This window comes from Sarcophilus harrisii, chromosome 2 (assembly GCF_902635505.1).
Source record: "Sarcophilus harrisii chromosome 2, mSarHar1.11, whole genome shotgun sequence".
In the NCBI taxonomy this organism is placed as follows: Eukaryota; Metazoa; Chordata; class Mammalia; order Dasyuromorphia; family Dasyuridae; genus Sarcophilus; species Sarcophilus harrisii.
In genome coordinates, this window is record NC_045427.1 from 263209389 (window position 1) to 263319732 (window position 110344).

Below are 110344 nucleotides of genomic sequence, written 5' to 3' on the forward strand. Positions count from 1 at the left end.
TTGGAGTGCAGATTGAAGCATATTGTTTTCTGCTTTCTCCATTTTTCTTCCCCCCGCCCCCCCAATGTGGCTAATATGGAAGTGTTTTACATGACTTCACATAAATAATAAATATCATATTGTTCAACTTCTCATTGGGTAGGGGAGAGGATGGTGGGAGGGAATCTGGAACTTAAAATGTTGAAAAATAAAAAATTTTCAAGAAAGAAAATTCAATAAGTTTAATAGAAAAACTGTTAATAAAGTTAAATTGTTAATATTAAAAATAAAAATTCATGACAAATGAAAGAGAAATAAAGTAAAATATTAAAAAAAAAAACCTGGCCAAGGTTATATGGTAATAGATAGGATTTGATCCCAGATCCTCTGATGACAAAGCCAGAATTATTCTCACTGCATCCATCATGCTTCCTCCCAAAAGTGTGTTTTCCATAAAATGTAGGCAGCTGCTGTCTTGTGATAAAAGCTAAGAAACTAGAACTAATGTTCTACCAAATGGTTCTCATGTTAAATAACGAATGGCTGTTAAGAGGGCAGGCAAGGCAGCTGAGTAATCTTATCACAAGGTACTTGGCTGCTAAAAGGACCTTGCTGGGGGTGTAAGGCTGCTCTGAAATTTCCTCCACTGGTCTCTGCATGGGATTGAAAGATATTTAGGCAAGTGAAATTTTAAAACCTAATATTTTATTTCCAAGTAGCTAGATGGGAGAGTAACCTAATTAGCAGGAATACAATCCTAGAGTTTTTATTTAGAAGATTTATAATTTTTCGAAACTCAAGGCAAAAGAAGTATGCATCATTGATTCCCTAGAAACTTTCTGTATAAGGGGTGGAGTTTTAAAAATATTTCCATTAAAATCATAGACTAGCAGGGCAGTTTAGAATACATAGCATTTACAAACTTGAAATGTTAATTAGTATGAAATGGAGATTCACAGTTTCAGATGGAGTTCTATTTTTGTATTTTGTTTATAGAAATACTCTTTTTAGGAAAGTTCTAAGTTCAGAATCTTAAAAATTTTGATGCAAAGGGGGAAAAAATATTTCCATTAAGTAGCCAAGAAGGGGATTAAAGAGTAGGTAGAAGTTTTCAGGTCATCAGAAATCCCTCATTATGTGCCAAGCTCCATCATACTGCCACATTCCTGAGTTTTACTGGCAACTGTGGACTTGGAGAAAACAGTGGGTAAGACCAAGGAAGGGCCCTGAACAAGGGCTTGAGTCTGAGAGTTTGAAGGGCCTCCAAAAGCCAGGTAGTCCAACAGATACCTGAAAGGAATCCCTATTACATAGTGAATAAGGGGCAACTCAGCAAGTCTGGAGACCTTCAGTGAGGGAGAATCTACCACCACTCCAAGCAGCCAATTTCACTTTAGACTCCTCTAATTTTTAGGATATCTTTCCTAATAGCAACCCTAAATTTGTCCTTTGGCAACTTCTACCCACTGCTTCTTGTTCAACCCTCAGGGATGAACAGAATAAGTACCTATATGACACCTTATCAAGATTTGTAGGTGATGGAGACAGGTTTGCTCTTACTTCTCCAATTTATACCTCAATTAGAAACTCAGTAACTGGACCAAAACTATGTTCTAACTTCCTTACGGCAGGTAAAAGTATAACAAATCTGCACGGATTTTTGGATAGAGCTGCAAAGAACTCTGGAGCTGGCTATCACTGGTGGCTCCCTGATGCTAAGATGAGAAACTGGTATTCTCCCATCCTCCCTGTTCTTCACTTTTTTTCTCCCATCACCCTCTCAATAATTGCCCTTGTAAGTGCCTAATAAATGCTTTTCATGTGTTTCTATCCTGCACTAGGCTATCATTCAACTATCAATAGTCTAGAAAACATAATTCTTTTGTACTAAATACAAAAAGTTCAGCTTTGCAATAATCCACAAATTAAATCATTTCCCATGAATACAATATAGGATAGGTTAGGGCTGGAAAAAGTCTTGGAAAAAATTTAGTTCAAACTCTGTACTTTAAGATGAAGAAACTGAGGTCCACTTTAGAAATGATGTGTCCCACATCACAAGCCAGTAAGGTCTTTTCAAAAGTTCTAATTCAAACCTTGTCTCCTCTGATCCCAAATCCAGTGTGAAATTCACTTTACTGTGCTGTTTTTATACACACACATGCACATGCGCACATGCACACACACACATACACATATATAGAATCTTTGTGTATAAAGTTTATATGTATATCTACATATATTCAAGAACATATTAAAAAAGTGTTTATATATATGACAATCAATCAAATAGAAAATAAAAATAAATCTAAATAGAGAATCCAACAACTTTAAAGTAAGCTTTTGAACAATTTAATGCCCTTCCCTCCCTGCCCCATTTTGTTCTTAAGTACAACACTGCTGTGGTCCAAGAACTGGGTCAATGCTCACAGAAATGAGAAGAAAATATCCTTTGCTCTGATTTTAGTACTGGAATCATAAATGCTGACCTAAATTATGTTTTAGAAGTTCATTAGTGGAAGTAATTTGCATTGTTAGACATTTAATTCTCCTTACAATAAACAATTTAAAAAGTTAAACTAGAGAATATGGAGACTGAGACTAAAAACAACAACAACAACAACAACAACAACAGCAACAACAACAACAACAACAACAAAAAACAAACTCTTTCCAAACAGAAATAGTGATTTCTTTGAATTTAATATTTCTTGCTTTGGTACCTCATAAGACAGAAAAAGGGACAAACAGGCAAGCAGTTGGCTTTTTTTCTGGAAGAGCCATGGGGGACTGTTATAATTTCATTGGCTTCCTATGACTGTTGGGACTTTGACTAGATAGACTTCGCCTTTTGCTGTCTTCCTCTAATTCAGAAAAATCATATTGGTGATTTTTCCATGCTGGTGCGCAGGCAGAGGTTTAACTACTACCCTTCTAAAACAAGAGTTTAGACAAAAGAGCCAGAGAGAACAGGGATAACAAAGAATATTAGAAGGGACAAAGAGTCAACTTTTGGTTAAATACAAACATAAAAAATGCAAATCCCATCTGAATTAAGGTATTGCTACATACCAATGCCTGACTTTTTAAAGAGAATAGATAAGTGAATTTTCTTTGAAACAAGGCTTTTATTCCAACCCTTCTCCCCTTTTTGCTGGAATTAATCAAAAATAATCCCTGATTTTTAGAAAATAGTTCACACAGCTGATGATGTGTAAACTTGGATCTTGTAAGTCATTGTATAATGACATTACAACATTCTAGGGTAATAACCTCATTCCCTGATGGTCATTTAAGGAAGACAGATTGCTACATATGACTGGACATGCAAACAAGGAAACTGCAATCATGAGACCTCAAAGATGTCATAAAATGGTGGCAAGTGCATTTTAAACTGACACTGGTCCTATAAGTATTCCATATAGAAGTCAACTAGTGGTTGACTACAGACCTATGCTTGTATTCTTGCTTATGGTTCCCCTTAGTTTCCTAACCAAGTATGGGGTTTGGTGGAGAGGGAGAAATGGTCTCAATCACCCCTTGGGTCTGCCATTTTGGACTGTGTTCACTTAGACAAGGGTGAGCACTCAAGTCCTTTAGGCCTAGAGCAGGGATATGAGTCCACAGAACGAAGAAAATGTCTCATTTTCAAACCTAGGTTTTGAGGGTTCGAGAAATTGCTTTCTTCTAGTCAGTGGGTAGTTTGGCAATTGTGGAGTCAATCCCTGGTCTTTTCCTAAAGATGGCAGACGGCAAATAAAGAAGACCATCCCTCCCTCCCCTCGCATAACCTGTGAAGGGTAAAGGCAGCCACAGGATTCGCTGACTGATGCTCAGGGCAGGGGCAAAAGGCCTGTTGCTGATGGTTTTCGGTGGTTCAGTTGAAAGTGATGTATAGCTGAAGTTACCAAGAGCCCAACTTCACATTGCAGCTTCTGAATAACTCAATTTTTACTTATTTCTCATTCTTTCTCCCTTTTCCTACCCTGGACCTAGAAGAGAACCCTTTGAATTCTAGAGTTGGAAGGAAACTGAAAAGGCTGTCTGGTTCATCCCTTTCTTTTAAAGATAAGGAAACAGAGGCCCAGAAAGATAAAACGGCTTGGTCAAAGTCCCAGAGAACAGCAAACTGAGGACTAGACCCCAGATTTCCAGATGCCCGGTCCAGATCTTTCTACTAGACCCCATGGCCTCCTCCCGCTTCTTGGTTCTTAATCTACATTTGATACAGATTTCCGGTGGGAGGGGGGGACAAGATGAGGGGGCAAGCTGTTGGGCAACTCATAACCATCGAGTTTAATTTTGATGAGATGCTTGGCCAGTGCAAATTCTTCTTCGTCCAACATGCCGTCGTTGTCGCAGTCTGCGAGCTTCCAGATCTTTCCCAGGACGCTGTTGGGCAGCTTGGAGGTCACCATTTCCTTCTTGGCGTTGACGCCGGAGATCTTGCCATTGACAGGCGACAGGGTGTAGAAGAGCTCGTCATAGGCCGGCTTGTCCTTGGCCACAACCCACTCCTCCTCATCGGCGCCTTCCTTGGCCCCTTCTCCGTAGCCTTGGTTGAAGGGCCCCTCCGTGGTCCCGTCGAAGGCCCCGCCGTGCACCAGCTGCGTGGGCATGTTGATTTCTTCTTGGCTGATGAGGTTCATCAAGGAGGAGATCTTGTTGGTCAGCATGTTGTCCACGGCCTCAATAAGTTTTGGCTTCAGGGAGTGGAACTTGGTGAAGTCGTAGTTTTCAAGCTGCTCCTGTCAAATGACAAATTTCAGAGATATTTAGACATTTTTCGTTGGCCGATCTGTTTTCTTTTAAACTAAGTTTTGAATACTTAGATCTGGATGCACACTTGTTTTCCAGAACCTTCTCCCTAGTGGAGACCCTGAATCTGCCCTTCCCATCTACATGAATGATTTTCAGAGAGCATATTTTTTTTTTTAAATGAACAAAACTAAAGCTGCCTCATGTTTTAAGATATACTGAATTACTTACTGTTTAGGGGAGGCACTGGGGTGAGGGAGGGGGGGATAAAAATTTGGAACACAAGGTTTTACAAGGGTGAATGTTGAAAACTATCTTTGCATATATTTTGAAAATAAAAAGCTATTATTTTTTATAAAAAAAAAAAACTAAAGCTGCTTTAGATTTATATTAATTTTTAAAAATAGAGGTACTTTTTTCAGCATGTTAAAGCAATAATACCAACCTAAATCTATAAATTGTTATATATTTTCTTTAAATCACTTTCACATTGTTCTTCCATTTGGACAGCATAACTACCCTGGGGAGGAGGAAGAGGAAGTATTTTATGGATGAAGAAATCAAGGTCTGAGATTGACTATACCAGGTTTTTGCCTAGTAAATCAGTGGCTGAACCAGAACTAGAATTCAGATTTCTCTACCTTTAGTCCAGATATACTACAATATCACACTGTAAAAGGATAAGTCTGAGTCACTATAGTGGGTTATTCTACGAGAAAAGAATTGTCCACACAGTTGTTTTTTTCCTAGCCAAAACAAAACATATTTCTTAGTTGTGTAACCCTGGGACTTACCCCAATTGCCTCAGCAAAAACAAACAAACAAATAAATAAATTACCATTTTCCCCACATGTATCCTTCCCATAATCAGCAAGTCATACTTTGTAATAAATGATTCAAAAAAAAGAAAGGGGGTTAATTAGTTAAAACTAACTACTACTTTAATTGAGTATTCTCCACCCATGATCCTCCACTGCAAGGGGTTGGGGAGGGAGGAAAATCTCATATACTTTTATAATTAGACATCAATACTTTCTTTCACAAGGTGAGCTAACAATCTCAGCCTCAATGTTTGACTGAGCTTTATACTCTGAAAGGGGCTATAAACTAATAATTATACAAAGGGATTAGTTAGAACTGTTGACACCACATCAAAAAGGTATTTATGGCAAAGGCAGGGCTATTAAAATACTTTAGCCACTGAGCATCAAATCTATTGAATCAGCTGTTGATCCAAGGGAACCAAAGTAAAAGCAAAAAATCGAAGAGAATTATATGAAAGAATTTAATTTAATTAAAAACAAGAAGTTGGGTGAGAATTTATAAAGTCTCTCAATTTAAGTAGCAGATATAGACAAAAGACCTAGTTCTGGCTCCTTGTGAGGGGAACAGTTCCATCAGAGAGGAAAGTGGACTTAGTCTTTTGAGTGGGCCAGATTGTAAAGAGAGGCTAGAATCCTCCACTGGCCATAATCAGACAAGTCTCCTTGATGGCTCCTGAAGACTCCTACATACGGGATTACATTTCGCTGAGGACATTTATTCTGCCCCACTTCTAAAACACTGAAGCTGTAGGTCAGTCCCTTTGGCCGACAATGCCAGACGGTCAAGCAGACTTGAAAAAGACAAACAAGCTTGCCGTGACATTTCATTAATCAAGAAGCAAACTGAAGAGGAGGAGAGCCTACACAAAAATGCCAGGACTTCGGTGATCAACAAGATTCCTCTGGGGCGGAAACACAAACCTACCCCATCTCTTAGAAATTGCACTCGAGCCCTTTCTCCCAGAGATGCTAAGAAGACACAAAGGAATCCCTTCACATGGGGGAGCAGACAGACAGGTGGGGGGAGTGGGAGGGAGGAAACATATATGGTGAGGGCAAATATGTGGACAGCTGGCAGGGGGAAATGTCAGCTAGAGGTAAGAAGTGTCTATAGTTCCTATGCTGGAGAGCAGACTGGAAATGAATCCCAACTACTCCACTGCCAGGGTCTTCACACGCAAGCTCAGCACAGCCCCTGTCCCCTAGCAGTTTCCATCCTTTTGAATGATTATTTCCATGTAGAGGACTCACAGCTCATGAGCAGCCCTCGTGTCTCCCTTGAGCTTTATTTCCCCACCAACTACCTTCTGAATATTTCAAACTAGACGTCCCACAGGAAGCATACAAATCGAACTCGTCATCCTTCCCTCCCCCAATCCATCAATTTCCAACTAATGCTGAGCATCCTTTTCCTAGTCTCCCAGGTTTGGAACCTCAATGCGATCCTAAACTGGGCACTCTCAAGCCGCACAACCAATTGACTTGCAAGTTTTCTGACCTCCATAAAAATCTCTCAAATCAAAGCCCTCATATCTCCATGCACACAGCTCCTGCCTTAGCTAAGGGAGTCATCACCACTTATCCACATTACTCTCCTTGCCTACAGCACATTTCCCATATTGCTGCCAAAGTGATTTTCCTTTAGTGCAAATCTATGTCATTCCCCTTCTCAAACAACTCCAGGGGTCCTTGTTGCTTTAGAATACAACCCATACTTGTCTGTTTAGCTTTTAAGCCCTTTATAAACCTTGGACAGTGTAGGTCCTCCAGCACTCTGTGACCCATTTAAACTAGTTGTCACTATTTCTCACATCTCCATGCCTTTGAATTGGCTGACATTCATGCCTGGAATTCCTTCCTTCCTCATCTCCATGTCACAGAATTCCTCTCCTATTTCAAGATGTGCCTTACAATTCCAAAAGACTTGCAATGGAAAGTGCCATAGACATCCAGAGAGAGAATTATGGAAACTAAAGCAGATCAAAGCATAGTATTTTCACCTTTTTTGTTTGTTGTTTGTTTGCTCATGTTTTTTTTCCCCTTTTTTGATCTAATTTTTCCTGCAGAGCCTGATGAATATGGAAATATGTATTAAAGGACTGCACATATTTAACCTATAATGGATTGCTTGCTTTCTTGGGGAGAGAGGAAGAAAAATTTGGAACACAAGGTTTTGCAAAGATGAATGTTGAAAACTATCTTAGCATGTATGAGGAAAAATAAAGATACTATTTAAAAAACAAAGCATGGAGAACAAATAATGAAAAAAAAAAAAAAAACCCAACCAGATGTGCCTCAAACAATACTATCTAATACCTGTTCAAATCTATGAGTCAAATCAATGAGTCTATGAGTCAATCATGCAAGTATTGATAGAGGTACTGCTCCAGGTAGTGGGAATACTATGCCAAAAAAAGAACAGCCCCTGCCCTCAAGTAGCTTCCAATCTATTATGGGAAAACATCACAAATACACATATACATATATATATATATATACATACACACACACACACACACACACACATATTCAAAATGCAGTCTTTGTAAGGGGGACTCATTACTAATTACAAGGATAGAGAAGGTCCTCAAATAAGGTCTGAGTTTCTTTTCCTTTCCCCCTCCCCCCACAATTCTTCCACTTCTGTGTCCTTTCTTTTTTCCTCCTTTTCCTCACTTTGTAGAAAACCAGACATTCTAAGAGGCTTCGCTGGTATGGGAGAACCTGACAGGCAGGGATATGCAAAGACATGGAGTTAAGAGATATGGCGTCATGTGTGAGGAACAGCAATGAAGCCATTTTGGCCAGACTGTAAATTGCGTGGACTGGATTACTGACAAATAAGACCAGACCGGGTGGGTGGGATGGGTATAGAATCAGGTTATGATGCTTTCAAATGGCAAATGAAGGGTTTGTCATTGATCTTTGAGATAATGGGGAGCTACTAGATTTACTAAGTGGTGAAGTGGTACGATATGGCCTGTTTTAGAAAATGATCTCCCCAAGAAGCAAAAGTCAACTTTTTTTCTCAACTAAAAACTCTGTCATCTGTCATTTCCTAATCTAGAGGGAAGATAAATCCCAAGTAACCATGACTGGGTAAGTTGGGACAATGTGTCTCACCATAATCTTAGGGTAAGAAGGCAGGTTCCTATATGAATATGTGAACTATCAATGTCCTTGGGGCTCTTCGGGGCCTCAGTTTAGTATCTGTAAAATGAGAATGCTGGTCCAGACTAGATCTCTAAAGTTCCTTTCAGTTCTGAAATCCTGAATCCTACAAAATACCTAGTTAAGGCAGCATTAAAAAAAATTATTCTTTTAAAAATCCCTTTCATTTCCAAATATATCTTTGCCTCTCCAATCATCCACCTCTTGTGACAAAGACTAAAAAAGAACAAGGGGAAAAAAGCATTTAAGCAAAAGCAACACATTATAAGATCTGACAAATATATGCAATTTCCTGGGTCTGACAATATATGCAATTTTCCACACCCATAGTCCTCCAGAAATGTACTTCTGCAGAGAAATGAAGAAAGATATATTTTCAACCCTTCGGGGGAGGGTAGTGGTGGGTTTAAGGAGGCAGCGTGGGGTGGAGCTTTCAAATCTGAGGTCCTTAACATCTAGATCAAAAGATGCAGTTCTTCTGCCCCCTGCTGTTGAAATGTGTAAAGCTGATGAGCTTGCTTTTCAAAGCTCTTCTAAGTGACTCAAGGTCAAATCTCTAGTCATTAGCACAGTGTATTAGTCATATATTTTCTTACATTCTGCAGAACTGACACATCCCTGCAGTAAAACTAGCAGAGGCTTGAAAAACAGAGTCCGATTTGCCACAAATTCAGCCATTATATGAGCCTTAGGCTACTGGAGGTAAGAGCCTTGAATTGGTATTCAGAGGAACGGGTTCAACTTTGTGCTTTGGGACTTAGGACTTAGGACAGAAAGGTCATTTCATTTTTCTATTTCTCAGTTTGAGAAATTCAAACTCAAACTCAAATTGTTCTCCTCTTCTTTCCAAAGTCAGAATGTGGGTATTGTACTCAGCAATTACAACTTCTTCCTCCTCCTCTTCCTTTTTACTTCCTTTTCTTTTATTTTATCCTTTTTCTAATTTCTTTTCCTTTTTCCTTTTCCCACTTCTTCCACTTCTGTGTCCTTTCTTTTTTCCTCCTTTTCCCCATTTCATTTCTCTTTTTCTCTTTCCTCTTCTTCTATCTCCTTTTTCTTTCTTTTACTTCCTTTTCCTTTTTTCTTCTTTCTTCTCCTCTTCTTTCTCTTCTTCTCTTTCCCACAACCTCCTCCTCACAACCTCCTCACAATGGATACTTATTGGGTGGAGAAGAAGGGGAGGAATATATTTGGAAATGAAGATGATGCAAAAATAAAAGAAATTGATAAAAACTGATTTAAAAAAATAACAAAAGTTCAATCCTTAGATATCATTTCTCTCTCCTAAGCTTTTCTGAAAACTGCTGTTGATCAAATGTTAGTTATCCTTTGTTATAGAGGAGAAAGAAGGGAGAATCTCATTTTGATAAAAGGATGTATTTTAAAAGCCTCCCCCTTCCCCTCCCCACAACCCATTTATCCCAAACAAAAAAGCCCTCTATAGCTTACTGATTATGTAACCTGGGACAACTCACATAACTTTTTTATGTGCTTCAGGTTTTCTGTAGTAGATAAAAGGTTTGGGCTCAAGGACCTCTAAGCTTTCTTTTAGTCATAAATCAAAGATTCTATGTCTGATACTGTAAAAATACTACACAAATGTAAGATATTATTCTCATGAAAATTCTTAGTCCAGGGAACCTGGGGATATGGATTTTTCCCCCGATCTCCTCAGGGTACTCTCCTCCCTCCCTCTCTACTAGGAGAGGTCAAGCCTTCCTTTTCCTTCTCTTCTGCCCTGACTCAGCACTGGGAAAAACCGGAACCTTTCCAAGATATTTTCATGCCCAGCCCGGTCCTAGTAAACAGAACATTCTCCCAAAGAGTCTAATAAGAAGAAATGTTGAGTTAGCCAAAATTATATGAAAATGCTTCTGTTCACTAAGGAGAGAAAGGCAACCAAAATAGCTCTGAGGTTTCCTCTCACCCCTGTCAAACTGGCAATGACAAAAGGTGGAAGGAGTCAGGGTTTCAGGCAGCTAGGTGGTGCTACAGTGCACAGACCCTTGTCTTCCCGAGTTCAAATCCAGCTTCAGACACTTACCGGCTGTGTGACTTTAGATGCCACACCTTACCCCATTTGCCTCGGTTTCCTCCTCTGGAAAAGGAACTGGAGAAAGAGATGGGAAACCCCAAACAGTGTCACCACGAAAACGACCGGACAACAACAAAGCTGGGTCACAAGGACCGTGGAAGATCTCTGAACAAAAAGCCCTCACACTCCTGAGTCCAGGATCGGCGGCACTGTCCCTGTCACAAACACCACAAAGGGCCACATTTATCCCCAAAAGGCACAGCGACACTTTTTGTAGTGGCCAAAAAACCCTCTAGAAACAAAACGGGCCCGTGAGTGGGAGGATGGCTAAACACACTGCGGTGGGTGAATGTGACCAATACCACGGTGCTGTAAGAAATGACTACTCTAAGAACGCCTCCTAGAGCCTCAGAACACTGCTGGGGACTGATGCAGCCTGAAGCAAGAGAACAGAAAATGGGATAACTGCGTGGTGTGTAAATGTGCTCAGGCGTTTTCAGAAACAGAATGGCTGGCCATTCCCTTCTCCAGCCCATTTTACAGATGAGGAAACCGAGGCAATCAGGGAGAAGTGACTGGTCCAGGGCCACACAACCGGCAAGTGTCTGGGGCCAGACTTGGAGTAGGGGAGATTCGGCTTCCTGCCTGTGCACTATGGTGCCCCCTGGTGCCCCGACGCGGTAACTGCAGGGATATCCCTGCAACCTTGGCTCTGTAGCACAGATAATAAAATACACTTCAATCCTCTTAGTGCAAAGGAGACACAGTCTCTGGACTGACTTGACTGCTTTCTGTTGCTGTTACGCGGAAGGGCTTGGCTGTGCCCGTGCTGGGTGAGGACACCATTTCACTGATTTGTTTTCTGCGGGCGCTTTGCTCCTGGAGGTTGCCTCAAGCAGGCCTTCTGCTCAGTGCAGGGAACCTCGGCAGGCCGGACGCCCCGCAGGGAGCCTCGGTCCCACTTCTCGCTCCGCGGCCCCTCAGTATCTGGCCCCGGTGTCACCTTTGTGCGGAACATGTCACAATTCTGACGCTGGTTCTGCGAGCGCGGGGAAGCTGCTTAACCGACCTGAGCCAGACCCTCCATCTGAAAAATGGCACCACTTATCTCACTGATAATCTCTGCTCTCCTGTTGTGAGGAAAGGACTTTGGGAACTCTAGAGTGTTACTGAAATGGAAGATGAGGGGATCAAAGATCTGCATCTGCAGGGGCCGTAGAGGTCACCGAGTCCGGCTCCCTCCCTCCATAGAGGAGAACAAGCCTTCAGAGTCACAGGTCTTGAGTTCCAATCCTACTTCTGGCGCTGTTTGTGTGAGCTTGGGCAAGTCACAAGCCCCATCTTCCTCATGGGTAAGATAAGGGGGCTGGACAAGAGGGTTGCTAAGATCCCCTCTGGCTTTATTGGTGACCCTATAGCTGAAGTCCTGAGAGGTTAAATAACTTGCCAAGCATCCAATACCCACTAAGTGTTTGAGGCAGAATTTGAGCTCGGGCCCTTGACCCCAGACCTAGTGCTCCAGCCTCCGTGCTTCCTATCTAGCTGGTTAAGCAAGTTACTCGACTCAATTTCCTCTCTGGAAAATTGGAATGACACGGCTTATGCCATCCAACACACAGGGGTGATTATGAAGATCAACTGCAACCTGCTTAATCGAGTTTGTCTAGAACAGAGGTCACTGTGGTGGCTTCCTCATTATGTTGAGACACACCCGCTGATCCCAGTAGGTTGAGGGTGACTGGCAGACGGGCATGCCAAATGACCTGCTGGGCTATTTGTCACACGGCCTCCGAGAACCCGACAAACAAGCAGTCACCCACGGTGTGTGAGTCACGCAGCTGGCTACATGGCTGCATACGCTGTGATTCAGCATCTTGATCTGGAAGTCTGGAAGCCAATCACCAGAATTCAGGAGCCGGGACAGCTGGAGAGAGAGAGTCCCTTCCTTGAGGGGGAAGACCAGCAAAGCACCAGTTCAAAGCCAAGACAAGGCCCTTCGACAGAACCCAAGAGGGCTACCCACCTGCCTTCTCTCATAGGTTGGCACACAGTCACAGTGGGCACAATTCAGAAAGCTCATTTATTTTTGTTGCTTCTGCACTGCCTAAAGGGAGGCAAGCTGGTTTTTAAAAATCTGGATAGGTGATTTAAAGAATTAGTGAGTTTTTGCCTTATTTGCAAAGCCAGAGAGGTACCTATTTCATCATGCTTTTTTTGGTCCAAGACATATGGATCTCATGCACAGCAACAAAAACCCACCAGAAACAGAGTGGTCCCTTTGCCCCTACAATACCTGCATCAATTTGACCTCAGGGAAATCGCCTGCCGAAATCTGGTACTCTCGCTGTAGTTGGAGATAGATTTCTGGTAACCTACTGATAAGTTCTCTCTTCTTATTCTCCTTTCCAAATACTGCTGGCATCTCCTTCTTCAGGTAGCTGATGATATAAGCATGTACCTGAAATGAAAAGAAGGAAACAGCTTCATTGAGGTTATAATTATTTTTTATTCTTTTTCCATTAGGGAGATTACAAATTATCATTCTTTTGTGGGGAGCGGGAAGAAGAGAACTGTGATTTTAATGATGTAAAGAACTCCCATCATCAAAGCAGACTGGCAGCTTACCTGCAAGCTTACAGTCCTAGAGAGATGCTAAGACATTAATTACCTGTGACTCTGAGAGAAATTAAATCATTTGCCCAGGGTCACACATCTCCTATGTGTGAGAAACAGGATTTAAACCCAGACTTTGAGCCCAAAGTCTTTCTCTGCTTTCTATAAATTATTACAAACTAACATTACTTATTTTGGACCTCTCTTTTATAGAGGATCTGCTTAAAAACTGGTTTTTAGCTTTGTGAAATGGCAGTTTTTTTTTTTTTTTTGAAATGGCAGTTTCATAGCCAAAGGTTTATCTGAAGCACAATATTTCTAAATGAAAACTAAAAACTGTTTTTCAGTGACGATTCTCTGTCATTTCTTCTAGCCCATACCTCAAATAAAATCAATCTTAAGATTATAAAACTTACTTACATATTGATTAGTAAATCCTGATGAAATATAATTCACTTTATTAAAGAAGATTTGAAATGACAGCTGTTAGAAACATCATAAGAATTCTAAAAGGCCAAGAGTAAGGGAAGATGTGAAGCAGTTGAGGAGAGGATGCTGAAAATCTTGGACTTTGGATGAGAGGAGATGAATAGAATAAAGACAAACCCATCTCTGTTCCCTAACTCTATTTATTCACTGAAAGACTCCAGTCAAACAACCTATGAATAAACATTTATGAAGCTCCTGATATGTGCTAGGCACCATGCTAAGCATTGGGGATAAAGACAGAGGAAAAAACTAGTCCCTGCCTCAAGAAGCTCACAATCTGAAATGATCCAACCATTCTGAAGAGCTTGATCTAGCAGTGTCTCTACTTGGTCTGTATCCCAAAGAGATCATTAAAAGTTTACAAAGATTTACATGAATTGATGATGATAATGAGCAGAATCAAAAGAACATTGTACACAGTAAAATGTGATGATCAACTATGATAGACTTAGCTCAGCAATGAATGATTCAATACAATTCCAATAGACTTGGGATGGAAAATGCCATCTGCACCCAGAGAGAGAATTATGGAGACTGAATGTGGATGGAAGCACGGTATTTTCATCTTTGTTTGTTTGCTTTTCTTTCTTGTTATGTTTTTCCTTTTGGTCTCATTTTTCTTGTACAAAATGTAAGAAATGATACATAGGGAAATATGTTTAAAAGAACTACGCATATTTAACCTACATCAGATTGTTCCTTGGGAAGGAGAGAGGCAAAAGAGGAAGGGAGAAAAATTTAGAATACAAAGTCTTTAAAAATGAATGTTAAAAACTATGTATTTGGAAAAATAAAATACTATTGAGAAAAACAAACAAGAAGCTCACAATCTAATGGGGAAGACAACAAACAGTCTATAGAGTTTAAATGATACCCTTCTATTTGGTTAAACTACATGACTGCTAAGGAAATAGATTCCCAATGAGGTCCCTCTGACCCCTTTTCTACTCTAGGACCCCATCTGTTTTTTTTTTTGTTTGTTTGTTTGCTTTAAATCTCCTTTAGTCTTCAGTCTTGTCCAGACAAAAACAAAAGCTCAAGGTAAGGAAGTAAGCTGAGGAACAAACCCTACAATATTTGGTCTTTTCTTGTTCTCTCTTAGCAGCAAGGTCTTTAGGGAGTATACTATATTACTGACACAGAGTGTCACATTACCGACATAGAGTCACGCCAAAGCTTGTCTGAAGGAGTTTCTTATTGAAACACAAGAAAAGGCTTCATTGCAAAGTAGAAAACTCCCCATCACTGGATGTGATGTGTACAGAATACCAAAAAAAAAAAAAATCCTCCCTGAAAGTAATTCAGCAATTGGTCCAGAAGACACATGGTCACTATGTGGATTAATTTTGTTTGATTTTGCTTATTTGTTTTATGAGCCTTTCTTTCTCTTGTTGCATTTTTTTCATTGGAAGGGAAGGAGTTCAGGGAAAGGAGATTAGCAATAGTGATGCTGAAAACAAAAGAGGTCTATTGCAAAATTTTTTTTAATATACAGAATACAGAAAAAAGAAAACAAAGACAAGCAGGACAATTTGAAAGCAATATGTAGAATTTGTTATTTATTTAATCGCCCAGATCACTTCCCAGAAAACTTTATATGCCTCAACTCTTGAATCCCTTGACCTACTGCTTTCTGGGAAGCTCATCCTTTTCTAAACCCAACTGCTGAATTACTTTCAGGGAGAAAGAAGATCTATCACATCTACTCCTTTCCTATTTTTTCTCAGCAGTTACTCGTCAGTCTCCTCAATAGCCATAGCTATTAAAAACTCAAAATAGAAAGTTGTTGCCATAAGTTCCTTGGCACTGTCAAATGGCTCCGCATTGGAAAATGATGTGGTTTTATTAGCAAAAACATTTAAGATGATGTATTATCGTCTACTCTGCTGCTGCAGCCTAAAGGCCCTTTGCATATGACTTACTGTGGGTTACCTCTTGAATGGGCTGCCTCCCCCATTAGAAACTGAGCTCAGAGAGACTAGGGGAAGCTGTGCTTTTCTATTTGTATTCCTAATATTTAGTCCAGTGTTTTGCACATGGTAAATATTTAAAATGCTTTTTCACTCATTCATGAAAAAGTGTGCTATTGTACTACCAATTTGAAAGTAAAATTTAACTTAAAGCAGGTCCACACACCTTGAAACCTGTCCAAAGGGGTTTATTATTGGAGATAACAACTTTCTCTATTCCTCATATCTTGCTGAATGCTATTAAGGGAACTATGCTAAGTGAGTACCCTACAAATTTGTTATCCAATCTCACTGACAGATACCAAGGCTTTTATTCTTTTTCTGACTGATGCTTTCTTTACATCACTTCAATACTGTTCCCATTACTTAATAAACAAGCATTAAGGTTCAATATGTGCCAGGCATTCTGCTAAGCACTAGGGGGGATACAGGACATGCACAGAGCAGCACTGGAGAAAATCCTGTGATCAGAATATAGGGAAATAATTGAATTGAGAAATGTGATAACATCCCTAAACATGAATTAAGGGATGAATGTGAGCCTTGGACACAAAAGATCTTTTGTGGGATTTATTCTTATGGTTGCTAAGCAACAAAAAGCTCACTTAGCAATGCAAGAGGCTGAAATAATGGTAAACCAACTATCAAAATCCTATTGGGTAACCAAACTATCAAAGGGATGACTAACCTGTACAAAGGGAGTAACCAGACCTTATCTGTAATCATCTCTCTGAACGCAGTTTATGCACTGTAGCAAAATAGTAATGGAGTTTTTTTGCACTATGATCTGCACTATAAATAGCTATGGAAGAAGTAGTAGAACCTTTCCCTGATACTTTTGGTTTTCTATAAATATCCATTGTTAGGGCACATTCAGAAATGTCGCAGGTCAAAGGTATTTGTATAACTGGCATCTTGAACTCTATAATAAGTAATATATTATACAAGCTAAACAAATACTGTACACTAATCAGGGTAGCAATTATAGAGAAAGACAATAAAAGTAGCTTATGGGCAGTCCTATTGAAGAAAAATGGACTCAGACTCAGACAATGAAATTTAATAAAGGAAATAAACACATACTTCCACAGGTGTCATCATTGGCCATGACCATTGTGTAGGATGTATGCACTTCCTCGACACATTAACTTAACATTGTGTTCTTCAAGGGCAGAGATAAAAAGAATAACCATAGACAGTAGGTTTTGTTTTTGTTTTTGTTTTTCACATGGTGAACTTTTGAGTGACTGAATGCTGGCTTCGACCCATTCTTTGAGTATACAGCCTAGTGAATTTATTTTAGCCACTTGACATGTCTGAACACAAAGATTCAACAATGGAAAACCAAATTAAAAAATAAAAAAAACTTGTTAGCACTTGACAAACACTGTTTTACCTTAGCAGTTTTTCTACCTTAAGAATATAGTTTTGATAGTACTTGCTACCATCCAAATTATTTTTCAAAACACTGCTGAAAGACACAGTGGAAGATTCTAAAGATGAATCATTAAATATCATTTAAGTAATTTTAAAGTCAAAAGTCTACTGCATAGAAAGCTGCACAAAATAATGAGGAAAAGGCAGGATCAGGGAGAGGGGGAGAAGAATCTTAATCCTAAAATAGAATGCAGAGGAAATGAAGGTATTAAATTTCACCACAGGTTAAGTATTTTTTTTACATATATAATAATAGCTTTTTGTTTTCTATAATATGTGCAAAGATAATTTTCAGCATTCACCTTTGCAAAACCTTATGTTCCAATTTTTTTTTTCCTCCTTTTCCTCCCCCTGTCCCCTAGACAGCAAGTAATCCAATATAGGTTAAACATGTGCAATTCTTCTAAACATATTTTCATTTATCATGCTGCACAAGAAAAATCAAATCAAAAGGGAAAATATGAGAAAGAAAAAAAAAAACAAGCAAACAACAATAACAAAAAAGGTGACGCTGACTGAGTCCAAGTGACTCTGAATTAGGAGTTGAAAGACCTGAAAATTCAAGTCCAAATCCTGACATTAAGTATCTGTGTGACCTTATCTAGTCACTTAAATTTTCTGGGCATTAGTCTTCTCATCTGTTAAATAAGAGCTGGATTAGAGGATTTCAAAGTCTCTCTCAATCTATGATTCAGTGCTAAATCTATGATACAATGGCATATAGCAGATGGCTAGTAAATGCTCACTGATTGTTTTATTAGATGATTCAATTAGAGAGTTGTATTTATATCACAGGAACTGATATTTATTAAGAGTATTTTAAGTAGTCATTCAGAACCTTCTTATATTTGTTCCCATACATGACTGATTGATATGGTAACACTTCCTCTTTCCTAAAAAAAAAAAAAAAGTCATTTAAAAAAAGAAAGTGAAATAATGCAAATTTGTCCTAACCTTTTTTGGAGGGTGGGTGGGAGTGGGGAGCACTCCTTGAGCTATTGAAGATGCCTTTAGATATTCCAAAATCAGGTTTAGAATCTCTTATTTCAGTGCTTTCTAGACATGAATAAAGGACTAGTGGAATATTAGAAACTTTGTTGCTATGCACTGTATATAATTTAGTAGAAGTGGGGAAAATGGTAGAAAAGAAGGTAGAATGTATAGAGCAGGTAGATGGTAACAGTCCTGGAATAAGGAGGACCCGAGTTCAAATTTGCCCTTAGACACTTATTAGCTATGAGACCCTGGGCAAGTCACTTAAGTCAGACTGTCTAAATATAAAATAAAATTTAAAAATTTAAAAAAGGAATGTATACCACATGCTAAAGAAGGAAATGGGAAAGCAATCTAATATCTGTGCCAAAAAAAATCCAAATGGGGTTATGATGAGTTGGACATGGCTAAAATGACAGAACAAATATAACAAATATCCTAGGAAGTATGGTAGGCATGAGGAGAAAGAATGGAAGGAAAGATGGAAGGAAGAAAGGAAGGAAGAAGGAATGAAGGAAGAAAGGAAGGAAGAAGGAAAGAAGGAAGGAAGAGAAGAAAGGAAGGAAGGAAGGGAGGCAAGGAAGGAAGGGAGGGAAAAAAGGAAGGGAGGGAGGGAAGGAAGGAAGAAAGGGAAGGAGAGAAGGAAGGAAGGGAGGCAGGGAAGGAAGGAAGGGAAGCAAGGAGGGAAGAGTCCCTGCTCTCAAAAAGCTTAAATTCTATCAGATCACAGGCCTGAATACTCAAACCAGATGACTAAAAGTTAGACCAAAAATGGGCAAATCACAAATCAATAACACTGACTTAAAAGACATACTCTTATAGAAAGGAATATGTTCCTAGAAATTAGAAAAGCATGACTTCAGTGTGTTGTTAATAATGGGGAGGTAGGAGGATTAGGTTCCAAAGCAAGGGGGTCTGCTGGGGCAGGCAAAACTTGGCATATTTTGGTCCCCTGAGCTGACCTTGAAATATCTTGATTGGTCTCCATTGTGTGGGAGGGTGTGACCTCTGAAGCAGGCACATCCTTAGGGAAAAGGGAATGGCTTCATTAGGAATTTTCAGGCAGGCAGCAATTAGCTGTACCTTCTGTGTGACGGCATTTATCTTCATACTGGCTGACTTCCCTCTCAGGGCCTGGATTCCTGAGCTACTTGCCTTTTGTGGGCATCAAACTGACAAAGCTCAGCCCAGGGGAATAGACACAGGACATTCCTCAGAACTCAGAGAAGCCAGAGCAAGATACCAAAAATCAACACAAATGGACGTTCAGTCCAGTGTCAGAAATCCCTTCCAACTCTCATTCTCATACTTGCTATGTTGTTCACACTGCAGCCGCAGATGACTGCACATGGTTTTTTAAACCAGTCACTACTAATTTCCTACTAGCTCTTTCTTTTTCTCTTTAATTAATGACATTAATGACATGTTCATATGGGGAAGACCCCAAGTGAGGTTTTCCTGCCACAATATGGCCCAAGCTTGAGTAAGATCCACCTGGCCATTTGAAAGCTGCCTCACTGCAAATGTGCTGGTTTCCATGAGCCTTAATACACATACACAAATACAATGCACTTTTTACATGCATACATATTTATGTACATATTATTAGTCTATGTTTTTTAAAAATTCCCTGAAGATATTAGGCTGAAAGAAGAACACAAAGCTGTGTGTGAAAGGATCATGCAGTTACTCAAATTGTTGAATTTAAAACCAGGAAGTAACTACCACAACTGAATGAGTCTGGCTTAATGCCAGATTTATTCTTCCAGATATTACTAAAATGGAAAGGCCTTGAAGAGTAAGCTAATTGTATAAAACTTTTAAAATAACCAGCCCATCTTTTTCTTATTTCTTTTCTGCTTTTCCTTCCTCCCATGTTGACTCATTCTTGCTGTGCATAAATCCATAAACAATTGGGTTGGAACTCTTCCTATTCTATTGAAAGGTGTTAAAAAAAAAAAAAAAAAGGTACAAGGGGTCAGACAATGAAAACGACTCACCCTCTGCCTCACTTCCCTGCCAAAACATTATTTATGTCTAATTAGTAAGTTCCTGAATTTAGTCTGATTTTGATTAGAATTCAAGAGAAATTTACTAAGAGTTACACATATACACACCCCTTAAACATTTCTAATATCCTTTCCCAGAACAACTTTAAACTGTTTTTGAAAGAATTAAACCAGTAATCATGATTATCTATGGATAAAAATGGCACCTTTAAGTGACTTGTCTCATTTGTGCACAAATTGTGGGAAAGCAAGACGCCTTCTCAAGTCACAGAAAGAGCTTAGTTGGGAATGCAAAATGTTTTAGGAAACTGTACAGTAGAAAAGGTATCAGATTTTAAGATTTTCCTGAGTGGTCTTAGACAAATCATTTTGCCTCACTGACCTCAGTTTTTCCATAAAATAAGAGAATTGGACTAGATGATTCCTTTCAGTTCTAAAAATCTATGACTATGATTCTCAAACAGACAATACTAAGGGGTTTTTCTTAATTTTGAAACACAAGAGTTTTAAGGAAAGATGTCAACAAAGCACTGGCAATTCAGTTGACATATATTTTTCACATTCATTCATTCACATCATAAGGCTATCTCTAAATTTCCCTGGTTTTAATTTAATACCAGGATGCATGAAAACATAATTAGCAAACACTTGTTTCACTCTTTCTCAGAACAACTTTAAACTATGTCTTTAAAACAGTAAAACTGTAATCATGAATAGCAAGACAACATAGACAAGGCACTTAGCATATTAGAGAGAGCTCTGGCCTTGGATTTAAACCTTGCTTGGACACTCAACTAGCCTCAATCAAGGACATGCTCTTTAATCCTCAAAATCTTGTTTTTGTCCTATGAGTATCTTCATAGCTTCATCAAGTTTCTGTGATGAAAGTGCTTTATGTAATACAGAGAAAAGTGAATTAATATGACTGTGAATTATTTCTGGATGTATGAGAAATCTTTACTGATTATGAGGCATTTGCTTCAGTTACTGACCCATGAACAGCTGTGTACTCTATAACTCAGACCCTGGGTCTCTCAGTTACTGAATATTATTCTTTGTTCCTTCCTCTCCTTTCTTTAAAAATAAATTTTATTTCAACAGCTTGTATTATGAAGGAATGAAGAATTTTATGGGATACATGGAATGCATGATTAATAAAGAAAACAAGGAATTGATCATAGTGCTATCTCGGAGGCTTTATCTATAAGGTATGCATAGGTAAATGTTTGGGAAAAGCCTCTTGTTTAATGTTTTGAAGTGTATTTAAGAAACAGAGGAATTGAGTCAGGAGGAATATAAAGACTAATCTATCTATCTTCCCCGCCTCCTCTCCCTGCCAAAAGAAGTAAGTTTATATAAAACAAAACTAATCTAAGGAGAATAATTCAAGTGGTTCATACTTTTAAGGAAAGGAAAGTTTCTTCAACTAGAATATCACATTATAAGGGAATATGTGTAAAGGGAACCATTTTGGTGTAATGGAATGCACATTGGATTTGGCATCCAAGAATTTGAATTTAAAATTCCAATTCTGACACTTAATGTTTGTATGAACTTGGACAAATCCCTCAATGTCTCCAGCCTCAGTTTATTCATTTGTAAAATGAAATGACTAGACTGGATGATGGTGAAGGCCCCTTCTAATTCTAACCTAAGATCTTCTGTCATCAGTCACATTCCAAAGGTTGTATAATTCACTTGAGACCCTTATTTCTTATAGACTTTCCTACAAAGGAAAGAATCTTTTTGTGACCCTTGTTACTACCCACTCCTCTTCTTCCCCTACAACTATCCCATCATCTTTCTGGGCACTTTGTTATTAATCTCCACTCTTTATTTATGGTGCAAGTGTTTTTATGTTATAATAACAGAACAGAGTAGACACTGTCCTTAAGGAAAAGAAATATAAACATTCTTCCTATAAATGTCTGGATCTTTTTTAGGAAGGCCACTCCTGCCTCCAGCAAAACAAGGGACTTTGGTATTTATAGAAGGAGGACACACAAGTTTGTAGCAGAGATTGGCCCTTATCTGGGTTCCCCCCAACGAGTTCTCTGCTCCAATTTAGACAGAGGACTTAATATTTCAGGAAAAATTAGAGTCACTGAGAACTTGGGGAACATCATGGTACAAATGAAAGAGGGTTGGGTTTGCAGTGAAGGAAACCTGGATTCAAATCCTGTTTCTGCCACTTATTATCAAAAGACCTTGGGCAAATTATTTAACCTACCTGGGACTCAGTTTTTTTAATCTGTAAAGTGCTGGATAGATAATCTCTGCTGCCCTTTCCAGCTCTGGTGTTAGGATCCAATGAATTTTTTCAGTTATTTTGCTTCTCAATTTTCTGTGTTCAACATTCATTTGTGTATATCTCTCCAGAAGATGAGCTCCTTAAAGGCAGTTTCATGTTAATCTTTGTCATCCTGGCAGTCAGAAAATTTTTTTACATGAAAGTGGGCAGATGCTGATTATGTGTTTGCTGAGCAGAGCTGATTTTTATCTCGGTTCCCTATTTGTAAAACTGAAAAGAAGTACAATTCCAATCCCTGGTTCCTGGGATAATAATTCATTGTTTGGTAAAAAATTGTTGGGAAAACTGGAAACCAGTCTGGGAGAATCTGGGCATAGACCAATTATCTCACACCATTTACCAAGATATGCATATATGACCTAGATATAAAAAAGATTTTATGAGAAATTTAGAACACAGAACATATTACTCATCAGACTTAAGGATAGATGAATACTCTATGAATAGACAAGAGATAGAGGGAGAAATTGGGTATAAAATGGATAATTTTGATTACATTAAATTAAAAAAGGTTTTATATAAATAAAATAAATGTAGCCAAGATTAGAAGGAAAGCAAAAAATCGGGGGGAAATTTAAACAATTTATCTGATAAAGGTTTCATATTTAAAACATATAAAGAATTTTGTTAAATCTATAATGATCAGTGTTATTTCAATTCTACCTAAATTAATCTATTCATTCTGTGCCATACCACTCAAACTGCCAAAAATTATTTTATAGAGATGGAAAAAATAATAGCAAAATTCCAAAAAGTCAAGAATATCAAGAGAATGAAACATTTGTTTTTGTGAGATTTAATGAGTTCCAATTTTTTTTCCTTCCTTCCTTTACCTCCTCCCTCTCCAAGACACCAAACAACTTGATATTGTGTGCAAAAATGTTCCACTTTCTGTGGTGACAAGGAAATGGAAATTGAGTGGATGCTCATCAACTGGGGAATGATTAAATAATGTATTCACATACAATAACTTATTCAGTCATTCCCCGGTTGATGAGTATCCGAACTCCCTTTGAGTGAAGTGAGCAGAACAAGAAGAACATCGTATACAATAATAGCAAGACTACACAGTGATCAATCTTGACAGACTTAGCTTTCATCAACAACATAGTGGATCCAAGATAATTCCAATAGACTTGGGATAGAAAATGCCAACATAAGAAAACTATGGAGACTGAATACGGATCAAAGTAGACTATTTTCACCCTTTATTGTTTGTTTGCTTTTTTCCTCTAATTTTCCCCTTTTGTTCTGATTCATTTTTCACAATCTGACTTATACAGAAATATGCTAAAAATGATTGTACACGTATAAACAATATCAAGTTGTTTGCTGTCTAGGGGAGGAAAGAGGTTAAGAAGGGAGAAAAAAAATTGGAACTCAAAAATTTCACAAAAATGAATGTTGAAAACTATTATTACATGTAATCAGAAAAATAAAATACTGTTTTAAAAAAAAATCCGAACCATTCTCTAATTGATAAATGGTCAAAGAATATGAACAGGCAATTTTCCAATAAAGAAATTTTAAAAATTTATAATCATATAAAATAGTTTAAATAATTATTGATTAGAGAAATGCAAATTAAAACAAACTTGAGATATCATTTCATACTTACCAAATTGGCTAAAATGATAGAAGGGGAAAGTGACAAATACTGGAGAGATGATGGGAAAATTGGGATACTAATTCATTGTTGGTAGAATTGTAAAATGAATGAACTGTTTTGGAAAATAATCTAGAATAATACCCAAAGAGTTATTAAGTTATCTTTACCCTCTGGCCCAGCAATATATTTCCAAAGATGATAGGAAAAAAAGAAAAAGAACTTATATGTCCTAAAATGTTAAAATAGCAGCTTTCTCTGTAGTAGAAAAGAACTAGAAATTGCAAAGATATTCATCAGTTGAGGAATGAATGAACAAGTTGTATTATGTGATAATGATGGAATACTATATATAAGAAATGATAAGCTTGATGATCTTAGAAAATGTGGATAGACGCATAAAATAATGAAGAGTGAAATGAGAACCATGAGAATAGTGTATATAGTTATAGCAATATTGTTTTAAAAATGGCTTTAAGCAAATAAGTTATTCTATTATAAATACCCAAATTAAATATTAAAAAATACATGAAGAAAGATACGATTGAATCCAGAGAAAGAACTGATAAATAGAAGTAGTATGGAATAATTTAACACCTACACCCACACCCACACATGTATGTATATGGTGTGTGTGGCTACACATGTATACACACACACATACTCACACACACAAATACACCCACACACACCTATTTGTATCTAATAGTAGCCATCCCTACATCAGGGGAGTGGGGAAGAAAAAATTTAAAAACAAATTTGCATGATAATTTTGTTGTATATTGGAAAGGAATAGCAAGTTGTGAACATCGAAGCTATTTTAATCCACAAATTAAAAATTAAATAAAAAACAAAACAAAGTTAAATGGTAAAGTGTCCCCCTCATCATCAGCTCTAAATCCTATCAGCCTATGGGTACCAGACCCTAATGCTTGCACGGTACTTTATAGCTTTCCATTGGATAGATAATTAATATTATGTGTGTGCATATAATTATATATTATTACATATGTTTGTTATATTTATAAGTTTGTTATATATTTAATTATATATTTATATTTTGCATATTATATGTTTAATTTATACATAATATAAAAAGAAACAGGTTCAACAAAGAGGATTCAATGTTGCACTTAAGAATCAGAAAGATCAAATTTTAAATCTGGTCTCAGATACTTCTGCCTACTTGAGTTTCTTCAACTGTAAAATAGGATAGCAATTACTCTTACTTCCCAGAATCGTTTTGAGGAAAAATGAAAGTATTTTCTCAGAGCTCTGCAAACCTTAAAGGGCTATATAAATGCTAAGTATTATAACTATTATTATATTACATAGCTAACTACTGACAAAACTAGTATTAGATTCTAGGTTTTCTATATCCTTTTCTTGGGCTTCCTTCACTATACTAAGTTGGCTCCTATCATGAATAATAAATAATAAGAAAGTTATTGAAACCTTCAAAGGATGCAACATGGCTTACCCAATTTATTTTTCTTCGGTGGCCTTAGTGGGAAAGCCTTGAATTATCTCCCTATAATTCTAACAGTTCTAACCCTATAAGATATAATAATTTCCAACAAGGGTCACAGTCTGTTTGATTGTTTATCTTCCCCAAATTTTCACTCTATGGGACAGTATTCTTTGATCATGATTAAATGGTGACTATCTCAGTATTCTTTCTTGGTCAGCACATCCACAGCAACTACCTCAAAGGGACCCACTTTCGTACATCTACAAGATCTTCCTGATTTCAAGTGGTCATCAGAATTTTGTTCAAACCCTCCATGCAATGATTTCTCATCTTCTCTATTTTGGGAGAGGGCCCTCCTGTTTTGGAGAAAAGAAACAATTCAGAGGAGAAAAGGCTAATTGCAAAGACTATCTTTTGTGTTACCTTGGCCAGTCTTGCTCTCTTGATGAGGTCGTTGAGTTTGCGCACAGCTGCCTTTTGAGGAAGGCTCTGGATGTCTTTGAAGAGATCCTGGGCTTCCACTTCAAAGAGTCTTCGGTTGTCAGTATTCTGAAGGGGCTGAGCCCAAAAAGAGCCGATATAGACTCGAAGCACTTCTGGAGTGTTGATCACCTTCCCCAGAGACCACATGAGGGCACCATAGACTCTCATAAGCTGCTGAGTGTCCACTTGGTCAGCTTTGTTCAACACAACACGGATCTTATCATCCTGGCCCCGGAAGGCTTTGATGGCTTCTGAGAATTCATCAGAGATATCAAGTTTATGAGCATCGAAGAGAAGGATGATTCTGTCAACCCGCTCAGCAAACCATTGTAGGACCTGGCAGAAGTCATAGCCTTTAAAAGAAAGAGAGAGAGAGAGAGAGAGAGAGAGAGAGAGAGAAATGTAAGGAAAAATGTGTCAGTGTAGAGGTTTGAAGAATACTTTTTTTTTTTTTAAACTGAGTACTTAAAGCCTAAGCATAAGAAAATTCAGGTATTTTCTTCCCAAAGACATTTTCTCATTTTAGTCTTTGACAAGGGAAAAGTAGAAGTCCAGATCAAAAGGAGGTGATATCTTATACCATTTTAGAATTATCGAAAGTGAAGTGACCTAGAATGGGCATTGTAACAGTTAAGTGTTGCTGGATAATCTGGGAGATTTTACATAAGAAGAAATTCAAATTAAAATGAATTATTTTATCTAGATCTTTTAAAAGTGATTAAAAAAAAAAAAAACATAGATTTTGCCAAATGACAGACTATGAGTCAAATGTTCTCAGCATTATCAATGTCTTGATTCTCTGAAGAACTCATTAGGCACAGATTCTGAGCCAAATGCCAAAGTGGTAGGATGTGAACTGGCAGCCTTGAGAGAAGGAAATGACACCAAAGGGAAAACAAGGTAAAAAGCACCAGAGACATGAACAGGAGATTTCTCATTTGTGCTATGTTGTGATCAGCAATTATAACAAAAGGAGAAACTTGTTCTTTTGGATCATTTGAATTTATACAGTTTTAGGAAGGTAGAAGATTATCCTTTTGGTATTCAAGACTCTTGATATACTGTATTCTTAATTATGTCTGTGAAATGCTGTCTTTAGACTTCCAAATTATTTTCAAAGCATTAGCTTTGTAAAATTTCAATTTGCATTTGCCTTAACAATACATACCAATATCTCCTCCTGTCCCTCTCACTCTCAATCTCTTCTTGTCCCTTTCTAATGTTTCCTAAATCACTGGGGCAGGTAAATGCCAGACTCAAATTATATAGTGCTTCTTCTGACCCCAGAATTACCTTGTATTTATTTAGTATTTTATATTGACTTAATAAGAACATGTTCATCATTCCTCTCAACAGCTGCTTGATGGCAGGGACTATTTCTTTTTTGTCTGTGTATCCTCAATGCTTAGCACACAGCAGCCACAGAAAATTTTTGAGATACCTGTTCTTATGAAAGCCCAACCTATATAAAATAAAAAGGAAAACTACAATCCATTTCCTTTAAGCCTGATTAGCATTGGAATCAGAATATCTGAGCTGAAAGGAGTCTTCTAATAGCTCCCTAATTTTATAGAAGAGACTCAAGTTGCTCTGCAGACCTGAATGATCTTCCCATAAGACCTTCTTTAGTTTACTGGGATCTTATGGGGTCTTTTAACATAAGAGCCAACTCTTGTGTTGGCTCTTTTTCATGGCTAACTAGTCCCAATTTAGAACTGAGAAAAATTTAAGATTTAAAGTGGGGAAGTGGGGGAGCGGTGTTGGGGGTGGGCACTGCATTGTGGTATATACCAAAATTTTAACTCAGAATTTAAATTCTTATTTTTTAATTCAATAGCCTAGAACATTCAATCTCCCAAGTTAACAGCAAGTACCACTGTCATTTGACACTTATTTTTAAACCAGGCAGCACCAGCTCCTAAGATGTTTTATACTTAGTCATGAATGAATGAGCTGTTGTTTGCACAGCACGATGATATACCAGATTCCCACTGAGTAGGCATGCAGACTAGAATTCTACTTACAATAGATGTAATGAATTTACACAGAGAGATTTCTTTTACCTGGTTTTCATAATAATCAATAAGGCAAAATTAGAGAAAATAGTTACCCATCTCTCGAAAGACAGTTTAAAACCTCTAGTCATTTGGGGTTGGTGTAAGCTGAAGTACTCTCTATAACCCAAGCAGAAGGAAGAGCTAATTTTCTAGGAACCTCAAAATCTCTCATTAGTATGGTGAGCAAACAAGACACAGATGCTCAGATAATAACTAATCAAAACTATAGCTTGCATGTAGAAAATAGTCACATTTTAAAACTAGATCTATAACCCAAAACCAGTCTCCTTTGTAAAATGAGAAGGTTAGATTTTCAAAGTTCATCTGAAATCCAATTCTTAAAGTCAATCAATTAACAAATGCTTATTTTAAGCATTTATTTCTATAGTACTGCCATGTAAGAGCCAGGAGTTGGGGATACAAGTATAAAGAATGAAACAGCATCTACTTGGAAAGACCTTAATGGGGGAAATCACAAGCATATATAATATACATGCAGTGGACAAAGGTAATAAATAAAAATATATACAAAACTGTTAAATACAAGGAAGTTGGGTAGGAAGGATACTAGTGGTGAAGGACATCAGGAAGGGCTTCATGCAGGAGATGATGCTTCAGCTGCATCTTAATGGAAAAGAGGGATTTTATGAGGCAGAAGAAAGAAGGGAATGCATTCCAGGGATGGAGCTGGCCAAAGCAAAAGCATGGAAATCAATAATAATAGCTAATACTTATACAGCACTCACTAAGCATTTTATAATTATTCACTCATTTGATCCTTACAACTCTGCCAAGTAGGTGCTATTATTACCCAGATTTTGCAGCTGAGCAAACTTAGGCAGACAGAGGTTAAATGATTTGCTCAGGGTTATAAAGTAAATGAAGCTAATTATGTAGGTCCAGTGTACCATCCACTTTGCCACCTAGCTTACTGTATGTGAGGGATAGAATGAAGAACATTGGATTGGATCTCAAAGTACTAGAAAAAGAGTGATGTCCAATGATACTGGAAATGAAGGTTAGGCCAGATTGTGAAGTTTTAAAGGCAAAATAGAGGAATTTACTTTTTATTTCTGAGGCAATAGGAAACGTCTGGATTTGACTGAGCAGAAGAATCACATGGTCAGATCTCTCTGCTTTAGAAAAATTTGACAGTACTGTGTAGAATGGAGAGACAATTAGGATACTGATGCAATGGTTTAGGAAAGAGGTCATAAGGGCTTTTACTGTAGCAGGAACTGTGTGACTGGAGAGAAGATGTCAAATGCAAGAGAGTATGTGTCAGGAAAAATGATACGGTTAGCAACTGATTAGATATGAAGGGAGTGGGAAAGTGAAGAGAAAAGGATAATGTCACAGTTATAAACCTGAGAGACTGGAATTATGGTGGTGCCTTTGAGAGAAATAAAGAAATTTGAAAGAGGGGCAGGTTTGGAAAAATGAGGGGGAGAGAGACACAGAGAGGAGAAAGGCCTAGGATAGGACCTACCCAAAATTGGGCATGGGGGAATGATATGGGGGATAAAGCAGCAAAGGAATCCGAGGAGGCAAAGATAGTATCACAAAAACCTACAGAAAAGAGTGTATTCAAGGAGTCTTATACATAGATACTGAGTTATAGCCCAAGTTTGACTTCTGTAAGAACCTTAGAAGGTAAAAAACATAAAAGGAAGGAAGAGAGGGAGGGAGGGAGAGAGGGAGAGAAAAAGGAAAGGAGGAAGAGAAGAAGGAAGGAAGGAAGAGAGAGAGGGAGGAACAGAGGGAAGAGAAGGGAGAGAGGGAGAAGGGAGGAATGGAGGGAAAAGAAAAAAGAAGGGAGGGAAGAAAAGAACAGAAGAAAAGAAGAAGGAAGAAAGGAAGGAATGGAAAGAGGGAGGAAGCAAGCAAGCAAGAAAACCTCCTATGTACCAGGAACTGTGCTAAATACTTTAAAAAATATCTCATTTGATTCTCACAGCAATCCTGAGAAGCTGGAGAAACTGACGCACTTGCATTAAGTGACTTGTCCAGGGTTACATAGCTAATAAATGTCTGAGGCTGGATTTGAACTCAATTCTTCATGACTAGGTCCAGCAATCCATCCAACACACCAGCTAGTTGCCCTGAGGCTATTACATTAACAAACTTATAAATTTATGGAGCCCCTTTAAAAAAGCTGCAAAGTGCTCTCTCTATGATCTCATTTTAGCCTTACAGAAACAAAATTTATGCCAAAGCCTTTGTGACTTCAGGCCCAGGCCCCTATGCAGGCCACCAGGGCTTCAGGACAACTGATGACACCCAATAGGTACCATGTTCATGGTACTTACTACAGGTTACTTTCTTGTATGGATGGAGGAATGAATTTCCCCATAGAAACAATATTATAAATGGCTAGGTTCCCAAGAATACCACAATTGAGCCCCATCATCAAAGGTTGTAAAGGTTTTATGGCCTGGATTGAAAACTTAAACAAATTTTTGAAACACAACTTATTTGTGCAACTGTACCTCTTCTTAGAGCTTAATGTATTAATTCAAATACAATTTCAAATTAATTTTTGTTGTGCATCCCATGGATTCTTGGGACTATTAAAATGACACAGTTCTATGAAACTTAATCTTGCTAAGCCTGTTTTAAGACACGCATCTCTACAAATGGATCAAAAAAGCATGGAAGTAGAAATTCATTCATGTGCTCAAGTTGTAAGTGCAGTCAGTTTCTCTACTGACAATCACATTTAGTTGGAGTGCCCTTCCTCCTTGACTGAAGCCAGGCTTATGAACTCCTCACAATCACTACCCTCTAAACCTAACTATTTTTAGAGGTCTCATGAGCAGACACTTTGCTAAGTGTCCTTCATTCTGACCTCTGTGATGATGGGACCTTCATAAGGGACTGGGAATGAACCCCTAGTGATCAGAGGTTATGGAAAGTCATTCAGTGGGCGCTAAGCTGGGGGCCAATGACAAGCATTCTCCTATGGGGGGGCTAGATAAGACTAGATAAAGATGGGAAAAATCCCAGATGTGATTAAAAAACAAAACAAAACAAGACTAGGTGGTGGTGCTCCCTATTTGGGACCAGTAAAACTCTTACACCATTTTAAATGATTGAATTAGGGGAGATTTCAGTTCTGTAAAGAGAACAAACCGAACTTTAATCAGTCTGGGGATAAAACAAGGATAAAAATCATTGATTTATTGCACTCAGTATTTACATATATCATACAGTATGTAAATACCAAACAGTCAATGTTTTGGAGGCCCAGAAACTTTGCACCAAGATACAAACACTACATCCTGGGGACCAGGGAAGGAGAGGATATGCTACTTGGGAATTTGGATCTTGGCACACAAATAATTCTGAGAACTGAGGGTGGAGGCAGGAAGGAAGGGGCTCGTCCACCCAACACATGCTTCCTGCCACAGTCTCCTATATTGTGGACTTAAATCTTGGACTCAGGAGAGAAAGACGCTATCGGGAAATGGTATCTGGATTTAGATTAGTTGTTACTTGGCACAGGTAAATATAGGGTGGAGACCCTACGGAAGCAAAGCTGATGGACTATTTCTAACTAAACAATTAATTTAATACAGACTCTTCTGTCAAGCGGGCTTCATCAAACTAATTTACAAAAACAAAGCATGACAGAAAAGTTGTGTTTAAATTTCTTCCCAGAGCCAAGTTTCCAATTCCATTTGTTTAAAATGAGATGCTCGGCTTTACAACAGACTTTAGGATTGATAGTCACATAGGCCAGGCCACTAAAATCAGACTCATTCCTCAGTTCCCCCAATCCACCACCCCATTTTCTTCTACTCTTGAGTAATGTCAAATGATTTAATGACTTCAGCCTTAGACTAAGTAGTAAGCTTAAGTCTATCGTTAGTGAGTCCTGGGCTGGCCAGAAATCTGGGAGAGATGGCTTAGCGGAGACAGGAATAGCTCAGGCAGGAGATAACGGTAGTCTCAGAGAGAGCAGGGAGCATTGCACTAGAATCTACTTTCAGTTTGTGTCCAATAGATCCTTGTCCTAATCAGGTCATCACTGTAATTGACTCAGAGATGGGGGAGAGGAGTTGAAAGGTGTAGACTTATTTAAGATCGATAAAGCAGGACAGACACTAACAAAGATAGTCCTACTTGATGCTTTTTACCTCTTGACATTATCTCTCAAGCAGAAGATTTTAAGGTTTTTAGGTTTAAGGATACCCAAAATAAGACACTTCATATTATAAAAGAATTGTGTAGGTTTAGCCATTCTTTCACCTGTTCAACAACAGCATGAATTTACAGCTGTTGTGAGCCAGGATTAGAGGAAAGAGTCATATACAGCATATAGTTTAGTTCTAGAACCTTGAGGGAAAATGTCAGAAAGTAGTAATTACCTAGTAATTATATTACTTGAGTAACTCATTTTCCTTTTCTGGGCTTCCAGATTCCTCCTCCTCCTTCTGGCTCTGACATTCTGAGATAGATTTAGGAAACCCAGAATTGGAAGAGACAACAGAAACTAACAGGACTAATCCATACTTAAACACAACATACTGAAAAACAACTTTGGATCTTTATTATGTGATAGACCACTGAATGATCATTCAGCCTTTGACTGAAGACTTCTGGTAAAGGGAAACTTACTACTCACTCCTTTCTACCCTACCAGGGACAGCCCATTCCACTTTTGGATCTAATTATTAACAAATTTTTCATTACTTTAAGCCTAAATCTGCCTTTAAAAAAATTGCTAACTTTTCATGCTTCCTAGATTCAGAAAATAAGGACAGAGGCAAAGATGAAGAGAATCCAGAATGAGTTCTTCTAAATGGTTAGAGGAACAGACACTAAGAATGTCCCAAAATCTAATATACAAGAAAAGGAAGTTAGAGCAAGATTATTGGAGTAAAGTCCAAGGGGATACATATTAAATTTAGAGGGAAGTGAAGTCAACATTCAGTTAGAAGAAAAAAAAATTATAAGAAATACTTTAAGGCCCCAAAAGAAAAGAACTTTCTTCTTTCATAGACTAAATAAAATAAACTTGGACTAGACCAGAGTGTCAGGAGATTTAACCAGAAAGACTCCAGGGATCAGGGTTATGAAGACAAGTTCAACAGAATCAGGATTTGAGTTTCTTTTTTAAAAAAAATTAATAGTATTTTATTTTTCCATATACATGTAAAGATAGTTTCCAATACTCATTTTCATAAGATTTTGTGGGGGCAGATGCAGTAGATAGTGCACCAGCTCTGAAGTCAGGAGGATCTGAGTTCAAATCTGGCCTCAGACACTTAGCACTTCCTAGCTGTGTGACCCTAGGCAAGTCACTTAACCCCAAATGCCTCGGAGAAAAAAAAAACTTTGTGTTCGAAATTTTTCTTCCTCTCTTCCTTACTACCCCCTCCCCAAGACTGACAATCTGATATAGGTTAATCATGTGCAATTCTTCTAAACATATTTCTATATTCATCATACTGTGCAAGAAAAATCAAATCAAAAGGGGGGAAAACATGAGAAATTAAAAAAAAAAAAAAACAAAAAAAAAAACAAGCAAACAAACAACAACTATGGTGAAAATACTATGCTTTGATCCACATTCAGTCTCCATAGCTCTCTTTCTGGATGCTGATGGCTCTTTCCATCACAAGTCTATTGGAACTGCCTTGAATCACTTCACTGTTGAAAAAAGCCAAGTCCACCAGTTAATCACACATAATCTTGTTGTTGCTGTGTACAATGATCACTTCACTCAGCGTCAGTTCATGAAAGTCTTTTCAGACTCTTCTGAAATCAGCCTGCTCATCATTTCTTACACAACAATAGTATTCCATTACATTCTTATACCATAACTTTTTTAGCCATTATCCCACTAAAGGGCCTTCATTAGGAGTTGGATTCTGCTACTTCCTTCTTGTGTAATCTTGGGTAACAACCTCTCTGAGCTTCAGTTCTTTCATTTGTAAAATGAAGAGATTTGGAGGGAGAGGAAGAGGTTGGGGGTGTATTAGATGATGCCTTTACCCTCTGAAATTCTGTGATAAGGTGGTCTTTCTAGTTCTAAATCTGCAATCCTTTCCTGTTTTGGTCCTCACTGAGGGCATGTGATGCAAGGTTCCTGCTCTATTTCTATGAACTCTTTGCCTTTGAAATCAAGCAACCTTCTACTGACAGCTGGTTCCAAGCATCAGGTGGCCAGGCTTCTATTGTATATTCATTAAACTTCCTTTTCCTGCTTCCTTTCCTTTATTCTCAAGCCTTCCCACTCTACTGGAGTTTTAGATCTGATAGACCTATTTTTCATCAGACCCTCCAGGTTATCTGGAGTAGGTATTCTCCTAAATGGTCTTTGGGGCACCTTACTCAAAGCCTATCTAAAAGATTTCCAAGACCTCTTCTCAACCCAAATGGCTTGATTCTGCTTGGTTACAGAAGGTAGGAATAGGGAGAAGATGAAGATTTAAACTTTATGTAAGTGAAGACTTCTTAAAATTTGTAGTTATCCAAAAGTGGATAAGATGCCAAGGAAGGTAATGAGTTTCTCTCACAGAAGGTCTTTGCACAAACACTTCTTGGCCACTATTTGGTATATCATAAAGGGTATTCTTTTTTAAAATTTTTTTTGTTTTTATTTAGTTATACATGTACACTCATTTAAAAAAAACAGTTTTCCTTATGAATCATGTTGGGAGAGAAAAATCAGAATAAAAGGGAAAAACCACAAGAGGAAAAAAAAACCAGAAGGAAAAAAAGTGAACATAATATGGGTGGATTTACATTCAGTATCCAATAGAAGGGATTCTTATTCAAGTTGGACAGCTCCCTTCTGGCTCTGACCCTGAGATAAATAGGTTCAGACATGACTTTTGGGCAGGGTAAATTATATTTTTTATAAACTTTATTTTTAATCAGTTGCTCTCCCAAATTTGAGGTTGAACTATATTCTTAAGAGGTATGAGTTCTTATGCCCAAAGGGCAATAAAACTGTGTATACCCTTTGACTCAGCAGTGCCATTACTGGGTCTGTATGCCAAAGAGATCACAAAAGATGGAAAAGGATCAACTTATACAAAAATGTTTGTAGCAGCTCTTTTTGTGGTAGCAAGGAATTGGAAAATGAGTAGATGCCTATCAATTGAGGAATGTCTGAATAAGTTATGGTATATGAAAGTAATGCAACATTATTGTTGTATAACAAGTGACAAACAAGTTCATTTTAGAAAAGCTTGGAAAAATTTACATGAACTGATGCTGAGTAAAGTGAGCGGAACCAAGAAAACATTGTACACAGAACAAAAAGACTGTGTGATGACCAAATATGATGGACTTCATTCTTCTCATAAATTCAGTCATCCAAGGCAATCCCAATAAACTTTGAATAGAAAATGCCATCCACATACAGAGAGAGATCTATGGAGACTGAATGTGGATCAGTGCATACTACTTTAATTTTTTTTCCCCTTTCTGATAGCTTTTCCTTTTTGTTCTGATTTTTCTCTCCCAACCTGACTCATATGTAAATAATGAACATACATGTATAACCTAATTTTTTAAAAAAATCTTTCTTTAAAAATAAAGTAATAGTATTGTCCTTTAAAAAAAGAGAGGTGTGAGTGCTTAGGAAAAGGGGTATCTAATTATTTCTGCTATTAAAACTTGCAAAATAAACAAGTCAGTTCTGAAGTTGCAAAAAAACTCTGCCACAAGATCATGCATTAAATTAGGAACTGAAATCTGTTTATATTTAAAATTACCAAAGGAGAGAAAATTAAAACACTAATGCATTGTTGGTGAAGTTGTAGAGTGATTCTGGATAGCAATTTGGAATTATGACTAAAGGCCAATAATCATGCAAACCCTTTAATCACTCCTAGATCTATCCCAAAGAGATTAAAAAACCAAGATAAGGGAAAAGGACCTATATGTACAAAAATATTTATAACAGCTCTTTTTAATCATGGCAAAGAATTAGAAAAGGAGGGAAGTTCATCAATTGAGGAATGGCTGAACAAGTTATTGTATATGATTGTGATGGAATACTATTGTGCTAAAAGAAAAGGTGAAAAAGATGTTCTCAGAAAAACATGGGAAGATTTACATGAACTGATGCAAAGTTAAATGAGCAGAACCAGGAGAACACTGTACACAATAATAATAATAATACTGTATAATAATCTACTATGAATAACTTAGCTATCTCAGCTGATCAAAGATAATTCTGAAGGACTTGTGATGAAAGATTTTGTACATTTCCAGAGAAAAGACTGGTGAAACTGGAATACAAATTGAAGTTTCTTTTTCTTTACTTTTCTTAGTTTTTTTTTTTTTTTTTTTTTTTTGGTTTGTTTTCTTTTACAGAATGATTTACATGGAAATGTGTTTTGCATAACTACACACATATACCTTGTGACAAATTGCTTGCCTTCTCAATAAGGGAAGGAGGGAAGGGAGAGATTTTAGAACTCAACATCTGAAAAAAATGTTAAAACTGTTTTTACATGTACTTGGAAAAAATTAAATAATAAAATCAGGAAAGAGAAAAGTGGGCCTTTCTGTAAGGAGGTTAGAGTTAAGCTTTACATCACTGGATTAACATTTTCATTCAATAACATTGCCCATAATTCTCTTTTTCAGCTAAGCATGCTTAAAAAGAGTCTGGGTTCCTAACTCATCTCATGCGGAGGTCATTGCATTCATCCCCATAAGGATCACTTCTCAAGAAAACCCTTACTGAATTACTCTGAGCAGCTTTGAAGAATTCCTTTCTATCTGAGGCACTATCTGAGGAACCCACCCACACCTGACTGACAAATCTGATCCAGTTCTGAGTTTTCCATCCAATCACACAGAAGTCACTGCTTACTATGTATTTGCCTTTGAAATCAAGTAGAAAAGATTTCTTCTCTTACATTCCTCTCTTACCTACCTTCTTCTCACACTCCTCTTTTACCATGAACTAAATTTTCATCCTTGGCATAATGAATAATCAAGAAAACTTTGATTTAAATCTGACCTCAGATACTCATTAGTCATATGATTCTGGGCAAGTCATTAAATTTCAATGTGTCTCAGTTTCCATATCTACAAAATGAAGATATTAATAGTATTTTTATCCTAATAGATATAAATATAACTTAATGGTTGTGAGAATCAGATAGATGAACTTATATAAGGCATGTGCATGTATGTGTGCATACATGTATGTCTACATACAGATATGTGTATATGTAGATTACATATATAATATACATACTTTTATATCCCTTTACTTATATGTGTGACTATATACACATACATGAATATGTATACATATTATTAATTATTCAATTAATCAACAAACATTTCTTAAGTACTCACTATATTTCAGTCACTGTACTAATAATAATCATTGGGAAATGAAGAAAACTGAAAAAAATCCCTGTTCTCAAGGAGCTTAAGCTATAAGAGAATATGAGAGGAGCAAAAGATATAAATCAGTACCTAAAAGGTAAATAACAGAGTATATCTTTGAGAGGAGGCACTAGCAACTGGTGAGTAGAAAAAGGAAGTGATACCTGCGCTGAGTATTAAAAGGAAGTCAGGGATTCTAAGACATGGAGGAGGAACATTGGAAGTTTCAAAATGTGCTCACTTTAATGTTGTACACAATGGTAAAATAAGTCTTTTGAGGGGTTCTTAAAAATTCAAAAAACAAAATATGACATCATTGAAACAAGCTGGGGAGACATGTACAATTAGTTGAATTCAACTTGATATAGTAGAGAGTGTTGCCCTTATAGAGCACCTGACTTTAAATTCCAGCTCTGCCACTTATTACAGGGGTAACCTTGGGCAAATTACTTAATGCTATAATCTATGAGTCTATGATTCAGACCTTGAATGACAGGACCTAAAGAGTCAAATTAGTTGAAGTTCAGTGTCAATTTGGAGGAAGGTCTCTTGTGGCCTTGGCCTTGTTCTTGCTTCTAGGATGAAGTAGGTATTACATACTTATATAATTTGTAGATGGCATGAAACTGAGAAAGAAAGCTTCTACCAATTTTAATGGCAGAATAAAATCTTAATAGGCCAGAACTCAAAGATGAAATTTAAGGGGTAAATGTAAATAAAGCTCTATGCTTGAATTAAAAAAAAAAATTAACTACTCAAATACAATATGATAGAAAACATGTGTAGACATTATATGTACTCTGTACTTAGATGGTGGTTAATAAATGTTGAACTGAATGTGAAAAAACCCAGGGATTTAAAGAACTGAAAACTCATGTGAGTTAACAGTGTGACATGCAGGCTAAAAAAAGCTAATGTAATCTTAGGCATTATTAATAGAACTGTGGTATTCAGAATGAGGGAGGTGATAATCCTGATGTACTCTATCTTGGTCAGGCCATTTCTGGCATTCTGTGTTCACCTCTGGACACCACATTTTATGAAAAACACTGATAACCTGGAATGTGTCCAGGAAAGGACAACCAGCATTGTGAGAAGCCTTATAATTATGCTCTATAAGGATGATGAAGAATTTACATTCATATAGTAAACTTTAAGGTTTGCTCAATTCTATTTAATAATGGAAAGCATTGGGGTTGTTTAGCTTGGAGAAGGCCTAAGGAAGACATTAAAATTATTCTCAAATCAGTTAACCAAGAAGCATTTATTAAATGCCTACTATGTACCAAGCACTATGCTAAGCACTAGAAATATAAAAGTATTAGAATGGCTACCATGTGAAGAAGAACTGGAATTGTACTACTAATCTGTCCCCAAAGGGCATACAATTAGGAACAATAAAAAGTAGAGGTACAGGAAGATTTGGGCTCAACATAAGGAGAAAAATTTCTGAGCATATAGAGACATTTCACTTAAACATTTATTAGAATCTACTATGTACAAAATTCTGAGCTATGCCTTAAGCATATGAAGATTAAAAAAAAAAAACTTAATTTCTGCCCCCAAGGAGTTCACATTTTTACTGGAGCTCTATTACTTCATACAAAAATGGAATAGGATGTTCATCAGGAGATGAATTCTCTATATCTGGAAATCTTCAAACTACAGCTGAATGACTATAGATTTAAAGTGGAAAGAGAGCTTAGAGATCTAAGTGTATAATCTCCTTATTTGAGAAGAAAGATGTTGCAGAGGTGATTGATTGCTATTCAGGTTCAGATTGCACTAGATGATTTTTGAGGTTCTTCCAAGTCTATGATTCTCTTGAATCTCTTGAATTCTCTCTGAATACTTGTAGAAGTATGGAGTCCAGATCCTAGGTCTAACTAATTCTGGAATTCCTAGTGGAAGATACATGACAAAGACTATAACCAATGACGTGCTGGTAAAATGTTTAACAACTGGCTTGTGGGAAAGAAAAATATCTCTTAAATGTAATCTGCATCATTAACATTTTTCTAAATCACTTTCTAGACACTTACAAAGCAATAAGTCAATGGCATTTCTGAGGTGTGGATTTCACATGAATATTTAATAATTAGAAGCTGACTCCAGCACACCCCTGAGTGTAACTAACTCCCAAGTAAGGGATGTTTAGAGAAGAAATTTATGTGCTTTCATATTTATGCTAAAGTTTATTATTTTTTTAATCTGAATGTGAAGAAAGCATGTTTATGATGCTCTCTCTCCCTCTTGGAATTCACAGCTTCCTTCAACCAAGCCCCACATGAACCCTTTCCTGATGCTGCTCCTTGTCCTCACCGTAAGCCCCAAGGTGTTGGATTTCTTTCCTTACCTTTATTCTCCCCATCTGAAATTGTTGTTCAATTGTTTTAGTTATGGCTGATTCTTCACAACTCCACTTGGCAAAGATATTGGAGTGATCTGTCATTTCCTTTTTCCACCCATTTTACAGATGAGAAAACTGAGGCAAACAGAATTTAGTGAATTGCCAGGGTCAAACAGCTCTGAGGTCCATTTTGAACTCAGGTCTTCCTGACTCCAGACCAGGCACTTTATCCACTGTACCACCTAACTGGTCACTTGAAATTATTTTCTCGATATTTTTCCCCCTATGTTCATGGCTCCCCTCCACCACACTCATTAATGGAGAGAACCTTAGAGCAGTGTCTGACATATAGTAAACATTTAATAAATAACTTGCTGAATTAAATGGAAAATTTTCAAAAAATTTCAAATGCACTGTTCCTCTGACAAATTTCAATACTGTCTACCATGAAGCTCCTGTTTTGAAAGCATCCTGCCATATTTTACCAATGATGAAGAGGCATCCTATCGAATCCACAAACAAAGAAAGGGTTGACCCTGGAGAGGATAATGTTCATGTTAATTTTATCCCGTCTCCTGTCATCTCTTTGGGATTTAATCTAAGACACTATAATTTTGTTTTTCTGTGTTTATATCCTCATAAAATAAACAAGTTCATCATCATAACCTGTCCCTCCCTACCTCATGAGGATGTTATATAAATAATGTCCTGGCAAATGAATGTGATGACCTCCTGATAGCCCTCTCAGGTCAAGAAATGGATGGGAATATAAATAAAAGCAACAGAAAATATCATTACATTTTAATTTTATAGATAAGGGGACTAAAAATGAAAAAGGGTTTTGCTTTATGGTTTAGCCCACCAAAATATTCTGTTCTGTTGACTTGTTTTGGTCTGGACTTATGATTTCATTGATTCTGACATAAGGAATTCCTAAAAAATTCATGTCAATAATGACTCTGTAATTTATAATATTAGGGAATTTGCCACTTAGAGGTTAAGGGACTGGGCCCAGGCAAGTCACCACGCATCAAAAGACAGTGCTTGAAATTAAATTGTCAGGGCAGCCAGGTGCCTTAGTGGCCAGAGAACCAGCCCTGAAGTCAGGAGGACCTGAGTTCAAATTTGACCTCAGACACTTAACACTTCCTAGCTCTGTGACCCTGCGCAAGTCACTTAATTCCAGTTGCCTCAGCAAAAAGCAAAAAGCAAAAAAAAAAAAAAAAAAAAATTGTCTTCTAGACTCATGACTGGCTTTCTAGTTTTATGTGACCTCTGGTTCTATGACCTGATAAAAAGGACACTTTGGGTTTAATATTATTCTATTCCTCATTAATAAAATAAGAAAAAATAGCACACAGAAAGTATTGCAAAAGAACTGACAGCAGAGAAGATAGTAATGTTGCATAGTACCTTTTTTATAGTGCTTTAAGGTTTTATAAATCACTTTCTTCATAATCATTCAGCAAGGTAGAGTACGTGAATATAATTAGACCCATTTTATAGATGAGGAAAATAATTCTCAGTAAAATCAAGTCGCTTGACCTGATGTCTCAATTGTAAATGTCAGAGTCAGAATACAAAAGCAAGTTTTCAGCCTGACTCCTGGTCCATTGCCCTTTTTGCTACACAGACCTAGAATGGCTCTAGAAATGTCACTAATAAAGAATCTGTAACTCCTGGAGCAAAAGGCTAAATGCTCAGTGAACAGAATTTGGCTTATGTTCTTCTTGAGTGACTAAATTGAACAGCTCAGGCACCAATCACTTACAGTGCCAATCTCTCATTGTAAAGAACATTTCAGCTCAAAGTACTTTAAAGTCTTTGACAAATGATTAATTGGGATGAGAAAAATGTTATTAAATGATTGGGTTTTCTTTTTTGTATATCCCTGTTCTGTTAGCAGAATGTGGTTTCCTAACTTTGAGCTGTCTCCTTTCCACCCTGAATTGTGTGTAATTATTGACCTTTGTGTTCTGTATTCTCTCAAGAGAAGCTCGGCTTCTTGAGGAAAAGGACTATCTTGATTTTTGGTTTTAGTTTTCCTCAGCACCTAGCACAGTGCTTAATATGAAGTCAATGCAAAAATAGAGTGAATTTAGGAGAAACAGAGTCTGGATCCCAAGGGTGCTTTTTACTAATTGAATGAGTCACTGTACCTTGCTGGGAAACTGAGGAAAATGAGGGAGTGGGATTAATGACTTCTAAGTTGCCATCCAAAGTTAAGGCTAGGATCCTATAAAAGCTGCTGCATTGAATCCGAATGTACTTTATCTCTTATTTGCTCAGTAATACCCCCAGCACCTCTATCCTATACACAGTTGATCTTTTGAAGCCAAATGTAGTCATTCTTGGCCAAACTGGATGGATTTAGTATAAGGAGGAGGGAGAGAATATACTTTTCATATCCTAGGAGAATATTAGTTACCTTAATTTAATTTTTTGATGAAATTCCATTCAACTTTCTACTGAAAGACATTACTAGTTATTTGCAACCTTACCTTTTAACAAAAGTTTGGAATCTAGTCATATCTAGTCAGGAATCTAGTGTCATATAAATGGGAACAATAGCCATTCCTCACCTCTCTTAGGGGGCTTTGTATACCACAGACAAGAATTTTACATGCAATGTAATCAATCTATTAATCAGATAGAGTTAAGTCTGGCAAACTGAATTTCTCAAATTTTTCTAGGCAAGTTGCCAACAATTTCCAGACTCCACCCAAGTGCCACATGGCCAAGCAACCCTTCAAACTCCTGGAAAACAACAATATATCTTATCAGCTTGTGTTTGGTTCAGAAGGGCAGAAAGACAATGCTCTTCAGGTCACTGAGTTCCAAATGTGAAAAAGAGAGTCAAGCCAAATCTGAGATAAATTAGGGGGTCTAATTTTTGAAATAATTTCTAACTTCCTTACTGTCCCACTCTATTGCTCCTTTTAAACAAGAGGCAACTTGATGTAACTTATAGAACATGCTGGATTTAGAAGATATGAGATCCAGCTCTGAATTCTATTTTATACACTTAGAACAGCTGAGTGATCATGGCAAGTCACTAACAAGCATTAGTAACCACTTAAAATGTGCTAAATGTTATAGATATAAATATAAACAATGAAACAATACCTATTTGAAAGGAACTTATATCAACTTCTCAGAACCTTAGCTTCCTCATTGAGTAACATGGGAACAGTAATATTTGCCTCATGGAATTGTGCTTTGCAACTCTAAAAAGACTTCACAAACTTTAAAAGCTGTAAATGTGAATTATTATATATAAGTATTTTAAATTATTTTGGACAACAGCTAAAATCAAAATAGTTCCTAACTACAGTCTTCTCTCTTCTTCCCCCCTGAACCTTTCTTTCTCTTACTTCTCTTCCAGTGGTCTGTCAGTTTGTCTTTCTCTTCTTGGTCTGTCTTTCTTACACACAACTATTTTCATTTACAGTGAATACTGGGAAAAGATGAAACTGAATTTAAAAAAAGTGAAGAAGTGGGACATTCTAGGTAAGTGTAAAGAAATATTTTCTAACAACTAGATTCATCCCAAAGTTGGGTTTAGAAGATGTGGATTCTCCCTCACTAGAAGTCATGGAATGATAGACATAGGGCTGGAAGGAATTTCAAAGGCCATTTGGTCCATCTCCCCTAATTTTACAGATGAGAAAACTGAGGCCCATGGAGGATAATGATTGTCACATAGTTCACAAGTGACAGAAGAAAGATTCACTATTTGTTTAGAAGGGATTTTTGAGGTATGGGTTAGATTATATGCTTCTGATGGTCCTTTTATAGCAGTTTTTAACATAATCTTAAAACTAGTTGGTCTTGAGTATCTATCCACTACCTGGAAATAAGAAAGGAATGAACTCCCCTCTTCCCTTTCTAGTGGTGAGGGATGATAAGTGTGAAACACCAAACATGATGTTGAACTTAAGGTATGGGTCAGTATTGTTAAAGTTTTTTTTTCCCTCGCTTTTAAAAAAAAATGTTGTGACAGCTGTCTGGGAAGAGGCAGTGTTATAATGATAATGAAAGTAATCAAAAGATATCCCTAAAATTTAAATTAAAAACAAAGGGAAAGAAATTTCTCTTTTTAACATCTCTCCTTGAAATTCATGGTCTGGACTTTTTCACATGGCTCAGCATAAAAATGCTGAGTCTTATATCATTTAATTGCCTCGGCACAGATTTCAAACACTAATGTGCAATCACCTTTGGGCTAGAAGGTTGCTCCTTGGCCTTTGGAGTCTCGGGGTCATAGATTTTTTTTTTTTTTTTTTAATTATTAAATAGCCTTTAATTTACAGGATATATACATGGGTAACTTTACAGCATTAACAATTGCCAAACCTCTTGTTCCAATTTTTCACCTCTTACCCCCCCCCACCCCCTCCCCTAAATGGCAGGATGACCAGTAGATGTTAAATATATTAAAATATAACTTAGATACACAATAAGTATACATGGGGGTCATAGATTTTAAGGTAGAAGGCTCTTTAAGGGGTAGTTCCACTCCTTTTATTTTATAGAGTGGAAAACCCAGGTCCGGAGGTGAGGTGATATGACTAAAACCACACAATTAGGTAAATGATAGAGCTGGAATTTGAAACCAGGTCATCTGACTTATTCTCAGTGATACATACCATCAGTTCCAAACAAGTTCAATGATAATCTCTATGCATATGATTCTCAGATCTATATATCTTTCCTGAGTCAAACATCACTAATTTCTCTTACACATCTTGAACTAGACATCCCAGAGAATAAATTTGACATGTCTAAAACAGAACTCATCATCTTACCCCAAACCCTTTCCTCTTCCAAAGTTGGTTATTATCATCAAGGATATTGCCATCCTCCTACTCGTCCAGGCTCAGCTCCTCAAAATCATCCTGAACTTTTCTCTCATTCACACCACTTATTCAATCTGTCACCAAGTCTTGACATTTTCACCTTTATAACATTTCTTGTGCTGTCTTTTTCTCTCCACTCACACATCTATCACTATCCTGATACAAGCCCTCATCATCTCCTGCCTGGAACAAATCATTTTTTGGTTGGTCTCCCTACCTCATTTCTTTCCCCACTTCAATCCATTCCCCATTTATCTGCCAAAGTGATTTTTGTAAATAAAAGTCTGAAGGATCAGACAGCTACTGAACAATTAGGTGGTGTGATGGACAGAGTGCTGGGCCTGCAATCTGGAAGACTCATTTTCATGAGTTCAAATCTGATCTCAGTCAGTTACTACTTAGTCACAGCTCTGTGATCCTGAGCAAATTACTTAACCCTGTTTGCCTCAGTTACCTCATCTGTCAAATGACCTGGAGAAGGAAATGGCAAACTGCTCCAGTATCTTTACTAAGAAAACCCCAAAAGGGGTCACAAAGAGTCAGACTTGACTGAAAAATAACTGAAAAACAACTGACTGTAATCTCCAATGACTGATGACATCTGTCATCATGTATGCTGTCTGAGATGAGCCCAATTAATTGAATTTCATGGTCTAAAATAGTAAAAAAAAAAAAAAAAAAAAAAGTGCTAAAACAACTGAGTAATTTCTTTTTTTTTTTTAATTTAATTTTTATTATATCAAGAAAACAGTGACTGTTTAATCCATAACTTCCTGGATTAAATATAAAAACCTGTTATTGAAAGTTCTTCACAACCTAGCCTCTTCTTACCTTTTTGGGCTTCCTAAATTTTATTCCCCTCCTTGCACTCTATTACTCAACTATACTTAGTTTCTTGCTACTCATTGAGCATAATCTTTTACTTCTTAGTCTGTGACTTTTAAGTAGCAACTTCCTTTGGAGATAACCATTTACCCATTTGTTATATATCATATGTACTTAGTTATTTGTACGACATTACATCCGTTTGGAATATGAGCTCCTTGAGGGCTGAGGTCATGTTTTTGCCTGTCTTTGTATCTACAAGACTTAGCACAGAGTGTGACACATAGAAATGCTTACTGCTTGTTCAATGACTAACAAATTCATCATGGTCAGACTCACTTATCTTCCTACTTCTATTCTACAGCCCAAATGGGAACTTTTCCTTGAGTTCCCTTTGGCTTGCTGGAAAAGCAACATTCTTTTCTGTCTTTTCCCCTCAGTTTCAAGTTGAAATTTCCCTCTCTTGAAGCCTACTGAATTCCAACTTAGTTCTAAGCTATCTTCAATTTCAAACACTATCTGAAGTTCAACCCAATTTCTCCTTTTCCACTTTACTCATTTGTCCTCTAAATTAATTTTTCAGTGTGTCAACAACTGTGTTCTCCAGAATCATCCGACTACCAGCATGGAAAGTAACAAATTATGCAAAAATTGGGATGGACCAGCAATATTCTTTATAATATGCATCCTTTCATCCTATTTTTTATTTTTAAATAAAACCTTTTATTTTCAAAATATATGCATAGTTTTCAACATTCACCTCTACAAAACCTTGTGTTTCAATTTTTTTTTCTCCTTCCCTTCTCCCAACTCTCTCTCTTACAAAGCAAGTAAGCCAATATATGGTAAACCTGTGTAATTCTTCTATACATATTTCCACACTTATGATGCACAAGAAAAACCAGATCAAAAAGGAAAAAAAAATGAGAGAGAAAACAAAAAACAAGTAAGCAACAAAAAAAGCTTTTCATCCTATTTCAAAGGAAGAGGTGTCCTTCCTTTTTGGCAAAGACATGCTCTCCAACATTGTTCTTGAGTCCCTTTTCTTTAAACTTCTCCATCAATTATCAACTCTCTTATTTTTTATCTTCAATTTCTTCTAGTTAGTTGGTTCCTTCCCCTTTCTCTAAGAAATGCTTAGCTCTCCCCTTATCTTAGAAAAACTTTCCCTTGACCTTGCTATCTTTTTACATTCCTGTCTGTTTCTCTTTTCCCTTATACTTCTAATACTGCTTCACAATCCAACACCCTTAATGTCTATAGTTTCCATTCCCACAATCCTACTGAAACTGTCATCTAAAAAAACTGACAATTTCCAAATCTTCATCATCTTTTCTCAATCCATATTTTCCTCAGCTTCTTTCTAGAATCTTATATAGTCTATCCCCTTATCGATACATCTTTGCTTTGTTTCCTGTCTTCCCACTTCAGTACCATGCCTTCTCTGCTTTAATGATTCTTCTTCCTGTTTTGTGTGTATGCATGCACACATATATATGAAAGAGAAATGGTAGAAGAGAAGAAGGGAAAGAAAAAAGGAAAGGAGGGAGAGGGGGAGAAGGTAGGGAGAAAAAGGAGGGAGGGAAGGGAGAAAGGGAGAGAGAGGGTGGCAGAGAGAGAGAGGGAGAGAGAGAGGGAAGGAGACATCATGATAGCAGAAGCCCATGGACTTTCACGAATTTCCATACTAAGCCTTTTAGCTGGTTAACTGGTTCTAATCTTTCTCCTACTACAACCCTGACCTACATTCCAAACCACTTACAGTAGGTTTCCTCCACCCTGGACACCCTGAGGGCAATTCAAACAACCAGAAGTTTGAACTGAACCCGTCATCTTTCCCCAAAAACCTATTTTTCTTTATGACTTTCCCATTTTTGTTAATGTTACTCTTAGTCAGCCATGCTTTAAAATTCCTCATGATCTCTGACTCCATTATTACATTCTTTCTTCATTCTACCTCTTCACTAGCTTTTACAGCAATCCCATCCAAGAAATTCTTAGAGCCACCACCCTAGTTTATTAATTTTTTTTGGAGGCAATTGAGATTGAGTGACTTGCCCAGGGTTATACAATTAATAAGTATCTTGAGGTCACATTTGAATTCAACACCTCCTGACTCCAGGGCTGGTGTTCTGTTCAATGCACCACCTAGTTGTTCCTGCCACAACCTAGTTTAGACTTCATACTTAAAAAAGGACAGAAAGCCTAAAAGCAGAAAATTACATTATGATACATGACAACCCTTAGTTACTTCCAAATTTCTTACTTAAAAAAAGCAAAAAAAAAAAAAAAGAAATGGATTTTAGAAATATTTACAACAAAAATGATTAACACAAAGGAGAAGAGAGGTATAGACCAGCCTGAGGAAATTTCCTATTTTTACAAATTAATCTCATTAACTACATAATAAAATCTGTCATTTCTAAAGTGCAGCACTATATCAGCAGCCCTCTAAATTCAGGACTCTGAAGCAAAGTACCTAGACCCTCACCCCCATTCTGGCTTTGTGCACAAGGCATTTTAATGCTTGAAAGTTTTATAAGCATCAAATACTTGAAAATTTAACTTAGAACAACTTGGTCTCCAAGATTCACTAATGAATGAACCATTGCTATTACATGCATCTGACTGGTTGCTCAATTTATTGTACTGATGATGTAGGAGCACAAGGGTTTATCAGTCTGTTCTAGAATGTAAGCTTCATAAGGACAAATACATCCCCCAATACATCAATATCAAAATATCTAGAAATGTGCTGGGCTTATAGTGAGTACTTTAAAAAAAAAAAAAAAGTTAACTAAAAAAGAATGTAAATTCCTTGAGGTCAGGGACTGTTTTTTATTCATTGTTTTTATCACCTGAGCACAAAGAATTGTTGAAGAGCAGACAGGTTTTTTAATTAGATAACAAACTCTCCTAGAATGGAAATAATAGCAATAGCAATAATCACCAATACTTATGTAGTATTTTAAGGTTTGGAAAATGTTTTCCAAAAGCATCTGGCATATATTACTTATTTTGATTTGGTTCAGCATATCCCTGTCAGATGCTACGCCTCTTTTGCAGATGAAGAAACTACAGTTGAGAGAGATTAAGTTACTCATTCAGAATCACCCAACTTTTAAGGTCTAAGGCAGGATTCAAATTCAATTCAGTCTTTAAGTTGGGCACTTTATCCACTATGGCACCCCCCTAAAGGATTTATTAATTTGTAAAAGTTCTGGGTCTTTTTTTTATTATTTTCAAGTTAATAAAAATGGACACTGACAGCAAAATTGTATCACATGATCTCATCTATGCTTCCCAACAACCCTGGAAGGTAAGTGCTAAAGGAATTCCTTCTATTTCAAAGATGATGAATCTCAGAGATGGTACATGAGTTGCCTCTGGTCAAATAATTATTAGGGCCAGAGATAAAATTTGAATCAAATTTTTTCCTGACTCTAAGGCAAGTATGTTAGCGTCTATATCTTACCACTTCTGTCAGTTTAAGTAAAGTCTGATGCAGTGAAAAATCATGCATTTAAAATGTTAAATGATACTCAAAATGGACAGCAGTTAGCTGCTATCTGCCACTTTGAACCTCAGTGAGGAAAGAGATCACCTTAAGGACAGAAACGACAACTTTTGTGATTGAGGATTTCCTTTGGTACCAGCTGGAGGCATCATGAATTGTTTGTCAGCAATCTTTCCGGAACAAAAGGAAACCAGGATTTCCTGCATGAGGGTAGAACACTGGTATTGCACTTTTTTCTGGAGATTGGGTCTCACACAGGCTGAAAGCACTTCAGCCATTCATGGGGCACTGATCAGTAGGGAAGCTTGACCATGTGCAGTTTTTCCAGCTCGGCCCAGGTCTCCCTCTTGAGGCGGCTTGCTGGCCCTCCATCTGCGGGGCTGGGGTTTGTGCTGGACTTTGTGCTGGACTTAGCATGGTCATCCGAATGGCTGAAACCCTACTGTAGTCTAGAACCTCTGACCTCAAGGATCTGGCAGGCTCAGGCGCCCTGAGTAGCAGGGATCAGCTGCGTAATGCCAGCACGTCTACATCACACTCTTGTAACTGTCTCTGTTGAGGGCACATGCTATCGTCACTGAATCTCATTTCAAAGGATGGACTCTCTAGCTTGACCTTGCTTATGCTTTGGGCTCATGTCTGTGCTGTATCAGTCTTTGACATGCATAGGACACTGCCCCTTTCTTTCTATTTGCTGTCTCTCCTAACACCAAGGTTTGCCTTTTCTGAGGAAAATGTTCAAATCTCATATGATATTTGCTCATGCAGGAAACTCCCAGTAAGAAAAATCCCTTTACTAATGTATATTAGTAACTCTTTTGCAGCTTATCCTCAGAGAGAATTGTCTGGGACACGCGGTGTTGCCACATGACTTGCCCAATTTCATACAAGAGTTTTCTTTATAATTACTTAAAATATCATGAAGAGACTTAGCATTGTTTCTATTTTCAGTATCAAAGAAATTTTAGAGCACTAAGAGGTATTATTATGTTACAATTATTGTCAGTAAGTTGAAGGCTGCAAAACAGTGATATTTTTTGGAGTCAGGACCAGGGGCTAAATGCCATCTCTGCCATTTATGCTCCATATGAGTATAGATAAATCACTTCATGGGGCCAAAGTTTCTTCTTTTATAAAGTGAACGGTTAAGATCAATTGACCTCTAAAGACTTTTCTTTTCATTTTTTTTTAATTAAAGCCTTTTATTTTCAAAATATATACATGAATAACTTTCAACATTTATCCTTACAAAATCTTGTGTTCTAAATTTTTTCCCTCCCTTTCCCTCCACCCCCTCATTAGACAGCAAGTGATCCAATATATGTTAAATAAATATGTGCAATTCTTCTATACATATTTCCACAAATATCATGCTGCACAAGAAAAATCAGATCAAAAAAAAAAAAAAAGAGAGAGAAAGAAAACAAAATGCAAGCAAACAACCACAAAAAAGTGAAAATACTATGTTGTGGTTCACACTCAGTCCCCACAGTTCTCTCTGTGGATGTAGATGGCTCTCTTCATCAAAAGACCATTGGAACTGGCCTGAATCACCTTCTTGTTGAAGAGAGCCATGTCCATCAGAATTGATCATCATATAATATTGATGTTGTCATGTACAATAATCTTCTGGTTCTGCTCATTTCACTTAGCGTCAGGTCTCTTCAGTCCTTTCTGAAATCATCCTGCTGATCATTTCTTATAGAACAATAATATTCGTTAATATTCATATACCATAACTTATTCAGCTATTCTCCAACTGATCTAGGACTTTTCTAACACTAAATCTACAATTGCCTTTGAAAACCACAGGGATACTAGAAAGGGCATGGAATTGGAATCAGAGAACCAGGCTTCAAATCCTGGATTTGCCACTTACTACTGGTGTGACTTTAGCTACTTAGTCTCTATGGATCTCAGTTTTCTCATTTATAAAGTGAGGGTCTTGGATTAGATGACCTCTAAGTTCCCATAAGCTCAAAATTAATGACCCTGTTATACATCATAAAAATGTTTAATAATATTTATTATTTGATATTTCTTTCTTTAATAATAATTCAATATTTAATGTGTGGTTGCCATTTTTGGTAATTTAAGGGGAAGCATGAACACAAGACTAGTCTTGTCCAAGACCTTATCTACTGCATTTGCTTCTTAGGTTCTGAAAAGATCATCTTAAATTTTTAGATGTTCCTCTCTTTTCAAACATCTTAACAAAGACACTAGCATTATAATAAGAGCCACAGAGAAGATATAGGACAGTTGTCTAAGGAAAACTCTAAGCACATGCTAGGGAGTGGTACAAAATAAAGAGTGCTGGATTGCAGTCAAAAGACTTGGGTGCAAATCTTGATTCTTCCTCTTACAACCTAAATGACATTTCATCATTTGTAAAATAGGGCTGGTTCGGATGACCCCAAAATCTCTCTAAATCTATGATGCCCTAAATCTATGATATTATGACATATTAAAAACTAAACCCTCAGAGATTTTGCATTATGGCAGACAGTGTTATTATGCAAGTTGACACTAATAGTGTACAGAATTAGCATCAAACCAAATTATCCAGGAAAAGAAAATTAGGATGGACACTGTATTTTCTTACAATTCCATTTAAAGATACAAACTTCCATCTCATTCACCACTTCCTTTCCTTAATAAAATTATCTTTTAGATAAATGGGGAGGAAGAGAAAGAAGATGAAAAGGAGAGAGAGATAAGAGAGACAGACAAAGATAGAGAGAGAACATTTAATGTTCCAAATTTCACTCACTGACCTCTTTCATGGAAAGGCATCTATCATAAAAAAGAAATCAAGTTCTACAGGATGTTAGACTTTTATCTGACAATTTGGACAACATTATTGATATTATAAAAACTTCTTGGAAAGGCTGCTTGCTACAGTGGAAAAAGACTTAAATTGTAAGTCAGAAAACAATGATTCCCATCTTGGTTCAGATTACTAGCTTTGTGACAGGGGCAGGCCACTTAGTCACTGCTTAACTCACAACTGCTAAATGAAAAATACTTTGTAAACTGTAACTTTTTGCTATTATTGCATATTTGGATATTCATTTCCCTCTCGCTAGAAGTTTAAGAAAGACAAAAAAATCCCAGTCTTTATTTAGGGAATGTTGCAAACAGGAAGTAACCAATGAAGTCACAGATTAATAATTAAATTTAAAAAATGTAGTTGTGTATTTTTCTTCTGTTCCTGAGGATCTGCTGATAATCATAAAGAAACTAAGAAAACTCTTGAGTTGAAGGCTGCCCAAGATAGGAAGGAAGAATCACAGGCAACCAAATGAAGGAGCAATTTAAAATACTCCCACACCAATTATCTGGACCTTTTTTGCTTATAAAACTCCTAAAGACATGGCTTGGTTGATTTTGGAAACTGCTTACAAGGATACTCTATTTATTTGGATCATTTTTGAGGCAGCCATAAAAAGTCATAAATATAGACTTCCCTGAAATTACATTGTATTTATTTTGTGTGTGTATATGTGTATGTGTATATTTTCACACACACATACCTATTTCATGTATATGTTTCTCCTGTAAATCATAAACTCCTTGAGGGAAGAATATTATATTTTTGTCCTTGTAGCCAGTGGTAGGCATACAGTAAACACTTCATAATTTCTTGCTGAATTGGAGATGAGAATCTCCAGATTCTGAGCAGAATCTGAGAAAGATTTTAAATTCAAATTTAAGAGGGTACACTGTTAATTACTTGATACCACTTCTAAGATTTGATTCATGGGAGGAGAGTATTAAGAGACATTTTAAAGAGTAGAGGTCCTCTCATATTGAGATGTCCTGTACCATGTTTTAAAACAAATATAACAGTACAAATATTGCCATCAAATAGGAACATTAATCCTTTTCCTGTATCACATAAGTATTCAGTCTGGAAAAGAAAAATAATTGAGAAAATATTTTAATCTTTAGTTTCTCTCTCCAGTTATTTAAAGGACAATAATCCTGACTGTTTTCTATCTCTACCTAGAACAGAAGGAGGAAAGAAGCTTTAAATATAACAGGAGAAAAAAATGTATTTATTTATTTTGGGGAAAAAGAAACATTCCTTAATTTTATATTCCTGGTACAACTGCTATAATTTACAGGACAATATACCTAATATTACAAAAAGGAAGAAAAAAAATTACAACATGTTTAAAACTTCATAAATGTGCACTTAACTGTTACTACCTGGCATTAATCAATAGTTATACTTCATGCAAACTATAGCTATGACAGTCCTGAAGAAGAACGATTTCCTACTTAAACTTTTCTCACTATGGATTTTCATTCCTTCTGTGGCTGATTTTTACAATTCCTTTAATAATATATTTGAGTACATGACTTCACAACTATCTCAAAGTAACCTGCAGATTTCTTGTTAACTCCTCTTCTGCTAAGAACTTCTGATTGATGGTTACCATAAACACCCTAAGAATGTATGAGCTCATTCCATCAAAACTTCCTTTTTTCATGGACTCATAATTTAATGTTGCTCAGTACAATTTTGAAAATCATTATCATTCCCAGTGCTTGTATAGTTACTACACTAAAATTTCTTCTTTCATTGTGATCATCTTATCTTCCCTCTACCATTATCACTACCAGTCTTATATTCACCACCTTGGTTTTTGTATCCTGGTCCACCACCACCACTACCATAATAATCCCTCTCTACCTACTTAGCTAAGACTACCTCTAAAGTTGTCACCATCTCCATGAAATCCATTACATCCACCACCTCTACCTCCATAACTGCCTTTGCTGTCGCCATGTCCAAAGTGTTTTCTACACCATCAGTATTTTCATCATAACCCACAAAGTTTCCCGAGCCATTTCCAAGACCATTTTCTGAACCAGCAGCCTGCATCTCTTGCTTTGAAAGGATCTTTTCTTGCATTAATTTTATCAAGTATATTTCTGAACAATAAATTTTGCCAACTATATCCTGATAATTAAAAGGTACAAAAGCAAATTCTTTCATTTCCAATATGCCAATCTTTCATAACTTCTGTGGTTCAATCTTACTCTACTTTCAAAGTAGTCCTTTAAATTATATTTTTCGGCTATTTTCTTTAATACAACCAACAAAAATCTTCATGATTAGACGTGCCTCAGGTTTTACAGAATCTTTTTCAGTTATATTGCCAGACTCACCATTCCAAGAAGGAACAGTTTAAAAAGAAGCATTTGTCTAACCAAGTTGTTAGACAAGATTGCTAAGGAGAAAATGTGAACCAGCCACTACAACTGAAATGTATCTTTTTAGGCACTATTGACTCAATCAACTAATAAGCATTTATTAAGTGCTACAAGGATGAAAATGAATCTCTGCCCTCAAGGAGCTTCTATTCTATGAGATACTCTTTGGGGAAATACTTCATACATTTAAGGGCCCTTCCTGGAAGGCAGAAGCTTCAGGAAGGTAGAAGCATTTCTCCTATTTCCTAGAAGTTGCATGGTATGATTTCAATACTGGAAAGGTTTTTCCTCTACTCCCCATTGTGTGTGTGTGTGTGTGTGTGTGTGTGTGTGTATGTACACACCAAACTGAAGGTCTACAGAGCCTCAATGCTGACCTCATTGTTGTGTGCCTGTGAAACCTAGATAGCGTACCAGCGCCACGCCAGCAAACTGAATCTCTTCCTTCTGAATCGTCTCAGGAAGATTCTGAAGATCACCTGGCAGGATAAGACAGACCCTGAGGCCTTTTCTCGAAGCATTCCAGCTCATCTGCAGAGAGCACAACTCTGTTGGACTGGCCACATTGTTTGAATGCCAAATGTATACTTGCCAAAAAGACTATTTAATGGAGAAATCACACAGGGTAAGCACTCACAGGGTGTCAGAAAAGTGATGCAAGGTCACTCAAGGTCTCTCTTGAGAGCTTTAGAATTGAATGTATGACATGGGAATCACTGTTACAGGCCCACCCAGCATGGTGTGCCCTCATCAGAGAAGGGCTGTGCTCTGTGACCAAAGCAGAGTGAGACACACATAGTTAGCCCCAAATGTTCATATGGATTATTTTATTTGTCTGACGTGCAGTAGAGCATTCTGAGCTCACACTGGTCTAATCAGCCAGTAAGACCCACTGTAAACTCTAACAGTGATGTCATTTTGGTCCTCTTCAAGAACAAAGGACAACAACCAACCCATACAGGCACATACACCCATATACATATGTGCCTATACGTGTGAATAGATATCAATGTGTGTTAATACATACACATATATAATGAGTTTGAAGACATGAGATTCTTTGATATTTTTAATTAAAACAACACTAAAATCAGGGATAAGAGTTTAAATGAAATTATATATTGAAAATGACACTAAAATATAATTAAATGGCTGGCAATACTTTCCTTTCTGGCACATTTTGTTGGGACTAGGACTTAAAGGACAAAGAACAGGATAACAAAGGCCAGAGAACTTCACAGCAGAGGAACAGAAAGAGAAGATTGGGTCTGTATAGACACTTCCCTTAATTCACCATCTTGCTTAGGACTTGTACCATCTCTAGTAATTCACCGACAGCAATCAAGTTCAGCCTTTCGGACAACAAGATCTACTTTACTATATGAGGGCTTATATCAGTACATATATGGGTACATATATATCAGTATAAGTTCTTTATAGCACATAGCTATAGCTATAGCATAGAAAAGAGATTTGGCAGAACCATGTCTATTTCTATATACTATAATATATATCATAGATACTATATCCATTTTGGATGCCTCCTTTATAGTCACTAATCTATACCCAACCAAGTAGATGTTATTTAAGATGTGTACACTCTCTAAATCATCATGCTACCTTTAGACTAAGACAGAACTTTCCCTCAACTCCAGGAATCACCAAATAAGCAGTCTAATTCCCTAATTATAATCTCTTTTACTTGAAATATTTGTAAAGCACCTGGGATGGTACTTATATATGTTAGGGGCTTAATAAATACCACCTCAGGCAGGAGAGCACTTCAAATCCATTTTCTAAGGAGGTTCTGATTCCCTGGTTCTGCAGAACTTATTCTTCTCTGCTATCAACCTAATTACCCTTCTGCTTATTCATTACCCATTAACTTTAGCACATAACTAAAGCCACTATCTTCCATACTTCTAGGATCTCTGATTTCCTTTATTTGCCCACACTCCATACAGATACTCTTCACTGGAGTCCTTTGGCTAAATAAGATCATCACCCTGCTGTCACGACCATCTGAGTGTAGCTAGGCTGATCCTCAGACAAGAGACATCCAATATGTTGATTTATTTATTTTGCTTGATCCACAATCAAAGCTTCTCCAAGTGTGGAAGGACCTATAAGAGTATGTGCTTCACTCCTATTGCATTCTAGAACCCAAGGTGGCACTGGAGTAGAATTTTGAGAGCATGATTTTTGTTGCTGTTATCGTTCAAACTTGAGACTTCATAAGTTTCAGAACTTCCAGACAAGGATACTCCTTCTGCCCATGCAGATTATAGCTAATGGTTAGCATTAATATAGTCTTTAAGATTTGCAAAGTGCTTCACATCAAAATTTCTTAAACTATTGGTCACAATCTCATATGGGATTGCATAACTTAATGTGGGGGCCACAAGAAAAATGGCAACAGTAAAATATATCAAATTCTGCCAAGATTTAATTCTTTATGTAAAAATAAACAACCACATCCATCTCACTAGTATGCAAATTTGATTTTATCTTTAATAATGGTAATATTAGATACTTCATAAGTGTCAAGACTTCTTGGTAAGGCTACTCCCTCTACCCTTGTGGATAATAGTTCATGGTTAGTATATTATAGTAGTAGTAAGTATCTGGGGCAGAATTGAAACCTAAGGTTTTCTGACTTTAAGTTCAACATTTTGTCCCCCAATGCTACCTAGGTAGACTGCGGTACAAATTATAATCTCAGAGATCCCTCACCCCATAAGAGGTTAAGCAGTAGGCCCAGTATCTGATAACCAGTATGAATCCAAGATGGGACCTGAACCCTTCCTGATTCAAAGTTTTAATGCCATATTAATATATAGAAGCAGTCACTTAACATTTTTATAGATGGTAATATTGTCCACAGAGAAAGTCTAGGTTGGAACATACCATTCAATCTGGAAATAGTCAGATTCTCATTAGCTCAATATTCAACAGATAGTATTTTTTATGTTGTCAGATACCATTAAAGATTCATTAAAGATCATATTTGACCATATCCTCTCAGATAAAGCCTCTAAATTTACAAGAGGCACTGACATGCTGAAGATAGGTCAAATAGTTGCTCAATTAACTTACATTTATTAGGGACTTACTATGTACCAGGCACTATTCAAAGAGAAAAATAAGACAGTTCAGGTTTCTCAAGAAGTTTACATTCTATTTGAGAGAAAACAATACATATACATATAAGTAGATACAAAAAAAATACAAGTTGATTTTTGGCAGAGGATAAGGGAGGCAATAATCCTAGGGGGAAGTTTCTGCTGGGCTTTGAAAGAAGCTAGTATCACTTGTGGTCCTTGCCCTATAAGGAATTTGGGTTTACACAGACCAGATCTGATCCTGGCCTGATCTCCACAGCAACCCCCAAGGGATTATTATTCCTCTTTGGCACCTCCTAATTCCATGGAAAAACTCCTGAAGAAAACTTAGGTATAGTTCATATTTAAGTTTCTCCAAATGTGAATTTCAAGGTCTCAATGAAGGCATCTCAATGTGCCATATGGGGCAGCCTTTATTTCATCTTAATACAGAAAATACTTACTATTCAAAGAAGTCTCATGAACAGAAACAAAAAATATAAAATACTCAAACTGCCCATTATAATTCTCAAACTCTCCCTCTCCTCAATAAAGACAATGGAGACTTGAAATAATGAGAGAGAGAGAGAGAGAGAGAGAGAGAGAGAGAGAGAGAAAGAAAGAGAATGAATGAGTATAGGTTGTGGAACTCGTGATTAGTAAAAAAAAAAAATAGGATTTAACTAAAAAGAAATCATACTATTGACTAAAATTTTTAAAAGTTGAAAATATATTCCTCATTCACTTCAGATTTTCACCACTCCTGCAACTCACAGGGGAAAGAGTCAAAGGTAATAGAGAAGAAGGTAGCTGAAAGAAAAACACTTCCTCTCTCCCAGCTGACTCTTTTTTTTTTTTTTTTTTTTGGTCTCCCCAGGAATAAATACTGCTGAAGTGACATTGCATTACAGAGGAATAGAGATTTGCTTATGCTGCAATTAAAGCCAAAGAGGGATGACTTCTCTGAATCTTTTTGCTTATAGAATTAAAGCTTCTAGCTATTCCCAATTTATTCTGCTGATTCTTAGTTAGTTTACAGGTGCTAGGATTATTAAGAGAACTTGGTGGTGATGGTGGAAAGTCAGGCTTAATATATAAAAATAAAGAAAAAGACAGGCAGACATATGGAGAGAGGGAGACACACAGAGAGAGAGAAAGATGCAGAGGCAGAGACTCAAGAGAAAGAGAGAGAGAGGAAGAGAGAGGGAAGAGAGACATAGACAGAAAGAGTATTCTTGGTATCTTAAAATGAAATAGACACAAAATATATTTTCTTTGTGTGAAATTGTAGTTGAAAATGCCTATATTTTGATAAAATATATTTTAGAATGATAAATTCTAAACACATTCTTTTCCTAGATGGATATCTTTAAAAAGTCCTTTTTTTGCACTAAGCAGTATTGTAATGTAATAGATCTATTGTTATAATCTTTGCTGCCATCTACTTCTAAAACACCAAAGTTTTATGTTACCCTACTGTTCTGCACAATGCTATAATAAGCACAGGATGTGAGTCAGGTTATTACAAACGTGTCTTTGAAAGAATCCAATTTCAAAGCATACTAAAAAATTGGGCCCCTTTTTTCTTTAAAGAATATTATAAGGAATATATATATGTTTAAAAAAAAAACCTACCAACCATTGCTCGTAGGTATACCTGCCATATGTACACTCACACAATCACTGACTACTTAAAACAGAAAGAGAAGCAATAGAACAGAAAAAAATCAATGTAGGCCAAGGAAACTATGGATACCAAGAATCTGGATTTGGCTAAAACGAAGTTGGTAGATTAAAATTGAAACAAAATTGAAGATATATTCTTCCAATATGTTCTGACCATTTTAATAGGATCTCTCTAGTCTACTCAAATCTACCCTCCTTGCACTGTTTCATAACACAATAGTCCCCTGACTTTCTGGACTTCAAAATCATGCTTTCTCTATTGTTGGTTCATCCTGGAACTTTCCTTGGCACCTGGAACTTTCTTGCCCAGGAACAGCCTACAACCCCAGCAACTGCTCATCCTGGAATATCCCTTTATCTGGCTCCTCCTCCCCACTGGATCCTCATCCCTCCTCTGCTCAGTCCTTCCCTTTTCAACTCCCTTTAATGTGTTGTCTTTCTCTATTATAATGTTAGCTACTTGAAGACAGAGATTATCTTTCTTTTTGCTTGTATTGCTAGCATTGAACATAGTGCCAGGGACATAGGAGTCCCTTAATATATATTTTTTCATTCCTTTTTTCCTGCTCTAAAATTCTAATATTCTATGACAGTAAGACCAGAGCTAAAGACTCACTGACAGCTTGATATATTTGTGTGTTTAAAAAGAACTCAGTAAAGATTAGACAAGGATTGACGAAACTATATTGGAACAGTACAATTATTCCTAGAGCCTGGCATGGGAAGATCTCTTCCAGTTCACTGATTTCATAATTCAAGCAAAGGCATTGTTTTCTCCAATGTGGAAACCACAGAGGGGCTTACAGGCAGAAGTGTTGTACAAAGAACTGATCTCAAAGAACTGCCATGTGTTCTGTGGGAGTGAGACTAACAGAAAAGCCAAGGCAGCATTTCTGAAATGCCAGCAGAAAAGGATGCTTAGCTTTGGTGTATTTACTTTGTACTTTTTTTTCTTCCTCTCTGTGCACCTCCTTTATCCTGTCAATCCTATATTTCTAATACAGATGTTTTGATTGTCTTAAGACAGTTAATTAACTGCCTCTGGGAAGTGAAAAGGAAAATGTCCAGGTCCTAAGAGCGCTCTGGATTCTAGTTAATTGACTATTGTTTTCTTTTTCAATCAAACACACATACACACACACACACACACACACACGTAATTGAGCAAAACTAATTCCTCTGCTGGCCATGTCCCAAAACTCAGCTATGGGTTATAATTTTATTTAGGCCAATGGTTCTCATAGTATGTTCCAGGGGCCCTTCGGCATCCCCAAGATCATTTCAGGGAGTTCACAAGGTTAAAACTATTATCATAATAATAATGCTAAAATGTCTCTATTCCAAAGATATCCAAAAAAGAGGATAAGGACTTGTACAAAAATATTTATAGTAGTTCTTTTTGAGGTGGCTAAGAATTGGAATTCAAAGGGATAATCATCAATTGGGGAATGGCTAAACAAACTGTGTTATATGATTGTAATGGAATATTATTGTGTTGCAAGAAAGGTCAAGCAAAATAATTTCAGAAAACCTGAACTTATATAGTGAAATCAATAGAAATCCAGAAGAATATTGTACATCGTAACAGCAATATTATTTAATGAAGAACTATGAATGACTTAGCTACTCTCAACAATACAATGATCTGAGACAATCTCAAAGGATTTTTGATGAAAAATGCTATCTATTCCAGAGAAGTGGTGGATATTGTTTAAATAGAGATTGAAGAATGCTATTTTTTCACTTTCTTTGTTTTTTTTTTTCTTTTATTCAAATCTTCTTGAACAAAATGACTCATATGGAAATGTTTTGCATGGTTGCACATGTATAACATATATCTGATCAATTGCCACCTTGGGATGTGTAGAGGATGCAAGAGAGGAAGGGATAGAATTTGTAACTCAAAATTTTAAATAACAATGTTTAAACATTGAAAAAATAATAATGCTAAGATTTTTTATTTCTAATATAGTAAGTATCAACAGATAGATATATAGATTATATAGATAAAACAAAAGATCTTTGGGATGGGGAAGTTTAATAATTTGAGAACATAAATAGATCCCAAGACCCAAAATTTTAAGAATTGTATGATTGAGACAATGGTATCATTTCTAGTCTGCTTATTTCAAAGTAAAAAGCAAATACATCTTTAGAGATTCCATTTCCTTAAAAATAAAGGGACTGACCCTTCATATCTGTCTTTAAAAAAAAATAACTTCTTAGAAATTGCTTTAAATAACTGAAAAGTTTTTTATGACACCTTTAGTGCTAGCCAAGTGGAATTTCTGTACTGAGACTTCTTGAGTCCTGAGAATTATATTTACTTTTCTGGGACTAAATGGTACTTCATCATTTAAGGAATTCCAGGGACTTCCAAGGATTATAGGTGGACTTGTGCAATCCAACTCAGAGATACTATTGAGCCTCATTATTAAAATTCTCCAGGAATAAAAACAGAATTCCCAAGGTTACAATTTTGGACTCTGAAGCAAAAAATTCAGAGAGGTTCCTTTGCCTTCCTGTGATATAGTAGTTATACGAGTAATATTTCTGCCTATGAAGAAAGGAAACCTTGCTCTTACATCAGCCTGCTTTCTACTATGTAGACCAAAGTCTAGTGAGCAATTAATACAAAAAACAAGCAAGTGGTCATGTATTTTAGATGCATCAGATTTATTTGAGGTCAGAGCTGTTTGAAGTGCATCATTTTGTGGAACTCCAGAAGTCATTTAGTAACTCTGAATCTTTATGATTAGTCTGTGACTTCCCTATTAGTTTCAGTCTTAAGGCTTCCTACCAAGCTTTGCAAGCATTAGTTTGATAGCGGCTATATCTATGGATTGAGGAAAGAATTCAGTAAGCACTCATACTCTTCTGACTTTATCTTATAAAGAGAAAAAGACACACACAAAAATATTTGACAATATAGTAAAAAATAATTGAATGATTGTAATAATAAATCAATTTACCTCTGCTGATACGTTGTTTCTCTCCAGAAAGAATTCCAGGGCTATCAATGATGCTTATGCTCTTTAGAACTTGGTTAGGTAGCTGGGAACACATGAACCTAAAGAGAAAATGTATCAATAATGGAATTAAAATAATATCTGAATGATGCCAACTAGCCATTTGTGTGAGTCACTTAATTATTCTGGGCCATGGTTTCCACATCTGTAAAACAAAGAAGTGAGATCAAATCTCCAAAGATGATTTAAAAAATGGAAACTATAAATGTTGGAGTATGTATGGAAGATAGGCACATTAATACACTGTTGTGAATCTATAAATGGATCCAACTGTCCAGGAAAATAATTTGATTTATTAGAAAAAAGGCACTAAACTGTTGACTGGGCAGTTCTAATAATGGACAATTGTCCATTACTAGAACTAGTCAATGACAGAAAAAAAAAAGTTCTATATATAACAAAATATTTATAGCAGTACTTTGTGTAGCAAAAACGTGGAAACAAAATGGGTCTCCTATTGATTGGGTAAAGGCTGGATAAATGTAAGCGAATACTGTTGTGCTATAAAAATATTGAATATATAGAATTCAGAGAAATATAAGATGACTATAAAATGATGAAGAGTGAAGAAAACAGAATCAAGAGAACACTATATACAATATGAACAATGAACAAAACTAAAAATCAATCAGCAGGAAGGAAACAAGTATTTATTAATCACTTATTATGTTCTAGGCACTATGCTAAGCACTTTATGAATATTATCTCATATAATTCTCATAACAATCCTGGAAGGTAGGTGTTATTATTTTCCCATTTTACAACTGAGGAAACTGAGGCAGAGATTAAGTGACTTGTTCAGGGTCACTCAAAAAGTATCTGAAGCTAGATTTGAACTCAAGACTTCCTGATTGCAGAACCTAGGCTTTAACCACTGTACCTCTATGTCAGTTTTCTTTAACTAGCATATACTCCATGGCTGAACAATCACCATCACTTTTTACTACATAATTCAAAGACATCATAGTTCTACTTTGATCATAGTGAGCTCTGGCCAAATATTAATGTATTAATGGGGAGGTACCTTGTACTCACAAGGCCAACAAATAAGAACATTGCAAATGGAAAAAAAAAATGATGGGAATTGACTCCACACTGGCAAAAGTTCACAGAAGTAATCAGAGAATTCAGTGATAACAATTCCAAGCTTCACAATTATGAAATCCCTTTTAGAACCTTAAATATTCTCATGAATGACAAGGTCAGGTTCAGGCTTTTGTAGTTACTAGATCTGAGGCTGCCTAAATCATGTCTATATACAAATGCAGGAAGTCTCTACATTCCTGGTTCACTAAGCCCCATGATTCTAGTGAGATAAGGAAGGGGTAAATTTCATTTCTGAGACTAAGATATTCACACCAAAAAGGGTCAAGTGACATTTATAAGTCTTTTCATAAACTGAAAATACTTATCAATGCAAGAATATAATCATAATTTTAAATTACAATTATGGTATGCTAATACAATATGATTAGTAATGTATGAAAGAAAGAATGGCCTTTTGGCTAGGGTCCCTGGATGACTGGGTTCAAGTCTCAACTCTGACATACTGGCTGAAAGTCTTGGTAAATCACTTGAATTTTTAGTGCCCTTGGCAACTCTCTCAAACTATGAGATGCAGAACAGATCTAGATGTATACATGTGGAAGGGGAGTTCTCGACACCACTAAAATTACAGACCCACACCAAAAAACAAAACAAAACAAAAACTTGTCAGAACAGAAAGAGAAGCGTTAGAAAAGTTACTTGTTTCTCAGGAAAATCTTGCTTAGAACTCTCTCTTGTTATCATAAACTTTTGACTTCACTCTCTGTTTATTCTACCCAGGACATGATGTACATACAAATACTGAAGAATTATTAATAACCTTTCTTTTCTTTGTATTTCAAATAGCTCCTGTATATGCCAGTGGGCAGAAATTACAAAAACTTGCTTAAGACTCAGTTTTTTTCCACTCTGTGGAATTAGTGGCCATTACTCAGAAGGTAAATATGCCCAGAATGTGAGATGAAGAATGACTGCATCAAACTCTACCAGAATATGTATGGCTAAGCAAAGCCATTGCATAATGTAATTTATGCAGGAATGAATAGGCGGCTTAGGACATGAGATATAAATGTTAGCAAAAAATAGCTTTCTCACATGGATCTCAAAGAGTTTCAGATTTATTCCTTCATTTCTCTTAAAGTCATCTCTATAAGGATATAAAAGAAATCAAGGGGTCCCAGTAAGAGCAGAAAGTGCCCTTTAGGAAAAAAAAAAAGTTAGTCCAATGGCCTCATTTCAAAGATGAGGAAATTGGGGCCAGGAAAGGTGATATGATATGGACACAAAGACAACTCAAGTAGTAAATCACAATACAGAGATTCAAACCCTGAGCTTAACTAAAATCAGTGTGCTTTCCATCACACCATGCTGCCTCTCATAAAGGATTACATCTATTTCTCCAGTTGGAAAAAATTCAAGAAGGGAGAAGCTAAATGATAAGTAGTTTGGAGAATATAACACAGATCTCCTAAAAACAAATTTAAAATTCAATTCCCACTAGAATGGAGATCAAGGTTTTTGAAAGTTAGTAAAGTGAAAACAAGAAGTCAAGTCCAATTAAGAAAACTTGCTCATTTCGACTTTTTTTTAAAAGTCTGTTTAATAAACATAAGTACTAAACAGAGAAGAGACTTTGCTAGAACAAAATAAACATGGATTACTAAAAATATCCTTTGCTAACCCACTTGTTAAATGTACACCACCTTGATTCATTCCTTAGCTGACATAAACATTAGATGTGGGGGTAGGATAAAATACTGGAATGTACCTGAGGGAATGAGACGTTACCAGCCAACAAATCAACAGTAATCTCTAATAGAATCTTATTTTTCACTGAAATATTTCCCCCTTTGTTGGAAAAATAGCACAAATGGAAACTATTCTACAAGAGCTAGTATCACAGAAATATTGATGAGCTTTCTCCAGAGGCATGAAGCCCATACACATTACAATTTTTCGAATTTTCCAGAACCTCTTCAAGCTTCTGGGTGAGGTTAAAAAATATAAACTGGAGACTATACATTCAATGCCTGATGAACAAAATTACATTATAGTGCTGGAACTACTCTCGGCGTGACGCAACAGTGACAATTTACACAAAGGGTTCTATCAGGAAAAAGAAAAGGGGAGGAGTATGCAAGGGCTGGTTGTAGGTTCAATACCACTTAATCAAATTAATTTTAGTTAGTATCTAAGACAATTTTATTTTAAATTTTTAGCAAAGACTTCCCCCCCCCCCACATCACAATCATTTTTCCACATACCCTCTCTTCCACTTTGAATGTTTCTTTGTGCTAAAGGTACTTCCCACTCCTGTATTCTGTGGACATTTTAGGGTTGTTGAAAGAAGATGAAAACAAACAGTTATGGAACACTGATAAAATCAGCTTGAAAAGAAATCCAAACTCTCAGATAAAAATCCTTGAAAAGAGAAACAGACTGTTCTGAGAACTTAACCCTTTCCTAGGAATTCCAGATCTCAAACAATCTTACAAAATACTTATTAAAATGATTTGATACTGGTTTTTTAAAAGAAAGATAAATCAATGGAAAAAATTAGAAGATTATGTAAAAGCCAGCAAACCTAGTTGTGTATTGTTTGATAAACTCCAGCTACTGGAATAAGAACTTGCTACTTAACAAAAAGTTGTCAGGAAGACTGGAGAGCAAGCTGACAGAAATTAGATTTAGAAGATAAGATACCAATACATGACTTAGAAATGAAAGATTACATAATAAACACATTTGAGTAACAAGGAAGAAATGTTTACAGATGGCGAAAGAGTTCACTACTGGGCTTATACCCCAAAGAGATACTAAAGAAGAGAAAGGGACCTGTATGTGCCAAAATATTTGTGGCAGCCCTGTTTGTAGTGGCTAGAAACTGGAAAATGAATGGATGTCCATCAACTGGAGAATGGTTGGGTAAATTGTGGTATATGAATGTTATGGAATATTATTGTTCTGTAAGAAATGACCAGCAGGATGAATACAGAGAGGGAGAGACTTACATGAACTGATGCTGAGTGAAATGAGCAGAACCAGGAGATCATTATATACTTCAACAATGATACCGTATGAAAATGTATTTTGATGGAAGTGGATTTCTTTGACAAAGAGAAGACCTAACTCAGTTTCAATTGATCAATGATGGACAGAAGCAGCTACACCCAAAGAAAAAAACACTGGGAAATGAATGTAAACTGTTTGCACTTTTGTTTTTCTTCCCGGGTGATTTCTACCTTCTGAATCCAATTCTCCCTGTGCAACAAGAGAACTGTTTGGTTCTGCACATATATATTGTATCTAGGATATACTGCGACATATTTAACATATATAGGACTGCTTGCCATCTAGGGGAGGGAGGGGAGGGAGAGGGGGAAAAATCGAAACAGAAGTGAGTGCAAGGGATACTGTTGTAAAAAATTACCCTGGCATGGGTTCTGTCAATAAAAAGTTACTACAAAAATAAATAAATAAATAGATACATGCTTAATATTGAAAAAAAAAAGAGGAAGAAAGAGTTCACAATAAAAGAATAGAGACTCACAAAAAAAAAAAAAAAAAAATGGCTGGGCTTATATCCCAAAGAGATCTTAAAGGAAGGAAAGGGACCCACATGTGCAAAAATGTTTGTGGCAGCCCTTTTTGTAGCGGCTAGAAACTGGAAACTAAGTGGATGCTCATCAACTGGAGAATGATTAAATAAGTTATGGTATATGAATGTTATGGAATATTATTGTTCTATAAGAAATGATCAGCAGGATGATTTCAGAGAGGCCTGGAGAGACTTACATGAACTGATGCTAACTGAAATGAGCAGAACCAGGAGATCATTGTATATGGCAACAGCAAGATTATCAATTCTGATGGACATGGTTCTTCTCAACAATGAGATGATTCAGGCCAGTTCCATTTATCTTGTGATAAAGAGCCATCTTTACCCAGAGAAAGGATTGTGGAAACTGAGTGTGGATCACAATATAGCATTCTCACTTCTTTTGTTGTCATTTGCTGCTTGAATTTTAATTTTTCTAATTTTTTTTCCTTTTTGATCTGATTTTTCTTGTGCAGCAACATAATTGTATAAATATGTATGCCTATATCGGATTTACATATATTTTTACCATGTTTAACATATAGGATTACTTGCCATCTAGGGAAAGGGATGAAGGGAAGAGGAGGAAAAATTAGAACACAAGGTTTTACAAGAGTTGATGTTGAAAAATTAATCTTGCATATGTTTTGAAAATAAAAAGCTTCAATGAAAAATAATAATTTAAAAAGATGGACAATTTTAATTATATAACATTTAAGTTTTCTTTCTCCACAAATAAAAACAAAACAGTAAAAATTAGAAAGGAAAATTAGATGGGAAGAATCTTTTCAACAAATTTTTTATACAAAAGTCTCATTTCTGAAATACAGAAGGAATTGATTCAAATATATAAGACTAACAATCACTCCCAAATTGATAAATGGTCCATGGACATGATTAGTTGTTTTATACGAGTTCAATGTAAAAAAAATCTAAGTTATCAAAAGGATAATGAAAAAAGTGCTCTAAATCACTAATAATTAGAACAAGGCAAATTAAAACTATTTTGGGGGTGATTCAGGACAGTTCCAATGGTCTTGTGATAGAGAGAGCCATCTGCACCCAAAGAGGACTATGGGGACTGAATGTGGACCACAACATAGTGTTTTCACTTCTTTTGTTGTTTGCTTGCATTTTGTTTTCTTTTTCACTTTTTTTCCTTTTTGGTCTGATTTTTCTTTTGCAGCATAATAATTGTGGAAATATGTATAGAAGAATTACAGATTTTTAACAAATATTGGATTACTTGCTGTTATGGGCCAGAACTCTGAACTTGAAACAAAGGATTCTTACAAGGTATAAGTCAGTGGAATTGATAGAAACAATAGTTATCTAATTTAGCATGGTTCAGTATGATTGACTTAATCCTACAAGGAGATGTCATGGGCCAGAACTTGAAACAAGGTATTAAGTGGAATTGAGTAGACAATGGTTAAATCTAGTTTAGCATTGATTTAATCCTACAACAAATAATGTTTTCCTAGTGATATAATGATTGATTTGTACTCAGTGTGGGGCATAAAAGGAGAAGCTCTCAGGACCAGAAAGGACAAGCAGCACTAGGAGCTCTCAGAGTCAGAGACAGATTCATTCCATTTTCCACCTTTGTTGTGACTGGAGGTTAAAGTACAAACCTTTGGAGTCAGGGAGATTCAGAAGCCAGAGAAGGCAGGCAGGAGCTTAACCTTTCAGAACCAAAGCCAGACTGAAAGGCTCTCCAGAAAGCTGCCTAGACCCAGGAAGGAGATAATAAAGGATCTGGACTATAAGAAAGCTAACTGGACCACAAGAAAGGAGACAAGACTTGGAAAGAGACAATAAAGGACTTTAACCCCTGGCTGTGATCGTGTGGTGATTACTAAACTGAAACGAAGGCTGCTTCCAGAGACCCCAAGAAAACCCCCAAAAGAAAAGATTACATTTTAAAAAGAATATTACAACTTGCTATCTAGGGAAGGGGATAGGAAGAAGGAAGGGGAAAATTATAACACAAGGTTTTGCAAGGGTGAATATTGAAAATTATCTATGCATATGTTCGAAAATAAAAAGCTTTAATAAATAATATTTTTAAAAACTACTCTGAGATTCCACCTCATATTTTTCTGACAATGATTTAAAAAAATAAAATGACAAATGTTGGGGAGACTGTGGGAAAATACACTGTTGATAGAACTGTTTTAATCATTATGTAAAACAATTTGTAACTATGACCCAAAAGTTACTAAACTGTGTGTACTCTTTGGTCTAACAATACCAAATTACCAAAGAAAAAGAAAAAGGACTGATATGACCCCCCTGCAAAAATCTAATTCTAATGGCAAAGAATAAGAATAAGAAATCATGGGAGTACCTCATAGGTGTATCTAACCTTACTCCTTTGTGTCAAATCAGAAGGCACCAAGCAGTCTGGTTCCTACATCATATAAATTCCCTTCATCCCTTTCCCTAGATGGCAATACAATGGGGAAAGACTAACCTAAATAATTTCCTATTACAAATTGCCCTTCACAAAAATTGATCATGTTTGAGGGCATAAAAACCTCACAAATACAGAAAGACAAAAATAATAAATGCATCCTTTTAAGACCACAACACACAAAAAAATTACACTCAATAATGGGCCACAGAAGCATAGATCAAAATTTTATTGTTAACTAAATAACTTAATCTTAAAGAATGAGTCAAAGAACAAATCATAGAAACAATCAATAATTTCATTAAAGATAACAATAAGACAACATACAAAAATTTATGGGATGAAGCCAAGGCACTACTCAGAGGAAAATATATACCTCTTAATGCATACATCAATAAGAAATAAGAGAAGGACGAATGAATTGAGTATGCAATTTTTTAAAAAAAGAACAAATTTAAAATCTTAAACACTAAAATGAAAATCCTGAAAAATTAAAGAAAAAATTAACAAAATTGAAAATAAAAAAGCCATTAAACTAATAAATAAAACCAGGAGCTGGTTTTATATTAAAAAATAAGCCATTGGTTAATTTGATTTAAAAAAAGAAAGAAAACAAAATTATCAGTATCAAAAATTGAAAAATGTACTAGCAATAAAGATGAAATCAAAGCAATTATTAGGAGTTATTTTACCCAATTATAAGCCAACAAAAATAACAATTCATCTGGAAAAACAAAAGGTCAAGAATATCAAGAAATATAAGAGATAAAAAAAAGTGAAGGAAGGTAACCTAGCAGCACCAGATTTGAAATTATATTACAAAGAGATACAATCACACTTGTAAATAACAATTACAAAGAGGCAACAATCAAACAATCTGGTAGTGAGTAAGAAACAAAGCAATAGATCACTGGAATAAATCAGGTATACAATACACAGTAGTAAAAGACTATAGTAATCTAGTGTTTGGTAAACTTTTGGGGCAACAACTCAGTATTTAACAAAAATTGTTGGGGAAACTGGAAAGCCATTTGGAAAAAAACTAAGCAAAGACCAACATCTCACACCATATACCAAAATAAGGTCAAAATGATTTAGGCATGAAGGATGATATCACAAGCAAATTAGGGGAGCATGGAAAATTTTACCTATCAGATCTAAAGGAAGAGTTTGTGACTAAAAAAGAAATGAAAAAGATCGTGGAAGTAAAATGGATAATTCTGATTACATAAAGTTAAAATTTACTGCACAAACAAAATCACTGCAGTCAAAATTAAAAAGAAAACAAAAAACTGGTGGGAAAGTTTTATACCAAGTTTCCCTGACAAACGTCTCATTTACTTATTAAAATAAAGCCCATTCCCCAATGACTAAAAGATCAAAAGATACAAACAGGCAGTTTTTAGAAGAAAACATAGCTATCTATAGTCACTTGAAAAAGTGATTCTAAATCACTATTGAGTAGAGAAATGCAAATTAAAACAATTGAGATAGCACTTCACCTAACAGATTGGCTAATACAACAGAAAAGGAAAATGATAAGTGTTCCAGAGGATATGGGAAAATTGAGATATTAATGCACTGTTAGTGGACTTATGAAATGATCCAACCAATCTGGAGAACAATTTGGAATTATGTCCAAAGGGCTATAAACCTGTGCATACCCTCTGATTCAGCAATACTACTAGATCTGTATCATAAAGAGATTTTTTTTTTTTAAAGGGAAAAAGACCTATGTGTACAAAAATATTTAAAGCAGCTCTTTTTGTGGTGGCAAAGAATTGGAAATTGAGGGTAAGCTTATCAATTGGGGAATAGTTGAACAAATTGAGATAAAAGATTGTGATGGAATACTATTGTGCTATGAGAAATGACAAGATGAATAATTTCAGAAAAACCCAAAAAGATTTAAATGAAGCTCAAGTTTCAAAGTGAAGAGAGCAGAACCACATCATTGTACATAATAACAGCAATATTGCAAAGCCGATCAAATGTTAAAGACTTAAAACTACTCTGATCAATATAGTGATAACAAGAAAATTCCAAATGACACAAAGTGAAAAATGCTATCTACTTCCAGAGAAAGATCTGATGAATTTAGTACAAACTGAAGCAAATTTTTAAAACTTTTTTTATGTTTCTTGCTTATCTATTTATGTTTACAACATGTCTAATATGGAAATAATGTTTTACATGACTTCATACTTGCCTTCTCAAAGGATAGGGAATGGGTGGAAGAAGAAAGAGAATTTGGAACTCCAAAAATTTTGAAGAATGAAGAAAGGAAGGAAGAAAGGAAAGAGGAAAAGAAAACAGAATCACTTTAGGGATAACTTTAAAGAATTGTTAAGATGTAAACTCCAAGAAGGCAGCCATGAAGCCTTCTTTAAACTTTCTATCACCTCCCCTTCCTCCGCCCTCCAAGGGCCTAACTTAATCCTTAATGTTCACTGAATTGTTAAGTGTAATAGAAATTCAGTGTTTCACATTAAATCAGATAAAGTATGCAAATCACTTTCAGCTCTATTTAAATTTTTACTTCTGCAGACCTAAACTCTCTCTTAAGGAATCCTAATTATATGAAATTATGAATGTCTCCTTTCACAAGGCTGAAATATTTTTATTTTTTATTTTTAAATAGTATTTTATTTTTCCAGATACACATATTTTCCAAATAGTTTTCAACATTCACTTTGCAAAACCTTGTGTTCTAAATTTTTCTCTCTCTCTCCCTCCTTTCCCCTCCCCAAGACTGCAAGCAATCTAATATAGGTTAAACATGTACAATTCTTCTAAACATATTTCCATATTTATCATGCTGTATGAGAAAAATCAGATCAAAACTGAAAAAAAAAATGATAAAGAAAAAAGCAAACAAACAATAACAAAAAAGGTGAAAATACTATGCTTTGATCCACATTCAGTCTCCGTAGTTCTCTCTCTATAGACGTAGATGGCACTTTCTAACACAAGTCTATTGTAATTGTACAAGGTAAAAAAATTTTTTTTTGTTCAAATAGATGAAAGGAGTGGTTTAATGCATAGTCTGGCTTTTATGACACATTTTCCCATTCTAAGGAAAGTTTATTGACAATATCAACTTACATTCATAGAACTCTTTATAGTTTACAAAGTACTCTCCCATACAAGCCAGATGGTGCAGTGGATAGAATGCTGGACCTGGAGACTGGAAGATCTGATTTCAAATCTAATTAACTAAGTCAAGTTGCTTAATTGCTGTCTACCTCAGTTTCCTCAACTGTAAAAATGAGGATAATAATATTGTGAGGTATTTGTAAAATATAAGCCTTAAAATGCTATATAAATGCTAGCTATTATTATTATTAGATCCTTAGGACAACTTTGTACATAAAGGAATATTTGGAGAGGAAGTAGAAATACCCCCACTTTACAGAGAAGGAAAAGGTTGAGAAAGACAAATTGATTTGCTTCAAGTTCCACAGTAAGTGGCAAAGTTATGAACCTAGGTGTCTGATTCTACCCTACAGATTATGCAAACTCTCAAGGGCAGAAAAAAAAAAATTAAATAAAAAAATTTAAAAATGGTGGTGGAGGTGGGGAGAAAGGCAACGGTAAAGTCTTTTTTTTTTTTTTTTTGCATTATTTTTCCTCTAAAATTCTACAGCAACTGTGTTTTTGTGGTATGAAGATGTGTTCAAAGGGAAAAAATGCCTCTGGCACAGGCTTAGTGACAAACTGTGTACCTATTACCTGAAGTATGAGCCAGCTAAATTCGGAGAGGCTGTCATCCAGGAGGCTGGCCAACAGCAATTTAGAAACAGCTTCTATTGAGAGAGCAAATAAAGTGTTTGTGATTTCTATCAATGAAAGAGGAAGCATTATTAGAGATGAAGTCAAAGATCTTGTAAAGAATTTGAATGTCATTTTTTTTTAACGGGCATTGCTAAGTAGGCCAACATCAAATGCTGAAACTTTTTCCATGTGATGTTAAGCTATTTTAACTATTGCTGTTGGTTTTGTTTTTGAAATATTTTAGCATTTTAAATTTACATGACATGCACAATCCTAAAACTGGAAACACAAAAGAACAATGTAGAAAATATGGTGCTTTAATTAATCATTTAGTGCTTAATAAAGATTTCTTCACGTGTGAAAGTTCAAGGAGTTCACAATTGAAGGATGAAACTTCAGGAAAATATATATACTAAATTATCCTCTCCTCTCCCCCATCTCCAAAAAGATGTCTTAGCTAATGAACGAAAAATACTAAACTATTACACTCAAAAGAGGAAGGAGAGAGTGAAAAAGAAAAAAAACTTTGAAAAATTTCACTAACATAAAGAAGACAAAACCACAAAGGGAAAAAGTTGTTATGTCACTATGCCTTAAAAGTTCACATTAGAGCATAGTGTCTTCTGATTAAATCCTTCCAAATTTCAGTAACTAAAGCCCTTGGAGAGAATCCAAGATAGACTAACTAGCCTTATGCTGAATTCCATTAGAAAGCAAGTGTAGGCACCTGTCAGATTGGCTAAGATGACAAGAAAAGACAATGACAAATGTTGGAAGGGATGTGGGAAAACTGAGACACTGATGCATTGTTGATGAAGTTGTGAATGAATCCAACCATTATGGAGAGTATTTGGAACTATGCTCAAAAAGTTATCAAACTGTCCATACCCTTTGATCCAGCAGTGTTACTACTGGGATAATATTATATTCTAAAGAGATCTTAAAGGAGGGAAAGGGACCCACATGTGCAAAAATGCTTGTGGCAGCTCTTTTTGTGGTGGCTAGGAACTGGAAACTGAGGGGATGCCCATCAACTGGAGAATGGCTGAATAAATTGTGGTATATGAATGTTACGGAATGTTATTGTTCTGTAAGAAATGATCAGCAGGATGATTTTAGAGAGGCCTGGAGAGACTTACATGAGCTGATGCTAAGTGAAGTGAGCAGAACCAGGAAAGCATTGTACATGGCCACAAGATTATATGAAGATCAATTCTGATGGACATGTTTCTCTTCAACACTGAGATGATTCAAACCAGTTCCACTGTGCAGTGACGAAGAGAGACAGAGAGAGAACCGTGGGAACAGAGTGCAGAACACAACATAGCACTCTCACTTTCTTTGTTGTTATTTGATTTCATTTTGTTTTCTTTCTCAGTTTTTCTTTTTATTTCTTTCTAGATCTTATTTTTCTTGTGCAACAAGATAACTGTATAAATATGTATACATATATTGGATTTAACATGTATTTCAACATATTTAACATGTATTGGACAACCTGCCAGATAGGGGAGAGGGTTGAGGGAAGTAGGGGAAAATTTAGAACAAAAGGTTTTGCAAGGGTCAATGTTGGAAAAATTACCCATGCATATGCTTTGTAAATAAAAAGCTTTAATAAAAAAAAAAGAAAACAAGTGTAGGGTACTGTGGTAAGGTTTCTTTTTTTTTTTTTTTTTTTTTTTTTTTTTAAATTTAATAGCCTTTTATTTACAGGATATATGCATGGGTAACTTTACAGCATTAACAATTGCCAAACCTCTTGTTCCAATTTTTCACCTCTTACCCCCCCACCCCCTCCCCTAGATGGCAGGATGACCAGTAGATGTTAAATATATTAAAATATAAATTAGATACACATTAAGTATACATGACCAAAACATTATTTTGCTGTACAAAAAGAATCAGACTCTGAAATATTGTACAATTAGCTTGTGAAGGAAATCAAAAATGCAGGTGTGCATAAATATAGGGACTGGGAATTCAATGTAATGGTTTTTAGTCATCACCCAGAGTTCTTTCTCTGGGCATAGCTGGTTCAGTTCATTACTGCTCCATTGGAAATGATTTGGTTGACCTCATTGCTGAGGATGGCCTGGTCCATCAGAACTGGTCATCATATAGTACTGTTGTTGAAGTATATAATGATCTCCTGGTCCTGCTCATTTCACTCAGCATCAGTTCATGTAAGTCTCTCCAGGCCTTTCTGAAATCATCCTGTTGGTCATTTCTTACAGAACAGTAATATTCCACTGTGATAAGGTTTCAATGCAGAAAATGGAAACATCTTACTCATATTATCATGATACTTTTCTGAAGCTATTAAATTTCCTTTGTTGCAGAAGTATTGAATTCTCACAAGTCTTGTACTTGTTTCTCAGATGTGCATGACAAAGATCTGCCCTGTTTCCTTTAGAATATACACACATGTATACATGTATATATAGGTAGACATACATGTGTGCACGCATATATGTGTGCACATACGTGTATGTGTATCTGTTCTATAGTTTGCTGAATACTTGGCACTTTCTAGATTAGTTCAGAACCATTATGATCTGAGTGCAATGCCACAAATTTCTCCTGGAATAATATACAAGCTACAGTGACAAAGATAAGAAGGATAATAATAACCCCTGGCATGGCTGCTTGTTGCCTGAATTAAGAAGTAACTATAATGACCATTTATTAACAAAGGATGCTTGAAAGGATGAGATTGAAATTAAAATAGTATTCTAGTTACTTAATTTCTCTTTTTTACCCCACTTGTGAATGGCATTTTCTCTGAGGAATCAGAAAAGTCTAAAAAAAAAAAAAGGTTTTATATATTTGGGCTAACCAGAATATGCTCCCCAAATGGATGCCCACAAATTTATCTGAGACAGTTCAGCTTTGCCTAATGTTCTCTGAAAAACAGTCTTGCTGAAAGAATATAAATACCAATCATTTAACAAGCAATTATTAAGCACTTACCATATGTAAAGTACCAGAGATACATATTCAAAAGGTCCTCAGGGACCTTATATAACTAGCCCAGAATCACACAGCTAGTGTTAATGATAGAATTTGGACCTGGGTCTTCCTGACTCAAAGTCTAGAACTCTATCATGAGCTATGATTATTTTTAAAACAACCACTATTTAGTATCATATATCTTGAACACAGGAAGTATATAACAAATGTCTGTTAAACTGAATTTATTGTTACATGTATTTACTTTAAAATCTCTTTTTTATTATGAATTTGCTATATATTAAGAGGTGTAAAATTTCTTTTCACCAAAAACAGAAAAAAGCTTATAAAAGAACATGAAATTCTATTACAGATATTACACATTCTCTCTCTCTCTCTCTCTCTCTCTCTCTCTCTCTCAATTCTAACACTGCTGTTTGTGTTTCCCTAAGAACTTTCTAGTTCTCTAAGAACTCTTTAGGTATTTAAAAATAAATAAAATAAAATAAATAAATAAAAATAAATCCTTCACTGACCCTCCTTCGTTTTTCTTTTTTCATTACCACTACTCATATCCTACCCTTTCTCCCATAACTCTTCCCATCCCTCCCCACCCCCAATAACACCCTTGTAACAAGTAAGTACAATCAAGCAAAACAAATCATATATTGGTTGTGTATGAAAACTCTCTGAACCTCTAATGAACTAGAGGTGTCAAACAGTCTTTCCACAGATCCTATATTCTCTAATGCTGCTGAACCATATTAAAGTTTAATTGGGAAGTCTTTAACAAAATAAACAAAAATATAATAAAACATAGATAACATTACATCTTAAAAGTAAATAAATACATGGCTTTCAGGGACCCTTATGTACAGACTAATGACCCCCATTTCTGTCTGAGTTGATATCACTGCTCTAGGCCACTGTCTCTCTGCCAAGGAATGGGAAGAATGCTTCACCATTCATCCTGTGAAGTCATGATTTTTGTGAATTTATTTTACTGCTATTTTACTGAAGTTATTGTTTCAATTAATTTTTGGCTGAATATTGGTCTCTTGGTAAACCGTTATGTCATCTATAAGAAGTGATAATTCTTATTCTTGGTCTGCATTTATTTCCTCAATTTCTTCTTCTTTTTATACTTTATTGCTATAGATAGTATTTCTAAAATACATTAAATAAAAATGGTAATAATAAATATTCTTGTTCTGTTCTTGAATGATAATTTGAGTTCTTGGTTTTAGAGATACTACTTTCTAAAATAACAAATAGCTCATTTATTACAAAGCTTTTTTGTCAAAAGCGTTTCCTGCATTCATTGAAATAATTATGAATTTTGTTATAAATATAGTCTATTATATTTACATTTTTCCTAACACAAAAACAACCTTGCACTCTGGATATAAATCCAAACTTGTCATAGTATATAATCTTTGAAATATAACTTTGTAGCTCCTTTGCTAACATTTTATGCAACATTTTTTGCATCAATATTCAGTAGAGATAGTTTTAGTCTACAGTTTTCTTCCTCTACTTCAGTAATGTCAAATTCAAATAGAAAACAGGGGCAACAAATTCATCCATGGGGATCTCTATATGCTATATATTGATTTAGTTTTAAAAGAGAATATTATCTATGTTTAATGTATTTTAATTCATTTTGTTAAATATTTTTCAGTTACATTTTAATCTAATTCTGGCCATACTCAGGAGTGCTGTCAGCCATGTCTTGGATATATTGCTCTACTTTAAGTCTCATTTAAGTATCTGTACTATATTTGCTTTATAGAAGGAATTTTTTATGTTCTCTCTTTTTTCTATTTTTGCAAATAATTTATGTGATATTAGAATCATTCTCTGATTGTTTGATAGAATTCGCTTGTAAATCCATTTAGTTCAGGGCTCCATCTTCCTTCTTTCCCCTTCTTCTCTCTTCCTTCTTCCCTCATGGTTTGTTCAATTTCTTTTTCTGAGATTGGGTCATACAAGATTATTTACTTCTTGTTCTGCTAATCCAGGCATTTTATATTTGTGAAAATATCAATCTATTTCATTTAAGATATCAATTCAGTTGGCATATAATTGGACAAAATAGTTTCTAATGATTTCCTTTATTTACTGCAAAATCTTCCCCCCCTTTTTTATATTAACAAATTGGTTTTCTCTGTTTTGTATCAGATTAAATGACAACTTAATTTAATAGTTTAAAAATTGCCTCAGTTTCCTCATCTGTAAAATGAGCTAGAGAAGAAAATGGCAAACCATTCCAGAATCTTTACCAAGAAAGCCACAAATGGTATTATGAAGAGTTGGACATGACTAAAAAATGGCTTAACAACCACAGTAAAGAATATATTTAATATTTGTATTTCCACATTTGAAAAGTTAACATACATAGTAAAGAATATTTATTTTATGATTCCAATTAATAACAGCCCAATATTTATAGATATTTACATTTTTAAAAATTCTTTTCAATTCCTTAACTTCTTTTCATGCTTATCTTTTTGGTTAGATTTGTTTAGTTCTGAAAGCTGTAACTATTATAATTTAGCTGTCTATTTCTACCTGGAATTTGGTTACTGCTTTCTCAAGAATTCAATACTATGCCAGTTGGCATAATAAAATGTCAAATTAAGTATATTAAATTTTTTTTATTGGTTTCTACTTTCTATATTCATTTTGTAAGTAAATTTAGGCTATTTGCAGTTATGATAATCCTCTTATACTTCTCCCTCTTTTTTCTCCTTACTATGGTATTTGCAAAGAATAGAAAGAGGAAAAAGGAACTTGATCAACACTAACAATGTAGAATTGAACCAGTCTCTTCCTTCTCTTCTACCCTTCTTTCATGACCAAGCCTAGACCCAGATCTTTCTTACATTTTCTTCCTCTTTTTAATTCACCCGTTATCATCTACACTCTGAAACTAACATATTTTGCTTGTGACTTTCATCTTAAATTCTTTTTTCTTATGCCTTGCCTATTTCCTTATATCTTTAAGATATTTCTACATTAAATTTTCTGTTTGTGTGTGTGTGTGTGTGTGTGTGTGTGTGTGTGTGTGTGTGTGTATTCAACCCACATTTTCCAGGTTCAGATATGAGTAGGGTTATGAGATACCTGATCCTTCCAAGATTTTCCTTCATGTTACATATTTTTCTTCTTGGGCACTCTAAACATGCAAATTAGTAAATTCCTTCTCCCATTTTTCATTTCTTTTCTACTCTTTTTTCTTTACCTTTCCCCCTTTCTCTTAGAAACAATCAAATGTAACAAAATCATCTGTAGGTCTTGTATTTGACTTATTTTCCTTCTTCCATTGATTGCTTTGAGCTAAAATAATACTTATTAGCATAGAAGTTTCCAAGAAGATTTCATATCTTCATCTTACTTGACCTTCATAATAAACTTTGTGAAGTGACAGCAAATAGCATCTCTCTCACTAAGTTGTTTGCAATAATGTCTGATTTGAAATAAAATCAGTTTGGTAGGAAAAAAAATTAAATTACTCTTGTCTTACTTGGTACTATTAACTGTAGGCACTATAAAAAATCCCTTTTAAAGATTTTGTTGCTGGTTTAGCTGAAATGTAGTTATTTACAGAGTTCCAATTTAAATGTTTGAGAACTATCATCTTAAGAAATGGAGAACCATTGCTTGAATGGCTAGTTAAATGAATGACCTAACTTCCTCTTTTGTATATTGTTAGTGATGCAACTAACTTTTCATTTCCTCCTAATGTAAAAGGGGTGGAGTAGGATTGGATACATTTTAAAGTTCAAGCTATCTTTACATTATATTTACAAGTTTTAAATTTTGGACTAAACCTCACCCAAAATGGCACTACCTACTTCCTTTCTTTAATTCTAATGATACTGATATGTTCCTAAGAAAAAGAAACTAATTTTCAAGCAAATCATTTCTAGGAAAATGAATCTGCAACAAGCCAAAAGTTTCATACATAAGCAATTCTATTTCCTCCTGATCTCCTAGTCCTGCAAAAGGAAGCCAACCAAGTAACAAATATGGGTAAGAAAAACTAGACTAGGAGCTATTAGAAAGTGGGCTTGTTTATTTTCCCTTTATCAATTAAATATAATTTGCTAGGCAAATTAGTTACATCAACAAGAATGCTAAGATTTACACACTTAAAAGAACAAATATTTTTAACTACTTGGACTTAAATAGTAATTATAAGATTAGCTGAATATAATTTAGGTTCATGAATTGTTTAAAAAAATCTTCACTTGATCCATCCATCCCCACCACCAATTATAATATCTCATATTTCTCTAGGGCAGCCAGTAGTATATTATCTGGAGTAAGGAGAGCCTAAGTTCAAATTTGGCCTCAAATGCTAGCTGTATGATGCAGGGTCATTCAAACTCTATCTGCCTCAGTTTTTTCATTTATAAAATGGGGATAATAACAGCATCTACTTTCCCAGGATTGTTGAAAGAATCAAATGAGATATCTGTAAATCACTTAGTTCAGTGTCTGACACATAGTAGGAACTTATTAAATGTTCATTTGTTTCTTTTCTTCTCTTTTGTGGCTAAACTTGAGAAGTTCATCTACAACAGGTGTCTTTTTTTTTTTTTTTTTTTTTACTTTTGCCTACTCTACAGTCTGGCTTCTAGCTTCATTCAATTGAAACTGGTCTCTGAAAAGTTATTAAAATCTCTTAAAAGCCAAATCTAATGGCCTTTTCTCAGTCTTCATGCTTCTTGACTTCTCTGCAGCTTGTGACACTGTGGATCACCCTTTCCACCTTGATACTCCCTTCACTGTTTTTAAAACCCTAATCTCTCTGACTTTCTTATCTATCACATTGCTCCTCATTCTCCTTTGTTAGACTCAGATCACGTCTACTAAACATGGGTATCATACAAGGCTCTATCCCAGGTCCTCTTCTCTGCTCCCTCTATAATATTGTTTCACTTGGCAATCTCATCCACTCTCATGGATTTAATTATTATTTCTTTACTAATGGTTCTCATATTTTCCTATTCAGCCCCAAGCTCTGGGCTGACTCTTGAGATCTAGCTTTTCTAATTGCTTATTTTGAACTAGATATTTTACAGATATTTAAAACTATCAGGTCTAAAACTAAACTTATTATCTTCTCTCCAAAATGCCATCTCAAAAAACTCCCACATTATTGTTGAGGACACCATCAGCCTCCTCCTGATAACCCAGTTTCATGATCTAAATGTCACCTTTGATTTGTCACCCTTTCTCTCATCCTCTATGTACAACCTGTTACCAAGGCCTGTTTATTTTAAACATCTCTTTCACATTCCCCCTTCTCTCTTTTGACATAGCCACCATCTTGAAACAGGTCTTTATCATCTCATGCTTCTACTATTTTAGAAGACTGTTGGTTGGACTGTCTACCTCAAGTCTCTCTACAAGTTCATTTTCCATTTTGCTTTCAATGTGGTCTCCCTAAAGTACAGGCCTACCCATGTCACTCTCACTCCCCAACTCAAGAAACCCTAGTGGTTGCCAATCATTTCAAGGATCAAATAAAAAAAAATCCTTTGTTTAGCATTCACGCTTCATTACATGGCCCCCTTTCCTAACCTTCCAGCACTCTTACATCCTATCCCATCTCTATTTATTCTGCAATCCTTTAACACTGGCCTCCTTGCTGATCCTCAAACAAGATACTCTAGACATTTTCACTGACTGTCCCCCATACCTCCATTCTCTAGGAGAGAGACTTCACTTGCTTCTTTCTTTTTTTCCCCCTATTTTTTAATTATGTAGCTTTTAATTTACAAAATATATGCATGGATAATTTTTTTAGCATTGACAGTTGCAAAACCTTTTGTTCCAACTTTTCCCTTCCTTCCCCCCACTGCCTCCCCCAGATGGCAGGTTGACCAATACATGCTAAATATGTTAAAGTATATGTTAAATGCAATATATGTATAAATGTCCATACAATTATTTTGCTGTACAAAAAGAATCAGACTTTGAAAAAGTGTACAATTAGCCTGTGAAGGAAATAAAAAATGTAGATGGACAAAAATTGAGTGATTGGAAATTCTATGTAGTGCTTCATAGTCATCTCCCAGAGTTCTTTCGTTGGGTGAAGCTGGTGTAATTCATTACTGCTCTATTGGAACTGATTTGGTTCATCTCATTGTTAAAGAGGGCCACGTCCATCAGAATTGATCATCATATAGTGTTGTTGTTGAAGTATATAATGATCTCTTGGTCCTGCTCATTTCACTCAGCATCAGTTCACGTAAGTCTCTCCAGGCCTTTCTGAAATCATCCTGTTGGTCATTTCTTACAGAACAATAATATTCCATAATATTCATATACCACAATTTATTCAGCCATTCTCCAATTGAGGGGCATCCACTCAATTTCCAGTTTCTGGTCACTACAAAGAGGGCTGCCACAAACATTCGTGCACATACAGGTCCCTTTCCCTTCTTTAAGATCTCTCTGGGATATAAGCCCAGTAGTAACACTGCTGGGTCAAAGGGTATGCACAGTTTGATAACTTTTTGAGGATAGTTCCAAATTGCTCTCCAGAATGGCTGGATGTATTCACAATTCCACCAACAACGTATCAATGTCCCTGTTTTCCCACATCCCCTCCAACATTTCGCATTATTTTTCCCTCTCATCCTAGCCAATCTGACAGGTATGTAGTGGTATCTCAGAGTTGTCTTAATTTGCATTTCTCTGATTAATAATGACTTGGAGCATTTTTTCATATGGCTAGAAATAGTTTCAATTTCTTCGTCTGAGAATTGTCTGTTCATATCCTTTGACCATTTATCAATTGGATTTCTTATAAATTAGAGTCAATTCTCTCTATATTTTGGAAATGAGGCCTTTATCAGAACCTTTGTGCAAATGTTTTCCCAATTTACTGCATCCCTTCTAATTTTGTCTGCATTAGTTTTGTTTGTACAAAAACTTTTCAATTTGATATAATCAAAATTTTCTATTTTGTGATCAATAATGATCTCTATTTCTTCTTTGGTCATAAATTCCTTCCTCTTCCACAGGTCTGAGAGGTAAACTATCCTATGTTCTTCTAATTTATTTATAATCTTATTCTTTATGCTTAGGTCATGAACCCATTTTGACCTTATCTTGGTGTACGGTGTTAAGTGTGGGTCAATGTCTAGTTTCTGCCATACTAATTTCTCCCTTGCTTCTTTCAAGTCTCAGCTAAAACCTTAGCTTCTACAGAAAGTCTTTCCCTTTCTTCTTAAATCTAGTGCCTTTTTCCAATAATTTCCTGGTAGGCACTTATTAAATGATTATAGACTAATTACTCCCCCATTCCTGAGTAGATACTATTCCAGAGCACATCTTCCTTGCTCTGTCTATTCTCAAAGTAGGGAAGAAGAAGAATCCGGGGAGAAGAATAAAAGGGAAATGTGAGGGCAGAGAATGAGATGTGGTACAGGAGAAGATTATGAATAAAAAAGGAGGCAGTAAGGAGAAGAAGGAGTGGCATGTCAAAGTAAAAAAAAAAAAAAAGAAAGAAAGAAATATTATTAGTTTCTTCCTTTCCCCCAAAATCTGCTGTCAGCCTTTTCTTCATCCATAATAATAAGTTAAAAAGCTTAAGGACATGGACTGGACCTGTGATATCACTGTTAAGTCAGTCCATTAATAAGCATCTATTAAATACTTACCATATATCAAGCACTGTATTAAGTGGGGATATCATGAACTTCAAAAAATGGTCTCTGCCCTTAAAAAGCTTGCAATGTAAATTACTGGTATAGAGAATTTTCAGGTAAAGAAATTCCTATAAAATGCAGATCAAAACATTTTCTCCAAGATTTATAGACTTAAAACAAGAGTACTTTACCTGGGGTCCATGGATAAATTTCAGGCATTGCATAAATTTGGATGGGGAAAATATAATATTTTTATTTTCACTAATCTCAAAATGAAATTTAGCATTTCCCTTCCTCAATTTTTAGAGACAGTATTCTGAGAAGGGGCATCACCAAATTGCCAAAGAGTGATAGAGAAAAGGATAACAAGCCTTGTTTTTTTAAGTTGTCTATAGCATTGAGTGGTTAAGCAATTTGCCCAAGGTTACACAGCCCATATGTGTCAGCAGTGGGACCTGAACTCAGATTAAGAATAGTTCTCTGTTCATTATGCCACACTGACTCTCATAGTGATAACACAAAAATATATGATGAACTCAGATAATCCAAAATTCTTTTTAGTCAATTATTCCATATATCTTCCTCAAAGAATATTGCGATTTGCTAATAAATAGCAAAATTCCTTTTTTGTTGTTCTGAACTTATTTTATATATTAAGCAAAAATGGTTTAAAATGGTATGTATTAGGGAGAGGAAGAGCAAAGAAAGTCAGATAGTGAACAACTCAACCCAGAGATCATTAAGGTCTCACAAATCTTTGGAGACAAATCACTACAAGGTCAAGGATCTATTCTATAACATTCTTCTGAGAACAGACATCACTTGCAAAGGACTAAGGGCTCATTCCTCAGCAAGTCAGCACATTTCCATTTTTGGATAATTCTGATTAGAAAGGTCTTTAAGAGTGAGAATATATCTGCCTCCTGCTAACTTCTAACCACTGGAAGATCTGTGGCTACACAAACTAAATCTAATCTCTCTTCCAGGTAACAGTCAATTCTTCAAGTATTTAAGATATTGAGGTATTGTACTGCTCCTTAGATTCTCTCTTAAGCCAGTTTAAACATCTCCAATTGCTTGAAATATTCACAATATAAACTTTCAATTTTCTAGCAGCCTTTTCTCACCAGGCACATTCTTAAAATGTAGCAGCCATAATGGAATGTGATATTCCAGATGTGATCTGAACAATATAGAATACAACAAAATGATTAGCTTCTGGAATATTAATGCTCTGCTTCTAATAATTGTCTTATTAATGTGGTCTAACATTGCATTAAAGTATTTAGTTTTGTTTTGCAGGGGGCAAGGTGGGGTTAGCAGCTCATATTAAACTTGGAGTCAACTAAAAGCTCATTTGTTATTATTGTTCTGTAAGAAATGTTGAACAGGCTGATTTCAGAAAAGCCTGGCAAAACCTACATAAACTGATGCTGAGTAAAGTGAGCAGAACCAGGAGAACACTGTACACAGAAACAAGAAGATTATGTGATGATTAACTGTGACAGACTTGGTTCTTAACAATGCGGTGATTCAAGGCAATTCAAAAAGACTTGGGATAGAAAATGCCAATCATATCCAGAGTGAACTATGGAAACTGAATGTGGACCAAAGCATAGTATTACTCAGTTTTCTTTCTTGTGGATTTTTTTTCCTCTTGGTCTGATTTACATGACAAATATGGAAATACATTTAAAAGGACAACACATATTTAATCTCTATCAGATTGCTTGCTGTCTGGAGGAGAAGGGAGGTAAGGGAAGGAAGAAGAAAAATTTGGAACACAAAGTTTTACAAAAAGGAATGTTGAAAACTATCCTTTGAAAACTATCTTTACATGTATTTGGAAAAATAAAATACTATTCAGAAAAAAAAAAAGGTGACTTGCTTTTCTTTTCACATGAACATTTTTATGTTAATCCTGATTTCTCAAATGCAATTATATATTCTTTACTGATTAAACCAAACGTTAGCATTTTATATGCAGCTGGTTGCAATTCGGAAGAAAAGAATCTTCCTTAAGACAAACATAATAAGACATACAATAGAATCTTTCTTACCGGTTAAGGAATGCATTTCCAAAGCGACTAAGTTTTCGGAATGGTTTTTTGGGGTCCACAACTAAAGCATTTCCAGGGGTGCTACCTTCAGTTTCTCCATACATTACAGCAATAAAAGAATCCGTTGTGGGCTCTGGACCAATCCTCATACCTGGAAAATCCTGCTCCAGTAAGTACCTAATAGAGAAAAGGAAGGGGGAGAAAGAAAAGGAAAAAAAAAAAAAAAAAAGATGAACTTGTGACAAAATGCAAGAGGCCTAAAAGATTTCCTGGAATTAAGGATTCTGTTAGATGAAGCAAATTCATTTTGAAGGATGGGGCATTCAGAGGATAGTCTGCCATAGTTAAGGAAACCAGGAATCCTCCTGAAGACAAGGGGAATGGGAAGAATGAGAGAGGCAAAAGACTATGGGGCAGGATCCTTGTGAAAGACTCACAGGAGAACTATGGAAGTACACCCTGAATGTTGATTCTCTGGAGTGGGAGGTGGGGTAGAGAGAGACAGAAACTGTTCATCCTATCCTTGTTATAATTCTGACCAGTTTTTGTTGTTAGTTGTTGTTTGGTCACTTCAGTCCTGTTCAACTCTATGTGACCCATTTGTCATTTTCTTGAGAAAGATACTGGAGTGCTCTACCATTTTCTTCTCCATCTCATTTTACAAATGAAGAAACTGAGTCAGACAAGGTAAAGTGACTTGCCCAGGACCTGACCACTTTACAAATAGGAAGATCCAGAAACAACTGTCCAAGAAAGGTAAATGTCTACTATTTTACCATCTTGCTAATGAAAAAGCATTAAAGTTTAAAAACTCTGTTTTATTGGTATCTAGCACCCAGATAGGGACAGTCAAACTTCTCACAGACTACTTCTGAGAGCATGTTATTTTCTAGCATGATGTGCCCTGTTAGTAGGTACTTCCATTGATACATTAGGCATAAACAGAAAGTGAAATTCACTCTGGGAATTGTAGTTTTTTTTTTTTTACTACTGACAATGAAGTATATCAGGGCATCCTAATCTTTTTCCCACTTACATATTTCTTAATTTGTCGCAGTATCCCAGGAGACAGTGGTAGCAGTAAAAGACATTTCCATAAAAAATTAAGCAGGAAGGGATGGGGAAAGGTTCAGACAAGATGTCACAGACCACTCTGTTCAATAACAATAATTGATGACAATAACAGTAACTCATATTTACATATTACTTTATAGTTTTTGGAAAGGTAGCATCATATAATGGACAGAAAGTTGACTTTTGAGTCAGAGACCTGCCTCTGACATATATTGGCTGAATGACTGAACAACTTACCCTCTCAGGATAGTAATTATTTAATTCTCTCAGATTAGAAACTGCATAAAAATAAAAATATAAATTGCATCAAAATAAATAGCAATTTTTAAAAATTGCACTAGTAGAGTTTCCTCATCTTTGGATCCTCTATGCCAATGTAGCTACAGATTCAGTCTCTATTTATTTACAGCTGTTTATGAAATTTTCTCATAACCATCTTATGAGGTAAGTAGTCCAATGATTACTTATCTCTATTTTGTAGATTGGATGTGGAGACTCAGAATTTGAGTGATTTGCTCAAGGTCATTCAAATTTTAAGCAATGAAGTTGGGAATCTTCATTCCTCTCCTTGGATTGCAAGTACAACAAATGGTCTTTCCATCATATTATGTTAGCCAAGGCAAGCCTCGTGCTAAATTCCGACTGAAGGGATTTGATCTCTGTAAAGCCATTGTTGTACCCTGATCATTGACTGGCTAGCCTGCCAAGACTTACCCATTCTTGTGGACTACTGCACAGACTGTCTGATACAGCTGATGTGTTAGTTTATTTTGCTGAACTAATTTTTTTCCCCTTTTTTTGGTAATCTTTCTTACAAGAGAAGTTTTGCTAGGGAAAGGAGAGGAAGTAAGAACTATATTTGAAAATTTGTAGGCTGCAAAAAATTTAAAAACATTACAAAAAGATGCACCTATTGCATTTAGGTTGATACCCCCCTCCCCCCAAAGTACAGTGTCTCATAAGTCTTAGTGCTTTAGCAGCTTAAAGTTGCACTAAGACTTTTGGGACACACTTGTATATGTGAATATGCATATTTATATTTACATACACACAGGTCTCAGGGTTAGGAGGAAAAGAAAAACTTTCAAGACTTATTTTGCTCTCTCTTACTTTCTGACTCACTTTCTTCCTTCACAAATAAAGAGCAGAGGGAGAGAAAACCTCTTGGAATGTCTGCGGGATAAACCAGTGGAATGAAATTTAAAACCCCCTAAAAATTTAAAACCCCAACACACCATTCCTTCCTGCCTCCACAAAGCCTCAATTACAGTTCAATCTAAATATTGAGAAATTCTAGATGTATCTGGGCACATCTGGAAGAAAATGGCACTGTTATCACAGAGGACAGTGGACCAGGATCACTCAGATTATTTAGAAGAGGTCTTAAATCATGCAGTACAAGCACTAGGTGGTATAATGGACAGTGTGCTGGGTTTGGAGTCAAGAACACTCCTCTTCCTAAATTCAAATCTTATCTTTGACACTTATTAGGTGTGCGATCCTGGACAAGTCACTTAATTCTTGTTTGACTCAGTTTCCTCATCTGTAAAATGAGCTGGAGAAGGAAATGGCAAACCATTCCAGTATCTTTGTCAAGAAAACCCTAAATGGAGGTCACAAAGAGTTGGATATGACTGAAACAACTCCATCACGAAAAACTCCAGGCAGACTTATACTGGATTGGTGCTCAGAAAACTGCTGATTTTATTTAAAGATCTCTAAGGAAGGAAATTATGTAATTTCACTTAGTCACCCTTTAAAAAAAACATTTATTTATTTAAACTTAAATGCAAAATAGGAAGAAAAAAAATTGTCATGTGCACAGCAAAACATGAGAGAATTCAAAATATAAAGTAATGAATTTCCAGTTCAAGAAAGACCATATAATAAATACTACACATTATGTTTAGAGCTGTCCATCTTTTCTTTGCTCCCTTGTAGGTTTTCTGCTGTTATTTTTTTCTCCTTCCCCCAAAGGCTATTAAGCACATATGTGTGTATGTATACATATATCTATACACACATACATGTACATAGATAGCCATAATGCAGTGTATGTATACACTGCATTCACATATTCAAATCATATCATTCAATAATCACATATACATAGATATGTCTCTTTATATAAGACCAAACTACACTTGTTTGGCCTCTGTTTCTCTGAAAGTGAATAATATCTTTCTTCATAAATCCAAGTCTTTCTATATTTTTCTAACTCTACAAATCATTATTTTCTACAAAACAGCAATATTCCAACCTCATATTGCCTAGTTTTTTTTTTTTTTTTAATAGTCTAAAACAATACTGGTTAATATGACATATAGTGTAATTTTCCTATTTTTCTCTTTTGACCAAATCAATTTTAGCTTTGACTTTGAGATCAAGATTACTACCCATGCTTCTACTTCTAATCTTTTTAGTCACCCATTTTAGTGTCAGATAATCATTTGAGGTAGAAATGCTATTGTATCTCATCTAAGACCAGATGGACTTGTATGCTGGGGACTCACTGTATCATCAAATGGTTTTCTGAAACACTAACCTAAATTAAAGTCTAATAAACCTCATCAACTTGGAATAATTGGAGTATGAGGGTAGGGGATAATATAAAAGAGTGGAAAATATGAATTAGAAAATGATAGAATTTTTAAAAAATGAGATACAATAATTTTTAAGTACATAAAGTAACAGGAATGGCTAAGATTCTAACAAATCCTCCCAGAACTTCTTTAATAAATAGATGCATTGTTTGTAAGTAATGCATAGATTGTATACATAGAAATGAGTGCCACCAAAGGGAAAATGGCATGAAATATACAAAACCTCCAGTGGCTCCCAATTGTCTCTAGGATAAAATATAACCTCCTTGGGGCCCTCTATCTCAAGATACCTTCTGACTCCAAACTACCTTTCCATTCTGGTTTCAATTTAATTAAATTCAACATGACATTTATTAAGCAATGGGTATGTGTCAAGCCCTTTGGTTACAGAGATAAAAAAATCCAAACATTCTCTGTCTTCATGTACTCTGTCCATTAGCCAAACTAGAATATTAACTTTATCTCTGACTGTCCTTTCCTGTTTCTATGTATTTGTGCAAATTATCCCCCATGCCTGGAATGTACATCCTGTTCACTGTAGCTTACTGAAATTCTTTCTTCAATAACTAGTTCAGGTATCATCTCCTGCAAGAAATCTCTCTCTCTCTTCCCCAAGTGAAAATGATCTTTCCCACATCAAAATTTCCTAGAATACACTCTCTGGATCTCTCTTTGGCTCTTATTACAGTTTATTATGTACCATGTCTATTTCTGTACATGCCATACCTACCCTATTAGATAGTAAGTTCGTTAGGATTGGCAGTTATATCATTTTTTCATAAGTGCATAGCACAGTTCCTTCCACATTTCTCATGGAGCTGTTTTTCAGTTGTATCCAACTCTTTGTGAAATCATTTGGACTTTTCTTAGCAAAGATACTGGAGTCCTCTGTCATTTTCTTCTCTAGATCACTTTACAGATAAGGAAATTGAGGCAAACGGGGTAAAACGATTTGTCTCAACGTCACATAGCTAATAAGTGTCTGGTCAGATTTGAACTCAGGAAGATGAGTTTTCTTAACTCTAGACCTAGCATTTTATCCACTAAAACACTTAAATGCCCCTCCCTTCAATATAGTGGGCACTTAATTAATGTATGCTAAACCGAAAAGAAATAAAAATATTGCTCCAGCAAAATGACCCTATAAAAGTCAATTAAGTCCATCTCCCAATGATGTTGTAATGAGGAAGAACTAAGAAGACACTAATCTGACCTGCTCATTAAAAGGTCTATCAATCAGGATTGCCTTATCCTCACATCTGTAAATTGTCTCACTCCAGTGCAATAAAAGTAGCTCAAAGTTGGAACTGGAAACAGTCCCACTCCAACTGACTGATGCCTCAGGGTACCTTATTTTGTCTTTTTAAAAAAATTAATCAAGCTTTTCTTAAGTGACTATACAATTGAATGCTATAATTTCTAAGCTCCCTTTTAAAATTTAAAATCATGTTTTGTTGTGTTTATATTATTAATTTGCTTAGTGAACTGTTTTTTTTTTTTTAATAGATGGTGAAAAGATAAACTTTCTCACAATCTTTGTCAAAATAATTTCCAGGATTCATTACAGTTTCTTATATGTAGTTTACTTCAAAAATCAATAGGTGACTTGGTCATTAAAAACATGGGGAGCTGGTAAGGGAGAAGATCTTGAGATGTTGATATAACAAAGTAATTCTAACAAGAAAAGCTATCACATATAGTATCTGTGGAAGTTGGTTTTACTTCAAAGTTTTTTCTTTATGACAAGGTAAATACTCCTTGAATCAGGAGAAGTGATGGGACATGTCTGTGGCATGAAAAAAAAAATACCCCAAACCAGAAGTCACAAAATAAAATAAAAGCCTTAAAAAAGCCATTAAAGTACAAAACTCTGAATTTTTAAACTATATCTTGACATTCAAACAAGGTTAGTCTGTATTAATCCAAATTTCATAAGCATACTTCGCTGGAATATTGTTATATTGCCTGAAAACCTCAATGCTAGAAACCCTAGACCAGGCAGTTATTTGGGGGAGGAGGGATTGTGGTTGGGTTTTGTTTTAAAATTTTTTAAGATAAAATTTGAAATTACTAACATAGCAATCTTTAGCTTATATGGAGAATACTAATATTATTAGTTTAATTAAGGTTAGAGTGGAAAAGATCAAGAATTCATGAATTCCTATATCATCCTGGGGGAGGGCAGAGGAGACATTTGTTGACCTAATCACTCAGCTGTTTTTCATATAGTACTTGCTCACCAAGTCCAAGAACAGTCACAAAGAAATTTAATTTAAGGAACCAAAAAAATGTCTTAACCTTGAAAAAGCCTTCCTGTTTGTGTGTGTGAGACTGCCTTCAAATAGCACTGGGCTATGGCCACAGGAGATACACAGATGGCTCCAAATGTAACATTTGTATGCCAGGATTATGGGCTGCTTAATTTTGTTAGGAGAATCTTACTATTAGCACATACCATCCTTCCTCTTTGAATCTTCAGGTAGCCAACAAATGTTCCAATTCGAAAATCTATTGAACATTTTCATGCAAGTTTTCATATGTGACCAACTCTGTTGATGACTCCTGCCCTGATCCCTGTCCTGAATTTGATCTTGAATTTCTAGTGGCTCAGTGGTAATTTCCATCTTGATGTTTCACCGTCAACTCAAACTGAACATGTCAAAATCAAACATAATCTTTCATCCTTGACTTCCCTATTTCTGTTAATCCAGTTCAACAAAAAGTGCTTCATATGCTAAGCACAGGGGGGTACTCCTGTCCTTCATGGGCTCAAAAGCTTGAAAGCACAAGTTTTTTTTTTTTTTTAAATTCCTCCTTCTCATTTGCTCTCTATCTAGTCAGGTTCTCTTTCATTCTAATTAATTCTAATCACCTATTCCTATTGGTGCCACTTTGGTTCCGATCTTAATTATCTTATGCTTGGACAATTATAACTACCTCCCAGCTGATCTGTTTGTTTTTTCCTGGATGCTGCTATCAGATTCATTTTCCTAAAGAACAGCTCTGACCTATATCATTCCCCCCAAAAAAACAACCAACTTTTTCATGAGTCCTAAAATTCTTTAGCCTGCTATTCAAGGCTCTTCACAAGCTTGTTGAACCTTGTGATGTAAGCTCCCATTACTCTCTGCCTGTCTTCTGCTCTTGTCAAACTTGTCTGATTTAAGATTTAAAAAAAAAAAAAAAAGCTTTTCTATTTGCTCATTGAGTCTATTTTTTTCCCTGAAATATGGGCAGAGATAATGAAAAGAATCAATTTTATGTACCCCACCCACTTTGCAAATTGTGATCTTTCTTAAGTCAAATTGAAAAAGCAGACAGTCATATTGGCAGTCGGCAGGTAGTTACCATGCTACAAGGTAGTTTGCTACATAGCATCCATAGCATCCAACAGTGTCTTTACTGGGTCTGTATTCCAAAGAGATCATAAAAAAGGGAAAAAGACCCACATGTACAAAAACATTTGTAGCAACCCTTTTTGTAGTGGCAAGGAACTGGAAACTGAATGGATGCCCATCAATTAGGGAATGGTTAAATAAGTTATGGTTTATGGAAGTAAAGGGATATTATTGTTCTATAAAAAATTATGAACAAACTGCTTTTAGAAAAGACTGGAGAAACTCAAATGCACTAATGCTAAGTGAAGTGAGTAGAGCTAAGAGAACATCGTACACAGCAACAACAAGATTATGTGATGATCAACTATGCTGGACTTGGGTTCTTTTTAACAATGAGGTGATTCAGGCCAATATCAATAGACTTGTGATGGAGAGAGCCATATGCATCCAGAGAGAGGACTACAGGGACTGAATGAGGATCACAACATAGTATTTTCACCATTATTGCTTGCATGCTTGTTTTTTCTCTTATTTTTTTTTCTTTTTTGATCTGATTTTTCTTGTGCAAATGATAAATGTGAAAATATGTTTAGAAGAATTACACATGTTAATCTATATTAGAATGTGCTCTAGGGAAGGGGGGAAGGAGAGAGAAGGAAAAAATTTTGGAACACAAGGTTTAGTAATGGTGAATGTTGAAAACTATTTTTGCATGCATTTTGAAAAATAAAAAGTTATAAAAAAAGAAAAAAACAAGTTTGCTACATAATTTTTTCCTTGTTCTTTTTCCCTTTAGTTAAGTCAAGTGAGATGTTACCATAAAGAATGCTAATTTAAATAAATTTTAGGTCAATTTCATGTTTAAAATTCTCCACTGCAAAGAATTAGAAAATGAATGGATGGTCATCAATTGGGGAATAGCTGAATAAGTTATGGCATATGAAAGTAATGGGATATTTTTATTTTGTAAAAAATTATGAACAGACTGATTTCAGAAGAGACTGGAAAGATTTACATGAACTGATTTTGAATGAAGCATTGTACATATTGTACACAGCAACAACAAAACTGTATGATGATCAACAATGATAGACTTGACTTTTCTCTTCTTGTCAACTGAGTGATCCAAGGCAATTCCAATAAATTTTGAATGAAAAACGCCATCTGCATTCTGAGAAAGATCTATAGAGAATGAATGCAGATTGAAGTTTTTCTTCTGGTTTTTCTGTGTGTGTATGGGGCTGGGGGAGGGGGGAAGAGGTATTTTCCCTTTTGTTCAGATTTTTACTCCCAAGATGACTCATATGGAAATATGTAAAAAATTAATATGTTTGTGTAATCTAAAACAAATAAATAAATGCTAAAAGAAATTTAAAACTTAAAAACAAACTCTAGAAAAAACTCTGGACAAGTGATCAGACAACATCAGTCTGAAAACATATAGGCTCTCTGTGCATTTTAGGTTTCTCACGTCTCTGTTGGAAGATGAAAGGCATGCTTCAATTTCATTCTTTTGACCATGTAGTTTTTATCAATGCATTGGTCAGTCTTCTAAAGTTTTTCAAAGGTGCTTTTCTTTATAACATCATTATCACTATATAAATTTCCAGTCTTGTTTGCTTTGCCCTTTAGCCATTTAAGAGAAGATCTTCCTATATTCCCCTGACTGTCCATTCCATCATTTCCCAAGGTGCAATAATATTCCATTATATTTGAAAGTCATTCCCCAATAGGAGAGTCTCTCACTTTCTAGCTTTGGGCTATCATGAAAAGAGCTACTATATTTTTTGAACCCATAGATTCTTTCACTCCTTCTTTCATTTCTTTGGAGTATAGAAGTAGAATAGTTTGGCCAAAGGGTATGCACAGTCTGGTAACTTTCTGGGCATAGTTCCAAATTATTTTCTAGAATGGATCAATTCACAGTTCCATCAAAAGTACCTTAGAATCCCTGTTTTTTTCACAGCTCCTTCAATTTATCTGTCATTTTCCTCTTTTGTCTTCTTTGCAAAACAGTAAACATTCATTTTCTCATCTGTGAAATGGGGAAAGGATCTCAATCTGTTATTTCTTTGGTGCAGGGAGTTCCCAAGTGAGGAAATTCCATATAACAATGCAAGTCTGTGCTTTCTTTTTAAGTTATGTTTTAGGGAATTGCTTAGAGCACAAAGATGTCTAGCCGAACATCTTTATTTTATAGATGGGAAAGCAAGGCATGGAGAAGTTAAATGATTTTCTAAGGTCATGCAACTGAGTGACAAATAAAGGATTAAAACACATCTCAATTCCAAAACCAGTAATCACACTTCTGCCTGAACTGAGCTCTCAATTATTTTTATGCCTTTTCTCCAAAGAGAATTAAGCCTCTTTTTCTTCTAATTCTTTTCTAATTTCAAATCAAACTCAGATCTTCCTTCTCCTAACAAATTTTTTTTTCCATCAAGTTTACTACTTCAGCTACTTGAGCTTATCTTGCCTAAAGACAAGGTTATTTAGAGAAGGGATTGGGAACAAGTATTAATTAAGTACCTACTACATGCCAGACACTATACTAAGCACTTTAAAAATATTATCTCATTTGATCCTCACAACAACCCTAGGAGATAGATGCTATTAAACAGCACCTGATTGTACAGTGAAGGAAACTAAGGCAAAGGTTAAGTGACTTGTCCAGACTCATCATTCTGAGTTCAAATCTGGTCTCAGACATTTACTATCTGTGTGACATTGGGCAAGTCACTCTTGTTTGCCTCAGTTTCTTCATCTGTAAAATGAATTGAAGAAGGAAATAGCAAACCACTCCAATATCTTTGTCAAGAAAACCCCAAATGGGATCACAGAGTCAGATGTGACTGAAAATTTAAACTGGTAATGAAAATTGTTCCCTTTCAAATGACAAAGAGAAAAGCAGGAAGGATGTCCCCAAACTGATGACACATCAACATTTCAACTAGTTGTATTTCCACTGAAATTCATTTATCACTTTTTTTTTTTTTTTTAGGGCTTTTCTAGTTCATTTCTTATTTCTTGGACTGTAACAAGAATGCAGTGTGTCATCTTCAAGTTTGGAAAGCTTCAGGTGAGTGCATAATAAATGATTAATAAGAGCACACACAAGTCATAATGACAAAAACAAACTGGTATAACTACATCAGCTTCTCTGAACAAGTAATATATGGGGTACTATAATTATATACTATGTCCTTCCATTTGCCTTTTATCTATAGATGTCATAGAATTCCCATCACTCACCTTAGTACCTTATTTATCGTATAGATTTATTACTTGTGAATTTGAAAGATGCTTTATGTAAATGAGTTCTCATCATTTGCTATTTTTCAGTCCGAAATTTCTGGTAGAGAACATATGTAATCTAAAAAGTAGATTTATCAGTAACTCTGTTATCACCCCTTCAAAAAAAAATCACATACATTACTCATCATCTCCTCTTACAAAGCTTAATGGAACAACAGAAATTCTCTTTCCAGAAAATTTCAGAATTGAAAGAGTCATTAGAGGCTATCTAATTCAATCCATAGCTGAACAAAAATCACTCCACTGAAGGATGATCCAGCTTTTGCTTGAAAACTTGTAACAAGGAGACTCTTGTCACCTCAAGAAGTAGTCTATTCCATTCTGGGAGCCAATAGTTAGAAAGTTTTACCTTGGGTGGAACAAAAACCCGTTTCTCTGCAGCTTCTACATACTGCCTTTAGTTCTGCCCTCTGGGCCAAAAAGAACAGGACTAAGCCTTCTTCCCATGTGGAAGTTCTTTAAGAAGTTAAACCAGGGAACTATTCTACCATATCTCCACAGTTCCACTCTCTTCTATCTGCTCCAGCTTTACCATAGTCTTGCTTTCTCCTGGCTAGACAACCCTAGTTCCTTCAATTGATCCTTGTAATTAATAATAACAATTTATTAATATGTTTGCTTATACAGCATTTACAAGGAATTTCTGTATCTTAAACCAGGCAACCCTGGGAGGCAAGTGCTCTAATTAACCCCATTTTGAAGATAAAGAAACAGCTTGAGAGAAGTTAAATGACCTGTCCACAATCTCATAGGTAGTAAGTGTCTGAGGTCTTTCTGACTATATTTTCGGTGCTCTAATCTAGATGCTTCTAAGCATATATGGCATGAAGATCTCCAGGACCTTTACCACCTTAGCTGATCTCCTCTGGATCCCCTTCAAGTCATTGATGTGTTTCTTAGAATATGGATTTTGAATTCTAATTTTATTAACGTATATTGTTTATGTCACAAGCATCAAGACACTAATATAGTCTTTCAAGACTTACAAAGCACTTTCCTAATAACAACACAGTGAGGTGGGTAGTGGGTATTCTTATGGAAAGGAAGTGGGGAGTAGTGGAGAGACAGCTAGCCTTCTAGTTAGGAAGATCTGAGCTGAAGTCCTGCCTTTGCTAATGATTTCAACACCCTAGATAAGTCAATTTACTTCTTAGTGCTTTAGTAAATCTCAGCCTATCAAGTACTGACCTGCAGTAATAGTGCTCCTTATCAAGAGTTCCCTATACCACACTGGTTTACTCCAAATCAAAAATACTGTGTATACGTATAATATATGAATATCCACCCACACATAAACACACATAATTGCAATCAGAACACAAATTTCAAATAACTACATTTTCCTACATTTGTAGGAACTATTCAGGTTAGTTGGACAGAGAAAAAGAGGTCACCCTCTAATAGAGATGAAATGTAGCCAAATATGGATACAACTTTCTCAAATCTCTATAGACTTTGTATCATTTATAAAGTGGTTTCTAAGCCAATTTTTTTTTTGTTTGCCCTAGGAAAACTGGGACCAAATTATAGAAAGTCAATAACTATGTTTCAAGACAAACTCTTATGAGCAAAAGAAAATAAATCTTTTTAAGATATGATCAAGATTTTAAGAAGCAAGTTTTGTTGCTGTATTCATTTTCATAATAAAATAATTGTCTCAAAAATCAAACAACATTTTAAGGAAAATTATTTCACACGACATGCTATAAATATCTGAAGTTTCCTTAAAGGCAATTATTGATTTAAATCAGAGAGTCCATGTAACTGCTTGCTTTTTAGCAACAATAAAAGCAATATTTGTTTTCAGTTGTCAGGGATGAAGAGGAAGCTTCTCACCTAAGGAAATGGAAACCAGTAATGATAGATTGCCATTTACCCCAACAGGGAGAAAAGCTGTCATGGTTATTCTAACCACCTTGTCCTAAACTCAGGATTGTCCCTGAAAAGTGAATGGAAACAGGAACTAGAGTCCTAGACTTCTTGATTCTTAATTAGTTGTGTGGCATTAGATAAATCCTCTCTAGGTCTTAGTTTCCACTACTATAAAATGGAAATAATACATAGTACAAATCTTGAAGCATGACTTAATGGATAGAGTTGGATACACAGAGAGGATGGACCATTATTAGCTATGTGATCATAGACAAGTCACAACTTGTGAAGATGGTCAAATGAGATATTGCACATACATTTTGTAAACTTTAACATTCCACGTGAAGTGTCAGTTGCTCTTATAATTATTATTAATTGCAGTTACAGAGATCAGAGAGTTTAAGGGAGCTATGTTACTATAGAATGTGATGATAGTAATCTGCCTCGTCAGAGACATACAAAGATTTAGTCAGAAGATCCGAGTTCAAATTCTGCCTCCATCACTATTTGAGTGAGTAGTTTATCCTCTCTAGACCTCAGTACCCTCCTCTGTAAAATGGAAGTGGAGGCTTATATATAATCTCTGATGCTCCTTCCAGCCCTAAATTCTGAAATCCCACATCCTATGTCCAATAGGGACTAGACCTAATCTACTCCCCTTCTTATCAACGTACCAAATAACTCTAAAAACCAGTACGCTGCCTAAACCTATCTTGAGCGTCCCTTGTCCTTCTTGCGCTAAATCACGGAGCTGTTTCTATTCTGTCCCATCTCTTCTATTCCACTCTGAGGGGACGGGCAGAGGCACCTTTCCGGCACCTGGCCATGGAGGACCTTGGGAAGAGGGCCGCAGAAACAACAAGGGAGTAGAAGGCAGCAGCCACCAGGACTTTTCTTTTTCTGGTCTGATGATTATAAGCGGGTGATGATCATCTTCCTTGGGACTGTTGGGATGACTACTGAGTGCACCTTGAGTGAAAGCACTAAGAGTCGGGGGGATGCTGGCACCAAACTTAGAACAGGGGAGCCCGAATTTACAAAGAGCACGTAAGGAAAGGAGGAAGGAGGGAGAAGTGCTGGGTGGTGCACACACACAGTAGAGGAAGGATTTCAGATAGGACTGGATGAACTTGTGTGTGTAGGTAAGCGATTCCGATATAAATAGGTAAGTAATTGTATTCCACATGACTGATTTCCCTTTGTCATCTTGTCATGGGCATTTAGTTCTACAGAGTGGGCTGCCAAAGGGTGGGAGACAGAAAAAAAGGCTAAGAAACTCCTGGAAGAGCGAGAAAACAGTGCGGGATAGAGGGAGAGGGTTGGGATAAGCGGCGAAGGCATTAAAGGATCCCCGGGGAGGTGGGGCTAAGGGGGGGCACCAGAAATGATCCAGGAATTAGTGAGCCGAGCTGCATAGGCATCCGGGGGGGGGGAGCACTTGAGGGACAAGTGAGTGTCAGAAGCCACCGAGGCTCAGAGTCGGGTGGGGGCACAGCAGGGCGGAGGTCAGTTACCGGATGAAGGTGGTCTTGCCCGTGCTGTACTGGCCCACCAGCAGCACCATGGGCTTGTTGTCGAAGTCAGCGTCCTCCAGCGCCGGCGAGTGGAACTCGTGGAAGCGGTACGCCTCCTCCAGCGGCAGCACCTTGCGCAGGTAGAGCGAGCGCAGGCCGCCAGTCACGGTCTGCACCGCGTCCGCCCCGCCGGCCCGCTCTCGCCCGCCCCCCTGGCGCCCCATCCAGCTGAACATCCTGCCGCTGCCGCCCGCGCCTTCGCTCCCGGCCCCGCCCCGGCTCCGCTCCAGACCCCGGCCCCTCGGCGCAGAACTACGCAGCCCCAGCCGGACGAGCGAATGAGCCACGGGGCGCCAGCTCGCTGCCACCGCCCCAAGCCCGGTCCCCGCCCCTCGAGGCTCGGCCCAATCGCCCTGCGCCACGTCACGATTCACCTTCTCCGTGCAGGAGTTTCCCCTTGGGATCCTTCCTGGTTGGGTGTTTTCCAGGACGCTAGCCTATGGAGAGACGCTTCCTCATGAATTATTAATGACGGAGCCGGGTATCCCGCTTTGCGAGTGGCTCCGGGACGGGGCTCTGGCGAGGACCGGACTCTTCCTCTGGGCCGAGCGGCGTTCGCTTCCGGACGAGTCAAAGGGTGGGTGGGCTCGCTCTTACGTAGCTGTTAAAACCTCCCGAGGTGTAGTAATTCATTTCATTCTCACAGTCTCGGGAATAGTTGGGATCCCATAACTTCCTCCCTAAGGGGCCCATTCACAACATTCGCCTTATGTACAACGACGCCCCTCCCATATGGCACACACGTAAAAACTGTGCATGTGTGTGGTTCGTGTGCGCACGCGCGCACAGAGCCGGCTCTCGTTAATGGAAGGTGCACACGTGTGGGTGTTTTAAGGTCAGGAACAGTCTTTTACCTTTCCTTTTATCTCCAGCGCTTTGGCACAGAGGAGGTGCTGATGCTAGTGGACTAACTACCACTTCAAAGACTGTCATTTATATTTAAATTCTCTCATCGTCATTTAATTTTTTCTCCCTAGGACCTCTGTAATAGAAAATTGGTCTTCATTATAACCTTTTACATTGACAAATTGAATGGACTCTTTGCTAGTAAAAAACAAAAAACCAATCTCTCAGATATAAATATAGATATTATATATAACTTTGCAGTTTGCATACAATAGCCCATTTGATCTCACTGACTTTTAGTAAAAAAAAAATAAATAAATAAATACCAACCCTGTGGGTGGGTGTGTACGTGTGTATAATTTCATGATCCCTACATTCAAAGACATAATATGTATGTGTGTGTATTAGGGTTTGCAAAGCATTTTACATGTAGTATCTCATTTGATGTCACTGATTTTTATCCCCAAATACCAGATGTTTCATCTGGTTTCATCATGAAATTTTCTAAGTCTGAAATGTGCTTTCCTCATCTTCAATCCTCTGAATACCTATTATCTTTTTTTTTTAACTTAAGTTTTTCTTTTCTTTTTTTTTTTGGTTGAAACCTATAGTTTCTTTTTTTTTTTAATTTTTAATAGCTTTTTATTTACAAGTTATATGCATAGGTAATTTTACAGCATTGACAATTGCCAAACCTTTTGTTTCAATTTTTCCCCTCCTCCCCACCCCCTCCCCTAGATGGCAGGATGATCAATACATGTTAAATATGTTAAAGTATAAATTAAATACAAAATAAGTATACATGATCAAACTGTTATTTTGTTGTACAAAAAGAATCACACTCTGAAATATTGTACAATTAGCCTATGAAGGAAATCCAAAATGCAGGCGGGCAAAAATATAGAGATTGGGAATTCAATGTAATTCTTAGTCATCTCCCAGAGTTCTTTCACTGGGCGTAGTTGGTTCAGTTCATTACTGCTCTATTGGAACTGATTTGGTTGATCTCATTGCTGAGGATGGCCAGGTCCATCAGAACTGGTCATCATATAGTATTGTTGTTGAAGTATGTAATGATCTTCTGGTCCTGTTCATTTCATTCAGCATCAGTTCCTGTAAGTCTCTCCAGGCCTTTCTGAAATCATCCTGCTGGTCATTTCTTACCGAACAATAATATTCCCATAATTGAATACCTATTATCTTTCAAAACTCAATTCAAACCATCTTCTATACCTGGTACTGTGTTTAGTTATATGCTTGCAGGTTATTTTCCCCATAGAAGATAAGCTCCTAGAGAGCAAGGACAAAAAAAAAATTGTCTTTGTATTCCTAGAGCCAACATGATGTTTAGCTTAATAAATGTTTGTGATTGGTGTCTTTTTTTTTTTTTTTTTTTTTTTTGAATCTGTAACATAAAAGTCACTGGACCAAATTACTTCTGTGGTGCCTTGCAGCTCTGGGGTTTTATTAAAGAAGGGAGGCTCAGTAGAATTCGACTAATGTTATTAGTGACAGAATCAAGTCTCAAATGCCAGTCCTCTTGAATGTTCAATACAGTGTTTTCCCCATTATCCCAACAGAGAATTACCACATAGAACAAGCTCCAAAAGATCATCTCCCTGCCTCTAGAACAGGGATTCTTAAACTTTTTCTACTCTTGACCCCTTTTCACTGGAAAATTTTCCATGATGCTGGGTATAAATAAAATATATAAATACGTATTATTTTATATATAAAACATTTATAAAATGCATTAAATAGTGTAATGTTCTCTTCTCACTTCTCTAGAATATATTGTTCTCTGGGAGCAGGTTTCTGGGGGGGTTTTTAGGAGCAGCTTTACTTTCAGTTCAGTGTAATAATCACCTCAAATGCAGCCAGGAGTTAAAGTCCAGTCCTTTGTCTCTTCCAAAATAGCCCAGTTAGCTTTCTTAGAGGCCTATCCCTCTCCTGGGTTCCAAGAGCTCCTGTTGCTAGTCCTTTGCCTCTTCAGCTTCAGCCTCTCTTCTTCCGAATCCCAAGGGTCCAGCCCACACAAAGGTGATATATATATATATATATATATATATATATATATGGAATGAATTGACTCCTTCTCCCAGAGTGGGATTGTGGGTTCTCTGTGACTTGTGAATCTCCTCCACTGAATCCTGACTTGTGAATCTCCTCTAGTCTCTAGTTGACTTGTGGGCTTCTGACTTGTGAATCTCCCGACTGAATCCTGACTTGTGAATCTCCTGGAGTGCCTATCAATTCCAATGACTTAGCACCTTGTAAGAATCATAACAGAATAGGTATACAAATCAAACATTTACTGATAATAAATCATAATTTCATGACCCCCACATTTAGTTATAAGACTCCATATGGGGTTCTAACCCGGAGTTTAAGAAGCTGGGCTCTAAAACCTTTGATTACCTACAATATGTGGTCGGGACAGTCTCTATATTCGATTTGAATCATCCTAATCTATATCTTACGACTGAACTCAGATGGCTCCAGATGAAAAAGTAAGGTTAGTGACTTTACATAGCCTTCCTGATGTGTTTGAGGTTCAGCTTTTAGCACCATGATGAGAATGTAGATATCAAATGTTGAGGTTCAGTCATGTGAAGAATTCACAATGGCCATTCTCTTTCCAGAAGATAGATTTATTAAGGAGAAGAGGTTACAGACAAAATGAAGAGAAACTATAGAGAGTAGGAATGATAAATATGAAAAAGATTTAGGAGAGCAATAGAATCACCAAGGAAAGGAGTTTGGAAAAATCCATTAAAATAATATTCCATGAAGTAGAAGTATTCCATTCACTAGCAGACTACATCCATAAAGGGATTTAGCATCCTAAAAGAGTTAGGTATAAGAAGGAGAAAGATACTATGAGGTATGATGAGGGGATGAGAGTAAAGACACCACAAGGCAGATGGTTGACCCAAAAGGGATTCAGCAAAGATGGCATGGGCCATAGGCAGATTTATAAGGGAAACTTAATCTTGGGGGTTCAACATAATTTGGATTTTTGACTGGATACAGGAAGATGAGAATACCTATGACTTCTACAGGGGGTGGGGATATAAAGTGAACTGATCCCCATCAGTGCCCTTGCTTGCTTGCCTCAGGGAATAATTTTATCAGTACTTCAGGCTTTCTCTGCCAACACCCATTTAGTGACCCAGGACTTCATCCTCCATCCTCCTCATTTAAATCCAGTTCACTTGCATGTCATGGCATCATCTCTCTGATGTCATGATCCTCAAGAAAAAAGAAAATATTCCAATTGATTTCTAGTCAATTTTTTCTTTCTTTGTAAGTCGTGTGGTTCAGATTTCTGCCCTCAATTTCTACCTTCAATAAGGTATTATAATTCCCATTTCATAGATGAAATAACCAAGGCATAGAGATTTTAAGACTTACCCAATATATGATAGCTATTTAATGACAGGAGGGAGACTTAAGAGCCCAAGTTGGTTATTTCTTTTCTTTTTTTTTTAATTAATTAATTTATTTATTTAATAGCCTTTTATTTACAGGATATATGCATGGGTAACTTTACATCATTAACAATTGCCAAACCTCTTGTTCCAATTTTTTACCTCTTACCTCCCACCCCCTCCCCCAGATGGCAGGATGACCAGTAGATGTTAATTAAGTACATTAAAATATAAATTAGATACACAATAAGTATACATGACCAAAACGTTATTTTGCTGTACAAAAAGAATCAGACTCTGAAATATTGTACAATTAGCTTGTGAAGGAAATAAAAAATGCAGGTGGGCATAAATAGTAATGGTTTTTAGTCATCTCCCAGAGTTCTTTCTCTGGGCATAGCTGGTTCAGTTCATTACTGCTCCACTGGAAATGATTTGGTTGATCTCGTTGCTGAGGATGGCCAGGTCCATCAGAACTGGTCATCATCTAGTATTGTTGTTGAAGTATATAATGATCTCCTGGTCCTGCTCATTTCACTCAGCATCAGTTCGTGTAAGTCTCTCCAGGCCTTTCTGAAATCATCCTGTTGGTCATTTCTTACAGAACAGTAATATTCCATAATATTCATATACCACAATTTATTCAGCCATTCTCCAACTGATGGACATCCATTCAGTTTCCAGTTTCTAGCCACTACAAAAAGGGCTGCCACAAACATTCGTGCACATACAGGTCCCTTTCCCTTCTTTATAATCTCTTTGGGATATAATCCCAGTAGTAACACTGCTAGATCAAAGGGTATGCACAGTTTGATAACTTTTTGAGCATAGTTCCAAACTACTCTCCAGAATGGTTGGATTAGTTCACAACTCCACCAACAATGCATCAATGTCCCAGCCAAGTTGGTTATTTCTTAAGAAAATGTCCCTTCCTCTATATTGTTTTGCTAGGGTTTTTCACTGAGTTTTTCTCTTCCCCCCTCCTCTCTGACTCCCAGGGAGCTCTTTCCCTTCTCATCTTTGCCTTCTAGTTTCCTTGGCTTTCTTTAAAGCTTCTCAGCTTCGTCAGCAAGCCTTTCCAGAGTCCCCTTAACACTAATGCCATCCCATTGTTGATCATCTCCAATTTATCCTTTATTTATCTTGTTTGTACATAGTTGAGTTCAGGAACTATTTTTTTGTTTTCCTTGTATCCTCAGTGTCTAGCGCTGTGCTTGTCACAGAAATAGGCACTAATTAAATACTAATTGATTAAGATCTTGTTGACTGACTTTTTATATTTAACTAAATTCTTTTAGATGGGCAGCTAGGTGGCAAAGTAAATAGAGCATTGGGCATAGAGTCAGGAAGACCTAGTTCAAATCCATCCTCAGATTTTACTATCTGTATAAGCCCAGACAACTCATTCACCCTGTATATTTCAGTTCTTCATCTGTAAAATGAGCTGGAGAAGGAAATGGCAAAATGGCTCTAATATCTTTGCCAAGAAAACCTCAAATGGCATCACAGAGAGTTGGACATGACTGAAAATAACTAAACACAAAATTCTCTGACTATTATCTGATTTTTTTCTTGCTTAGACCTCTTTGATAATGGGAAATTGTTCATTGTTTTCACTATAATTGATATGAATCCCATCCTGCTCTTTTGTCAATCCTTTGTCAAGGTCAGTTTCCCAAGACTGTCTAATCAGCAAAACCTTAATGGGAACTTACCTTTCCCAGACTGTCTTATTATCATAAATTAAGACAGTCATAACGTAAATTCTATTAATCATAATTGTATACAAAAAGGAAGTTAGCTTCCTCAAACTATCTTGATTGGCATATCTTTGACATGTCTGGGATCTGGTCAGCTGGGTGAATTCTACCTAGCCTCTCCTTGATCCCACCTTTATCTCCCCTTAACTCCATAGATCCTGTCCCTCTAGTTCTTCTGCTCCTTTGAGACTCTAAAAGATTATGTTTTCCCAAACCAAATTGCTCATTCAGTATGACTGCCTTCTGTGTTGTATTTGCTTGAGCTGGTGAATCTATTCACATTAAATAAGTAGCACACCTTTGTAATCTGTGATGGATGGCTCATCATAATTGTTCTATGTGGTGAACTGAATCTCTTTTATACTATTGTATAAAAGAATCTATTGCTCTTCAGAATCTCTTTCACATTACCATTCCTAGTACCTATTTTTTCACTTCATAATCATTCATATTGATATAGAATTGACAGGTAGTTTATAACCTCATCTTTTCTATTATAACTTTTTATTTACAAAACATATTCATGGGTAATTTTTCAACACTGACCCTTGCAAAACTTTCTGTTCCAAATTTTCCCCTCTTTCCCCCCACCCTCTCCCTTAGATGGCAGTTATTTCAATACATGTTAAAATATATGTTAAATCCAATATATATATACATATCCATACATATCTTGCTGCACAAGAAAAATCAGATCTAGAAAGGAAAAAAAAAACCTCAGAAGGAGAACAAAAATGCAAGGAAACAACAACAGAAAGAGTGAGAATGCTATGTTGTGCTCCACACTCAGTTCCCACAGTCCTCTCACTGGGTGTAAATGGATCTCTTCATTACTGAACAATTGGAATTGGTTTGAATCAATTCATTGTTGAAGAGAGCCACATCCATCAGAATTGATCAGTGTATAATCTTGTTGTTGCCATGTACAATGATCTCCTGGTTCTACTCATTTTACTCAGCGTCAATTTGTTTAAGTCTCTCCAGGCCTCTCTGAAATCATCCTGTTGGCCATTTCTTACAGAACAATAATCTTCCATAATATACATATACCATAATTGATTCAGCCATTCTCCAATTGATGGGCATCCATTCAGTTTCCAATTTCTAGCCACTATGCAAAGGGCTGCTACAAACATTTTTGCACATGTGGGTCTTTTTCCCTCCTTTAAGATTTCTCTGGGATATATAAGCCCAGTAGTAACACTTCTGGGTCAAAGGGCATGTACAGTTTGATAACTTTTTGAGCATAGTTCCAAATTGCTCTCCAGAATGATTGGATTTATTCACAATTCCACCAACAATGTATCAGTGTCCCAGTTTTCCCATATCCCCTCCAACATTCATCATTATATTTTCCTGTCATCTTAGCCAATCTGAGAATCTCATCTTTTCTAGTTTAAAAACAGCAACCATCTATCCTAGACCAATTATAGATTTCAAAGGAGGGCATTCCCCCTCCTTTTATATTTCAAATTTTGCACTAAATAAAATGGACATTTCCAAATACATAGTAGAACAGAAAAAGAGAACTGAAGCTAAAACTGAAGATTTCTATTGTGTACAGCTTTTGAAAATATGTAATAAAGTCAAAAATGAGGAATTTCATCATCCACCTTTGATATTTTGGCCTCAGGTCCAAAATCCCCAACCATTTCAATGTCATGTTTGCAATGCTAACATACTAGTTTTCATAGTGCTGGGCTTGTTTCTTGTTTTGTTTTCATTTTAGTTGGAAAATGGCCATTATTATCAAGACAGCTGTTTTGTATCTATTGAAAGATGTCACTTTTTTCCAAGGTCTAACCTTAGTCAAATTCCATTAAAGTCCTAATTCTTCAGGTGAAGGTTGTAGAACAACCAATACCAGCAAATTATCCAAATTCTCTTGTTATATCAGAATTTTATTAATACTGTAGACTAAGGAAATGATTACCTAAGAAGTCTGCTAGTGTTAAGAAACATTCCCTACAGAAAACCCAAATAAAAGAAGTTTGTTTCTCTATTTATGGTGAAGTTTTTCAAATGCTTTTATTTCATTAGATAGTGATTTTTAAAAGTTTATTATTTGACTAATATGGAAATATTTTATGATTCCATATGCATTACCAATATTTGATTGTTTATCATCTCAAGGATGGGGCGGAGAAGGAAGGAGTAAAAGAGGGAGGGATAGAACTTGAAACTCAAAACTTAAAAAAAAAAAAAAAGCCCAAATGTTAAAAATTGTTTTGATATGTAATGGGGGGAAATATTATCTGTTGAGGTCCTGGGTTACTAGATAAGGTTGGCAGAGAAAACCTGAAGTATTGATAAATACTGAGGCAACAATGGAAGGGCACTAATGGGTATCAATTCAGCCTTACAATCCCATCCAAGTCCTGGGTAACCCCACCTTACTGTATCTAATCAGAAAGACAAGTTATATCAAACTCCCAAAGTTAAATTTTCCCTATAAATTTGCCTATGACCCATGCCATCTTTGTTAAACCCCCTTTGGGTTTGCCCACCATGGTGAAATTCTGTCTCCTGGTGTCTTTCTCCTTACTCCTTCATGGCGTTTTCCCTCTCACCCCATCCTTTCTTCATGTTTCATGCCTTTCCTTAACTCTTTTAGATTTTTAAATTCGCGCTGAACTCTTCTATAGATTTAACCTGCCATTCAATAGTATACTCTCACCTCATGGAATATTCCTTTTCTCCTGGTTAATTGTGAGTTCCACCAGGGAACTTGTCTGTATTGTTAACTGTTAAAACCTTTTCTCTTGCTAACTATGTACTCTTCCAAATCTATTTCATATTTACCTTTCCTGGTGCCTATTTTACCTCTTCATTTTGTCTGAGAGCTCTTCTCCTAAATAAATGTCCCTTTTGCCAAAGAGAATGACCATTGTGAATTTATTATCACATGACGGAACCCAACATTTGGTGCCTATATCAACATATCATTTTGTGCTATAACTCAAACACATCATTATCTATTAAAATAGTTTATTTTGTTTTTCAGGTGATAAGATTTAAAAAATTTATCTGTCTACTCCACCCCAAATTGAGTAGTTTTAATTGAAAAAAATTGCCCCAACACATACCTACATAGTCTCACAAAATAAATCCTCACACTAGTAATGTCTAAAAATGTATGTCTCTGCATTTTAAATTCATCATCTGTTAGGAGGTGAGTGTCCTGTTTCATCATCATTCTTTTGGACTTACATTTTGTCATGGCATTAATCAGTATTTCAGTTGTTTTTTTTTTTTTCCATTATGGAAGAAGGAAGGAGATAAAAAATGTGAACTGCTTACTATTTGTTAGACACTATGCTAAGTCCTAGGGAAACAAATAATAACAACAACAACAACAAAAAATAGACTTTCCCTGCTCTTAAGGAGCTTATGTTCTAATGGGAAAAGATAACATACAAAAGGAACCAAAAAAGGGAGAGGGGGAATTGGTACCAGGTGTGGGATGTGATTTTAAAGTCCAGAGAAAGTCACAAAAAGAGCTAGAAGCCACATGAAGCCTTGGCCAAAAAGCCTCTCCACAAAATGCAAGATCCAAGAATAATTCACCAGTAGAAGAAGTCCTTGAGGAGGGCAATTCCTTGGTGAGTGGGACATATGCATGGTAGGCTGTTCCACAGCTATATACAGAGGGATATTTCAGGATGACTCAGCACTAAATGGAGAATGGTTTTAAAGTAAAGAGAAAGTCAGGAAAAAACAGGACCCGGTGAAGAATAAAGGCAAGTGGGCTTTGGCCTCTTCACAAAAAAAAAAATGTTATCATTGTATAGATTATTCTACTCACTTTTCTCTGTATCAGTTCGCAAATCTTCCCAGATGCCTCTGAAATTGTCCATTTCATTATTTCTTATGGCATAATAATATTTCATCCATATTCATATATTACAGTATTTCACCAGTTGAAGAATACTGTAAGAAACAAAATATCTTACCAAGAACTCCACAGATTCACTGATGAATGTAGGAAAGATTTATTTTACATTCTTGCAAGAATGGGTGTGTAGGTGAGTAGACACACTTTTGAAACTCCAAAGGCAGCATTTTATTTCCTATCCTGAAGTACAAGTTCTTCCCCTGATTCCTCATTAATTGGATGTTACAGAAGGAGCTTCCATTCCTTACAGAAGGGTGGAGATGACCGCCACCCTTGATTATTCTTTGATTTCCTTGTAGGTTTCAGTTTTCTAATTTGTTTCATTTCTCCAATTTGATTTTCATAACTGTGGAAACCAAAATGCCCATCCACTTCTCACAATTTCCTCCATTTTTTTCTTTTTTAATAATTTGGTTTCCACAACCTTTTCTAATTCCTCAAATTTGGTTAAATTTTTTAACATTCCACTTAATAAAAGTCTATTAACCCCTGCAGAGATCTCCTTATACAGAATGGATAATTAATCCCTGAATTTTCTGCTAATTTTTTTGATAGGGCTGTACTAGAAGTGAAACTATTTCCAATTGCAACATATGTTTCTCCTCTTCCTGCCAATAACCTTTCTAGAGTGATTCTATTTTCCCATGCTATTCTGTTAATGACATCTAACTATTCTGCTATTCTCTTCACTGCTTCTCTGATGTAACTTATCCAATAATATTTACTCACCAGCATAGGAATGATCTAAATCCAGAATTAGATTTCTAGCCTTGAATTCATCAGTTACTATCCTTGACTAAATTCTTCCTGATTCAGTCTTTCTTACTTCATCGAATGCACAGGTGCCCACTCAGTTCCCAGGCAAAGTTCCCAGGCAAAGCAGGTTTGAGAGTGCTGCTCTACAATACCACCCAAGGTTTGCTTTAGGTATGGTTATCCCTGAGAAATTGTCAGAGCTAC

General features: G+C 36.2%; 1 protein-coding gene across 1 annotated transcript; it reads right to left on the reverse strand.

Moving 5' to 3' along the window:
• Positions 1-2315: 2315 nt before the first annotated feature.
• EHD4 (EH domain containing 4) lies at positions 2316-99710 on the reverse strand. Its single transcript, XM_031952146.1, has 6 exons — positions 99393-99710; positions 85677-85853; positions 62109-62206; positions 26090-26502; positions 13061-13225; positions 2316-4727 (listed from the first exon to the last, which is right to left on the reverse strand). The coding sequence occupies exons 1-6, from the start codon at positions 99626-99628 to the stop codon at positions 4191-4193; spliced, it is 1626 nt and encodes a 541-aa protein (XP_031808006.1). The 5' UTR covers positions 99629-99710; the 3' UTR covers positions 2316-4190.
• Between the last annotated feature and the right edge of the window lie 10634 nt (positions 99711-110344).

Bases quoted from the DNA above. Each gene is read 5' to 3' on its own strand.
- EHD4 (XM_031952146.1), bottom strand. From the start codon at position 99,628: ATGTTCAGCTGGATGGGGCGCCAGGGGGGCGGGCGAGAGCGGGCCGGC. The intron at 26,503-62,108 runs GTAAATTGATTT...TTTCTTTTAAAG, and splicing joins GAAACAACGTATCAGCAGAG to GCTATGACTTCTGCCAGGTC. The intron at 13,226-26,089 runs GTAACACAAAAG...TTTTCATTTCAG, and splicing joins AGAGAGCAAGACTGGCCAAG to GTACATGCTTATATCATCAG.